The sequence below is a fragment of the Lytechinus variegatus genome, chromosome 5 (assembly GCF_018143015.1).
Source record: "Lytechinus variegatus isolate NC3 chromosome 5, Lvar_3.0, whole genome shotgun sequence".
NCBI lineage: Eukaryota > Metazoa > Echinodermata > Echinoidea > Temnopleuroida > Toxopneustidae > Lytechinus > Lytechinus variegatus.
The window spans coordinates 30,810,420-30,927,377 of record NC_054744.1 but is presented as its reverse complement, the minus strand read 5'-3'; the positions used below and the strand labels follow the sequence as shown (position 1 = coordinate 30,927,377).

General features: G+C 35.5%; 4 protein-coding genes across 6 annotated transcripts; 2 read left to right on the top strand and 2 right to left on the bottom strand.

Annotated features, from left to right (window-relative positions):
* Positions 1 to 2,739: 2,739 nt before the first annotated feature.
* On the bottom strand, positions 2,740 to 4,793 carry LOC121415917. Its single transcript, XM_041609311.1, has 2 exons — positions 4,194 to 4,793; positions 2,740 to 3,813 (listed from the first exon to the last, which is right to left on the bottom strand). The coding sequence occupies exons 1-2, from the start codon at positions 4,363 to 4,365 to the stop codon at positions 3,029 to 3,031; spliced, it is 957 nt and encodes a 318-aa protein (XP_041465245.1). The 5' UTR covers positions 4,366 to 4,793; the 3' UTR covers positions 2,740 to 3,028.
* Positions 4,794 to 22,512: 17,719 nt separating this feature from the next.
* LOC121415916 lies at positions 22,513 to 24,244 on the top strand. Its single transcript, XM_041609310.1, has 2 exons — positions 22,513 to 22,859; positions 23,156 to 24,244. The coding sequence occupies exons 1-2, from the start codon at positions 22,637 to 22,639 to the stop codon at positions 23,872 to 23,874; spliced, it is 942 nt and encodes a 313-aa protein (XP_041465244.1). The 5' UTR covers positions 22,513 to 22,636; the 3' UTR covers positions 23,875 to 24,244.
* Positions 24,245 to 37,529: 13,285 nt separating this feature from the next.
* On the bottom strand, positions 37,530 to 101,254 carry LOC121415915 (centlein-like). The gene is made up of 32 exons (XM_041609309.1): positions 101,124 to 101,254; positions 97,705 to 97,773; positions 97,346 to 97,410; positions 96,704 to 96,792; positions 96,173 to 96,257; positions 93,876 to 93,919; positions 92,592 to 92,679; positions 83,202 to 83,283; positions 82,657 to 82,760; positions 80,928 to 80,984; positions 76,092 to 76,189; positions 74,943 to 75,052; positions 74,102 to 74,154; positions 73,251 to 73,477; positions 71,943 to 72,006; positions 70,134 to 70,337; positions 69,675 to 69,793; positions 69,114 to 69,242; positions 68,043 to 68,143; positions 67,090 to 67,175; positions 64,888 to 64,976; positions 64,071 to 64,236; positions 63,524 to 63,630; positions 62,698 to 63,035; positions 61,585 to 61,692; positions 60,517 to 60,677; positions 58,859 to 58,990; positions 58,094 to 58,225; positions 57,025 to 57,122; positions 55,220 to 55,328; positions 45,299 to 45,327; positions 37,530 to 37,680 (listed from the first exon to the last, which is right to left on the bottom strand). Exons 2-32 carry the CDS (start codon positions 97,721 to 97,723, stop codon positions 37,605 to 37,607), a joined length of 3,369 nt encoding a protein of 1,122 aa, XP_041465243.1. The 5' UTR covers positions 97,724 to 97,773; positions 101,124 to 101,254; the 3' UTR covers positions 37,530 to 37,604.
* Positions 101,255 to 101,379: 125 nt separating this feature from the next.
* On the top strand, positions 101,380 to 116,422 carry LOC121415914. Of its 3 annotated transcripts, none has more exons than XM_041609305.1 (16): positions 101,380 to 101,743; positions 102,856 to 102,958; positions 103,761 to 103,789; positions 104,125 to 104,378; positions 105,345 to 105,489; positions 106,962 to 107,140; positions 107,931 to 108,030; positions 108,546 to 108,674; positions 108,999 to 109,294; positions 109,966 to 110,102; positions 110,368 to 110,470; positions 110,953 to 111,120; positions 111,564 to 111,734; positions 112,395 to 112,489; positions 113,661 to 113,720; positions 114,847 to 116,422. In XM_041609305.1, exons 1-16 carry the CDS (start codon positions 101,732 to 101,734, stop codon positions 115,182 to 115,184), a joined length of 2,319 nt encoding a protein of 772 aa, XP_041465239.1. In that variant the 5' UTR covers positions 101,380 to 101,731; the 3' UTR covers positions 115,185 to 116,422. The 3 variants fall into 3 exon arrangements, with proteins under 3 accessions (XP_041465239.1, XP_041465240.1, XP_041465241.1); XM_041609306.1 differs by having other exon boundaries at positions 101,672 to 101,754; XM_041609307.1 differs by lacking the exons at positions 101,380 to 101,743; positions 103,761 to 103,789.
* Positions 116,423 to 116,958: the final 536 nt, after the last annotated feature.

Genomic DNA, 116,958 nt, shown 5'->3' with positions numbered 1-116,958 from the left:
TTCCATTTGCAAAGATTGCCTTTACTTGGTAGTATTCTATGAATTGATTTAAAATTAAATTGTTTAATCCTTTTGTCGTTTATAAAATCATGTTGAAACTCTAATAATGATTTCCAATTAAATCAAAGAGGCAAACTATAGAAAGCGTTTCAAAAACCAATACAAGAGAGGTCTCTTTTCTCCTCTTCTATCATCAAATGCAAAGAAAAATATGAATTTTGAATTATGCTAATATTTTGACCATGCATCTTTGAAGAACTCGGTGAAAGAACTTCATATTCCCCTATCCCCATAACTTATACTTTACATGACCACTCTCTGTAGTCAATGAATCGAATATATCGAGCATAAAACTATTATTTACGATTGATATAATTTCGGTTATTAATGTTATACAGGGGCCGTGGAACGGTTTTCAAAGTGGCATGACCATGCTAAAAATCACAATCATATGGTCAATTTTACGTTTTTGTACACGGTTTTGGAAAAAAATGGGAGGGGGCTGAAGCCCCCCCCCCCCAGCCCCTGTTATATACTGTGTGTATGCATGCTTTTTTGCTCTCTCAATGATTTAAACCTTACTTTTCGCTTAAAAATGTAGTACGTTTTGTCAACAGTTCGTGTGTTTGAATTATCATTATTATAATTTTTTGAACTCTATTATTTCATATGACACTCAAAATAAGATTTGGTGATTCTGTATGCGATATGATTATCATTTTATATGAAAAAAGAAAATAACTCAAATTTTATGTTAATTAATCGGAGATGCCCCCATCCTTCCATAATACTAAACTTTAATGAGCAATTTGGAATTCTCCGTTAATAGAAATTAACAGAATATATAATTGCATTCGATTGAAACATCTTCTTAAACGGCCTTCCCATTGAAAGACTGTCTTTGAAAACATCAACCGAAAGCATTTGTTGTTTTTATATACTTTTATGGCTACTGAGGGCTATTTTGTTTTGAGACACGAACACGTTGATGAAAATTATGTAATCCAATTACAATTAAATCCATCCCGAACGCCATTATGTCTAGATTGATTCACCATAAAGTTAGTGATAAATATTGACATGTTTTTTTTTAATCTAAAAACATTTCTTTTCCGTCAACGCCCCTTGTCGGCATTAATCTCTATACAATTTTCATTCGGAATAACATTATATTTGTTTTGTTACATTGTAAGAACAAATTATATATTTGATACATTTTCCTTTCCTTTTTTTCTTGGTCGTGAATGTTTTTTTTTTTCGGGAAGGAAGGGGGGGGGTGGGGGCCAGAGCTCCCAAGCCCTAAGTTGCATGCCAGTGGACTGATATATTGTAATTTAAGTAAATCGCCTGTTCATCTGTTATATTATGTTTACAGCAAAGTAAAACAGAACCTTCTTTTATTCATATGCTTATCTTTTTTCTTGATGGTATGAAATCAACAGGGATACCAGGCAGAGACCAGAGACCCGTTGCATAAAACTTTTGCCATAAATTTGTAAAAAATGTAATTAGGCTATATACACTTTGAGGAAGAAAAGGAAGAGAACGAAGGGAAGGGGTAGTTGGAGAAGGGGTAGAGGACCCCCCCCCCCAACAAAAGAATGATAAATAGGAAGAAATTATTATCATGAAAGCAGGGGAAATATATCGATAACAAAGATTTGAAAGGGAGAATGAAAGAGAATTGGTTGGGAGAAAGAACGGAGAGAATACGAATGTTCAAGAAAATAACATAATATTTACGAAAACAGATAAAGCAAACGGATATTTGAGAGCAGAGGAAAGAAAGGGATAATCAGATTTTTAATTTCGAAAATTGAAAGTGCGAATATAGTAAGGAAGAAAGATAAATATTCGTTCAACAAAATAATTCAATCAAATATTTAGTTGGTAGAAAGAAAATTTAAAATCATTATTTTTCATTCTATTTAATTGGAATTTGGGAATTTTGTTTTAAAACGGGAAACACATTACAAGGTAGAAGGGAAAAAGGAAGATGGTATATAGAAAAAATGAAAGATAAAGAGAGAGAGAGTGTGTGTGTGTGGAGACGAGGGTTTTAGAAACAAGGGGGGTGGGGTTATAGGCACCTAAACAATTCAACGGTATATTCTCGTGATTATTCAAAGTACAGTAAAAAATACATGAACTTTGAATGACCACAATGATTGAAAATTCCCAAAACATCTCAAGCCACCACTCATCTTTGAAGGCAAGACTTTCATTAACTGAAATCATTCATCAGATCATACACCCAATAGAATTTCTCACAACTCCGACTTGATCAATACACCGATTTTAGAAAGATTTTTGAAAACACAACCATTCACCACTAAAGCACATGGTCAAATATAACCCACAACAGTGCAAACTCACTTTTACCCAAAGATCAAACTTCATGAACTTATCCAACTCAACTCCTCTTTGAAGAAACTCTGTTTACTATGAGAATCGCACAGTAGTTGTTTACAAAGTTTAAATAAGTGTTTAACATCTTAAACAACTATGCTTAAACTAACAATAATTAGATATTTGAATTTAAACTTTGCTGTTTAAGATTTTAATCACTTATTTAAAATTAATAATTTTAACAGTGCATAGTTCACAGACAGAAACTACATCAACATCATATACTCAACCCCTTGACTTGATAACTCTAAAAATATAAAAGTAACAAGATTTCACATTTTAGAACTATTTGTGACACACAAAAGATAATGGAAAAATCCACATAATTACAATACTTTTCAACCAACTTTATTTCATTTTATACTTAGGAAAATATTATTTACAAAATGGCATCATTAACATACACAACTAAATAGCACAAGCATAAGTACATGCATGTCACATAACCATGCGTCGAGAGTTCATTTCTGAAAATCATTTTCCATTATATTGTTCAGAAGACTTCTTGACAAACTTAGTATATTATTTCTAAGAACATTTAAAAAAGAGTCCATTATTCATATGAGGGTATATCCCATCGAAAGATACATGTAACAAGAAAATGTTCAATCTCAACAGTTCACTCTTCACAGCAGCGAATCTGTCCTGAAGCCACACACTTGAAGACAATCAGGTCGTCTCTGACAAAGTGACACCTCCGGGCAGTCTTGCCCAAGTCGACAAGGCACCGAAGACAAGGCATGTCCTCGCGCAGAAGGATCGCAGTAAACGACTCAACCATAGGCAAGAGTTCGTCATCGATGCACCTCATAGAGAAAGTAATGCTAGCATGCAACCGCTGGAGGGCAGTCATCGGCAGGTCCGACAGGTACACAAAACAGGCCTCGGTGCTTCTGACGGCGTCCTCAACGCTCTTGATGACAACCTCGATCCTTGACGTGACGTTATCAATCCTGTCATATGATGAGCACGTGTGGACATCGGGGGACGGTCTCGGGTTGGTCGGGTCGGTGTCTCTGGGACGCGATCCGATGCGATGGTCAATCAACCGCTGGGCGTGCCTCAAGATGGCCGCGTCTGATTCCTCGGGAGTCATGAAGGTGGGCATGGCCTCGAAATCGTCGTCGTCACTTAGGGATATGTCGCTGCCGTATGCGTCGGAATCAGCTTCGAGTTCAATCATCTCCACAGCGTCTGCGACGGAGTAGTTGGAGACAGGCGAGACCAGGTGAATAGCATCCCGCTCTAGAAATAGGACGTCATCGGCGTCGAGCAGTGATGGTGATGATGTTGATGACGGAGAGATCGCTGGAGCAGGAGAATCCAGAGAGGAGCCGGTAGAGGATGCAGGGGTGTGAGTCTCGACGGGAAGACCATGGTCGGCTGGCTCGGTAGAGGACACTTCTAAAAAAAAACAATGAAAAGGAAACAAAAAGATTAGAGACATCATCTAAATATTTCAATATCTTGCAGATTGACACTAATGAAATACAAGAATCAAACACAAAAAATAGAAACATCACCTTCCTAATCTTTTGAAATATTCTAAAAAATGAAATAATCTTATCACAGTGGATTGAATAGATGAAGTATATAGCAGATCCTATAGTATATCACCATCACATTATACTTAAAATAGAGTTTAATATTTTGAAAAGTTGTCAAAAGATATCAACTGGAGGTGATATGCATTATTATCAATAGGGAGCCTAAAATCTGACAAGATTTGACTCTTTTCCATTGCTTTTTCTTTAAATGTAATTTCATTTAGTGTTCGAACTCACCACCATTATCAATGATCTCTGCCTTGTAGTAGCTACGTTTGTAGCGAACTCGAACCTCTTCGCCCACACTGAGATGACCTCGTTGTCGAACTCGACTACGAGAGACCGTCTCTTCCATGCCGCGGTAGCGGGGTGGTTGAAGCCAGCGGACCGTAACAACAGCGGTAGGCATCTTATTTAGATTTCGACGAAATGAAGCGGGACAAATAACTTTGCGAAGAAGCGCGAATCAATCAGCAGTGATGTTAACTCGACCGAAACGGGGTGTGATAATGCGGAGCGGTCACTGCGAACGGTCAAAGCTGCTTGATGGGCAGCCTTAATTCTAATTGGCCGAGGGTTCGGATCTATTGAAAACTTTTGGACCAATCGCGGGCCATTTCAAGTGAACAATGAAGTAACACCATTATAGCAGCCATCCCATAATACGGCTTAACCACGTTTCCGCTCTCCAAGACAGGAAAGCCATCATGCACTTAAAATCTATACACCCTACCCTCTCAAGCTTTTTGTAAGAAGAGTAATTATGACACCCCACAGATGAATAAGAATGTAAATCCGATTTGTAATTTTATTTAATAACCTCATCACTCATATAGGCTACGAACATTTTGTTTAAAAATTCAACATGCCATCATTACAATATTCAATAATGGATAATACTGGAACCAAATGTTTGATTATTCATTCTTAGTATTATCACATTAATTATGAATAAAATAATCAAAACAACGATCTTTTGTATTTAACTGATATCGAGTTAAAATGGCTTGCAGAAGAGGGATTTATTATTTTCATAGTCACACGAATTATATTTCTATATTTGATTGAGAAAAGACTGCAGGTTCCCGATACTCAATGCACGCTTCGGAAATATATAGGCAACGTATAAAAAAATTCAGTTTTCACTGTACCATAAAAAACGTTTAGTATGAGTGCTTTGATATTGTTTATAAGTTTAGGGACAGGTATATAGCACAGATACTTTTATTAACACCTGTTTTGTTTGATTACTATTTAAAAATTCTATGTCAATACTGAAAAAAAGTGATTGCCGAAAACAACTTTTATCAGGGGCGATGTCGCGTTTATGATTTTTTTCATGTGTGATAAACATGATGAAAGAAAAAATTGAAAGAAAAAAGGGAGTGAAATTGAAGATTTTTTTTGAAAATGGAAATATAAAATATTGAACCTTTCAAAATATTCCGGTGCCGAACCCTTCGGGTAAACAGAGAAAGAAAGGGGGGGGTCGCCTATATTGAGTAAACAAACACATTCCTTTTTTTATTTCGATGATCGAGAGAAAATGCTTTTACATGGCTACATTGCAAATTTACTTTTCAGCATGTTAATAATTTTACATGTATATAGAGTCTCAAAATACAATAATAATAACAGAAATTAATTCTAATTTGACTCTGATAAGATTAAATTTTATTTCGCTATATACTGTATAACCTCAATGAATAACCATGAGATCAACGCCTAACGGGCCCGATTATAACTGTGTCCATAACTTCCAACTCGGAGCAGGAAGAAGTATTGATAACGGTGTCACAGCGCTCCGTCAAAGAACAATATAATTCAAGCTCTTTTCTATTCCGTTCCCTGGTATTTTACACAAGCATACACTAAAGCCGTCCCAATTATCCCAATCAAGCCAAAATGATTTCAACCTTGATAATGCAAACAAAAACTAACATTTAATTTTATCTAATGTTAACATGACAAGTCTATGAATTGCTTTATTATTTTATTTATATTGTTGACAAATTGGGAGTTTATAAAGCGTGAAATAACGATATTCCAACATTTCTTTATTGCCTCCGAATGTGTTTACCAAAAATTCCAGCAAGTTACACAAAATATATTTCAACTGTATCTCTAAAAGTGTTGCTGTTAAAGGATTTGTTTAACTTCATTCAGGTTCTAAACATATATTTTTCTTGCAGCTGAAGCTGTACCGTAATCATTATTGCAGATTTTTTTTAGGTCACACAGGAATCACCCGAGATCTTGAAACTAATCGATCGCTTGAATATCACGGCTACAATAACACTTTGACGCAGTGTTTACTAAGTTTATTTTCATAAATAAATGATCTCAATAAAGTCATTAACATTGGATTATCTTAATATAATAATGCATATAATTTCTGATAAATAAATGTCAAAGTAAAAACTTGTTGCATGGGCACTTTTCTTGTTGGGGGCTGTGACTTACTGAGATGGCTTCACTCTTTTTAATCTAGAGCAATCAATGAATTTATTTATAGAAATTTTTAAATATAGAAATTATGAAAAGTATCAACATGTACTAATACCATTATGCATATTTGTGTACAAACAGAATATCTTCCTACAGCGTGCGCCATAGTTACTTTGATTGACAACACTCCCTTCCATTCCTGCCTGATCAAGACCACGGCCCTTCCTATTACTGTTCACTATTGTTCACTTTCTTTGTTCGCTCGCCGGCGATTTCCATTGGCAGCGGCGAGTGCTTTAATCACCGTTTGACCAATCAGCACGAAGATAACGCTGCGGCAGAAGCTTTAATCATTGCCCAGCCAATCAGCACGAAGACATCTTCGCGGCACGAGCTTTAATCATCGACCAGCCAATCAGAACGAAGCCTGGAACCGACTGCGGCGATACGGCTTTAATCATCAGCCGGCCAATCAAGACGGGGCTTTTAAAATCTTTATCGCTTTCAATTTCAACGATTTCAATGTGCATTCAAAGTCTATTATAAAATTATATCCATGAGCTATCAAAACAAAAGAGTTTACGTCTAAAAAAAAGGTTGTTGTCAACATATAGTTTGATGAAAATGTAGAAAACAGTAATTATAATCCTATATTGTATTGGATGTTTACGGCGCTAAACAATTTCAACACAATGGCTCATATTCTGAAGTCAGGTTTAACTAGACCACGGTCTAACTCTGTGCTAAAATCATGGGGAGCCCCCCCCCTCTAAAAAAAAAATCTGTTTATATTGTATATTTCTTGTTTGCTATGTCATTTCATTTTGCTCTCATAATGAAGAAAGATATTTCAAAATACTTCAGTTATCATTCCGAGACAATAAGGTGTCATAATTATGAGTTAACATTATTGGATGTGAACTGTTAGGGATTTGCATGTGCCCCTATTGTCCCTCCATAGTTCAATCCAGGGTTTAAATTAAACCCGAGGTCAGAATATGGACCTGCGACTAAATAAGTGCATGATACTATGTTATTTATTATGCAAAGAGGAAATTATAAGTTATTTCTATTGGCAAAATTCATAACCCCAAGAAACGTTGCCATTGTCAATACTACATTATGAAGTGAATACAAGAGTGAGTAAATTCAAACTAAAATGCGAGTCGCGTGAAAATAAATCTCAATGTCACCAGACCCAATTATAATGGAAATCGAAATAAAAATTCGTAATCGTTAGAAAGAAAGGTCTCAAACACTCAAGGTTTCAAATTTTCGATCAAGCAATTCTCACTAGGACGCCCAATGTCGGATTTAGCAGATTTCGAGAAATATAAATGAGTACCAGTTGGAATTAATTATGCAGATATACATGTTTTTAAATAAAACCATTTAGAAAGGATATTTACATTGTTAATAATTTCAAAAGAATTTAAAATAAATATATACCTTGCATTTAAGCTTTAAGGTTATCTTAATCGATGGAGATACATCTAGCTTATTCGAATTGATTTTTTCTTGTTTTGTTCTAGTATTACAATAAAGCACTTTGTATCCTTATTTTTCATTTTATGAAAATACTGTTTATCGGTAAATCACGAAGAAAATTCACACAGATGTTTTAGAGCTTTGAAACTTAAAGGGAAAACCTACCAACAGAAAGAAGAAATCCAACAAGCTTAACGCCAAAATCTCCTATCAAATTGAAGACAGTTATGGAATTTTAGAATTTCACTTTATACATCCGATTTTGATGACATTTTCGGCGTTGGGCTTGTTCACCACCCCGCTTTTTTCATTCAAATGAAATTTGGTTGGGGTGGACTTCCCATTTAAAGACAAACAAACTTAACTAAAAAAAAGGGGGGGGTTGAACCCTTATTGATTTTCGTACTTGATGTTATCGTACTCGATAATGTTTTGGGTATAATGATAAATAAAAGGAGAAACAGTACTGTCGACAAATGTCACTTTTCATTAGATAGTCTGGCACGCTTTTCCGCTTTTATGAATAGCTATCGGATCCCTACACATAGCGCGCCTAACGGGACCGGTAGGAATGGATTACTGGTCCGTATTCTTATCAAACGGGGATATTGGGCTCTAATCACAGATCCATTGGGCGTTATATCTCATTCCACATTTCCGTTTTTAATTGCTAACGTTAAGATTGTAAATAAGACCTCCCGTTATAATATTCAAGCCGTGAATTCCTGAAATAAGAATATCTTTTGAAATTCAAAAGGCCCTAATATTACCAGTAGTATTACCTCTTTGTTCACATTTTTGCTCTTCCAACTTGTTGATTTTGTAATCAATAAAGGAAATGAATATTTGAAGAGAATTTTGCACATTATCGGTTATGAATTTTTCTTCCAGAAATTATATTCTGAACAGATAACGGCACGATATATTTGTTGTTCCTTTTATTCAGTTTATATCATTTCCATAATAAACACACTTTATTCTAAAGTCGGGTTTAATTTGAACTCTAGTTTAAATGGTTAAACTATTATGGATACAGCCAATAGTGGCATAAATCTCTACACACTTAAAATGTTGGGCAACATAGTCCTGTCCACTGTGTTGGGTAATGTATGTTGTTAAAAAAATAATATACATTCTGGGCATTTATTATCCAATTTAGCAAATTTATTACCCAATTATTATTTTGTTTTAATTGCCTACTTTGGGTAGATTTTAACCAATAGTTGTGTGGACGATATGTTGCCCAGGGTTAGTTAAAAGTTTGGCATATTTTTGCCCAAATGTTTTAAGTGTAACAATATAATTTCAAGGTATCCCCTCATTTCTCTCAATTCTCTCAATTCATTCTTAACTGTATCGGAAGGATGAATAAGATAGCTTTTATTTCTTCACCATTAACGACCAATAGGAAAATTTAAGAAACATCCAATGTCAGGAAAATTTTAACATTTTCGGCTGTCCATAACAATATTTAGCACATCGTTGGACCATGGACTAAGTTAAACCCGACTTCAGAATAAGGGCCTAACGACTATATTTTTTGTAAAGCAAATTTCTTTACAAGTTTTCTCATGCATTTTTCAAACTCACATTATATTTTCATAAAAGTCATTACATAATTTTATACCGCACCTGCACCGCACCATTTGATCAATGAAGAACTACATAATGTACCTTTTACGAGGCCTCCATCATCATCAAGCCTAATCGCTCAAGATGGCGGTCTCCTGTATTCCTTTAAATTATCTTGTTTTGAAAAATGTATTATACATCTTGTTGGTATTTATTTACAATAAATATACTATATGACACATTATTATTTTGTTATATTTATTACCTTAATTATTGTAAATATGTATTTTGTAATTCTGATACTGATGTGAAGGCAGAAATAAATAAAACAATACAAATTGTAAACAGATCATAAATGTACCATAAAGTTAATTTAATCATTTTATGATGCCACGAGGTGAAAAGGGAGAGGAGGACAGAGAAAGGGGGATACAGTAAATGGGATAAAGAAACGCAGGAAAAGGAAAATGTGGATTTAAAAGGGGAAAATTAATAATAATAAAAAAAAAATATATTTAATCGACCATCATTCTTGGTCGAATCGGGTCACCATGTTTCATTTTCATTCTGAAGTGTAGCTTGAATGGATAATGTATATTTGTTGGTATTATTGTGATTATTTGCCTTTATTATTGCAAAACAAAATAAAGGTGGGCTTCGTGTGCCGAATATTTTCTTAATATTTTTTTTAAAACCATCTTTGGCGGAAACGCACCCCTACCACAGTCAAAAGGCAAAGCCCTTCCTCCTTTAAACCCATTGTTCTCTTCCTTTGTTCCCTCGCCTATAGCAAGAATCTGAATGACCGCGGTATTTGCTTTAATCATTGTTTGGCCAATCAGAGCGAAAGAAACTATGCGGCAAGAGCTTTGATCATTTTCCAGCCACTCAGCGCGAAGGAAGCCTCGCGGTATAGCTTTAATCACTAGCCGTCCAATCAGCGAGAAGGGAATGTCGCGGCATAAGCTTTAATCATCAACTAGCCAATCAGAACGAAGGCTCGCAATAGGTTATCATTCAATAGGTTATTGTAAAAACTTTTTGTAATTCGGCTCTGTGCTGTGATGAAAGCTTTTTTTTTATCTAAATAAACCATTTTGAATTGATTTTTTTTAATTCAGGTTTTTATCACGATTTAACGCCAATTTTAATGACCAAAAAGCTTATCTTCTAATAATGAGTTTGTTAAGCAGCTATTTTCTGTATGTAAAAGTATAAATTTGTTATGAAAGAATTTTTAATATCCTTATATACGGTGCAGCGATGTTTAATACAAACTCATCATAAGCGTATAAAAGCAAATATAAAGCATCATAAAAGAAGAATCACAATTTCAATATTTTCAGGAAAACATAATTTATGAAAAATAATAATAATCATGCTGCAGATAAACACAGACTGGCCCCTATTTTGAGATCCCTTAGTCAGCGATTTGATAATGAATACCCAAAATAATGTGACAATAATCTTGAACTGTCTGTCGATTTTAAATGATTTAACTCACTTTGACATTTTGATTACAATGTAAACACGTTTACAATGGCAATACAGTTGTATTCACCGTTCACGAATTAGAATGACCAACGTAAAAGTAATATCGAAAAGCAATATACACTGTAGGTATACATAAAGTTGTGATATTTGGGCTTTTCATACACAGTAAAAAAAAATATACAACGCTGTTTACTATATGAACCTTACAGTAATTGTTAAAACAGATTAAAAACAAGTGTTTAAATCTTAAGCAACAAAGGTAATTTTCAATATCTAATTTTCAATAAATTAAACATGTTTAAACGATTAAACATATATCGAAGGGTTCATATAGTAAACAGCGTTGCATATAATCTTAAACAGCGTTTTCTGTGTAGGCCTACCCTTTTAACAAACTTGAAAATTGAACCAATGATAAGCAAAGCACGCACACAAGATTTAAAAGTGTAGAGCTTGCTGATATTCCCGTTTTAATTCCATTCAAATTTTTGTTGGGGTGCACTTTCCCTTTAAAGACGCAAATTAAAAAACAAAAATTATAGCTGACCCTTATTTCATTTCGTACTCGATAAATGTTAAGTGTACTGTGGAATAAAGAACGGCATTTTTGGACACATGTCACTTTTAATTTGATAGTCTGGCAGACTGGCACGCTTCTGGATTTATGAATAGCTATCGGATCCTTACACATCAGCGCGCCTAACGGGCCCGGTAGGAATAATGGATTACTGGTCCGTATTCTTTCCTATTCAAACGGAGACACTATTGGGGCTCCATGCGAATAATCGCAGTCCATTGGGTGTTATTTTTCTTCGATCTCATCCCTCGTTTCCGTTAGTTATCATTATCATTGTAAATTAAGATATACCGTTATATATTCAAGTCATTCATTACAAACATTTCTGAAATAAGATTTTCTTCCAAGATTCTAACGGTTCTTATATAATTTATGTAAACGGTATTGACGCTTTATTTTTATTCAATTTCTTCACATCTTGTTAACGAAATAGGGCTATCTACGAACTTGTTCATTTCATTACCAATTCACGAAATCAATGAATTGAAGGGAATTTGCACATTCTCGATTATGAAATATCTTTTCTTGACAGATCTTTCATGAAAACTGTACATAATTTCCATGTTTTTGCTTTTATTCAGTTTATATCATATTCTTTAATCAAACACGATTATTTTATATAACAATAATTATTGTAAGCAAAATCTATATTTTTTTTACAAATCGATCAAAAGAATTATAACTCATTTCAAACTATCAGACTCAGATGAACATCAAAATTATATTCATGTAAAATACATAATAAAAAAGTAAAACTTCATTATTTAACTAATTTTATTTTGATGCCAAGAGGTAAAAACGGAGAGGGAAAGAGAGATAAGTCAGAGTAATTAATATAATGTAAAGAAACAGTATGAAAAGACAAGATGGAGCTAATGCGAAGCGGGGGCGAGGGGATAAAAAAACTAAAACAAAATAAATTATACTTTATCGATCATCATTCTTGGTCAAATCGGGTCACCAAATAATTTTCATCCTGAAGTTTTATTTCATGTGATTGGTTAATGTATAACAGTTTGGTGCTATTATGAATAATTATGAATTTGCTTTTTAATTCATATTGTTTCAGTTTATTATATAAATTGAATGAAAACAATTTGACAGAAGGCGGTCTCCTGGCAAAGGTTTTCCTGTTTTTACCCAACTTTTGCGAAAACGCACCCTTCCCTAGGTCAAAAGACAACCTATTATTCTCTTTCTTTGTTCCCTCACCTATAGCAAGAACCTAAATGACCGCGGTATTTGCTTTAATCATTGTTCGGCCAATCAGAGCGAGAGAAACTCGGCGGCAAGAGCTTTAATCATTAACCGACCAATCAGCAAGAAGGTAACGTCGCGGCATAAGCTTTAATCATCGACTAGCCAATCAGAACAAAGGATCCAAAATCATTCAGATGTCTATTGCCATTCAACGCCAATTTTAATGACCAAAAAGCTTATCGTCTATTAATAAAGAGGATGTTAAGCAGCTATTTTCTGTATGTAAAGGTAAAAAATTGCTATGAAAGAATAATGATTATCCTTATACGATGCATCGATGCTTATATACAAAGTCATGATCATGATCATGTGCATGGCTGATCAATGTCAAATAAAAAAATGAAAAATAAAAACATAAAAGAATCACAAGTTCCGTATTTTCAGGAATACATATTCATAAATTTAATTTTGCTGCTGATGAAAACTAATTATGGTGACTGGCCCCTATATTTTGGGCTCATTTAACCTTAGTCAGCGGTTTGACTATGAATAAACCAAAATAATGTGACAACAATCTTTAACTGTATCATGTTAAATGATTTAACTCATTGGACATTCCGAATTACAATGTATACACACGTTAATAATTATAGTTGTATTCACCATTTAAGAATAAGAAAAAACCACCGTAAAAGTAATAAATAATAATATTGGGTATAAATAAAGTTGTGAGATTTGGGCTTCCCATAAACCTACCCTTTTAACAAACTTTAACATTGAACCAATAGTAAGCAAAGCACGCACACAATTAAAATTTAAAAGAATGTAGGTGAATAGACATAGAAAAAAACCAGAATAAATACTTTTTAAAGGGATGCTCAAGGCTGAAATCATTTATACCTCAATAAATAGAGTAAAATTAACTGAGCAAAATGCTTGAAATTTCATCAAAATCTGATTATAAATAGCGAAGTTATTGAATTTCAAAGTTTAGCAATATTGTATTGTGAAAATGGTTATATGAATATTCATTAGATGGACTGATGATGTCACATCCCCACTCTCCCATTTCTGATGTTATTTATTAAATGAAAATAGTTTCATTTTTCATACAATTTGCGACTGATATGTCTCCCTTGTAATGGAATAAGTTGTCGCAATGAATATCTAATGCACTTAATCAGTTATTCCAATAATCTTGGTTCTTTATGGAAAAAACAACCTAATTTCATATAATATAATATAGAAGAACAAGTGTGGATATGACATCATCAGTTTGCTCATTGAATATGCATGAAGACATGCCTAGAACTTCACCGGAACGGTGCAAGTATATAAAATTCAATAACTTTGCTATTCCTTATTCCATTTTGATGAAATTTTCAGCATTTTGCTTTGTAAATTTTACTGTATTTATTTCGATATAAATATCTCTAGACCGGAGTATCCCTTTAAGACAAGTGGTTCTTTTTCTTTTCCGATTTTGATGAAATTTGCCCTTTTCATTCCATTCAAATTTTTGTTGGGGTGGACTTTCCTATTAAAGACGCAAACTTAAAAACGAAATCATAACAGACCCTTATTGCATTTCGTACTCGATGAATGTTAAGTACACTGTGAAATGAAAGAAGAACGGCACTTTTTGACAAATGTCACTTTTAATTTGATAGTCTGGCAGACTGGCACGCTTCTAGATTTATGAATAGCTATCGGATCCTTACACATCAGAACGCCTAACGCGTCCGGTAGGAATGGATTACTGGTCCGTATTCTTTCCTTTTCAAACGGAGACAATATTGGGGCTCCATGCGTATATTGGGTGTTAGTTTTCTTCTATCCCATTCCACGTTTCCATTAGCTATCCTTAAAGACTGTAAGATCTACCGTTATGTATTCAAGTCTTTTATCATAAACTTTCGGAAATAAGTTTTTATTAAAAAATCCAAATGCAATTTAAAGTAAAGTGACACCAATCTTTCACAACATTGCAAACTTGATTGTAGTTTACCTTTTAGAGCTGCAATAGGAATTATCTCATCATGTTTCTCTTTTGCTAAATTTCTTACCATTTACTAACGAAGTATGTTTATACTAGCTTGTTTGATTTTGTTATCAATAAAAGAAATCAATGTTTATTTAAGAGAGTTTCGCAAATAATTTATTATGAAATTATTTTTTCTTAACTGTTTGGGTTTATTTTAATGATAATGACGATTTCTTCGTTTTTAGACAAAAATAAAGAATAGAACATAACATTTTAATAAACGGAAAATGTTTCGAGGTGTCGCACCTCATCCTCAGCCTGAAAATTATTAACAGAGTCATTGGTATTTATACAGTTGAGATGTCAAGTGAAAAAATTTTAAGAATGTCTTCGTTTTTACTTTTGTAAAATCATATTATTTGCTCTCACGAACATATTCAATTTTCATAAGAAAATATATCTTCTTTTCACATTACATTTTCAAACAAACTTCAACATTCGTCACTATTAGGGTTGAGACAAGGGCTATCGTTTACACTTTTCAGAGGAAAGTAAAATGCATGAAGATAAATGTCTGTGATGAAATCCACATCAAATATTAAAATTTTTGCAATGCAATAACAAATGACAGCGACCATTTACAATAAAATTTGAATAGAGTCGATTCATTAAATCATCTCCATAATTGAGAAGTTAATTTCATCTTTTTCCATAAATAAGGATTTTATATTAAATGCCTATGTAAATATGAGATATTGCATAACTGATTTTTTTTTGTGAATAATCGCGAAAGATAGCAAAAAGTCTATATAATCATGGACCATGATATAATATAGATGAAGACGTGTAATAATTGCTGATACATCTATAATTCCAACATTCTAGACAATTATTAGATACTGAATTGAATTATTTTTAAGACATATACATAATAAATATTATAAGACAATTACTAATAAAGGCTGATTTCTATTTTGGGCGTCTTCCTATATAACTTTGATTGACAGCCTCAACCCCCCCCCTCCTGTTGAGTAAAGAAAGATGCCTATTCTCCCTGAAAGTATTGTTCGCACGCTTGACCGCGGCAAAAACTTTCATCATTGTCCGGCCATTCAACGCCAAGACCTCCGGCGGCATTCACTTTAATCATTGGCCGTCCAATCAGCGTGAAGAACGAAACAATGCGGCAAGAGCTTTAATCATCACCCATCCAATCAGAGCAAAGAAACAGCGCGTCTTAAAAGTAGTTGTTACTCTATTCAACGTCTTGATACTAAAAGATTGAAGAAAGTAACTGAACTCTCAATAATGATTTGTCTTAAAGCCAACTTCATTATGCAAAATTAGAAATTTGGTAGTAAGATATGATCATCCATTATGAAAATGATGCATCTGTTTTCCAATATACTGGCTGAATAACATACTGACTGATCAATCATGTTTATATTGCATTATCATATCAACGAGTAATATAAAAAGGAACGGGTCATTAAAGGTCAAGTCCACCCCAGAAAATGTTGATTTGAATCAACAGAAAAAAATCAAACAGGCATAATGCTTAAAATTTCCTCGAAATCGGATGTAAAATAAGGAAGTTTTGCTTATTTTTCATAAAAATGTTATATGCACAACTCAGTGACATACCATTTATTTTGGTTCTTTTATTGTTTTAATTATACAATATTTCAATTTTTACCATTTTTATATTTAGGACAAGTAACTGACAAATAAGATGTTGTAACAATGGTAATGCCACATGTTCAGGAAGGAATAAAACTTTGTTTCACAAGACAATGAGGAGAAAATTAGAATATTTCATATAATAAACTACATAAGAAACAGTGAGTGATATCATCAGTTCCCTCATTTAAATACCGACCAGGATGTGCACATAACTGTTATGATAATAATGAAATCAAGCGAAAGTTAAAAGTGTCACAACTTTATTTTACATTCGATTTTGATGTAATTTTCAGTGATATGCTAGTAAGATTATTTTTAACCCTCTTATTCAAATCAAGTTTTTGTTGTGGTGGACTTGCCCTTTAAAGTTAAACTCACTCTATAGTGTTTTGAGATATCATCCAATAAGAGCGAAGGATCAGCGAGTCTTAAAAGTAATTGTTAATCCATTTAACATCTTGATCTTGAAAGTTTGAACAAAATAAATTAACTCTCATTAATGATTTTGTTTTAAAATAATTTTCATTACGCAAAAGTAGAAATTTGTTAGCAAGATGTTGATAATCCATTATAAATATTATGCATACATCATTGTTTTTCAATAAATTGGCTGAATAACAAACTGACTGATCAATCATATTATTTATATTGCATTATCATATTAACGAGTAATATGCAAATAAACGGATCATTAAAGTTAAACTCACTCGCAGTGTTTCGAGACATGATTTATAATTTTTTTTGGTATAATAGGTTCCATACTGACTACTATAATGAGCTAATGGTTATTACGCTAATGACATTAATTTTCGCAAAGGGTGACCTGACGAACTTGACCATGAACGATAATTCTACGATATATGATTTATAATATTTTAAAGTGGTGATGCTTGCAATTTTCTTTTCGGATTTCAAACGATAATAAAAAAAAATAAAAAAGGCGAATTGATGTTTTTCTTCATTTTCAATTAAAGGTCTTGTTTTTTATGTCTTTACAGTGTAAAAAAATGATAAAATTGACAGGGTAAAATAATCCCTCTATATTAGAAGTTGATGTAAAATATAAAGACATCCCGGAAAACGTATTCCAATAAATGGCTATTTTGACAAACAATTTTAGAATTTCTAATTATTCTTCAATCCATTTACCTCTTTAATCGAATTTTGAAAAAAAATAGCGTTTTAACTTACTATTTTTTAATGGGTCATCTTTCGCATACCAAATGAAATTCTATTCCACTATTATTTTCACATGCCAAAATATATTTCTTTTTTCTTCGACTGTAGATGGCCAAAAGGCAATGGAATATGTCCATGATTGAAATAATGATAATGAAAGTAAAAATATGCAACAAGATAATAGGCGAGGACCATCCACCATATTGAAATACAGCGTTAACATTTATTATGCTACAGGTTTTTTCCCTGACATTCAGATTTTTATGTCGAAATTTGATTTGATTTAATGTCAGGACAGCCCTATTGAAACATAATGGTAAGAGTTTGACCATCATTCTTTTTGACAAACGTCAACTTGGATTTGACAGCCTCTGCTGTCCCGAGTCAATGAATGACAAGCAAGTCCCCTCTAATCACCGCACCTATAACGGGACCCGTTGGAAAGGAATACACGTCCGCATTCTATTTTGCTCATAAGGGAATACAACGCGTCACGCGGGCCCGCGGATAATCTCTTTTTGGCCGCTTTTACCCCATAATAATGCATTCTCCACGACCACGTTTCCGTTTGCCACCATACGCTACCGTTATTTTTCAAAGTTTTCTATAAGTAACCATATTGACATTTTACATCGAAGGAGAGTATATAAACAAAATCAGGGGCCTGATGGGAGGGGGGGGGGTGACTAAGCAAGAAAATCACAACTATGGTAATTTTCAGTTTTTTGTACACGTCTTTTTTGGGGGTGGGAGGGGCTTAAGCCCTCCACATCTGATTCCATTTACCTATATGTAAATGATTGATATGCACAGGAATATACTTTGATGCGCATAAAACTAGAATCGTCTGAGAGTCCTTAAATTTTATTGATTGAAAGTTCAACTTATGAAATGTTCAGTAATTAAAAACTTGTCAATGATCCTCGAAATAAGAAAGGGCGATATATTCGTCACTAAACGGAATACCGAAGACCGATTGATATGCCGTTCAATTAACAATATTAAAAAAGGTTTAAAGATAAGTCTGTGACATACTTCACTTCAAAGTTTCAAATGATTTGAATGAAATAAATAATGACCTTTCACAATAAAACCCAATGCAGTTTATTTTTTTTTCGTGGAACTTAACCAAACAGCCCCCCCCCCGCAAAAACCCAACTCACAAGAAGAATGCAGGAAAGGAAATCGTTTTGGTATCACAATATTGTTCAGTGATAGAGATGTACTTTCTTATAATTTATTATGTTATGTGATCCCGTTAATATTTTTACTGGCATGTATATAGGCAAATAAAGTATGTCATTGAATTGATCTAAAACTGTTTTTAATGTTAAAATGAAAATCAAATATGGAATTTAATCTTTTTTAATACATCCATCACCATCACTCATTATAGGCTAATATCTTTATCAGATGTTACCTAACTTTGATTGACAGCACCCCTTCCCCCTCGATCCCCAATCTCTCTCCGTTTATAAGAGAACGCCTTTCTCTTCAACTTATTGTTCGCTTTCTTTGTTCGCTCACCTACAAGTGACTGCGGCAGTAGCTTTCATCGTTGTCTGGCCATTCAAAGCCAAGACCTCTCAGCGGCAATCGCTTTAATCATTGGCCGACCAATCAGGGTGAAGGAAAGAAGCGTCGCGGCAAACGCTTTAATCATAGTCCAGCCAATCAGCGTCAAGTACGTAACACAAGCTGCCATCGCGGCAATAAAAGCTTTAATCATCGGCTGACCAATCGGGACGAAGAATTCGTTTTAGTAATTGTTGAGACTCAAAGTCTTGAAAAAAAAGCCAAACTCCAAAACAAAGAGTTTGTTGTAAAGCTACTTCATGAAGGTAAAATATGAGGGATTAATATAATAATCCATATAACAATCAAGCATATTTTTTCATCTAAACTATAATAAAAAAATATAACCATCAAGTCCGGTTATTGCTCATAATTTCTGCCAATAAAAACTTAATAAAATTGTATCAATTAAGCATGTTAAGTAGAGACTAAAGTTATATAAAATATGATATACGAGCATTCATGTTAAGGTGTATTAATCAATGAAGTAAAATATACTTATAATTTCTTCAGGGTTCGAATGTGTTAAAAACAGTGTATGATCCATTTATAAAATAATGGCAAAGTATTTATGTACATGGCTGCTGTCTCTTTACAAACCATTATTTTGATCAACTTGGTCGATATGATAACCAATAGGCCTAAATACTGAAGCAGTTCACTGGTTTCTTGAAAACATTCCGTGTCATTATGTGCCCATATCAGTAGGATGAGAGAACAAGTTTTCGCATGCACACACCCCAAAAAGATATATAGAGTACGAAAAAATAAATTATTTTAGTGAGTAAACTATGAAAATATGTTGGCGTGTTGGCACAATGATTAGAAATTTACATTTCTATAAATGAGAAAGTATTGTTATGGATACGACTGTTAATCGAAATGAAATTCACAGTCTGTTTTGAATACATGACGAGTATTTCAAGACAGAATGATGGGGGGGGGGGGGTTGAAAGACTTGGTATCCCATTTGACCAAGGAGTATGTGCAGATAAACTTCGTTCGCCGAAACGCCTCTTTGATTATTGTCGATTCTACTTGCCCCCCCCCACCCTAAAATATTTTTTTTTCTATCTTTGGCAAACAGACAGGAATCATATTGCTCTTTAACATAATTTGACTTGATGTCTATCTCAAGACTGCGAATCGAATCGTGTTCACTGATTAAAAAAAAGAAGAATGGAATTAATGGAAGAATCCATGCATATGCAACAAGATAATTATTATAAACATGATAAAAGGCCATTCGAATATGCACTTGCATGAAGTTGTTTAGGTCGAAATTTTGAATTTCTTTAAACAAAGTTCAGTGCATTGCATTTGAATTGCATACAGGACAGACCTAATACCGACATTTGGCATAAAATAACCTAACTATTATGCATTCTGTGTGACAAATGTCACTTTTAATTTGATTTCTTATGCTGTCCCCAGACTATGAATGACAAGCCAGTCCCCTCGAATCACCGTGCCTAACGGGACCGGTAGGAAAGGATTACAATACAATGTCCGTATTCTCCACTGCTCAATAGCAGAATAAGAGATAATACAAGGCGCCACGCGGGCCCGCGCACAATCTCTTGGCCTCATATAATACCAATTCACTACGACCCATCTTCACGCTTCCGTTTGCCATCAGTAGGGTCGTACTATATACAAGTTCTACCGTTATATCTCTCGAATTAAGCTTCCTCATCCAGATTTTATGGAGTTGAAAGAGCTAACTGACTCAAAATAACGAATTATACAGGTCTTATCGCAAGGATTCTCCACATCGAGTGTATCCAATTACTACATTATTTACATATTAAAACTTTAAAAAATATTGCATAAATTTCAATTAACGTGTTAATCAGCTCAAATTAAACATCACAAATCAACAGTTCTCGAATCGGTAGGGGGTGCATAATTATAATGTATTTTCAAAGATACCAGAGCAAGCGAAGAAGAGTCAAAAGCGGAATTAAAACAAATCTCAAGTAGGCCTATGTACAGACCAACTGCAGGCTACTTTCAATCATCGAATCTTAAAAAAAATAATGCAAAGTTGCAAAATTCGTATGAAAATATAACATTAAATTGCTAGAAGATTATGAAACATATAGTAATCAGAGTATATAAACGAACGTTTTATTCTATTTAAATACCTAACCAAGTGTGGAGTATACTTAGAGGTCTTGTTCTCATGTTCGGAAAACTAGTCAATTGACTCGGACATAATGTCGACAATATTTTTTATTCTCTTTTTTTTAATTATGTTTTATTGTTTCAAATCAAATCAATAATTGACTTGGTTCTTGTCACTTTGTTCTTTTATTATCTAAATCTTCGCATCTTCTTCATGACAATGAAACAAAATAATGATTACAAACGAGATTTTATGACCGGTTCATATTAAGTGATTCTTATTTGAAGTATACATTCTGAATTTACTAATGAAAAACACGAGGACAAGAGTGACAAAATTTTGTGGTCATCATACTGAAAATATCGCAATTGTAAATCATCAATCACTGGCTAAAAGGGTAAAAAAAATAATTATAGCTAGGAGCCTTGCTAAAGATATCACAGCAAATTACAGAGTTCGCAGTTTGACTACTTCCAACTCAAAAATGCCTTGGCCCTCATACCAGAATATTAATTACAGTTTTCATAGTTCTGCAAAATACAAAACAGGGTAATCGTTTGTCTGATAAGTACCCACACATTACATCAAAAACAAATAACTCTTCAGTCACTCAAAAAAGAATCAATAAATTCTATGAACAGTTTCAGACCAAGTTTGAATACTGACAAGAGAGGGATTTTTATTTTCATTACAGGCAAAATGGATTTTGATGACAATCCGGAGTATTTTCAAAATTGTTATAGTGAGATAGAGAATGAATGTTCTGTATTAGGGAATGATTTAAACAATGTTGTATAGTGTTTTATGCAGAAGTTTCCTCTCATGGTAAATAAGGAATGGCTTTCCTATATTCGCTATATTCTACGTGATAGGATTTCTGATCGTTGATTATTTTCCCATAAACTCTCATGGTAAATAAGGAATGGCTTTCCTATTCGCTATATTCTACGTGATAGGATTTCTGATCGTTGATTATTTTCCCATAAACTCAATAGATATATCCATTGGATGATTCAGATCTTCCCAGGGACCCCCAAAGCCATCGTCGTATCCGGTCACCGAGTGGCTTTTTGACGGATGCTATTGTTCGAGGGGATTAACCGGGTAGGTGCTCCCTGATTGGACGGCGGTACTTGAGCTTTAATCATCGCACAGCCAATCAGGACAAAGCCTTTCATCTGACCGCGGGTGCGCTGGTGGGTGACCGAAGCCAATAAATGGGAGCGCTCAGCTGGTGGAAAATCATATCGATAATCAGCTGCTATTCATCTCGTTTACAATCCGCTTCGCTTGCTTCGTCGCTTCAACTTCGTCGGCTACTCAGCGCTTCCTGCTCATCTACAATAATCATCATGGCCCCGTCCGTCATCGCAGTCTCTGCCGTCAACACTGCCGCTACTCAGCCTCACTTCGTCTCCGTTCTGATGTGCTCCGGTCCACACTCGGGGAAGGTCTTCGCTGTCCTCGTTCAAGACCTCGTCCACCGTCGCAAGAAGCTGGACATCGGTACACACGTCCTCGTCAAGCGTCACGATGGCAGTAAGAGGGTCAAAGGCGTCGTAGTTCACATGAATCGTAAGTATAGAACCTTAGTTCAGTCTATACCACCTGGTTCATTACACAATTCCCCCAAAAGGTTAAGGATTCCATAACCTTCAATTACAATTTTCTGCAGTATAAATTCATTTTTCACCCCCCCCCCCCCATTATTCAAATATAATATTTCAGCAAAGATGTTATCCCCGCCCTTTCCCCTACTAAAAATGGATATATTATGTCAAAATCTATCTTATTTTGTTTGTATTGTATTTCTGTACTTATTGAACATGTTACTTATTATCCATTTCTCTGTTTTCTTTTTCTTTCTGCAGCATTCCTCAACGCTGGGTTACCTCCAGCTAAGGCCAAAGCAGTACCAGTTCCCAATCTGCCTCGACAGCAACCAGCCAAGCGACCATGTATGCCAGAGCAGCCAAGCCTAGCCGACGACGTAGCGGTCCGTGCAGCGAAGCGGTCAAAGCCTGGTCCTTCTCAACCGAACGGTGTCTCGGCCCTCCAACCAGCCTTGCTCCAGATGGGTCCACATGGCACGGTCTTCATTCGCTGCTTCAACCAAGAGCCTGAGCCTCCCTGTCGACGCATCTTCGGTCCTCAGTCTACCCGCTACCCAACCCGACACCGCGTCCGCCGAGAGCTGGTCTATGGCAAGACGTCGATGAAGCTCAAGGGGTCATCGCAGCCCGTCAGCGTTGAGGAGCTCGACGGCATCGTTCCTCTCGACTGCCTCGACGACATCGTCTCCGTCAACGAACTCTGTGAAGCATTGACTCAAGCCAGGGAGGAAGCAGTTTCGATCGTCGGTCCGCTCCACTCCACTCCGATCTCCGCGCCACCTCCTAGCCTATCCGACGCTCCGTCCATCACGCCGTACTTCAAGGGAGAGTTTCAACCGCTCCGACCAGCGCCCTACTCACGCAACCTCTTTGAAGCCGAGCCTCGGGTCGAACGCCACGCCGACCAGAGACTGAATGATGGACTGTACCCCGCCAGCTTTCTTGGTTCGCGGATGTCTTCCCCTCGTATGGCTTGAACTATTTTATTTTGGACACTTATCCCATTTGATGATTCATTGTGACAATTTTGGAAATCTCTTGAACTTTTACCTTATGTATTTATGTAACTTTAAGAAGGGAACCATCCACGTTTTACCTTTCAATTACTCTTGCCTTGACAGTGTTCAATAACAATTGGAACCAGTATTTTTCTACTCATAACTTTCCTTTGTGAAATGGAATTGCATTTTTTATTTGCATGATTTGTAACATCCAGTTGTAAATGATCAGATAGCATATGTGCTTTGTGTGCATACAAATTGTAAATATGCATGGACATATGGATGTATCAGTTTGTAAATATTCAATTGTTGCTATTGCACTGTGGTGCAAATTTGTAAATAATTTGTAAATAATTTGTAAATAAAGTACATAGATGCATATTGGTTTCTAAATTTTAAATTCATTAAGTTTCAGAACTGGAAGATTGATTGTGTTGTGAATGATTGCTTGATGCTGTCACTGTATTGTGGATGGTTGCTTGCTAGTGATCGTGTTATAAATGACTTCTTGTTGATGTTGCTTGATTGGGTTGGGAATGGTTGATTGTGTTGTGAATGATTGCTTGTTGATGTTGCTTGGGTTGGGAATGGTTGTTTGTTGATGTTGTGGAAGATTGCTTGTGTTGTGAATGGTTGCTTGATTAGGTTGGGAATGGTTGCTTGTTGATTGGATTGAGAATGGTTGCTTGATGTTGTGGAAGATTGCTTGTGCTGTGAATGGTTGCTTGATTGTGATGTGGGTTTTGTTTTTCAACATATTAACGTCACATTTGAAACCGAATTTGCCCCCAATATTTACTTTCTTACACTTTAAAATGAGTCTCTGACACTTTGGTGCGTGCTCACTCATCCATAAATAAACGAATCGATTTTATTTTCGCACAGAATTCTGCCCATGGGTTGATAAACATTACTGCCAAATGACATTGCTAAAGACAGCCTTGAAAAAAGTTCCACCTATTGAACAAGGAGTTAATTATTCTTCAACATAATTATGCACCCATATGTACACACGTCTATGACAGAGGAAGTCAAAATTTTAACAAATATGAAATGAGGGTTTGTTTCATGAACGGTTTTTGTTACTTCTGCCAACAGTTATTCCATGAAACTTCGCACACGGCTTCAGAGTAACACTATCCAAAAGGCGCGCACACCAATACGGCACAAAGTGGAGCCAATGCCTTAAACTTTCCTCTCATTTGCATTATTTTCGAATTTTGTGCGCTCACTGATGCATTAAACATCGGGATTTTCATAAAAATCATATCAAATGAACTTTGCAAGGTTTGTGACAGATATCCAGATACAAATTGCATTTTTTTCAATTCAAGCGTGAATGTTTATTTAAACGCATTATAATCATTGAAGCATGTTAATTGGTCATGAACATGACGAAAAAGTTGAGAAAAGATCCTTTTCAGTTACCAAAATGAAACAATACTTGCCTATGATATTTTAGAATCATATTTTTGTTTTCAATAGATGTTCATTGAACCGTGAAACGATGAATATTGTTGAAGAAACTAAAAAATAACTGTCATCATATTCTATCATTTTTATTGATAGAAATGTGTAAAAAAAATCAAATTATAGCAAATTTGGATTCGTGTTATTCATCCGTGAAATTTAGCCAAACAAGTTGTATCGTCTTTTATAAAATACATTTTACAAGCCTTCTCACTATTTTTTAGGATGAGAATGTGGAATTAGCTCCAATAAAATGGAATCATAGTCATGATATTTGGCTTGTGACTTTTGAAAAGTGACATTTTTGCCTTATGACGGTGCTCACTGTCATGACGTAAAATATGTCCATAACATTTACTCAGAGGGTAGCTTATAAAATTACCTACACGCTCATGTAAAAATATATTTTAAAAATATATTCGGAAATTATTGATGTTTGTTTAAGGGGTGACTTACTTTTTTTGTTGTGTATAATTTCCATACTGACAAGTACTAATGAGCTAATGGCTAATACGCTAATGACATTAATTTTCACAAAGGGTGACCTGACAAACTTGACCTTGAACGATAATTCTACAATATATAGGCTTGATAAGATTTTAAAGTGGTGATGCTTGCGATTTTTTGGACTTCAAACAATAATTAAAAAAAGGTAATTGATGTTTTTTTCTTCATTCTTTTTTCTTTACAATGTTAAAAAAGGCAAATTTTGAAAGGGTAAAATAATTCCTCTATATTAAAATATGGACATCCCGGAACTGGCTTTCTGTAAACAATTTAAGAATTTATAGTTATCAAATTTTAGATTTTGTAGTTATCAAATTTTAGATTTTGTAATACCGCATTTGTTTATCCAATAATATTATTGATTCTAATCAACTAAAGTAATTTTCTTGATCACAATTCAATCATAATATAGCTTAATTGACGTGTAATAAGAAAACAATGTTTGCCAAAAAAAATATTAAAACGAATTGCAAAGCACCCCTAGCTCTACAAAACAAGAAAGTAAATATTCATAGCATGGAAATTGAAATAAGAAATGGTAAAATTATACATGAAAGGCACCAGAAGAATACTTTGATAAGGGGGGGGGGGGGCGAATAAGACGATCCAAGGATGGCGTCAGGCCATGCATGCAGGCATCATTCATTATTTGGAGGTATTCGACCCAGATCCTAGATCTCCTTCTACTATAGTATTTCATTCTTCTCACTTTACTTGGAAACATCAAGTAGTTTTTGTCGTGTATAATAATTATATAAAGCAAGAAGAATTTATCCAATGAAGATAAAGAAGAAAACAAAAAGTTGGTTAGTTTTTTAAGTATCGTCATCCATTGGGTTAAAACTTCAACCGAATTTTCAAAAAAAAAAAAAAATTAAAGCGTTTTTCACCTAACTATTTAGAATGGCTCATCTTTCGCATACCAAATGAAATTATATGATAAAAAATGATGATAATGATAAATCCATAATTTATTGTTCGAAATAGACATGAAATGAAATACTCCGAAAATTTGCTTTGCCCAATTGATCATGGGCCCGGCGGCCACTGTGCAGCGCCAGATCGACGAGGCTCTATCCCTTTAATCGTTGAACTCCAAACAGGGTAGCAGCAACTCCCATCTTTTTACGTCTTTTGGTCTGACGCGGCCGGGGTTTGAACCCCCGACCTCCCGGTCGTGAGACGGACGCTCTACCAACTGAGCCAACACACCCGTAATATAAACCACTATTACTTTTACATGCAAAATATCTATTTTTTGGACTGTAGATGGTCAAAAGGCTGTGGAATATGTCCATTATTACAATGTTTATAATGAAAGCCAATATAATTATATTATGCAACAAGAAAATAGGTGAGAACTATCCACCATATTGAAATGCAACGTAGTGTTAACATTTATCATGCTGCAAGTTGTCCCTGCCATTCAGATTCGATTTGATTTAATGTCAGGACAGACCTATTGAAACCAAAACGGTTAGAGTTTGACCATCATACTTTTTGACAATTAAACGTCAACTTGCATTTGACAGCCTCTGCTGTCCCGAGTCAATGAATATGAATGACAAGCTAGTCCCCTCTAATCACCGCACTGAACGGCATGGGCGGAAATCCCAGGGGGGACAGGGGGACGTGTCCCCCCTACTCAAAATAGTAGGGGGGGGACACAATATCAAATGTCCCCCTACTATTTTTGGTCTTTTATGATGGTAAGAAATACATCATTCAAAATCGAAATAAAACATGCATGTATATTGGACGAGATGACCCTACTTTGGCGATGAAAACTTTTTTTTTTGCTTGTCAAATTTTCCCGCCCCTTGTACCCATAGGCAGATTCAGAGGGCCGAGAAGGAAGAGAAGGACGACAAGTGCATAAGATGAGGGGAAGACTTGGAAAAAAAAGAATCTTTCGTGCCACTATAAAAAAAAAATCGTTCGCGATTCGCGCTCGCATTGTCTGTTAGGTGATTTACATATCTTGTTCGATATGGAGTTCGAATATCAAGTTTGGAAGTCAATATACAAAACACATTTTACCTCGGAAATCGAACTTTCATTATTTTGTGTAATTTACAAATTGGTTTTTAAAAAGTGCTCTGTAAAAATGTCAGTTTTATGGTCTGAATCAGTGGCGTACCTAAAATTTTCCACAAGGTCTTCAAGCTCGTCGGGGGGGGGGGGGGCAGGGATACGTCCTTTGCATGGGTTGTGACTCGTCGGGGGGGGGGGGGGCAGACTACGCCCTTGCCCCCCGTAGGTACGCTAGTGGTCTGAATGTTAACATTTGCTGCTTGCGCTGCGCGCTCGCAAATTTTGATTTATCAGGTTCCTAATATTTTCGTGTATTTCATGCAGTTTTCAAAATATCCCTTTTCAGGTCTGATTGTCAAGACGTATCAGCTAGAGCGCCCTGCACGCTCGCATTTTGATTGGCGAGTTATATAAATGCTTCAATATTGATTAGACAACAAACTACTTATAATCCGCTTTTCATGACAGTTTATCAAAAACTTTAGCTCGCCATTTGCGCTCGCATTAATGGTTAAAACTATATTAACAAATGCATCCTATTCATAATCACATAAGTGAAATGTCCACTTGTTATGCCATGATATCATCAGATTTCGCGCCCTCATTAGGCATTAGTAAATATGATAAATCAAATTATCCATTTTGTTTCATCTCGCGCTTAGCAAGAGGAATGGGAAGATAGTCATCATTTTCATATGACATGTCCTAAGGATGTCCCAGTCCTACGTCAAAACTCAAATAATAATTTTTAAGTGCGATCCATATCCACCTTACATTTTTTCTACAAAGTGCTTTAATAATAATAATAATATAATATAGGATATTTATATTGCGCACATATCCACCTTGTTAGGTGCTCAAGGCGCTCCTATATTACCCGGCTAAGCTAGGCGTTCATAGCGCACACAGCTTTTAAAGGAGTTACTTCCTACCGGTACCCATTCACCTCACCTGGGTTGAGTGCAGCACACTGTGGATCAGTTTAAATATAAAGCTGAAATTGCCTTTTTTTAAAGATCGGAATATCAAAGTTTTATGATTTTCATGATTAAAGTTATATCTAAAATGCCCAGATTCTAGGTCTAAATATGAAACACACTCACGCATGTTTATTCAGATACTCAACTTATTCTCTAATTTAAATCATTATCCAGTTTCAGATCACAATATCAAAATTTTTCTGCTAACGCTTTGTGCTCGCATTATTAATGTAGGAAGACCCCATATTACTCATCCTTTTGATGATTTACAAAACATGAACAGAGTGGCCCATTTTTAGGTCTAAATCTCGAATTTTTTTCTACTTGCTCTCGCATCAATTGTTAAATTATATAGCTATCCTGTTCACGATTACAAAAACTGATAAAAATTTTCCATTCTTTCTTTAGAAAGTTCAAAATATTTTAGCTCGCGCTTCGCGCTCGCATTTTTTATTGTTGAAATATGTAACGCCTTCATGGCTAAATGCAAGCAGTTCTTAACAGGTACCAGTTCAAAACGTATATAAAAATTTTCTGCTCGCGCTTTGAGCTCGCATTATTACTCATCCTTTTCAATATTTACAAAACATGAATAGGGTGTCTCGTTCTGTAAATATTATAAGACTATATCTCGAAATTTTCCGCTCGCGCTCGCATTAATTGTTTACTTATATACCTATTCTGCTTGAGTCACAAAAAGTGCTTAGAATTTCAATTCTTTAGGTGAAAATATACCCAAAAAATTCAGCTCGCGCTTCGCGCCCGCATTATTTGTTTGTTAAATGCTACTTTAAGAGGTATCTTTTCCGTCAATTTATTTCTGCTCGCGCTGTGCGTTCGTGGTAATTATGAAGTTGGATACACATCTTTTTCAGGATAACAAACATTGCCCAGAATCAGTTCAAATTTTAGGGAAAAAAATACATAAAATTTCCCCCAAAATAGCTCGCGCTTCGCATCATATAAATAAGGATTATAATATTAAATATTAATTTATAAGAATAAAGGTAAGAAGTGACTAATGTTTGTTTGTTATTAGACTACCCCTTCAAAGAAGGAAACAAAAATCATCTTCGAGTTGCCGATCGGGGAAAATATGGCTGAAACAAATCCCCCCCCCCCCTATTGGCGAAGGCTGGATCCACCCCTGTGTCCCCCTTACCTTTTGGGAGAGATTTCCGCCCCTGTTGAACGGGACCCGTTGTAAAGGAATACACGTCCGCATTTTGCTCATGAGGGAATACAACGCGTCACGCGGATAATCTCTTTTGGCCGCTTTTACCCCATAATAATGCATTCTCCTCAACCCCATTCCACGTTTCCCATCATACGCTACCGTTATGTTTTTCAAAGTTTTCTATAAGTAACCATATTGACATTTTATATTGAAAGAGAGTAATAAAAAAAAATCATGGGCTTGATATGGGGGGGGGGGGGGTGACAGTGCAAGAAAATAACAATTAGATGGTAATTTTAAGTTTTTTGTACACATCTTTTTGGGGGGAGGGCTCCCCGGGAGGGGGCTTAAGCCATCCACCTCTGATTCCATTTAACTACGCAAATGATTATATGCACAGGAATATACTTTGATGCGCATAAAACTAGAATCGTCTACGAGTTCTTAATTTTTTTATTGATTGAAAGTTCAACTTAGGAAATATATGTTCAGTAATTCAAAACTGAACATATTAATGATTCAATAAGATAGGGCGATATATTCAACAAGTTATGTAGAGCCTACATCAAATACCTACAGAAGGAAAATACTAGAACAGAAAAAGAAGGGTCGAATTGGAATTATATCAGGTGGCTGTACAGACATGTTTTCTATCGTCACTAAACGGATTCTACCCAAGACCGATTGATATGCCGTTCAATTAAAAATATTTATAAAAAAAGTTTTAAGATAATTCTGTGACATACTTCACTTCGAAATTTCAAATGATTTGAATGAAATAAATGACCGTTCACAATAAAACTCAATGCAGTTTATTCTATTTTTTCGTGGAACTTAACCAAACAGCCCCCCCCCCCTCGCAAAAACCCAACTCACTAGAAGAATGCAGGAAAGGAGATCGTTTTGGTATCATAATATTGTTCAGCGATAGAGATGTGCTTTCTGATAATTTATTCTTATGTTATGTGATCCCGTTAACATATTTTTACTGACATGTATGTAGGCAAATAAAGTATGTCACTGAATTGATCTAAAACTGTTAATGTTAAAATAAAAATCAAATATGGAATTGAATCTGTTTTAATACATCCATCACCATCACTCATATAGGCTAATATCTTTATCAGATGTTACCTAACTTTGATTGACAGTACCCCCCCCCCCCTCGATCCCCGTTTATAATAGAACGCCTTTCTCTTCAACTTATTGTTCGCTTTCTTTGTTCGCTCACCTACACGTGACTGCGGCAGGAGCTTTCATCGTTGTCTGGCCATTCAAAGCCAAGACCTCTCAGCGGCAATCGCTTTAATCATCGGCCGACGAATCAGCGTGAAGGAAAGAAGCGTCGCGGCAATCGCTTTAATCATAGTCCAGCCAATCAGCGTCAACTACGGAACACAAGCTGCCATCGCGGCAATAAAAGCTTTAATCATCGACTGACCAATCGGGACAAAGAATTCGAATGGTAAGTAATTGTTGAGATTCAAAGTCTATACAACGTCCAATGATAATGAAAGATTGAAAAAAAGCCAAACTCCAAACCAAAGAGTTTGTTGTAAAGCTACTTCATGAAGGTAGAAAATGAGGGATTAATATAATAATCTATAACAATCAAGCATATTTTTCTCTAAACTACAATAAAAAGAAATAACTATCAAGTCCTGATATTGCTCGTAATTTCTGCAAATAACAACTTAAAAATTTGTATCAGTTTATCATTATGAGGTATATTAGGTATATTAATCAATGAAGTCAAATGTACTTATAATTTCTTCCGGTTTCGAATGTGTTAAAACAGTGCATGATCCATTTATGAAATAATGGAAATGTATTAATGTACAAGGTTGCTGTCTCTTTACAAACCATTCTATCGACTTAGTCGATATGGTAACCAATAAATACTGAAGCAGTTCACTGGTTTCTTAAAACATTCCGTGACATTATGTGCCTACAGCAGTAGGATGAGAGAACAAGTTTTCGCATGCACAAACCCCTACAAACATGACAAAGATATTAAGAGTACGAAAAATAAGTTATTTTATAAGTGAGTAAACTATGAAATGCGTGTTGGCACAATGATTAGAAATTTACATTTCTACACATGAGCAAGCATTGTTTTGGATCCGACTGTTAATCGAAATGAAATTCAGAGTCTGTTTTAAATGCATGACGAGTATTTCAATACAGAATGATAGTTATTTTTTTTTTTTTTGGGGGGGGGTTGAAAGACTTGGGATCCCATTTGACCAAGCAGTATGATATTCATAAGAAAAAAAGAGGAAACAGTAAAAACTTCGTTCGCTGAAACGCCTCTTTAATTGTCGATTCTACTTGCCCCTCCCCCCAAAAAAAAATCATAGTTAACTCCCAATAATGGTTTATCTTTGGCAAACACACAGGAATCATATTGCTCTTTAACATAATTCGGCTTGATGTCTATCTCAAAACTGCGAATCGTGTTCACTGATTAAACAAAAAAAGAAGAAAGAAGAATCCATTAATATGCAACAAGATAATAATTATAAAAAGGCCATTCGAATTTGCACTTGCATGAAGTTGTTTAGGTCGAAATTTTGAATTTCTTTAAACAAAGTTCAGTGCATTGCATTTGAATTGCATACAGGACAGACCTAATACCGACATTTGGCATAAAATAACCTGACTATTATGCATTCTTTGTGACAAATGTCACTTTTAATTTGATAGTTTCTGCTGTCCACAGATTATGAATGGCAAGCCAATCCCCTCGAATCCCGCGCCTTACGAGACCGGTAGGAAATGATTACAATGCCCGTATTCCCCGCTGCTCAATAGCAGAATATGAGATTATACAAAGCGCCACGCGGGCCCGCGCACAATATCTTTGCCTCCTATATACCAATTCACTTCGACCCCTCTAAACGTGTCCGTTTGCTATCAGTAGGTCGTATTATATACAAGTTCTACCGTTATATCTCTCGAATTAAGCTTCCTCATCCAGATTTAATGGAGTTGAAAGAGATAATTGACTCAATATAACGAATTGTACAGGTCTTATCGCAAGGATTCTCCACATCAAGTGTATCCAATTACTACATAATTTGCATATTAAAACTTAACAAGTGGAATGCCTCTGGCCGTCTCACCTGCATCACGCGGTTCACTATAGCAGCAGTGCTGACTTTGCATACTACTCTAACTCGCACAAGATGTTCAGTGATACATGGTTACTCTTATGTCCTCTTTTTATGAACTAGACCAATAAACTTACAGAGATATGATGGTTATTCAACAAAAAAACCCAACATGGCCAAAGTTCATTGACCTTACATGACCTTTGACCTTGATCATGTGACCTGAAACTGGAACAGGATGTCCAGTGATACTTGATTACTCTTATGTACAAGTTTCATGAATCAGATCCATAAACTTTCAAAGTTATGATGGTAATTCAACAGATACACCCAATTCGGCTAAAGTTCATTGACCTTTGACCTTGGACATGTGACCTGAAACATGCACAGGATGTTCAGTGATACTTAATTACTCTAATGTCCAAGTTTAATGAACTAGACCAATAAACTTTCAAAGTTATGATGGTAATTCAACAGATACCCCCGATTCGGCCAAAGTTCATTGACCCTAAATGACCTTTGACCTTAATCATGAGACCTGAAACTTGCACAAAATGTTCAGTGATGCTTGATTACTATTATGTCCAAGTTTCATGAATCAGATCCATAAACTTTCAAAGTTATGATGGGAATTCAACAGATATCCCCAATTCGGCCAAAGTTCATTGACCCTAAATGACCTTTGACCTTGATCATGTGACCTGAAACCTGCACAAAATGTTCAGTGATGCTTGATTACTATTATGTCCAAGTTTCATGAATCAGATCCATAAACTTTCAAAGTTATGATGGGAATTCAACAGATATCCCCAATTCGGCCAAAGTTCATTGACCCTAAATGACCTTTGACCTTGGTCATGTGACGTGAAACTCATGCAGGATGTTCAGTGATACTTGATTAACCTTATGTCCAAGTTTCATGAACTAGGTCCATATATTTTCTAAGTTATGATGACATTTCAAAAACTTAACCTCAGGTTAAGATTTCGATGTTGATTACTCCAACATGGTCTAAGTTCATTGACCCTAAATGACCTTTGACCTTGGTCATGTGACATGAAACTCTAATAGGATGTTCAGTAATACTTGATTTACCTTATGGCCAAGTTTTATTAACTAGGTCCATATACTTTCTAAGTTATGATGTCATTTCAAAAACTTAACCTCAGGTTAAGATTTGATGTTGACGCCGCCGCCGCCGCCGTCGCCGTCGCCGTCGGAAAAGCGGCGCCTATAGTCTCACTTTGCTTCGCAGGTGAGACAAAAACTACTGCACAAATTTCAATTAACGTGTTAATCAGCTCAAATCAACAGTTCTCGAATCGGTAGGGTGGTGTATAAATATGTATTTTTAAGGATACCAGTGCAAGAGAAGAAGAAGAGTCAAAGCGGAATTAAAACAAATCTCAAGTAGGCCTACTTACAGACCAACTGCGGTCTACATTATTACTTATTTTGTTTTAATTACTTAATACTTTCAATCATAGCTTCTTTAATAAAATAATGCAAAGTTGCAAATTTCGTATGAAAATATAACACTAAATTGATATAAGATTATGAAACATAATATAAACAGGTATATATAAAAGATCGTTTATTCTATTCAAATACTCAACCCTGTGTATACTTGGAGGTCTTGTTCTCATGTTCGGAAAATGAGACAATTGACTCGGATTTACTATATTAATGTCAACAATATTTTTCAATCTCTTTTCTTATTATATGTTTTATTATTGCAAATCAAATCAATAATTGACTTGGGTCTTGTCACTTTGTTCTTGTATTATCTAAATCTTCGCATCTTCTTCAGGACAATGAAACAAATGATTACAAACAAGATTTTATGACCGGTTCATATTAAGACAGTGATTCTAATTGAAAATACACTCTGAATTTACTAATGAAAAAAACGAGGACAAGAGTGACATAATTTTGTGGTCATCATATTGAAAATATAGCAATTGTAAATCATCAATCTAATATTTAGGAGCCTTGCGAAATATATCACAGCAAAGAGCTTGCAGTTTGGCTACTTTTAACTTTAAGGACAAGTCCATCCCAAGAAAAACTTGATTTGAATAAAAAGAGAAAAATTCAACAAGCATAACACTGAAAATTTCATCAAAATCGGATGTAAAATAAGAAAGTTATGACATTTTAAAGTTTCGCTTCATTTCACAAAACACTTATATGCACATCTCGGTCGGTATGCAAATGAGGGAACTAATGACATCACTAACTCACTATTTCTTTTGTATTTTATTATATGGAATATGAAATATTTTGATTTTCTCGTCATTGTCATGTGAAATGAAGTTTCATTCCTCCCTGAACATGTGGAATTCCATTATTTTAACATTTTGTGCTTCAGGCAAGGAGGTCCTAATCATCAAATTCGTAAAAATTGAAATATTGTATAATTCAAACAATAAAAAACAAAAGAAATAGTGAGTGAGTGACATCATCGACTCTCTCATTTAGATGTAACTGGCTCGTTCATATTTAACTATTTTGTTAAAAATAAACGAAACTTTGAAATGTCATAACTTTCTTTTGTATTTTATTATATGGAATATGAAATATTTTGATTTTCTCGTCATTGTCATGTGAACTGAAGTTTCATTCCTCCCTGAACATGTGGAATTCCATTATTTCAACATTTTGTGCTACAGGCATGGAGGTCCTTATCATCAAATTCGTAAAAATTGAAATATTGTATAATTCAAACAATAAAAACCCAAAGAAATGAGTGAGTGATATCATCGACTCTCTCATTTAGATGTAACTGGCTCCTTCATATTTAACTATTTTGTTAAAAATAAACGAAACTTTGAAATGTCATAACTTTCTTATTTTACATCCGATTTTGATGAAATTTTCAGCGTTGTGCTTGTCTGATTTTTCTCTATTGATTCAAATCAACATTTTTTCTGAGGTGGACTTGACCTTCAATAAGTTTTCATAGTTCTGCAAAATGTAAAACAGGGTAATCGTTGTCCCATAAGAAGTATCCACACATTACATCGAACATAAATAACTCTTCATAAACTTTAAAAAGAATCGAGAAATGCTATTTAGAGTTTCAGACCAAGTTTGAATACTGACAAGAGTGGGATTATTATTTTCATTACAGGCGACATGGATTTTGATGACAATCCGAAGTATTTTCAAAATTGTTATAGTGAGATTGAGAATGAATATTCTGTATTAAGGAATGATTTAAACAATGTTGTATAGTGTTTTATGCAGAAGTTTCCTCTCATGGTAAATAAGGAATGGCTTTCCTATTCGCTATATTCTACGTGATAGGATTTCTGATCATCAATTTTTTTCCCTAAACTCAATAGATAGATCAATTGGATGATTCAGATCTTCCCAGGGACCCCCCACCAGCCATCGTCGTATCCGGTCACCGAGTGGCTTTTTGACGGATGCTATTGTTCGAGGGGATTAACCGGGTAGGTGCTCCCTGATTGGACGGCGGTACTTGAGCTTTAATCATCGCACAGCCAATCAGGACAAAGCCTTTCATCTGACCGCGGGTGCGCTGGTGGGTGACCGAAGCCAATAAATGGGCGCGCTCAGCTGGTGGAAAATCATATCGATAATCAGCTGCTATTCATCTCGTTTACAATCCGCTTCGCTTGCTTCGTCGCTTCAACTTCGTCGGCTACTCAGCGCTTCCTGCTCATCTACAATCATCATCATGGCCCCGTCCGTCAACGCAGTCTCTGCCGCTACTCAGCCTCACTTCGTCTCCGTTCTGATGTGCTCCGGTCCACACTCGGGGAAGGTCTTCGCTGTACTCGTTCAAGACCTCGTCCACCGTCGCAAGAAGCTGGACATCGGTACACACGTCCTCGTCAAGCGTCACGATGGCAGTAAGAGGGTCAAAGGCGTCGTAGTACACATGAATCGTAAGTATAGAACCTAACTCAGTCTATGTCACCCGTTTCATTGTACAATTCCCCCAAAACATTAAGGATTCCATAACCTTCAATTACATTTCTGCTCTATGAAATCATTTTTGTTTGTTTATACAAATATTACAATTCAGCCAAGATAATGTTATCCCCGCCTCTCCCTACCTTTATTGATATATTGTTATATCTTATTTTGTATTTCTGTACTTATTGAACATGTTACTTATTATCCATTTCTCTTTTTTCCTTTCCTTTCTGCAGCATTCCTCAACGCAGCAGTACCAGCCGACGACGTAGCGGTCCGTGCAGCGAAGCGGTCAAAGCCTGGTCCTTCTCAGCCGAACGGTGTCCCGGCCCTCCATCCAGCCTTGCTCCAGAAAGGTCCACGTGGCGGGGTCTTCATCCGCTGCATCAACCAAGAGCCTGAGCCTCCACGTCGACGCATCTCCGGTCCTCAGTCTACCCGCTACCCAACCCGACACCGCGTCCGCCGAGAGCTGGTCTATGGCAAGACGTCGATGAAGCTCAAGGGGTCATCGCAGCCTGTCAGCGTTGAGGAGCTCGACGGCATCGTTCCTCTCGACTGCCTCGACGACATCGTCTCCGTCAACGAACTCTGTGAAGCCTTGACTCAAGCCGGGGAGGAAGCAGTATCGATCGTCGGTCCGCTCCACTCCACTCCGATCTCCGCGCCGCCTCCTAGCCTATCCGACGCTCCGTCCATCACGCCGTACTTCAAGGAAGAGTTTCAACCGCTCCGACCAGCGCCCTACTCACGCAACCTCTTTGCAGCCGAGCCTCGGGTCGAACGCCACGCCGACCACAGACTGGATGATGGACTGTACCCCGCCAGCTTTCTTGGTTCGCGGATGTCTTCCCCTCGTATGGCTTGAACTCTTTTATTTTGGACACTTTTGGACACAGTTGATGATTCATTGTGACCATTTTGGAAATCTCTTGAACTTTTACCTTATGTAAAGTCAGTTGAATTTGATAGTCAGTTGAATTTGAACTCTACAAAAAAGGGAGCCATCCACGTTTTTACCTTTCAATGCTTTGCTTAATCAACTTCAATTATCAAATCATATTTTGGCATTCAACAGCTATGCAATTATTCTTGCCTTGACAGTGTTCAATAACAATTGGAACCAGTATTTTTCTACTCAAAACTTTCCTTTGTGAAATGGAATTGCATTTTTTATTTGCATGATTTGTAACATCCAGTTGTAAATGATCAGATAGCATATGTGCTTTGTGTGCATACAAATTGTAAATATGCATGGACATATGGATGTATCAGTTTGTAAATATTCAATTGTTGCTATTGCACTGTGGTGCAAATTTGTAAATAATTTGTAAATAAAGTACATAGATGCATATTGGTTTCTAAATTTTAAATTCATTAAGTTTCAGAACTGGAAGATTGATTGTGTTGTGAATGATTGCTTGATGCTGTCACTGTATTGTGAATGGTTGCTTGCTAGTGATCGTGTTATAAATGACTTATTGTTGATGTTGCTTGATTGGGTTGGGAATGGTTGCTTGTTGATGTTGTGGAAGATTGCTTGTGCTGTGAATGGTTGCTTGATTGGGTTGGGAATGGTTGCTTGTTGATGTTGTGGAAGATTGCTTGTGCTGTGAATGGTTGCTTGATTGGATCGGGAATGGTTTAATAATTACCATACGATCATGATTTTTTTTTGCATGGTCAGCCCCCCCCCCCACTTTGAAAACCGTACCGCGGCCCCCTGTATCGTGACGTATCCTCTACAACTTGTTAGATCATGTTAAAAATTGAAAGCGTTGGCGGCTCCCCCGATTATAGGCCCCTCCCCCATATTAAAATTCTGGATCCACCACTGATTTGTCCATAAATTATACTGATCATGAGAAATTGATAGGAAAAAAACATTTATGCAGTATAAAAAGTATTCATTCCTAAGTTTTCGAATGTGCTCGCTCAAGCATGAAAATGTTTTAAAGGAGAATGAAACCATTGGAAAAAGATAGCTTGTGTGAAAACAGAAAAATCAAAGAAACAGATAAACGAAAGTTTGAGAAAAATCGGACAAATAATGAGAGAGTTATGAGTATTTGAATATTGTGATCACTAATGCTATGGAGATAGCAAATTGGTAATGCGACAAAGATGTGTGATGTCACTTGTGAACAACTCTCCCCATTACTTTAGTATATATTTCACTTGAATTGCCTCTTTTATCACATCTATCCATAAAATCATGTGTTCTTTCTACATGAGGGCATGTAATACATATTTTTTAAGAATACATCATGGATAAAGAGTTTGTATCATCATAATAGCAAAAAGAGACATTTTGAGGGTATTTTATAGTCCACCAAAGGGAAAGTTGTTCATCAGTGACATCACATGCACCAGAAAGTGACAGTGACATCACATGCACCAGACATCACATGCACCAGAAAGCGTGAACACATTACACCGATTCTTCGCTCTCTTCATTGGCTCTCCATCCCTCAACGCATCAAATTCAAGGTTTTACTCATCACTTACAAGGCTCTTCATGGACTCTCTCCAGCGTACATCAAAGCACTCATCTCACCTAAAACCCCTACTTCTATCCGACTTCGCTCATCCTCATCTATCCATCTTCAACTTTCTCATGGTCCTCGAACCCGCACCCGCTACGGTGATCGTGCCTTCGCCGTATGTGCTCCTAGGCTTTGGAATGCTCTCCCGGTCTACGTTCGTGACTCTCCAACAATTTCCACATTTAAGATTAGGTTGAAAACATACCTTTTTAATCAGTAATTTGTTTTGTTATTCCATGTATTTTTCATGCATTTTCCTTAATTTTTTGTAGTCTTTAAGTGTATATTATTCTGTATTCTGTTACTTGCAATTTTTGTCTATGTATCCAGCGCTTAGAAACAACGCGTATTAAGCGCTTTATAAATGTTGATTACTAGTATTATTATTATTATTATTATCACACATCCTTGTAGCATTGCCAATGTGAGGATCTCTATAGCATTAGTGATTGAAATATTCAAATGCTCATAACTTTCTCACTATTTGTCCGATTTTTCTCAAACTTTCTTTATTCTTATTCTTTGATTTTTCTGTTTCTACACAAGGCTTGTGTAGAAACAGAAGGCGCGCCTGACACAAGCCTATTTGTTCCAAACGTTTCATTCCCATTCAAGTTCGGAAAGTGTGTTGATAGAAATGATGGATGATAAAAAAAACAGCAATTAACGTCACATTTGAAACCGAATTTGCCCCCAATATTTACTTTCTTACCCTTTAAAATGAGTCTCTGACATTGAAAATACAAATTTTCCCACTTTGGTGCGTGCTCACTCATCCATAAATAAACGAATCGATTTTATTTTTGCACAGAATTCTGCCCATGGGTTGATAAACAGTACTGCCAAATGACATTGCTAAAGACAGCCTTGCTTTATGAAAAAAAGTTCCACCTATTGAATAAGGAGTTAATTATTCTTCAACATAATTATGCACCCATATGTACACAAGTCTATGAGAGAGGAAGTCAAAATTTTAACAAATATGAAATGAGGGTTTGTTTCATGAACGGTTTTTGTTACTTCTGCCAACGGTTATTTCATGAAACTTCGCACACGGCTTCAGAGTAACACTATCCAAAAGGCGCGCACACCAAAATAACCATTTGATACGGCACAAAGTGGAGCCAATGCCTTAAACTTTCCTCTCATTTGCAGAATTTTCGAATTTTGTGCGCTCACTGATGCATTAAACTTCGGGATTTTCATAAAAATCAAATCAAATGAACTTTGCAAGGAGGTTTGTGACAAATATCCATAGATACAAATTGCATTTTTTCAATAACGTAAAAAAGAGCTTATCACATTCCACATGTTCATTCAAGCGTGAATGTTTATTTAAACGCATTATAATCATTGAAGCATGTTAATTGGTCATGAACATAACGAAAAAGTTGAGAAAAGATCATTTTCAGTTACCAAAATGAAACAATACTTGCCTATGATATTTTAAAATCATATTTTTGTTTTCAATAGATGTTCATTGAACCGTGAAACGATGAATATTGTTGAAGAAACTCAAAAATAACTGTCATCATATTCTATCATTTTTATTGATAGAAATGTGTAAAAAAATCCAATTATAGCAAATTTGGATTCGTGTTATTCATCCGTGAAATTTAGCCAAACAAGTTGTATCGTCTTTTAGAAAGTACATTTTACAAGCCTTCTCACTATTTTTCAGGATGAGAATGTGGAATTAGCTCCAATAAAATGGAATCATAGTCATGATATTTGGCTTGTGACTTTTGAAAAGTGACATTTTTGCCTTATGACGGTGCTCACTGTCATGACGTAAAATATGTCCATAACATTTACTTAGCTTATAAAATTACCTACACGCTCATGTAGAAATATATTAAAAAAACTCGCATTGGTTCGGAAATTATTGATGTTTGTTTAAGGGGTGACTTACTTTTTTTGTTGTGTATAGTTTCCATACTGACAAGTACTAATGAGCTAATGGTTAATACGCTAATGACATTAATTTTCACAAAGGGTGACCTGACAAACTTGACCTTGAACGATAATTCTACAATATAATTTATAGGCTTGATAAGATTTTAAAGTGGTGATGCTTGCGATTTTTGGACTTCAAAAAATAATTTAAAAAGGGTAAATTGATGTTTTTTCTTCATTCTTTTTTCTTTACAATGTTAAAAAAGGAAAATTTTGAAAGGGTTAAAATAATTCCTCTACATTAAAATATGGACATCCCGGAACGCTATTCTAATGAATAAATATAAATGGCTATCTGTAAACAATTTTAGAATGTCTAATAATGCAATTTATGATTATAGTATTTTAGATTTTGTAATAACGCATTTGTTTATCCAATAATATTATTGATTCTAATCCACTAAAGTAATTTTCTTGATCACAATTCAATCATAATATAGCCTAATTGACGTGTAAAAAGAAAAACAATGTTTGCCAAAAAATATTAAAAACAATTGCAAAGCACCCCTAGCTCTATAAAATTACACATGAAAGGCGCCAGAAGAATACTTTGATAAGGGGGGGGGGGGGGACGGATAAGATGACCCAAGGATGGCGTCAGGCCATGCATGCAGGCATCATTAATTCTTTGGAGGTATTCGACCCAGATCCTAGATCTCCTACTATAGTATTTCATTCTTCTCACTTTACTTGGAAACATCAAGTAGTTTTTGTCGTGTATAATAATTATATAAAGCAAGAAGAATTTATCCAATGAAGATAAAGAAGAAAACAAAAATTGGTTAGTTTTTTAAGTATCGTCATCCATTGGGTTAAAACTTCAACCGAATTTTCAAAAAAAAAAAAAAAAAATTAAAGCGTTTTTAACCTATTTAGAATGGCTCATCTTTCGCATACCAAATGAAATTATATGAGTTAAAATTATGATAATGATAAATCCATAATTTATTGTTCGAAATAGACATGAAATGAAATACTCCGAAAATTTGCTTTGCCCAATTGATCATGGGCCCGGCGGCCACTGTGCAGCGCCAGATCGACGAGGCTCTATCCCTTTAATCGTTGAACGCCAAACAGGGTAGCAGCAACTCCCATCTTTTTACGTCTTTTGGTCTGACGCGGCCGGGGTTTGAACCCCCGACCTCCCGGTTGTGAGACGGACGCTCTACCAACTGAGCCAACACACCCGTAATATAAACCACTATTACTTTTACATGCAAAATATCTATTTTTTGGACTGTAGATGGTCAAAAGGCTGTGGAATATGTCCATTATTACAATGTTTATAATGAAAGCCAATATAATTATATTATGCAACAAGAAAATAGGTGAGAACTATCCACCATATTGAAATGCAACGTAGTGTTAACATTTATCATGCTGCAAGTTGTCCCTGCCATTCAGATTCGATTTAATTTAATGTCAGGACAGACCTATTGAAACCAAAACGGTTAGAGTTTGACCATCATACTTTTTGACAATTAAACGTCAACTTGCATTTGACAGCCTCTGCTTTCCCGAGTCAATGAATATGAATGACAAGCCAGTCCCCTCTAGTCACCGCACCTAACGGGACCCGTTGTAAAGGAATACACGTCCGCATTCTATTTTGCTCATGAGGGAATACAACGCGTCACGCGGATAATCTCTTTTGGCCGCTTTTACCCCATAATAATGCATTCTCCTCAACCCCATTCCACGTTTCCCATCATACGCTACCGTTATGTTTTTCAAAGTTTTCTATAAGTAACCATATTGACATTTTATATTGAAAGAGTAATAAAAAAATCATGGGCTTGATGGGGGGGGGGGATGACTGTGCAAGAAAATAACAATTAGATGGTAATTTTCAGTTTTTTGTACACATTTTTTGGGGGGAGGGCTCCCCGGGAGGCGTATTTTTTTTTACACCACTGCTCCGCCAAAATCCGCAGAAATACGAAAGAAACGACTCGCGGGCAAGTCTAATCTGTGCGCTCTTGAATTAAAGCAAAGCTCTCGGAATTCCCGCGTGAGATGTGCATGTATGAACCCGGTGTATTAAGTTGAATGACTATCCAAAACCACCTGAAATCATCCCGTTACCACATTATTTTCTTAAGGTTATTGTTGATATTATGGAAAAAGGTTCTAAAAACCATTTTAGTTTGTAACTGAGCTGATTTTGTAGTGACAATGAAGATGTAAAGGATATTGTCTATTCAAAGTCTTGTGGCGAATTGAATTTGCTGAAAGAAAGTGTGGTGAGGGCACTTTTAGTATTTTTCCTACAGTATATAGGCCTCACTAGCGTCCCTACGGGGGGGGCAGTCTGCCCCCCCCCTGACGAGTCACAAACCATGCAAGGGACGTATCCCTGCCCCCCCCCCTGACGAGCTTGAAGCCCCCTTTTTTTTCTGCTTGTCAATTTTTTTTCTGGTACGAAATCCTATATTTGTGGTTGAAGGCCTAGTTATTTTTTTTTTATTTTTGCTTGTCAAATTTTGGGGCGGACGAATTTGCCCCCCCTGTGAAAAATCCTAGGTACGCCACTGATATATGCCTTCTAGTATTGACTTAATTGTTCTGAGGTTTTCCCAACCTTAAATACTTTTCAGAATCACGTACAGAGTATACATTTGCAGCAATTTGTACGTAGTGCACCTGTTGGATAAAGTTCAGTAGTAGCTGTGAGCTGAGAAAGATGAAAAGAGCCCGAAAAGAGAAGAGAAGCTATAGGGGTGGGGAGTGCGAAGGAATAGAGATAAAGGGGGAGAGCTAGGAGATACAAGGAGATTGATTTGGAAAAAAAATGTATTGTGAAAAAAAAATGAAAAAGAAATGGACCTTAAGCCGCAAGAGGGGTGGGGGAACAAAACAAGAGTCTACCCGGGCCAAGCAGAAAAATCAGATGAACAAAACGAAAACGTTCATTGGACATCTAAATATTTATGAAATTTTAATCACATCAAAATATGGGGAAATCACATGACAAATTGCCGATTTCATGAAGTCATGGATGCACCACTAACCATTCATTTTGTTTACAAATGTATTTATACTGCAAATAATCATTATTTGACCCATCACATGATTTTTTTCAGAACTCGAATCAAGCCTTACATAAATTGTTATGTAGGCCTTCTTGAAATATAATGAACTCAAAATATTGAGCTTGACTATATTTTTACACCTTTAATCACTCAATTATTATAAATATTGAATCATAAATTCATATTTTCAAGGTTGCTAAATAGAACTATAAAGTCTAATAATGGAAACATGAAAAGCATATCTCATCTAGATATCCTGGAAAAAGTTTTGAGGAAATCAAAATTTCGAAAAAAAATATATTTTGTAGTAATGATTAATGAACTATGGTTAGTCGTGCACCTATGATGTCAGCAAGTTGGTAATCGCTTGGTGATATTCACTTCATTGAAAATTCATAACATTCTTATTAGTTGTCCGATTTCCCTCAAACTTTTTATGCCCTTTCTGTCAATCTGATATTTCTTGTCCCGTTGAAAAAGAAAGTTATTTTGGCGTAGACTTTCCTTTAAAAAACTGAGAAAGAAAGAATTAATAGAGAGGTAGAGAGAAGATCGTATCTGCCAAATAAAAATGATAATAATAATGATCAAAATATGACTAATATAAAATCATATTTCTAGAGCGCATATCACTGCAGAAGCAGTCCCTATGTGCTGTGTAATTAACTAGAGAAAAGCAAAGGTATCAAGGTGTACTTATCAATAAATACAGACCAAATTTATCGACAAAGTGATTGTGCCTAATTTAATGGGATTTAATGACAACAAAATAAAGTTTTTTTTGTATTGGGCAAAAAGCAAGAGGGTAATGCAGAGACCACTGTCGCCTCAATCAGAACGGAGAATGCTGGAGAGACTCAGAGAGAGAGGGTGAGTGCTGAAGATCAGAGAGGTGAAAATTCTAATCGACGAAGAAAAGAAATCTAGTCTATCTGCAGCTAAAACCCTCGCTAGTTCTTTGTTTCATGTATCTGAATGTCTGGAGGTGCCATAAGTGCGATTAGGTCCCTACAAACTAAACGCTTTTAAAAAGCTATAGGCCTATATCTATATTGAAATCATAAGGTTTGTTTTGTATGACCATATTGAACGAAATCAAGATGTGTACGACGAAACGTGTGTGGTCAACGTGTTAGACTCTAGCGCGAGCCGTTTCTGTGGGGTTTTTCAATATTTTGGCGGAGCAGTGGTGTAAAAAAAAAATACGCCCCCGGGAGGGGGCTTAAGCCCTCCGCCTCTGATTCCATTTAACTACGCCAATGATTGATATGCGCATAAAACTAGAATCGTCTACGAGTTCTTAAATTTTTTATTGATTGAAAGTTCAACTTAGGAAATATATGTTCAGTAATTCAAAACTGAACATATTAATGATTCAATAAGATAGGGCGATATATTCAACAAGTTATGTAGAGCCTACATCAAAAACCTACAGAAGGAAAATACTAGAACAGAACAACACTGTTAGAAAATTTATCCTTAAAATAAAAGAAGTTCCTGCAGCAGAGTCTCGAGATCATCTGTAATCTTATTGAATTGCGTAATCTTACAGGAATTTGGTATTTGGTGTATGGAATCTTACAAATTTCCTTGAATAAAACACCCTTTTCCCCTTTTTTTAACAGACCTGTTATGTTAAATTGCAGAAAAATTCCTGTTTTATGAATTTACAGAATGATTCTGTTATTGCTTTCAGCAAAATCTTCTGTTTATTTTCTGTAAAATCACGGGTTTTTTAACAGTAAAGAAGGGTCAAATTGGAATTATATCAGGTGGCTGTACAGACATGTTTTCTATCGTCACTAAACGGATTCTACCCAAGACCTATTGATATGCCGTTCAATTAAAAATATTTATAAAAAAAGTTTAAAGATAAGTCTGTGACATACTTCACTTCGAAGTTTCAAATGATTTGAATGAAATAAATAATGACCTTTCACAATAAAACCCAATGCAGTTTATTCTATTTTTTTCGTGGAACTTAACCAAACAGCCCCCCCCCTCGCAAAAACCCAACTCACTAGAAGAATGCAGGAAAGGAAATCGTTTTTGTATCACAATATTGTTCAGTGATAGAGATGTGCTTTCTGATAATTTATTCTTGTTATGTGATCCCGTTAACATTTTACTGACATGTATGTAGGCAAATAAAGTATGTCATTGAATCGATCTAAAACTGTTAATGTTAAAATAAAAATCAAATATGGAATTGAATCTGTTTTAATACATCCATCACCATCACTCATATAGGCTAATATCTTTATCAGATGTTACCTAACTTTGATTGACAGCACCACCCCCCCCCCCCCTCGATCCCCGTTTATAATAGAACGCCTTTCTCTTCAACTTATTGTTCGCTTTCTTTGTTCGCTCACCTACACGTGATTGCGGCAGGAGCTTTCATCGTTGTCTGGCCATTCAAAGCCAAGACCTCTCAGCGGCAATCGCTTTAATCATCCGCCGACCAATCAGCGTGAAGGGAAAAAGCGTCGCGGCAATCGCTTTAATCATAGTCCAACCAATCAGCGTCAAGTACGTAAAACAAGCTGCCATCGCGTCAATACAAGCTTTAATCATCGGTTGACCAATCGGGACGAAAATTCGTATTAGTAATTGTTGAGATTCAAAGTCTATTCAACGTCTAATGATAATGCAAGATTGGAAAAAAGCCACAAACTCCAAACAAAGAGTTTGTTGTAAAGCTACCTCATGAAGATAGAAAATGAGGGATTAATAATCCATAACAATCAAGCATATTTGTCTCTAAACTATAATAAAAGAAATATAACTATCAAGTCCTGATATTCTTCATAATTTCTGCAAAGAACAACTTAAAAATTTGTATCAGTTAAGTAGAGACTAAAGTTATATAAATCACTATGATATACGAGCATTTATGTTAAGGTATATTAATTAATCAATGAAGTACAATGTATATATAATTTCCTCAGGTTTCGAATGATGTGTTGAAAATAGTGTATGATCCATTTATAAAATAATGGCAATGTATTGATGTATAAGGTTGCTGTCTCTTTACAAACCATTCGATCGAATTAGTCGATATGGTAACCAATAAATACTGAAGCAGTTCACTGGTTTCTCAAAACCTTCCGTGTCACTATGTGCCTATATCAGTAGGATGAGAGAACAAATTTTCGCATGCACACACCCCTACAGAGATGTAGAGTACGAAAATATAGTGAGTAAACTATCAAATGCGTGTTGGCATCATGATTAGAAATTTACATTTCTATAGATGAGAAAGCATTGTTTTGGATCCGACTGTTCATTGAAACGAATTTCAGAGTCTGTTTTAGATACATGACGAGTATTTCAATACTGAATGATATAGTTATTATTATTATTTTTTTTGGGGGGGGGGGGGTTGAAAGACTTGGTATCCCATTTGACCAAGCAGTATGATATTCCTAAGAAATAAAGAGGAAACAGTAAAAACTTCGTTCGCCGAAACGCCTCTTTTATTAATTGTCGATTCTACTTGCCCCCCCCCCCAAAAAAAAAGTTAAGTCCCAATAATGGATTATCTTTGGCAAACAGACGGGAATCATAGATACATTTATATTGCTCTTTAACATAATTCGACTTGATGTATATCTCAAGACTGCAAATCGTGTTCACTGATTAAAAAAAACACGAGATGGAAGAATCCATGAATATGCAACAAGATAATGATTATAAAAAGGCCATTTGGATTTGCACTTGCATGAAGTTGTTTAGGTCGAAATTTTGATTTTTTTTTTTTTTACAAAGTCCAGTGCATTGCATTTGAAATGCATATACAGGACAGACCTAATACCGACATTTGGCATAAAATAACCTGACTATTTATGCATTCTTTGTGACAAATGTCACTTTCAATTTGATAGCTTCTGCTGTCCACAGATTATGAATGACAAGTCAGTCTCCTTGAATCACCGCGCCTAACGGGACCGGTAGGAAAGGATTACAATGTCTGTATTTTCCGCTGCTCAATAGCAGAATAGGAGATATACAACGCGCCACGCGGGCCCGCGCACAATCTCTCTGCCTCCTATACCAAGTCACTTCGACCCCTCTTCACGTTTCCGTTTGCCATCAGTAGGGTCGTATTATATACAAGTTATACCGTTATATCTCTCGAAGCTTCCTCATCCACACTGTAAAAACTGAAGTGCTAATTTAGCACTTACAATGCTTGTATAGTGACTGCACTACGAGTGCTGATTTTTAAGTTCAAATTTAAACTATAGACAATCAGCACTCGTAGTGCAGTCAATAAATAAGCACTGTCAGTGCTAATTTTATAGCACTTCATTTTCAACAGTGCAGATTTAATGGAGTTAAAAGAACTAATTGACTCAAAATAACGATTTGTACAGGTCTTGTCGTAACGATTCTCCACTTCAAGTGAATCCAATTACGACATTATTTGCATATTAAAACTTAGAATATATTGCATAAATTTCAATTAACGTGTTAATCAGCTCATTACATCACAAATTATCAGTTCTCCAATTGGTAGGGTGGTGTATAATTATAATGTATTTTTAAAGATACCAGAGCAAGCGAAGAAGAGTCAAATTCGAATTAAAACAAATCTCAAGTAGGCCTATGTACATACCAACTGCGGTCTACATTATTACTTGATACTTTCAATCGTCGATTCTTTAAAAAAATAATGCAAAGTTGCAAAATTCGTATAAAAATATAACATTAAATTGATAAGATAAAGAAACATATAGTAAACAGAGTATATAAACGATCGTTTTATTCTATAGTTAACCCTGAGTAGCAGAGGCGTCGATTATGGGGGGGCAGGGGGGGCGATCGCCCCACCAATGAAAATATTGGGGGGGCAAACATATCATTTTGCCCCCCCCAATAATTCTGCATGTGCTAAAAATAAAATAAGATTGTACTGTTACACAGAAATCAGCAAGCGAGATTGAGATACACAACTCGTTCTTCGTCTAAAATCGTGCTCAAAATGTCCACTTTTCAGATTGGAATATCAAAAAATTTCAGCTCGCGCTTCGCGCTCGCATGATTTTTGTAACAAAAACCCATACTTTCCATGATTAAATAGGTGAATATGGTCCCGTTTTCAGTTCTAAACCTCAAAAGAACTCCCACTTCGATTTGCAATAATCTTTTGTTGGAAATATATATCTTGTTCTTTATTAAAAACGTCCATTAAACTCATTTTTTTTCAGATCGAAATATCAAAATTTTCAGCTCACGCTTCGCGCTCGCATTAATCTGCTGGTGAGATATATATGTATATATATATGTCTGTGTGTATGTGTGCATGGTGTGTGTGTGTATATATATACATATATATATGTACACATATATATAGGCATATGTGTGTGGGTGTGATCGAGCGCCTTTGGAAAATTGATTCATGATTTTGCCCCCCCAATCTGAAAAATGGATCGACGCCCCTGCTGAGTAGAGTATCCTTGGAGGACTTGTTCTCATGTTCGGAAAATGAGTCAATATTATTGACTCGAAATTAATGCATTAATGTCAACAATATTTTTATTTTCTCTTTTTGTACTTTAATTATATATTTTTTTTGGTTTTATTATTTCAAATCAAATCATTAATTGATTTGGTTCTTGTCACTTTTTTTCTTTTATTATCTCAATCTTCGCATCTTCTTCAGGACAATGAAACAAATGATTACAAACGAGATTTTATGACAGGTTCATATTAAGAAAGTGATTCTAATTTGAAATACACTCTAAATTTACTAATGAAAAACACGAGTGACATAATTTCGCAGTCATCATACTGAAAATATCGTAATAGCAAATCATCAATCACTGGCTAAAAGGGTAAAAATAATAACTATATCTAGGAGCCTTGCGAAATATATCACAGCAAATTACAGAGTTCGCAGTTTTATTACTTTCAACTTAAAATTGCCTAGCACTTATACCAGAAAATTAATTACAGTTTTCATAGTTCTGCAAAATGTAAGACATGTAAAACCGTTTGTCCCATAAGAAGTATCCACACATTACATCAAACACAAATAACTCTTTATTCACTTAAAAAAAGAATCGAGTAATTCTATTAACAGTTTCAGACCAAGTTTGAATACTGACAAGAGTGGGATTTTTATTTTCATTACAGGCGAAATGGATTTTGATGACAATCTGAAGTATTTTCAAAATTGTTATATTGAGATTGAGAATGAATATTCTGTATTAGGGAATGATTTAAACAATGTTGTATAGTGTTTTATGCAGAAGTTTCCTCTCATGGTAAATAAGGAATGGCTTTCCTATTCGCTATATTCTACGTGATAGGATTTCTGATCGTTAATTATTTTCCCGTAAACTCAATAGATAGATCAATTCGATGATTCAGATCTTCCCAGGGACCCCAACAGCCATCGTCGTATCCGGTCACCGAGTGGCTTTCTGACGGACGCTATTGTTCGAGGGGATTAACCGGGTAGGCGCTCCCTGATTGGACGGCGGTACTTAAGCTTTAATCATCGCACAGCCAATCAGGACAAAGCCTTTCATCTGACCGCGGGTGCGCTGGTGGGTGACCGAAGCCAATAAATGGGCGCGCTCAGCTGGTGGTAAATCATATCGATAATCAGCTGCTATTCATCTCGTTTACAATCCGCTTCGCTTGCTTCGTCGCTTCAACTTCGTCGGCTACTCAACGCTTCCTGCTCATCTACAATCATCACCATGGCCCCGTCCGTCAACGCTGCCGCTACTCAGCCTCACTTCGTCTCCGTTCTGATGTGCTCCGGTCCAGACTCGGGGAAGGTCTTCGCTGTACTCGTTCAAGACCTCGTCCACCGTCGCAAGAAGCTGGACATCGGTACACACGTCCTCGTCAAGCGTCACGATGGCAGTAAGAGGGTCAAAGGCGTCGTAGTTCACATGAATCGTAAGTATAGAACCTTAGTTCAGTCTATACCATTCGGTTCATTACACAATTCCCCAAAACGTTAAGGATTCCATAACCTTCAATTACAGTTTTCTGCTATATGAAATCATTTTTCACCCCCCATTATTCAAACGTCATACTTCAGCCAAGATAATGTTATCCCCGCCCTTTCCCCTACTAAAATGGATATATTATGTCAAATTCTATCTTATTTTGTTTGTATTGTATTTCTGTACTTATTGAACATGTTACTTATTATCCATTTCTCTGTTTTCTTTTTCTTTCTGCAGCATTCCTCAACGCTGAGCTTCCTACTCCAGCTAAGGCCAAAGCAGTACCAGTTCCTAATCTGCCTCGACAGCAACCAGCCAAGAGACCATGTATGCCAGAGCAGCCAAGCCTAGCCGACGATGTAGCGGTCCGTGCAGTGAAGCGGTCGAAGCCTGGTCCTTCTCAACCGAACGGTGTCTCGGCCCTCCAACCAGCCTTACTCCAGAAAGGTCCACATGGCGGGGTCTTCATCCGCTGCTTCAACCAAGAGCCCGAGCCTCCCTGTCGACGCATCTTCGGTCCTCAGTCTACCCGCTACCCAACCCGACACCGCGTCCGCCGAGAGCTGGTCTATGGCAAGACGTCGATAAAGCTCAAGGGTTCATCGCAGCCCGTCAGCGTGGAGGAGCTCGACGGCATCGTTCCTCTCGACTGCCTCGACGACATCGTCTCTGTCAACGAACTCTGTGACGCATTGACTCAAGCCGGGGAGGAAGCAGTATCGGTCGTTGGTCCGTTCCACTCCACTCCGATCTCCGCGCCACCAAACCGATCCGACGCTCCGTCCATCACGCCGTACTTAAAGGGAGAGTTTCAACCACTCCGACCAGCACCCTACTCACGCAACCTCTTTGCCCCCGTCTTGAAGCTACACCTCGGGCCGACAACAGACTGGATGATGGACTGTACCCCGTCAGCTTTCTTGGTATGCTGATGTCTTCGCCTCGTATGGCTTGAACTCTTTTATTTTGGACACTTATCCCAGTTGATAGTTCAGTGTGGCAATTTTGGAAATCTCTTGAACTTTCACCTGATGTAATAATCATAGTCAGTTGAATTTGAACTCTACAAAAAAGGGAGCCATTCACGTTTTCACCTTTCAGTGCTTGGCTTAATCATGTTTCAATTATCAAATCAAATCATCAAATTTTGGCATTCAACAGCTATGCAATTATTCTTGCCTTGACAGTGTTGAATAACAATTGGAACCAGTATTTTTCTACTCAAAATTCTCTTTTGTGAAATGGAATTGCAATTTTTCATTTGCATGATTTGTAACATGATCTGATAGCAAATGTGCTTTTTGTGCATTCAAATTGTAAATATGCATTTGTAATTACAAGAGAGTAGCATTATGTAATGATGGACATATGGATGTATCAGTTTGTAAATATTCAATTGTTGCAATTGCACTGTGGTGCAAATTTGTAAATAAAGTACATTGGTATTATATATTGGTCTCTAAATTTTCTATTCATTAAGTTTCAGAACTGGACTGTGTTGTGAATGATTGCTTGTTGATTGTGTTGTGAATAATTGCTTGTTGATTGTGTTGTGAATAATTGCTTTTTGATGTTGATTGTGTTGTGAATAGTTGATTGTGTTGTGAATAGTTGCTTGTTGATGTTGAGTGTGTTGGGAATGGTTGCTTGTTAATTTTGGTTGATTGTGCTGTGAATGGTTGCTTGTTGATGTTGATAGTGTTGTGAATGGTTGATTGTTGTGAATGATTCCTTGTTAATGTGTTTTGAATAATTGATTGTTGATGTTGCTTGTGTTGTGAATGGCTTCTTGTTGATGTTGAATGATTGTGTTGGGAATGGGTGCTTATTAATGTTGCTTGTTGATGTTGCTTGATTGTGTTGAAAACAATGTTTCTTGTTGCTTGATTGTGAGTTGAAGTTTTTTTTTGGTTGAGTGTTGGTGTATATGCTGTTCCCTGGTGATGATGCACGAGTTTGGTGGTTGTTACTGGTTGTTGATGTTGCTTGACTGGGAGTGGTTGTACAATGTTCAGAAGTCCCAGATGTTTCCTCATTTCCTTTGTAAATTTCATACCCATGAACCCCCTCCCCCCTCCTCCAAATGACATCTTCATTATTCTTCTATTGTCCTATAAAACCAGTACACAGAGAGTAAATATCTGAAACCGTTCGTACAGAAGGAAGAGAAGTTGGCCATTCATATGTCAAAACAAGCACAAACAAAATGGACGGTCTGGTCACATTTCATCAGCCAACACAACACCACCAAAACTGCCATCATGACATAATTGGTACATACTATACAAATAATGAATGTCTATCATACGTGCAATGGGAGGAACATTTTCATGAGATGAAAGATGTAAAGTTCCATTTAACGAGGCATTGACCAAGTCGAATGGAACTTAAAATCTTTCCATTGCACAAATATTTACATTCATTATTTGTTTTATATAACTCATATAAGATACAAAGTTTTTAAAAATGTAAAAAAGGAATACAAAAGATAAAGATTAGGTTGGCCTATTTCCAACAACTCCTTTTCTCTGATAATTGCTAGTCGGTGGATTACACCATGTATCGACAGCTCATCACCCTTTGCTTCCATTGTTTTGTGACGCACACTGCTGCATGGATCTGAGTCGAGTGTTCACAGTCACTTTGATCTGCGCTAACTTCATGCACGCAAACACACACACATACACAAAAAGGTATTAGACATACACATGATTATACTGAGGGAGCGCTAAGGATGACTATCTTCGAAGACGGCTAAGAAATACTTAGAGAGTAAAATGCTATAAAATGGAACCTCTACTGATAAAGGGTTTGTGTCACAATTGGCTATCAATGGTTTAACAACAATTTTAGATTGGAGTTTAAATTGAACCCAACTTCTGGATACAGGCTAAGTCTCTAAATGCCATTTTCTTCCCATCATCACATATTAGTCATAGTCTCAAAACATGTCTCTTCCATTCATCATCACATATCAAATATTACATACTGTCTATAAAATATGATTTTCATCCATTATCACATATATACACAACTGTCTGTCAATATATTTTTCATCTGTCATCACATGTTAGACACTAAAATGTGAAGTTTCTAAATATGATTTTTATTCGTCATCACATACACAGCTATAATTTTAATACATTATCACATTTCATACATCATCGCAGTCTTAAAGTATTTTTCATCTATCATGCGAAAATGCTATAAAATGGAACCTCTACTGCTACATGGTTTGTGTCATTGGCTATCCATGGTTAAACAACAATTTTAGATTGGAAGTCACCCGAGTCTATATTGAACCTGATTTCGTTCTGAATACAGGCTATAGTCTCTTAATACCATTTTTTCCATCATCACATATTTCACATACAGTCTCAAAATATGTCTCTTCCATTCATCATCACATATCAAATATTACATTAAGTCACAAAAAAAACTGTCTCTCAATACATTTTTCCTCTGTCATCACATGTTCACTACTAAATATAAAGGTTCTACATATGATTTTTTATTCGACATCACATACACAGATCACATTTCATACATCATTGCAGTCTAAAAGTATTCATCCTCACATGACTTACCACCGTCTCTGCATGCATCTTGTCATTTGAGCTCACTGACCTCGCCCTTGCCCGGAGGTCATCTATAAGTGACCTCTTCTGGCTCAAATCACGGTCAAGATGTTGAATTCTGGACATAAAACGGATGAAATTATGCTTAGATAAAGAAAATATAAGACAGAATTGTAGGACTCATCCATTCATCCACAACCAGTGTGTGAAATACATGAGAGTGACAGGCCATTTCACTCTCCTGACGGCCAAAGTCGGCCCTAAAATTTGTAAATTGGAATGCTTTGGGGTAAACATCTTTTACAAGGTTGTCCCATGATCTACATCGGCCACAAATAATATTCAAGTACATTTAGAAAATCAACATATTACCCAAGGTGACATGACATTTGTTCATGCAACAATTGCCCTGGGCTTTATTTCATCAAGGATATAGGGTTAGGGTTGCAATAGGGTATTATACTATTATGTTAGGTTTAGGTTTATGATATTAAGAGATTATTATGCTAAATCCAGGGTTGAAGTTGGCTGGCCATTCCATTAGTGTGTAGAATTTATAGAGGAGCAATTGTTGCCAGAACAAATGTCACAGAACCATTACACAAAGCACAAAATCTGATATGCTTTTTACAGAAGAGATGGTTGTTCAGTAAAAAAACTAGTGCTTGAAATGAAAGAAATGGCCCCAAACCTTAGATATTGCCCCCAAAGTGGCAAAACAGCCACTTAACCCCAAAAAGACTGGGGGGGTTAATCGGCTCCCCTACATATTTCGCGATAAATCCGCTGCGAATTTTTTTTTTAATGCGTCGCTCCCTGCCTTTTTACTTTCAAGTCTCATGCAAATTTTGAGACCAAAATTGCGACCCCTGGGTACGCACTTCCAAAATTACACAATATTTTGTAAGTGCACGCAGACCCAAATTGCTCAAAAATATAAATTTGTGTACAAATCCAATGCAAATAGTGTTTTTAGCCAAAATTCATAGATGTATCATTATTTTCCTTTAACTGATTAAAATCAATTGATTTCATCTTGTTTATGGTCAAAATAAAGTCCCGACAATTTCCATAGAAAAAAAACGATGAAAAACAAAAAGTAAAAAACATAGAAATACATAAGAAATTTGGAAACAATAAAATACATACAAAAATAAAAGTGATGTTGAATTTTTAAAAATTACATTTGAATCAGATTCCTATAAATAGTCTGTGAACCCAAATTAGCATGTTATGGGCATTATTTAATGAATTAGAGCCAATCTTTTATTTTATGCATGAATTAGCATAATCAATGAGCAATTAGATTTCTCGCAGAACATAGTTTTGTAGATTATGCCATGTGTAAAGCGTGTGCCAATTTTCATCGCAACAGCGCGATCAACGGCCAAGATCATAAGGGGGACTGAATCAGCTCCCACCCCTCCTATCTTCTTAGGCATAGAAATAGCCCAATCTATTTAGGTTTAAACTGAATATTTTTCCGTCTTCATAACAAGTCTACCGTTTTATTCATTTGAAAACACATTCCAAAGAGTAACATAGGGCCCCTCTGGTCAGGCGTTGCACTGAGACATTCAAATATCAAGGCGGGGGTCAAGATGGCTCTAAAGGATATGAAATTTTATCTCAATTGAATAATAGTAGTAATATAGAATTACTTGATCAAGACATTATTTCTTCCCTTTTCTGCTTTACTTTTGTCTCTACTTCAAAAATCATAATGGGAGTGGTCGCCCCCTGCCCCTCTGCAGAGATTTCCCAGTCAAGGATTAAAACAAAATGTGAGCAGAGAGGATTATATAACAACTCACTTGCTTTCCAGAGTCTTAATGGTGTCATTGAGGGTGTCCTTCTCAGATTTCATAGCCTTGATTACACTGCCTTGCCTGACAATCTCACTGGCCTGAGACTGCAATCATAAGAATGGTGATGAGAACAATGTGAATGTTAGTCTATTCTCATCATAATCCCATTTACATTATAACATTCTCATTATTATTTTCTTCTACAGAAAAATATCCTCATCATACATCCTCCCCCTCCTCATCACCATGAACATATTATAACTATCAACATTACCATCGTTTTCATCTTTATCATCAACATTTCCATCATCATTCTCATTACTACCATTATCAACATAATCATCAGCATCACCATCATCATATCATCATCATCATTATCAACATCATCATCATCTGTGTTGTCAACACTATTATCATCATCATATCATCATTACCAATATTATTATCATCACCAGGCATCATCATCACAATCCTAATCATATTCATAACCACCTCCTTCCTCCATATCAGCTTCACCTTACTTATCATTATCCTCCTCCTGCTCCTTATTTTAATTATCATCATCATCATCTGCAACACCTCCTCCTTATTATCAAACCCATCATAATAATCACAATCATCATCTTATATAATTATAATTATCATTATATGATTATTATGATCATCAATGTGATTATCATAAATTCCCATCCTTGTCGTTATTTTTTCTCTCACTTATTTTGTAAATAATATCATTATGCAAAATAACAATAATAGGCATTTGTGTAGCATCATCTATCTATACTTTTTCTATACTAAGGGGCTCTATTTTCATCATCCTGGCTTTAGCTTGAACTGCCGTTTCCAGCGCTGTGAACTCAAGGAATTAATCCTGCTTGGTACCCTTTCACCTCTCCTGGGTTAAGTGCAGTAGTTGAGTAATAGTCAGAACCACTAGACCAAAACGACCCCATATCACCATAATTATCATCAATATAAATCAGCATCATCACTATTAGTGTTGTTGCTATTGCTATCAATAACGTTTCATAAAAAAGGACGCTGAATTATGGAAATAAAGCAATGTCTTTCTAACCTTGATACGAGCCTCACTGTTTTTCCATTCAGTTTCCGAATGTTTATCTGTCTTCTGCTTAGTTAGTTCCTGGTTTTCGGTTTGCAACAGGTCTTTCTCCTTCTTCAGTTCTTCCATATCATGTGTTAGCCTCTACAAATGAGAAAAAAACACAAATGTCTATGAAAGTCACTAAATTAAAATGGCAATATGGCCACTGTGGGCACAAGGTCTTTCTTAACAGGTTCTATAACATATCTTCTTCTTCCATACAATGTGTTAGCCTCTACAAAAAAAATTATTTTGCTCATGGAAATTACACCATGGCTGTGATTCAAACCAACTCTGTTTCAAAGTTCAGAGACTAATCCTCTGGGCCACAATGCCAATATAGCACTTTTCTTCTCATTAAACAACACATTTAATATTTTGGGCAGCTTTTTGCGACATAAATTGAAACAAAAAAAATTATTGGCGAATGAGTGGGCAACTGGCTGCCCATAAAATTGTGATATAAGTTTACTGAGGTTTCAATACCACCCAAAGATAATAGTGAGTTTTGCTCAGCGAAGTATGGGGCTTTTAATTATGTAGGTGTATTTATTCTTCTTTCTTGGAATAAAAAAATGAATACTTGTATCAGGAAGTACAATCCTCCATATTGGTGCAATTTCTTGATGTTGGGAGGAGGGAATAAGTACTAAAAAGGGTTTGCAATACACCCACATCACTGAAAGCCCCTTACGCTGCTGAGCAAAAACTCGCTGTAGACTGAGATGAACAAACCTGGATGGTGATTTTGGAATTCTGGTATCTGGCATTGGCAAGATTCAAGTCTGACTGCAGAGAATCGTTGGCTTCCTTGTATTCCACAGCAGCCTTCTGTAACATACGTCTCTGCTCCTGAAGGGAGGCAACCTAGAAGGAAGGTTGATAGGCCATCGGTAACGATCTTCAAGAACAGTCAACAGAAGATTACCAATTGTTTGACTTTTACACAGGTCTGATCTTAAGGGACATGCACAAGAAAATAGCTGAAATTGCTCCTTTACTTTTGTGATAATAAAAATAGGCATTCATATGGCACCATCTATCTAAAAATATTCTATTCCGAGGCACACAAGAAAAAGAAAGAATGAGAGAGTTTGGCCGAGTGTCAAAGTGCCAATAATACTGTTAGAAAAGATACATGTAAGACTTCAGTTTAGATTAGAATGTCTCCAGTGATGATGATGTGCTGACAAAGTGTACAAAAAGCTGAAAATAAGCTTTAAAAAATTGCTAAAATCAGCTGAAAAATTTGAACTCTCACACTCCTGTAGTAATAATAATAATCAATATAACGGTGAACATTTTCATCAAAATTGGATGCAAACTGAGAAATTTATGACATTTCAAAGTTTCCCTCAATATCACAAAAGTTACATGCACTCCTGGACAGTATGCAAATTACGTACTTTCATGTTCTCCTCCTTATGATGTGAAACATAGTTTGATCCTTCCCTGAACATGTGGAATCGCCACTGTTGTAATCTCTTGTGCTTTAATGAAGAGTCCCCATTGCCAATTCCACAAAAAATTAGTATTGTATAATTCATACGAAAAACTAGAAATGAAATAGTCATGTGTTGTCATCGGTTCCCTGACCAGAATGTGCATATATCTTTTTTTGTGAAATTAAGCAAAACTTTATGGATGCCAGATGTTCTTACTTTACATTTGATTTTGATATGACTTTGATCATTATGCTTATTCGATTTTCTATTTTCATTCAAATTGACCTTTCATCGAGGTGGCAACAGACCCTAATTGAAACCTTGATCAACAAGTGGGTCTTCACACAAGACTAGCACATCGATAGTACTCTGCGCATCCAGACCCCTTTAAAGGGGAAGTTCACCCTGAAGAAAAGTTTAATGTAAAAATAGCGGAAAAAATAATAAAAAAATATTGCTGAAGGTTTGAGGAAAATCCATTAAAGATTAAGAAAGTTATTAGAATTCAAAATTTTGGATTTGTGACGTCATAAACGAGCGGCTGCTGTTATGTAATATAAAATGCATGAATTTCAAGTTTTGTATGGTTCCTGATGACTTAATTTTGTTTTCTATTCATGATCGGGTGTGACATGATTTGTATATTGATATACAAAAGGTACAGTAAAAACCATTTTCAATTTTCTGAGAAAATGAGATTTCATTATTTTTTTGCCATTCGCTATGTAGGAATGCTGCTCGCATATGACGTCACAAATCAAATAATTGAAATTGTAATAACTTTTTAATTCTTTGATGAATTTTTCTCAAACCTTCGGCAATATTTTTATCATTTTTCTGCTATTTTAACAACAAACTTTTTGTCAGGGTGAACTTCCCCTTTAACTCGAGTGTTTGATGGGATTGCACAGCAGACTAGGGTAGACTTGCCCTTCAAAGAATTTGTACCTGTTGTTGTAATGCGCCAAGTCTTCTCTTCAAGACGTTGACCCCACCTGGTCCAGGACTGGAACCTCTAACCTTACTTGCTGATTTCTTGTTGTTCACCTTCTGATTGGAGAAGTTTAGGCTCTTGATGGGCGATGTGGCCGTGTCTCTCCTTGATGATACTATGAAAATAGCAAGAGATTATGCATGGTCAATAATAACTTATTAAAAAATTTTGCAAGAGATTATTATGATATGTGTAATAATAATAGGCCACATAATGATGATAATGATGATGATGATGGTGAAAATGATGATGATACATGTATAATCACTATTATGATAAGAAGAAGAAGAATAACAATGATAATAAAGATATTAAAAAATCAGTCTGATCTTTCACATAAAATTAATAATTAATTAATAATCATTTGTGAGTTGGTGGCCTACTATATACGGTGGTGCTAACAATATAGTGATCACCACCAGAAAATGAACATATTTCAAATGTTCAAGTTCTGCCATTTTTAGATATTTAATTGTGAAATCAGGTGATAAAAATATTACATTTAATAAAGTTTGTTTCTATGGGCTCACCGAACATTGTTGTGTTGTTGTCTCCATTCAACACTCAGCAAGAAGGAGTGCATTTTTTAGCACCACTTTACATGTAGCACTAGTTAAAAAAAAGAACTTGGCCCGTATTCTGAAGTCAGGTTTAACTTAGACCATGGTCTAACTCTGTGCTAAAATTATGGGAAGCCTAACGTGTCAAAATTTTTATTAAGTTGTACGTTTCTTATATTTACTGTGCTCTTTCCTGATTCTTCAATGGTAAAGACAATCATCTATTTATACTTCCTAGACAATTATGAATTATATGAGAGCCAAATGAGCTGAAATAAGATATCTCTGTTGTTAGTGATGTATGTAACAATTGGCTATCCATACTTAAACCACAACTTAAAACCTGAGTTTAAGTTTAACCCGACCTCAGAATACGGGCCCTTGTGTCCATGTAGACCTAAATTTAGTGCATTTGAAATAAAACAGTCAAAAGTAACCAGATAAGAGATGATTGTAACTTACTGGGTGAGATTGGTTGAATACCAGGAAATATAGCCCCCTCTGTTGACAGCATGGAGCCACTATCACTCTCATCTGTTTCTGTCATTATTCCACTCTCTGCAACCGCGACTGGGAATGTAAAAGAGAATGAATATAATTATTGCAGAACATAGCACAGAATAATTACAATTGAATAAATTAAATTATAAAGAATTATGAAATGTAAATACAATGAGGTTTTTCTCAGTATGCAATAAAATGGCTTGAAACTGAACAATTTTTATATTTTACAAGCATTTTTGTCACATTGGCCTGAATTCACAAAGGTGGTTTCAATTGTACCATGGTACAAAACCATGGACGAGCAGATTTTGTGTACAATATCACACTTATTTCATCATCTTAAGTAAGAATAGTCAAATTTTGTTTGCAGTTTTGGCAAAGGGCGTTAAATTCATGCTTGAATGAAGCGTGATAGATAATACAAGATATCTGCATAGTCCATGCATTTGTACCATGGTAAAAACTATGTTTGTGAATTTGGGCCAATAAGTTTCTTATAAAGAAGAGTATGAGAGTGACAAAAGCTATAAAAAATAAATAGCATTTGTCAACTGAGTTTGATCTGTGCCAGACTTCACAACTAATACACATGTATATAATTTAAAATACACAAGGATTCCATAATTTGTCTAGTCCCTTTTACTGAAATATACAATCATTGAAAACGATAAACGTTTAATTGCAAAACACATGATTATAATATAACTGACTTGCCATCATGACAGTTTGTCAGGAGATCAGGGAGCGTTTTACAAGGCAAATGGTGATTTTCACTGAAAAGTTTCCTCTCAGCCAATCAGATGCAAGGACTTGGCCATATAAATATGAAAAACCATTACCAATTTGTTCTAAGCCAATCAGATGCAAGGATTTCAGAAGCTTTTAACACTTGTCTTTGAAGGTCACTATTTGCATGATGAAATGGTCCCTAGGTTGGCAGAAAATGGGGTTCCATGACATCCTAAACCTAATATGGAACCATATTGCAACCCTAACCCTACATCTTCAAGGAAACAAAGCCCCAAGCAAATGTAGCCAGAACAGATGTATTGTCACCAGAAATGGACCTACCTCTCTCTGTCTGTGTAGCAACAGACATCAGCAGTGTCTGGAAGACCGGCGGGGTACCCTGGTAGGCTTGAGCCATCCGGTCCAGGTGGTGCAGGATCGCCAGGAGCTCCCTCCTGGATGGACTTATGCCACTGGCTCCTAGACTCCGGGACCTGCTCCAATGATGGGACCTCTGTGATCTGCTGGTCCTGGTCTGGTCTAGTCTGGAAGAGTGATGGGGACTGGTCCTGGAACCTGTTCCCGGTCTGGGAGGTGTCCTGAAGAGGTCCTTGGCAGGGGATAGGCTACGAGATCTTCGGGTGGGGGACTTGAGAGGTGTAGAGTGGTAGAAGTCACGACTGTTTGGAAAAAAAGAAGAGGGAAGATTACTTGATCAAACTTGGTCAATGATGTCTCCACAACCACTGCAATATGTATAATTGAATGATTCAATTCAACTAATCTAACACCAAATAACTATTTCACTTATTAATTCTTTACCAAGCTACTTTACCTAACTATTATTAACTGGTTAAATAGGTTAGTACATAAGTAAAAGCTGAAGTAAATACACAGAGATGGAAATAAAATCAATTCAAAGCAAACCAAGAAATCAAACCAACTAATTGATCAATTAATCACAACATCCATCCATCAATCAATCATCAATAATTCAATCATCTATTCAATTAATCAATCAACTAACAGATCAATCAATCAACCAACCAACCAACCAAATAGTGAATTAATCTTCTCTTTTGTTGGTACATGTAGGTGTAAAAAGAAAAAGAAAAAAAAAAGGGGAAATCAGATGTCATCCCAGTTTATGGAATACATTTGTTCTTACCCATCTCCATCAATATCTTCATCAGTCTGGCTGTCATCACTGCCCTCATCATCACTATCATCTTCCTTATGGACAATTACATGAACCCCAGGACCAGGGTCTTCATCCTACAAAAAATACAAACACAAAAAAAAATTCAGGACAACATTTTTCTTATGTTACCCTCATCCGACAAACCAGAAAATGCATAAAGAACAGGGTTGCTTTTTTCATTTAATTTTTTTTGGCAGACACAGAATATACAAATGCAGTGTTTTGTGAGACAATTCATTTAAAAAAGAGACTAATCCAATGCACAAGTGTCTTTGTGCAGAACAGCAGCAAATATATATTAGAAAAGAAAAATAATACTAACCGACTGACCCAATTTTCCAATTTGGGGCTTTTAAGGGTAATACACCATTTTTCAGGCCTTGTCTGCGTAAAGGTGAAATCATAATCCCCTTTTTCAAGTTTTCAAGAAAATTAATATTTTGTTACATATATAAATAAATCTTGTCAGATGAATGCAAACTCAAATGCTATGTTGGGCAAACACTATTCATACCCCTTCATGAGATGTCTTCTGTTCCCTCTCTGCTTCCCGTTTCATGGTCACAGCTAATTTCTTCATCTTCATCTTGAGTTTGGCGATTTCTTCTACTAAGGCTTGATATTCTACTTCCTTGTGGGTTGATGTGGTCTTGGCCTGTACCAGGTCTGCCCTCATCGATCTAAGATATCAATTAATGTTTGATTATTATAATAACAAGTTACGGCATCATGCAAATAACAAGATGACAATGAAAACTGAATTAAGCAGGATAACACATTAGAATCATTGGTAGCTAGGCAATCATATTCACAAAACTTGCAATTGCCAAAACATAATTAAGGCCTGGTCACACCGCCCGAGCGTTGTTGGAGCGGTCGTGGAGCGGTAGGGAGAGAGGGTCAAATTTCGCTCATGAAATTGGGGAAAAAAATCTACTAAAAAAAACAACAACAAAACAATCGAAATCGAAAATGGTGAACGGTAGCGAGCAGTGACGATTTTTTTCTCTCCGTTCCATGACCGCTCCAACAACGCTCAGGCAGTGTGACCAGGCCTTTAGCCCAAATGGGTTCAGCCTATACTGTATTAGATTATATGAAATCTAGACCAACTGCTTTTAGACCGAGTGAACAAACAAAACAAAATTTCCATTACAAGAAAAAATATACTAAACTATAAATAAATGCGTATTTGTATTTTTTTTTCTTTCCTAAAAAATGTAGAAGTTACACAAACATGTACATAATTAATATACATAAACATCTAAAATATTTTGTGAATGATGACAAAGTCAAAGAATATTTGTTGTAATTGAAGGCCTTCTCCTTACCTGAGCTGTCTTTCTAGTCTATCTCTCTCCTCAGCCCACTCATCCTGTTTAGACTGTAGAGCATGAAGGGATTTGTGTAGTCTCTTGTTCTGAATTCAATGTAATAAGATTGATTTATGTAAACATGCTATGATTGGTTTTTGATGATTTCTTGAAAAGAATGTAGGTAAACATAGGTCAACCTTCAATAAGTAAAATATTTGCCAAAGTCAAGGAAATATTTTAGAATTTAAAGGGATTTGTCTAGTGTGTAGACTCTTGCTCTGAATTCATAAAGAAATAAATGTGGTTTCTAAGGCACCATATCCATTTTAATCTAAATGCTCAAGGTGTACTGTTGAAAAGAGAGAAGCAAAACAACATCAAATTGTCATACGCAGAATTATACAAATTAGTATTCAGTTTTCCATATAATAAGATTAACATAAACACACTGGTATTGGACTTTCATGATTACACAAGCAGAATACAGGTAACCATAAGTCGACCTCCAATAAGTCAAATATTTGCCGAACTCAAGGCAATTTTTTTAAGGCAACAGTATATGCCACACAACCTTGCATGGACCACTTCTGACTTGAAAAGGAAAATGAGAAAAAAGGCCAGACTACTGAAGGAAACCTTTAGGAGCCACAGTATGGTAGTGTGACCTTAATTCACGCATTACCTAATTTTGTGCATGGTCCAATATCTTAATATCTAATCAATATCTTAAAAAACTGATATCACCAACAGAAAGAGTGAATTAAAATATCTCAGTATGGTAATTTTCTTGAAGAAAAGGTCTCTATTTGTGAAAATATTGGCAAAACATCAGCAAATTTGTTACATTTTGCGTCCGCTCCAAGAAAATCCGATCTTCTCGACAAGCATCAAGAAATCACCTGTTTCAAGCAGATGTCTCCAAATACATTAAGTAAAATGTGGTACCAACCAAATTTATACCATTTTACCCTCCATCTGCTATAATTATCTTACCTTTGTCTGCTTGATTTCGTTTCTAAATTCTTGCAATTGATCATGCGCAAATTAAGGTCACACTTTTTATGACACTTTTTCAGCCGAGCGTGCACTAGTCGATCGCCATGGAATTTTTGAAATCGCTATACCGGCGAAACCCTTGACCTACTTTATAATTCCGTCAAGCGAATTTGGACTTTGGGATCTTGCCTTCCGTTTGGTATTAATGATTTTGATTAATTTTGTGTGAGCTATGAGAAATTTTTTATTGAAAATCAACTTCATGATATTTTTTAAAATGTGCGCAAATTACGGTCACCCCATCATACATTGAGACCTACAGACAGCACTGGAACATGGTTGCTAGGCTGGTTAATCTAACACAGCACAATAAACAGCATAGAAGAAAATCCTAAAGACAACTTGGTCTTACGTTAATCGCTGCAGGTCTAAGATCATCAACATTCTATCTCTGAAATCTGACAGAGGTATCCATATGACTGGCAAAGACAAGCAGAGAGCGCCCCAATTATTACGTTCATTCTGTCATCATGAACAAACACTCTTGTCGGACACGTGTAGAAGGTTCTACATGTATGTACTATCCTGACATTAAAAATTTGCATATTCATCACACTAGTAAGGCCAAACAACCGTCAAGTCTCAACCCATCCAAAGCCAGAGGACTGGATGAAATTCCATCTAAGCTATGTAATCTTATAGAGCTCTGTAAAGATCTCACCAGCTCTTGGGTTCATGCTTCAACAGAGCTACAATGCAGGTAATGTTCCAACAGAATGGAGTCTGCCTTGGTGATCCCTACTCACAAGTCTGGTGATAGGTGTATAACCAAGGAAATTACATACCAATTTAATACCTAACTTGCATCTGCAGTAAGCTAATGGAACTCATAGTACTTAATTACATCTCAAAGTATGTAGCTGCCAACATCAATATGGGTTTAGGCAGATATTCTCCACCACAATCAATTGCAAATTTTAGACCCAAATTTACAAATGTAAGATCAATTTTAATTATTAGCAAATAAGTTGATGTAAGAAGCACACCATCAATCAATTACAAATTTGCAATAAAATGCATGAATTTCAATTGAATGTGTGTCCTATAATTGACTTGCGATCAATTACAAGTTTTTTGCAACAATCCATAAATTACAATGACAATAACTAACAATTATTCACGATGGTGGCTCACACACCATGCACATTCATTCCTAAATACCTTTTCAAACAGATCTTCAGCCCTTGCCTTTTCTCTTTCCTCTCTCTTGTTAGCAGCCTTGAGCCTCGCAAGCTGACTTTCCAAGCCTCAGATTAAAAAAAAGAGATAAAGATATAAATATATAACAGGCACTTGTCTACGTAATCATGTTACTCTCCGCCCAGGTGTAGATGGGTACCTGGGGAAAGGACTTGTTTGACGTTTTACCCGAGAAGTCCTGTTTTATATGACAGTTACAGTGAACTGTGCTCGGCCAATAAAAATCAAGGATATTCATCAGATTTGTCAGGTGAAAAATGTTGATGAAATGAAATCCTGTAACACAAACCATAATGATCAATCTGGGGCTGATTTATATGACTGATTACACACAATAATAAACACAATCAATTGAAGAAATAAGCTAATAAAATAATCTAATTTTCAATGAAGAAACATTGATTCAGACTTTGGTTACCTCCTGCAAAGTTGGTTTCTAAATCTAAAATATTAATAAACATATCTAATAAAAATGATAATAGTTATCATTATTATTATGATCATTATAATATTTATAAGGTGCTTAATGCAGATGTTTCTAAATGCTCAATTTTCTGACTCTTATTCAATTACCAGGATTGTAAAAACAAAGTGTAATCAATAAATCAATAAATGATAAATGAATATCTGTGAAAAACAAATGGCATACGCATGCCTTTCCTGCTTTATTCACACATAATGTCTCTTCATTTTGTCTTTATTTGTCATGTCTACTAGTGCAATTTTCTTTGATGTTTGATTTCATTCATTTTAATGATTATATGTATGTATTGTCATGTCAACATGTGTAATTTTATGTTAATTATTAATGTAAAAGTGAGTGGAGAAAATTGTTCTATGTATATCATAGACTAATAAATTGAAATTAACTGAATGGAATTGCATGGAATTAAAATGAAATTGAATTGAATTACCATTTTTCTCATCTTCAAGGCATCTAGTTAGGTCCTCTATAGTAGAGGCATCCACCGCAGACTGGACCCGAAGTCTATCAATATCTTCTTCGATGTTCATCCTAAAAAACGAGCAAATTCATTCATTTCTCAGAAGGGAAAGAAAATCAATTCATGAGGAATTCCGTTGCTTGAGACTGGTTGGAAGTAACTTTGAGATCTCAGTGCAGAATTATTCTTAGCATCCCAATTCCCCATGTTTCAAAAAGTCTGCTGATATTTGTTCCATTAAGACATAATTTCCAATTTCTAAGAAAATTGTATTTTATGGAATAAACATCTCATGGCCACTATTGTGGGAGCTCATCAAAAGTGACGTCACAAAATTAAAACTTCAACAATCCACAACTGTTAATCTTTTATGGGTTTTCACCAAATTTTCTTTAACATCTATCTTTTGTTTTCCTGCTTTCATTAAATCCAACTTCATGCACGGGAACAATATCCATTTCGTTCATATTGAATTCAATCTATTGATAATTCATCTTCTATCAAATCAATTAATTAGCAAGTAACAGGTATCATGATCATGGGAAATAAAAAATTTTGTAATTGCTGAGAAAGTAGCAAAACAAGCATGATATTCAGGCATGATGTTGAGTCATTTCCTAAGCAATCATAAAACACTGCCCACATGTGCCTGTATGTGTTGGTGAACTTCAGTGTGATTGTTGTTCAGCTAGGATTTCATGATTTCACAAAGTTCAGTTAATGTGACTGTACCAGATCTAAATCTATAATGATATAGTGACAACTAAACCTTAGATTTATATAGTCTTTCTCATGAAATCAGTGTTTACTGAAACTCCTTTCATTTATCTTTAAAAAAGAAGCACATTAACAATCTGTTGGAAAAATGATACAGAATACGAATTTCATTACATATTGTTTGGCAATGCCTGAATCTGATGCCCCACTAGCAATCCACAATCCCCCCAAAATTTGCAATATCTATTGGGGGGAAAAAATCAAATATGATAATCAGATATGAGCCCTTACAACAGTGGGCTATAAACTGCCTAGAGAACTTACTTTTCTTGCATAAGGATTGTTGTCTGCTGTTTGTAGTAAGCTAGTTCATTCCAAACACCATCAGAATCCTCTCGTCTGAGCTCCTTGCTCTCAGATCGAGGTAGCTTTTTCTTTTTCTTCTCTTTACCACTGGATAACATAAATTTACAAATGTGGTGGAATTTCCTTTAATCATAATAACAATAGGGTCATTTATAAAATCCAGTTACTATGTGCAATATACTCTACTGCACCTAATACTTGGTATCATATTATTACATTGGTTGTACTTAAGCTGCCATATGTGTGCTAAAGCATTCAAGGAATAAATCCAAGCAGGTACCCATCAACCCCACCTGGGTAGAGTGCAGCCAATGTGGATAAATTTCTTGCTACAGGAGATGAGAATAATCAGAGCTTGAGTATTCAGGACAAGGCATCTGTGTAGGCATCATATAAATTTGATTCAATGGGCACCTGGTGCCATCTGAAGCACGTACATCTATTCAACGCCCTCTTGACTTGTTTCATTTAACAAATGAGGTCAATACAGCAAAGATTACTTCATTACATCTTTCTTACCTCTCGTGTTGCTCATACGTTTTTATCTGTTCCTTGACAACATCATAAGCAGATTGCAGAGTCCGGAGCCGCTCCAAACGTCGACCATGGGCTTTCCGCAATTCTTCAACCTCTTGATTCTATAAAAAAAGACAGTATTAGACTTATGATATGGCATTTTTCCAGCTGATAGAATTTATATTTAAATATAGCCCCCTTTCTGAGACATTTTAAATTTACTTAAACTTTAAATATTTCAAGCAATTACATATTAAAAAGCTACAGACAAAGATTATATCTTGAAATTTTTAGACCATTCCATTGAGGCGTTTTATTCAATAAAAAAGGTAAAAAGGCATTCAATGACTACTTTATTTATGTGATATTGTAATGTTTGATGATACTCCAGTATAATTCGAATGACCCATCCTTTACCAATGCGTTAGACATGCTTTATTCTAATTTAGTATTGAACCATACCTTAAGCCTCAAGAGCTTCCTTAGATCCTCTTTCTTCCGAGCCTCCCTTCCTCTCCCTCTCTCCTTCTCCGCATCATCCAGGAAATCTGATATTCTCCCATGGCTCCAGGCTCCAGCCTGCTCCTGGTTGGAGAAGCGGTGGCTCCCTGATGGAGATAGAGACCTGGCTCGACGAGCCGAATGCTTGGTTGGGGTTGATGTAGCCTATTAAAATCGTAATAACAATAATCATGATACAATATGAGCATGTATGCATTACTGATTATTTAGTAGCATATTCAACGATACACTATACCAGGGGTTCTCAAACTACGGCCGGATCCAGCCCATGGAGCTTCGACCTATCTGGCTGTGAGACTGCTGTTTTTTTAATCACTTTTAAGTCACAATATGAAACATAGCTCAATATGATCACATTGTGCAGTTATGTATCCATGAAACCGTTATAAAAGTAATGGCAATCAAATTAATTTGACTTTTAACAAAGTTTAGTTTATGGAGTCTTTTCTATAGTTTCACGTCAAATGTTGATAACATGTTGCATTTGAAAACATGTGCGCACACATTCCAACACGCAATCAATTTAGTTGAAACGTAAGCTTATTTGCCGTTTCAGTTCTGCGGGTTTTCTCGGGGCACATAAAATTCTGCAATGAAAAGAAAGGTGGATGCTGAAATTCGTGTTTTCCATGAAGAATGGACAGGACAGACTAGCATGCATTCATTTTGCCGCATCGAGCACAAGGCCAATGTGTCTACGCGCTTCGTGCACATTTTTTTTCTAAGTATCCTTATCACCCTGGCCCTTTCAGGTTTATTTCGAGTCTCATCTGGCCCTTCAAAGAATAAGTTTGAGAACCCCTGCACTATACAGAGTATATCACAAACAGAGATTATAGCAGAATAAAGTGAATATATAACCAAATTCAAATTAACTTAAATTTCATTCCTCAAATTGAAAAACAATTTTTTTCAATTAATTGCTACTGTTTCATTTTAAAGTTTATGTATTGTGCAGACAAATAAATATAGATTGGTATGTACATGTACAACTTGTACGTTTCTGCTCACAAAGAAGGTATCTTAGGTTATTTAATGTCAATATGCTGGCACTGAACCAATAAAGTATATTTGCTTGAAAAAAACTAGCGGTGATGAAATATAAAGCTTGTATATACTTTTTTTTCTTAACCCATTTTTTCATGGATTTTGTATTCTATTTTTTTTTTCAGGGGGGGGGGCTCTGTTATCAAGTTACATGTATGCCATAATATGTGGTCATTTTTTTCCAAATAGGTTAAAGGGGAAGTTTATCCTGGCAATATGCAAAAATATCAGAAAGATGATCAAAATATTGGTGGAGGTTTGAGGAAAATCTATCAAAGATTAAAAAGTTATTGGATTTTTTTTTTATTTGTGAAGTCACATGCAAGCAGCTTCCCCATATATCATGGAGTAAAAAATCAATTTCAGTGTAAATGACAATTTCCCCCCAAATTGAAAATGGTTTTCATTTTACCACCAGTATATCGACAGACAAATTATTTCACACCTGCTCCTGAAAAAAAAACCTTTTGAGTCACATATTTTTTCTTGGAAACATCTAAAAAGAATTATTTATTACACAACATATGGGGCAGCCGCTCACATATGACCTCACAAACCAAGAACTTGAAGTTCTAATAACTTTTTTAATCTTTGACAGATTTTCATTATACCTTCACTAATATTTCTTCTTGTATTTCTACAATTTTTTTCTTCAGGGTAAACATCCCTTTTAAGGATAGTTATACATGTAGCTGGTCTCACCCTATCGGTGACTGCTTGATGATCGGAGCTGGGTGCATGGTCAAATGGTCCCCTCTGTGGAACTCTAAATCCAATAAGAATTTTTTTTTTTAATTACCACCATATAAATATCAAGTTACATAAAAAAGAGGCCCTGTTGTACATAAATATTGAAATTCAAAAACATGGGGTAATTTCAATCATCAATCATTTAAAAAACTTGCTCCTTCATTCTTCCATCGATCAATCCATTTTTTCTTCCAACCATTCATCCAAATCACTCATTCATTTATCCATTCTTTCCTTCCTTCACCCATCCATTAATCCTACAATCCTTCATTCATTCAATCATACCTCTATGCATCCATCCATCAATTCATTCATTAATTCAAACATTCATTCGTTAATTCCTTCCTTTCTTCATCCATCCAGTCATCCTACAATCCTTTAATTCATTCATTTCTCAATTCATTTATTCATTCATTTATCCATCCATCCATCCAACCATCAATTAATTCAATCATTTATATATTTATTCCTTCCTGCCTTCATAGTTCCTTTTAATTGTTCATTCATTTTGATTAAATTTTGGATCATGCATTCATTTATTCATTCATTCATTCATCTATCCATCCATCCATTCATCCAACCATCAATTCATTTATCAATTAATTCAATCATTTATATATTTATTCATTCCTTCCTTCATTGTTCCTTTTAATCATCCATTCATTTTGATTAAATTTTGGTTCATTTATTCATTCATTCCTCCATCCATTCATTTTGTTTAATTTTTGGTTCACTTAATCAATCAATCAATCAATCCAGCAATCATTCATTTATTCAACCAGTCATTCATTCAATCAGTGAGTAATTCAGTCAGTCATTCAACATGCAGATTGCTTCTACATGTATATTAATTATCTTGTTCCTTTAAAATCAATTCACTTATTTTCAAAATGCCACACTACTAAATAAAACAGATTGTATTGCAACACAACTTCAAACTTCCAAAAGTCATGAAAAATGTAGAGAGGTATTAGTTATTCCTGAATGGATAAACGGGCTTGTGGAATAAAGAAATTAAATCAAACATCATCTATCTTATGGATAAATTAGTGAAAGCTTATATTTATAAACATAAAACAATTATTAATTTTTATTAATAAACAGTAATATTCAGAACCCATTAATATTCGTGAAAAAGCCAAATCAATATTCATAAATTCTACATCAATAAATAGCCATTGATATTCATGCATAGTCGTAAATGTTCATGAATAACTTTTAATAATCATGAAAGGTAAATTCCTTAATCAGATTTCTCACCCTGCTATTGTTGTCCATTCTTCTCTCTGTTCCATTCTCAAGACTTCTTGTGACCTTGATCTTGACCTTGTCCTCTGACTCGAACTATCTTTCAGATTGACCTGCAGAGAGACACTTCTCATTGGTCGCTTGGTGGTCATCTGAGCCTCTGTCTCGGCCAATCGTTGACGCAGTTCCTTTTCAGATTGGACAAGCTTCTCAAATTTTATTCTCAGCTCATGATACATCTGTACCAGAGAACAAAATTAAGAATTTAAAGAATCATCTAACCTTAAAAGAATGATCATAATAAAAATAAAGCAACATTTACATGAATGCTTGATACAAATGTATCAAAGCACTGGTGATATCATTACACCAGCTTTATAATGGTTAGCATAATTTGGTTCTTGGGCATTAACATACCCTTTTTCCTACCAGATATGCCTGTACTCATTTACTTCACCTGGGTACAGAGAGGCAATGTAGATAAACAGCTTTCTAAAAGATGCTTGTGCAAGCATTAATGTTAGATCATGAGGCACATGTTAATATTAATGCTTTTAAAGGCAAATTTGATTTATATGACAAATATGAAATAAAAATGTGAACAGAAAAAAAAGTAAAGAAATAAAACAAGTGTAAACATACAGTATATGTAATATTAGCACAGCAATATTGTCAAAAAGAATAATGATAAGAGTAGTGCGTAGTAGTAGAGTGAAACAGGGATATTAATCACTATTGTTTTCTTTAAATGGAGGAAATGAATGGAAATGGTGCATATATCTTCACATTTCCCAGATCTCCCTATGAATAAGGAAATCTGTTACATAATGATTATATTCAAGCATATAATTCTGATAATTTACCTTCTGGAAATTTGTTGAATCCAGTGTATGAGCACTCTCCTGATTCTTTAAAACTGAAAGTAAAAAAAGGATTACAATGATGAAAAAATTTGATGTAATAATAATAATGATGATGACGATAATAACAATAATAATAATAGTAATACCAATGATGATGATGATAATATGCACCATTTATTTTCTTTAAATGTTGCTAAATGATGTTACCTTGGCATTAGCACAGCTACCCTGATAAGGTTCGAGCTATCAAGGAATTCCTTCCTACCGGGTACCAATTTTCTACACCTGAGTGGAGAGTGGTATATGTAAATGAGTAGAGTGGTGGATTTTACCCCCTACCATGTGGTCCAAAGTCCAGTGACATATCAAGTGAGCCACATCACCTTTATAGTTTATACATGTATTTTCAAAGAAATTATTTTGCTTGCTGTAGTGCAGGAGGATAATTTGATTTTGTGTGTGAAAATATAAATCCTTCAGTATAATTTTTGAAGAATACAATGTAAATTGCAATCATAACCACAGTGACTGCTTTGGGAGTGGAAAACAACTTTCCAGCTTGTCATCAACAGTTATGTACAATTTTACAATTAGGTGGAAAACTACATTTTCCTGGAAACATGATGTATTTTCAAAGAAGAACCATTGGACGTAATTAGCTTGCATGAAAGTAGAAAAATCAAAGAATAAAATCAGTGAAAGTCAGAATACAATTTATTGGACAACCGATTAGAAAATTATGAGCATCTGAATGTCAAGAACAGAAATCCTAAGGAGATCCTCCTACTGGCAATGGAAATTAGAATAAATAATGTTGCTAATGATGAACCAAACTATGAACCTTTGTGTGTATCTGCCTGTAGATCTTGTAGCTGTTGAATGAGCTGTGCTTGCTGTGCAGCCTGGTGTATGGCCTGGTCATGTTGGGCTTTCAGATCCTCATACTCTAATCTGAAACACAGAAATGAAGATACAGGATATTCACTTAATAATGAATAAGAAACAATCGAGGAAATGATTTTTACAACCTTTATGTTGTCAGTGGACTGCTAAAACCTTGCATTTCATATATTCTTCTTCTTAATTATTTATTCATTTATTCATTCATTCATTTACTTACTCATTTATCTATTCATTTATTCATTATTATGTTTTTTTGTGGAGGGGGGGTTGAGCAGCTCAAGACAAAAAGCTCTTTTTCAGAACTTTAAGACCAGTATTCAACAATCCTTTTTTGCCTCTAGAGAGAGTGAGTTCTCTAAAGGAATGACCAAACTGTTTTCAGGACAATATCATGTTGTCACTATTAGCATAATTCTGAAATACAGCTGTTCCTGAACTTTCCTACGAAGTTCTTAAATTTTGAGATACAAGGAATTAACATCCCACCGACACTATAAAATTAACACTCAAATGAAATATTCTTCAGATGGAATTTATTGCCAAATTGCGAAATAGTTTTGATGTCCTCATTGAATAGATAGAAATGATTTCTATAAATTCTTAACATCACAAACTATTCAGTGTCACTTGAAAAAGCTGGGAATAGCATTCCAGATTGGCAGATTTTAATACAGGTTAATACTAATCCCTTCCAAAACTACTGACTTTATACCTTTAATTTACTATGTAGTATTCTCTTTCTTCCCAGTGTACATGACATATTTTCTCCCAACGAATTAGCAGCAAATAAATGATTGTTGGTGGGTGCTCATATAGCTGTTCGTAAGTTAAGAATGACTGATGATCCTTTCTTGTGGTAAATGGTATACATGTATAGATTTGGCGATGGTTTAGCGCGTAAGAAGGGTTCACCTGTCGTTCTTAAAGTTGTTCTTTACTTACGAAAAGCTTTAGAGAACGTCCCCCAGGTATATTAATTGATAATTATCATTATCATCAGAAATGATAGAATGAGGACAGATAATAGAGAAAAATTGAATTTTGAAAAGAATAGAAATATTTTTAGAGTAATCAAAATGGTACTGACCTTGTCCGATGAAGATCTTGACCACTGTTCTTCAACTCAATGGTCAACTCGTGTAGTCTTGCCTTGGCTCTCTGCAGACCTTCATTTTTGCTGTCAAGCTGGAAAATAACAAAATTTATATTGATTCTATTGAAAATTAGGCCCTTAAGATTCATTTTTGGATACATACATATTTATGATTGAATTATTCTGTGAATTGGATACAGACGAAACAAGTATATTTTAATGGGCAAATGCCTTTAGCTCCGACACAGTATATTCAATTAAATAAACTTTGTTGTAGCTAAATGCATTACCTCATCAAGATATACTTTTTTATTTACACAATATTTTTTTTTTTTTCAACTCGAAGATGCTGATTCAGAATTCGAATGATGTCACTCGCATGACCTTGAGAATTTTCCACAAACTGGCATAAAAAATTTGCCAAACAGTAAACAAAATTGAAATCTTAAAAATAATTGCATAACAAAATCAAAAGCTTATTTCTTACTGATTAAACTCTATCAAACAGACACTCGATATCTGCCAAAGATTTCCATAAAATGTGTCCGTTATTGGGTTACACAAAACACTATCCATAACCCAGCCCCAGAGGTGAAACAGGCAAGAACGTTGGTTTAATCTGTATCATTAATTTCAAAATAAATGAAATTAATGATAATAATAATATAGAGTATTTCTAAAGCGCCAAATCCACATTTAGTCAGGTCCAGATTTTAAAAAATGTACTCACAGAAAGTGCTTTAGGCATTTTGTGTTAATGCTGATTTATCAATTGTTTTAAGGTAATTCAGGGGTGCTGAACCCAAAAATGCTGTTTGCCAAACTTGATTCCGACGTTTTCATCCTCAAATCGGCAAAAAACAAAATGGCGACATTTTTAATGCAGTTTCCCATATTAAACGATTTTTATGGGTGAATTATGTTTCAAAAAATGGGATCTATGCGTTATTTTTTATACCAAGGGTTGCAAACATAATGTGTCCGATTGATTCGTCAGCCATCATTAATTCCAAGATGGCTGCCATGATTCACAGCTGCTGATTTGATAAATAATATGGCAAAATGTTTGATAATTTGGGGGCGATGCTGGCATATTCACATTGGATATCTTTAACGTGTCCGCCATTTTTTCCTCGCCTGCATAGCAGAAGCAAGACACGGACGTCGCTTTTCCGACGGCGGCGGCGAAGTCAACATCAAATCTTAACCGAGGTTAAGTTTTTGAAATTTCATAGCTTTTAGGGTTTAGATGTCTATTTCATGAAACTGAGGCATGTTAGGATTAAACAAAGTCTATTGACACAGGTTATAGTTACAAAACGTTGTCAAGGTTACCTGGAAATCCAACATAGCGTCCACAACGGCAGTCGTTGTTTCATCAACTCCAAAAATAAAGTAAATCCTCAAAATCAAAATCATCAAAAAGCTTTCAAGGCAAATAATGAATCAGGACATGGTTACAAGATAGTCAGTGAGTGTGTCGGAGAATTCAAGATTACCTTCCAAAATGGCGTCTATAATGGACGTTGTAACTTTGAAATGGTCCAAATTCATATAATATCCACCTGGTAGAAATAACTTTGGGGTCTACCGAGAATAAAATAAAACATTAAAAAATATCATGATTCCAAAGTGGAAATTACATTGGAAAATTTGTAAGGTTTATCAGTGGTGCAGCTTTGCCCCCCCCCCCCCGAAAAAAAAAATAATAATGATGGCTTAGAAAATACTTGCTTTTTCTTATAAATCTAAACATTTCATATACTATCTACCTACAATGTAAGAACATTTTTGTGCCTTTCTCATGATCTCAAGGGTCATATGATATAGGTGAAGACAGATTACAGGGAACCACTGTTGTCCATTTTGTCAAAAATTGAAGAACGCTCCAAAAATTACATTCAAATTGGCCACCATGTTACAAAAATGACAATCCTTCATATCCCATCTAGTGCCTATTTTGGTATCTCTGTTTCTAAGACTCATGAAAATATGTTTACAAGAATTAGTGACATAATTAGGTGGTGGTGCAACAATAAGTAAACATCCAAAAACAAACTTTAAAAAATAAGGTACACTTTCACCTAAGAATTTACATAATTCACTGATAAGTATTTCAAGACACGTCATTTTCGTTTTTTATGATTAGGGGACAGCAGTCATTTCCAGGCAATTTTAGAAGTCGCTTTGGACTTTTTACGACGAAAAGGAAACTGACCATCTTTTTTAGTCTTTATCTTTATCGTTTTTTTTTTTGTAATTCAAGTTTTATTGATCCTTTTCATCAAAATATACATAACAAAACATTCATGGTATAATGGATCACATATTAAAGTTCAGATGACGTTGGCATATAAAATAACATGTCTAACATACAAAATAGTATAAAATAAGAAAAAATATGTTTGTTTACAACAATAACAACAACAACAAAAAAATTCAGGCACTTGGCCTATAAAAAAAATAAACATAACAAAATAGCCTTCTGCTTTATCGCCTCTTTAAAGTATTCAGAATGATAGCCCACTTGCCATCATGTTTTTCTAATTTGCATTTCCTTTGTGCAATGGTATGTTCAACAGTTTCAAATGATAAAAGAAAGTTACAAAAATGGGAGAGAGTAGGTTTTGTTTCGTCACATCGGCATCTAAAAATATATTGTTTACCTGACAGGAGCAGAAAGTTCAATATAAATATATTTCTGGGAATTTGGGGCTTACAGATACCAAAAAGAACATAACTTTCTAAGAGGAAATCAGGAAGATCTAGTGAAGCAAAGAGTGTACCAACATTATTCCAAAATTGGTTAACAACATGGCAAGAATATTTGTTCCGATTTATTATTTCAGCCTTCAAACCGCAATACATGTAGTGTAGATTTTGTTCACCTAATTATGACTATGTTTAGCTGATGGAAGTGTTTTAAGACTCACTTTGAAAGCCAACTTTAAATAATAGGCAAAATGGACCGCTTCATACCATTGTAACTAATCCAAAAGTATTATTTAACCCTTGAAACCATAGTGTAGACACCAACATCATACTTCCCAAATGGATTTTACATAGATTATGTCACATTTTTAGTATCAGCAACCATTTTAGACTCCTTAATTGGAAGCCATCTTGGATTTCTAGACGAATAGGACCATTTATTGCCCTTGTAACTTATCCTAATGTATTACTTGACCATTTAAACCAAGGGTTAGACAACATAATCATATACCCCATGCGGATATTAAACAAACTATGACAGTTTTTAGGTAACAATAGCCATTTTAGACTCCAATTTTGGACGCCTTTTTGGATTCTTGGACATGCTGGACCTCTGACTGTCCTTGTAACCTGTCCTTATTTATTACTTGACCATTTAAACCATGGGTTAAACACCAAAATCATATACCCCGGGCTGATACTAAACAAACTATGTCAGTTTTTCGGTGAGAACGGCCTATATAGACTCCATTTTTGGAAGCCATTATGGATTTTTGGACATAATGGAACCACTAACTGTCCTTGCAACTTGTCCCAATCTAATACTTGAACCTTTAAACCATGCGTTATACTAAAAAAATCATATTCTCCAGGCGGTTATTAAACAAACTGTGTCGGTTTGTAATTAACGACAGACATTTTATACTCCATTTTTGCAAACCATCCTTGATTTTTGGACATGGAGGACCATAGACTGTCTTTTTTACTTGTCCCAACGTATTTCTTTACCTATTAAACCATGGGTTAGACACCAACATCCTATGCCCAAGGCAGGTATTATTTAAACAAACTATGTCGGGTTTGGGGGTTTTAGATAACAACAGCTATTTAAGACTCCAATTTTGAGAGCAATCTTGGATTTTTGGACATAGTGGACTGTTGACTTTCCTTGTAACTTGTCCCGGTTTACTTCTTGACCCTTAAAATCACCAATGAATACAACCCAAACAAAAGACACTAAAATATGTAAAAGATGAATTATGAATTTTTAGGCCATGGCAGCCATTTTTACGCAATCTTGGATTTTCAGGTACCCTAGAGTGCTTATGTTCACTCTTTCCTTTTTCGCCCTCCACCATTGAATACATGTATGCACCGAAAAAGGTGTCTAGGTTAGATAAAGTGCCGGTTATTTTTATTTTCAGTTAATATGGCGGCCATCTTAGACGCCATCTTGAGAATAACCACTTTCCTGGATACGGATTTTGGTGGATTTTTAGTATGTTATTTTTGAGATCAAATAGTACCAAAAACCGTTGACAAACGTTTTTGTTACAAGTTTTGGGGGTCAGAATAGAGTAAAAATGGGTGTAGAATGGCGGCCATTTTGTTTTTGCCAATTTGAGGATTTTAACCTCAAAATCAAGGTTGGCAAACAGCAAATTTGGACTCAGCGCCCTCAAATTATGTCAAAGCACTTCTCAATTCAGCATTAACACGATTTGCCTAAGGCAGTCTACTTTTCTCAAATCTGGACCTGACTAATTGATTATGTGCTCAAGGCGCTTAAATATACTTGGTATATTATTATTACCCCGGCTGTAGCTGAGCGGCCATATAGGCGCTAAAGCATCCAAGGAATAAATCCTACCGGGTACCCTTTCACCTCACCTGGGTCGAGTGCAGCACAATGTGGATAAATTTCTTGCCGAAGGAAATGGCTGGGATTCGAACCCACGACCCTCTGTTTCAAAGTCCGAAGACTAATCCACTGGGCCACAATGCTCCACATAGATAGACTTAACTAGTTTTCATTTCATTGATTTTATAATATGGTCAGTGAATCTAATCTTCTGTCCAGTGTTATAAAAAATAAACACATTTATATCAATAACTCACCTCACTGGACGCCAGCCTTGCCTTCTTCACTACATCCTCCAGACCAAGTTGCAATTCCTAAAATTTCAGGAAAATGAAGAATTATGTATAAAGGAGAGAGTGAACTGACCTTCAATATATGTTTTTTTGTTGACTGTGTGTTATAAATAGCTAGTTTTAAAGGGATGGTCCGGGCTGAAATATTTATATCTTAATACAGAGTAGAATTCACTAAGCAAAATGCTGAAAATTTCATCAAAATCAGATAACAAATAATAAAGTTATTGAATTTTAAAGTTTCGCAATATTTTGTGAAAACAGTCGTCATGAATATTCATTAGGTGGGCTGATGATGTCACATCCCCACTTTCCGTTTTCTTATGTCAGTACACAAAATCATAATTTTGTCATTATTTCATACTTATGTGAATAATATGTATCCCTTATAATGAAATAAGTTGCAGCAGTAAATATCTAATGCACTAAATCAGTTGACAATCAAATTTTTCTAGTTCTTGGAGGAAAAAATTTAAATAAACCTAATTTCATATAATAAAATACAAAAAAAAACAAGTGGAGATGTGACATCATTAGCCCACCTAATGAATATTCATGACGACTGTTTAAAAAAAATATTGCTAAACTTTAAATTTCTATAACTTTGTTATTTGTTATCAGATTTTGATGAAATTTTCAGCATTTTGCTCAGTGAATTCTACTCTATTTATTAAGCTTTAAATATTTTCAGCCTGGACCATCCCTTTAAAATGCCTTTTGAAATACCTGCATGTATACACAATACCTGAAATAAATTAGCCTCTGATTTAATTTGTATAGGGAAATTATAATGCTTTAAGAGGGGAAATAACTCTCATCCATGTCCCTCCCCTCCTCACTCTAGGCATACATGAATGATAAAAAAATGTATTCTTTATAACATAGTTATTATAGTTTTAAAATATGCCTTTTGAAATATCTATACACAATACATGAAATAAATTAGCCTCTGATTTAAATTTGTATAGGGAAACTATAATGCTTTATTAAAGAGGGGAAATAAACTCTCACCCATATCCCTCCCCTCCTCACTCTAGGCATACACGTAGGATACAAAAATGGATTCTTTATTGTTCAATATTAAATGGCAAGTCCACCTCAACAAAAATTTGATCTGAATGAAAAGACGAAATCCTGGATGTGAATGAAGACATTTCAAAGTTATGCTCAGTTAAAACTAATGTACATCATGGTCAAAATGCGAGTCAGGGAACTAATGAAAAAACCCACTAATTATTTCCTTTGTATTTCATAATGCAAAATATGAAACATCTTATTTTTTTTCCTCCCTATAATGTGAGACAAAGTAGATTCCTCCCCGAATATGTTGGATTGCCATTGCTACAACCTATCATGACTAAATTAACATAGAACCATTATCAAATCTATGAAATTAAAATACTCTGTATGATATATATACCGATAATAAAATATACAAAGATAAGTGGGTAAGTGCCAAAATAAAGAATCTATCATTTGCATATCACTGTGATGAGCATATGACTATTGTGTGAAAATAAGAGAAATCTTAAAATGTCACAACTTTCTTATTTAACATCCAATTGTAATATAAGTTTTCAGAGCTATCTTGGTTGATTTCTCTCCTTTATTCAAATAAACATATTGTTAAGGTGGACTTGTCCTTGAAGGGATTGCTTCTCACACAAACATATCATTTTTTTCCCCCTCTCACCTTAACCTTGGCTTCATACTGTCCATTCAGTTCCTGCATGGTGGCCAGTGCTGCCTGCGATTCCTCTACTGTTGACTCCAGTTTGGCTACCTGTTTCTTCAGTTCTAACCAATGGATACAAAACATGCTAATATCTCAAAAACCATTCCTGACAGAGGGTATATTTCGTAACCCTAAAATCATACAAAGTACAAGAGCAAAAAAGAGGGGAAAACCCTTCTACATTGTATCTTTCATTTGATACTTACATATCTTTTTAATAAAAAGAAATCACTAAAAATCTTCAAATAGGCAATGTATCATGACTCATTACTGAAAAAGACTCCACTCCAGAGCCATAAAATTATAACAAGTAGGGCTACATGGGAATGATATAAAGAAATTAATTCCCCATATAAAATGTAAATTGTGGTTTTATCAGTATCTTTTATTTGATGGCAATACATAATACAAGAACAGTAAACTATCTGTAATGGTTTTTTTCACCTTTTGTTAGAATGTGTATGCCTTTTTATTTCCCATTCTTTTCTTTATACTTTTCTTACCTTCTTTCTCCGCATTCAGCTCAGCCATTGCTTTATCTTTATCATCTAATATTGCTTGCATTCTATCATTCTGCTCCTTCTCCTACACACAAAAGCAAAGAAATTATATTTCAGTGATGGGTCATACCTGTATACTTTTGCATATATTATATACGACAAAGAGATCATATTTCAGTGATAGGTAACACATACAGTATGTACTTTATGCAAAGACATCACATTTTAGTGATGGGTCACAACCACGTGCAGTCCTAAGATAAACTAGATTTTAATTCGTCATGAGGACGAATTAGGTGGTCTGTCATGAATTTTCATTCAGTGTCGGCTAATGTTGTATGAAATGAATTACTTAGATATGATTGATAATCTTGATCATACACATCATAGGACTAAATTTAGACTATTCCTATATGTGATTATTAATGTGGGGATGACAATCGTGATGAGTATAATGATGGTGGTGATAATACAATACGGTAAATATGAAATGAAGTTTGGAGCACGTAAAACGCCTTAAAAACTCCTCAAAAATTTCAGACGATTTTTACCAAAATTGACATTCTAAAATTGTGCAACGAAAGGCGCCTTAATCTTAATTTCCACAGCAGCTAATTTTTAATCAACAGTTTTATGTTTTTTTGTGCAAAATCTTTTTAAAAACCCTTTGTACTGTTAGCACTTTTTTTCAAGATTTCAAGCAAGAATTTTTACAATTTTAGTGGGTATAAATTTCACAGAATACATGAAAATTCATAGGTGATACTTTTTTAAAACTAAAATATGTTTAAAACTTTTGTTCAAAATTTCTTCTAAATTTCTATCATTTTAATTAGAAATTTCTGAATCACAATGCTTCAGTTTCCCAGCATTCACTTAAAAACTGATCAGCGATGTTTTCTATGAAAGAATGACGTAGAATTTTGTTGTAAAAGTTTGCACAATTCTGAAAATTTCTGAAAAATTTCACATTTTTACCATCAAGAATTTTCAATATCCATTGATTAATTGAGTATGACTGAAATTTACTTGAAAATTCTTTCGTGATGATTTTTAGTGAAAAAAGGTAAGGTAAAAGATTAAAATACAAGCAATTTTCCCGTAAAATTAACGAATTTGCACAATTTTTTTTAAAATTTCATATAAGGTACCTGCAAATTTGTTATACATTATATTCAATAGAAATGACCACAACAAAAAAATCTGGGAATTTCCACAAAATGTCTGGAATGAAATTTTTCCACCAAATAGCGTTTCAATATTGTAGCGTTTACTCAGAAAATACATAAATGATGTTTTACAATGTTAAAATTACCTCTTAAAGAGTTCCGGAAAAAATACGAAAAATGTCGTACATGAAAAAGCGCAAAACCAGTGGGCTTGAAACTTACAGGAAGACCGTAAAATTGATTGATAAAACATTTTGTCTAAAAAATTCTCAAAAATTAGGCCCAGAAAAATTTTGCAAAAACTTAAACAGGTCACAAAACATTGATGCTGCGGTCAAAAGTGAAAATTATTCACACGTTATTTGTAGAGAATTGTTTTGACTACATCATATCAAAATTTGAGAGAAAACTGACCACTAATAAAAAAGATACGGTCAAATATGCATAAATATGTTGACGTTTATTGCAAAAATGTTTAATTTTTATTTCTAACATAATTTTGTGGTATTTATACAATCTCCAAATAAGATATTTACTCTATTCAAGAGTGAGGAAAAATTGGGGGTCAACGGACTCCTTGAAGAGCTACAGTGAATTTTATATAGGCATATTTTTGCCCACTTTTGACTTATTTTGCGAGTTTGCACGCGCATGTAAAGCACATTTGAATTGACGCGCATTTGCGTATTATTGGTCGTAAGAGGCTGAATGAGGTATCAAATTAATCAGAAAATAATGGACAGTGGACAGACATAAAATAAATGACGACTCGAAGAGGCATAGCGATGGTAGGAGCAAGAACGCGCACGCATACCTGTGCGCGCGCAAATTCGTGACATGCTCAAAATGGCCTGAAACGTACCCAAACTTGACCACGGTTGATTTGGAAAATTTAAAAATTTTGACGCGCGCGTACGTGCGCGTCGTGACCTTTGCATGACCTCTGTTGACATGTCCTGATGACCTGTCATCTGAACTTGATATGATGCAAATATGAATGATTTATGATGATTAGTTGCGATGATATGATCAATAATTTAATTTTACAAAATGGCGCCTAGATGACGTCATCACGATTTGATGACCTTGAAAAGTTTCGTTTCGCGATTCCACAATAATATCCATACATGACATGAAAATCAAGAAATTTGACAGGCCCGATTTTGAGATAACCTGGCGACAAAATTTGGCAATAAAAATAAAGTAAAATCTGACGAATATAATAGGTGATCTGTCATATTCATGACAGACCACCTAATAATAAAGAAAAAAAAAAAAAAAAAAAAAGAGAGTCAAGCGAGGTTTGAACCACCGACCCTAGCGTTACCAGGCAGGTGCGTTATCCAGTCGACCACGATCTTCCGGACAGACAGGGAGCGCAAAACAGGACACATATTGTCAATGTAAATTGTTGCAAGTAGAAAAATGTCATGATGACAAACCTAGTACAAATTCCAGTTTTGAGAATAGTACAACCTTTAAAATGAAACAATGGACATATTGTCTAAAGGGTACATTCTAAGGTAAAACATATTGAAAATTTGGAGAGAAAAGACCAATATTTACGTAATTAGAATCAATTCACATTAGTGTTGTGACATCATGAAACAGAAAACACTAATTTTTAGTTCCGACGCCATGTTGATGACGTCACGATGTTTTTAAGGGTCAAATGTGGCATAAAATCATATCTCCAATTAATACTCTATTCGAATAGGAAAAAAAATTGGGGGTCAACGGACTCCTTGAAGAGCTACAGTGAATTTTATATAGGCATATTTTTGCCCACTTTTGACTTATTTTGCGAGTTTGCACGCGCATGTAAAGCACATTTGAATTGACGCGCATTTGCGTATTATTGGTCGTAAGAGGCTGAATGAGGTATCAAATTAATCAGAAAATAATGGACAGTGAACAGACATAAAATAAATGACGACTCGAAGAGGCATAGCGATGGTAGGAGCAAGAACGCGCACGCATACCTGTGCGCGCGCAAATTCGTGACATGCTCAAAATGGCCTGAAACGTACCCAAACTTGACCACGGTTGATTTGGAAAATTTAAAAATTTTGACGCGCGCGTACGTGCGCGTCGTGACCTTTGCATGACCTCTGTTGACATGTCCTGATGACCTGTCATCTGAACTTGATATGATGCAAATATGAATGATTTATGATGATTAGTTGCGATGATATGATCAATAATTTAATTTTACAAAATGGCGCCTAGATGACGTCATCACGATTTGATGACCTTGAAAAGTTTCGTTTCGCGATTCCACAATAATATCCATACATGACATGAAAATCAAGAAATTTGACAGGCCCGATTTTGAGATAACCTGGCGACAAAATTTGGCAATAAAAATAAAGTAAAATCTGACGAATATAATAGGTGATCTGTCATATTCATGACAGACCACCTAATAATAAAGAAAAAAAAAAAAAAAAAAAAAGAGAGTCAAGCGAGGTTTGAACCACCGACCCTAGCGTTACCAGGCAGGTGCGTTATCCAGTCGACCACGATCTTCCGGACAGACAGGGAGCGCAAAACAGGACACATATTGTCAATGTAAATTGTTGCAAGTAGAAAAATGTCATGATGACAAACCTAGTACAAATTCCAGTTTTGAGAATAGTACAACCTTTAAAATGAAACAATGGACATATTGTCTAAAGGGTACATTCTAAGGTAAAACATATTGAAAATTTGGAGAGAAAAGACCAATATTTACGTAATTAGAATCAATTCACATTAGTGTTGTGACATCATGAAACAGAAAACACTAATTTTTAGTTCCGACGCCATGTTGATGACGTCACGATGTTTTTAAGGGTCAAATGTGGCATAAAATCATATCTCCAATTAATACTCTATTCGAATAGGAAAAAAAAATTGGGGGTCAACGGACTCCTTGAAGAGCTACAGTGAATTTTATATAGGCATATTTTTGCCCACTTTTGACTTATTTTGCGAGTTTGCACGCGCATGTAAAGCACATTTGAATTGACGCGCATTTGCGTATTATTGGTCGTAAGAGGCTGAATGAGGTATCAAATTAATCAGAAAATAATGGACAGTGAACAGACATAAAATAAATGACGACTCGAAGAGGCATAGCGATGGTAGGAGCAAGAACGCGCACGCATACCTGTGCGCGCGCAAATTCGTGACATGCTCAAAATGGCCTGAAACGTACCCAAACTTGACCACGGTTGATTTGGAAAATTTAAAAATTTTGACGCGCGCGTACGTGCGCGTCGTGACCTTTGCATGACCTCTGTTGACATGTCCTGATGACCTGTCATCTGAACTTGATATGATGCAAATATGAATGATTTATGATGATTAGTTGCGATGATATGATCAATAATTTAATTTTACAAAATGGCGCCTAGATGACGTCATCACGATTTGATGACCTTGAAAAGTTTCGTTTCGCGATTCCACAATAATATCCATACATGACATGAAAATCAAGAAATTTGACAGGCCCGATTTTGAGATAACCTGGCGACAAAATTTGGCAATAAAAATAAAGTAAAATCTGACGAATATAATAGGTGATCTGTCATATTCATGACAGACCACCTAATAATAAAGAAAAAAAAAAAAAAAAAAAAAGAGAGTCAAGCGAGGTTTGAACCACCGACCCTAGCGTTACCAGGCAGGTGCGTTATCCAGTCGACCACGATCTTCCGGACAGACAGGGAGCGCAAAACAGGACACATATTGTCAATGTAAATTGTTGCAAGTAGAAAAATGTCATGATGACAAACCTAGTACAAATTCCAGTTTTGAGAATAGTACAACCTTTAAAATGAAACAATGGACATATTGTCTAAAGGGTACATTCTAAGGTAAAACATATTGAAAATTTGGAGAGAAAAGACCAATATTTACGTAATTAGAATCAATTCACATTAGTGTTGTGACATCATGAAACAGAAAACACTAATTTTTAGTTCCGACGCCATGTTGATGACGTCACGATGTTTTTAAGGGTCAAATGTGGCATAAAATCATATCTCCAATTAATACTCTATTCGAATAGGAAAAAAAAATTGGGGGTCAACGGACTCCTTGAAGAGCTACAGTGAATTTTATATAGGCATATTTTTGCCCACTTTTGACTTATTTTGCGAGTTTGCACGCGCATGTAAAGCACATTTGAATTGACGCGCATTTGCGTATTATTGGTCGTAAGAGGCTGAATGAGGTATCAAATTAATCAGAAAATAATGGACAGTGAACAGACATAAAATAAATGACGACTCGAAGAGGCATAGCGATGGTAGGAGCAAGAACGCGCACGCATACCTGTGCGCGCGCAAATTCGTGACATGCTCAAAATGGCCTGAAACGTACCCAAACTTGACCACGGTTGATTTGGAAAATTTAAAAATTTTGACGCGCGCGTACGTGCGCGTCGTGACCTTTGCATGACCTCTGTTGACATGTCCTGATGACCTGTCATCTGAACTTGATATGATGCAAATATGAATGATTTATGATGATTAGTTGCGATGATATGATCAATAATTTAATTTTACAAAATGGCGCCTAGATGACGTCATCACGATTTGATGACCTTGAAAAGTTTCGTTTCGCGATTCCACAATAATATCCATACATGACATGAAAATCAAGAAATTTGACAGGCCCGATTTTGAGATAACCTGGCGACAAAATTTGGCAATAAAAATAAAGTAAAATCTGACGAATATAATAGGTGATCTGTCATATTCATGACAGACCACCTAATAATAAAGAAAAAAAAAAAAAAAAAAAAAGAGAGTCAAGCGAGGTTTGAACCACCGACCCTAGCGTTACCAGGCAGGTGCGTTATCCAGTCGACCACGATCTTCCGGACAGACAGGGAGCGCAAAACAGGACACATATTGTCAATGTAAATTGTTGCAAGTAGAAAAATGTCATGATGACAAACCTAGTACAAATTCCAGTTTTGAGAATAGTACAACCTTTAAAATGAAACAATGGACATATTGTCTAAAGGGTACATTCTAAGGTAAAACATATTGAAAATTTGGAGAGAAAAGACCAATATTTACGTAATTAGAATCAATTCACATTAGTGTTGTGACATCATGAAACAGAAAACACTAATTTTTAGTTCCGACGCCATGTTGATGACGTCACGATGTTTTTAAGGGTCAAATGTGGCATAAAATCATATCTCCAATTAATACTCTATTCGAATAGGAAAAAAAAATTGGGGGTCAACGGACTCCTTGAAGAGCTACAGTGAATTTTATATAGGCATATTTTTGCCCACTTTTGACTTATTTTGCGAGTTTGCACGCGCATGTAAAGCACATTTGAATTGACGCGCATTTGCGTATTATTGGTCGTAAGAGGCTGAATGAGGTATCAAATTAATCAGAAAATAATGGACAGTGAACAGACATAAAATAAATGACGACTCGAAGAGGCATAGCGATGGTAGGAGCAAGAACGCGCACGCATACCTGTGCGCGCGCAAATTCGTGACATGCTCAAAATGGCCTGAAACGTACCCAAACTTGACCACGGTTGATTTGGAAAATTTAAAAATTTTGACGCGCGCGTACGTGCGCGTCGTGACCTTTGCATGACCTCTGTTGACATGTCCTGATGACCTGTCATCTGAACTTGATATGATGCAAATATGAATGATTTATGATGATTAGTTGCGATGATATGATCAATAATTTAATTTTACAAAATGGCGCCTAGATGACGTCATCACGATTTGATGACCTTGAAAAGTTTCGTTTCGCGATTCCACAATAATATCCATACATGACATGAAAATCAAGAAATTTGACAGGCCCGATTTTGAGATAACCTGGCGACAAAATTTGGCAATAAAAATAAAGTAAAATCTGACGAATATAATAGGTGATCTGTCATATTCATGACAGACCACCTAATAAAATAAAACAATATACTATTAATAGAAGCAAGTAACAGCTGGTACAAAGTTGGGGTTATTATTTTTTATCACTGACATATTATTGTACCAAAATTCACTTTTGGGGACTTCTGATATTAAAAGCAAGTGTTAGTAAAAGAATAAACAAGGATATTTATCATTATACTTGTTTGTAATCCAGGGTTATGATACAACTGAATGTCACAATAATGATAGGAAAAATCTTTTTCCATTTTTCTCCATAACTTAATCAGGGATGTGAGAGTTAATGTATAACTGATACAATTACATTTTAATATCTTAGTTCATTGAAGTTTATAAATTGGTATACAGTATATATTTCTTAAATGCAAAGTTATGTCATGATTTCCCACGTCATATGGAATTAAAACACTGGATTAACCTGGATTGGATATGGGTTAGGAATGCCTGTGGGCTACATTTGTTTAGTTAATTTTGTCAGATTCCTGGTGGGTGTTTCATAAAGCTGTTCGTAAAGTTACGAAAGACTTTACGCACGACTGGAACATGATCTTGGGTCGTAACTCAATTACATAGGGATATCACATAGCACAAGAAAGGATCCCCAGTTGTTCGTAAAGTCATTTGTATCTTACGAACAGCTTTATGAAACACCCCCCAGGTAGCTAAGCCAGGTGCATCCTGTGTCTAAATATTTTTGTATTACTGCAATTCTTATTTCATCTCCGTATTAAGGAATTCTTTTAATTGATTTGATTTTATACTGTATGTTTTCCGCTGGATCAAATGAAGATAATAATAAAAAGAAAAGGGGGTTCACAAGTCACACCCAAGAGTTGTGAATTATTTTCTCAGACATTCATTAGCTTTATTTTCATTTGTATCTTGTATGTATGTATTGTATGCATTTTTATTTGAAGAGATACATTGATATTTCAAATCCTATATGATACTCAAAATAATAGTCAATTTTCTTTTCAGCTCTCCCGGTAAGGTCAGTCTGAATAGGCCTGTTTTAAATCCACTTTGATTGAATTTTTAAGATGTTCTCTCTCTGGAACATAGCAACAAGGTATTTCTTGAAATTATCAAATGGCTTCATGAAATTGTTGATGGATTTGGGACATTGAAAAAAAATAAAACAAGTGGAGTGCCTCTGGTAGTCTCACCTACATCACATGATTCAATATAGCAGCAGTGCTGACTTTGAAAACTACTATAAAATATTAATTCACAAAAACACCATTCACATAATGATACAATATTACGTTTATTGACAATAAATGACATTTGACCTTGATCATGCGACCTAAGACTTGTCAGTGATACTTGACTACCCCTATATCGACATTTTATAAACTATATCTATAAACTTTGAAAGTTATGACAGCAATCTAAAAATTACCTCCAAAATGACCAAAATTCAATGACCTTTGACTTTGATCATGTGACCTGAAACTCACATGAGTTATTCAGTGATACTTGATTACTCTTATGTCCCAGTTATGAACTAGATCCCTACACATTCAGAGTTATGATGGTCATTCAACAAATACCCCCAACATGGCCAAAATCCATTGACCTTTGACCTTGGTCATGTGACCTGAAACTCGCACAAGATGTTCAGTGATAGTTGATTACTCTTATGTCCAAGTTTCATGAACTAGACCAATAAACTATGTTTATGATGGTAATTCAACGAATACCCCCAACTTGGCCAAAGTTCATTGGCCTTAAATGACCTTTGACCTTGATCATTTGACCTAAAACTTGCACAGGAGGTTCAGTGATACTTGATTACTCTTATGACCAAGTTTCATGAATCAGATCCATAAACATTCAAAGTTATGATGGTAATTCAAAAACTTGACCTTTGGTTAAGATTTGGTGTTGACGCCGGCAACGCTGTCGGCAAAGCGGCACCTATAGTCTCACTCAGCTTCGCAGGCGAGACAAAATGAAAAGGGTGTTCACAAGTCACACCCAAGAGTTGTAAATTATTTTCTCACACATTCATTAACTTTATTTTTATTTGTATCTTGTATGTATGTATGGTATGAATTTTTATTTGAAGAGATGCATTGATATTTCAAATCCTATATGATACTCAAAATAATAGTCGATTTTCTTTTCGGCTCTCCCGATAGGGTCAGTCTCAATCGTCATTGATTGAATTTTTAAGATATTCTTTCTTTGGAACACAGCAACAAGGTAATTCTTGAAATTATCAAATGGGCTTAATGAAACTGTTGATGGAAAGGGACATTGAAAAAAAATAATAAAAAAGCAAAAGAAAATGTGTATTACCTTTTGCTTTACATCCTTTATTTGTTGTTCATGTTGCACGAGCACTTCTGCAAATTCCTCTCTTCTGGTAAATGATGCATCACCAACTCTATAAATATAACATTATTTATAGGATATAAAATACAATTTAGCTTCTTGAGGAGAGTTATCAATCAAATGACATATAGGCCTCTTAATTATCCAAATAAAATTGAATTTAAACCCTTTGGCCTGTATTCTGAATTCAGGTTTAACTTAGACTGTGTTCCAACTCTGTGCTAAAACTATGTCTTTATGGGAAGCCAAACATGACAAAATTTGTTTGCATAGTGTGTTCCTTATGTTTACTGTGCTCTTTCCTAATTCTATAATGGTGAAGACAATTATCATATTTGTCCATCCCAGAAAATTAAGAATGATTTGAGAGTCAAATGAGCTAATACTATGAACCTTTACTGTTAGAGATTTATGTCACCATTTGCCATCCATAGTTAAGCCACAACTTTAGACCAGAGTCTAAATCAAACCCAACTTCAGAATAGAATATTTATGCTAAAATTTGCAGATACCTGTTTAAAAAAAAATTAATAATAAGTTCCAATATCAGAATTAGAAAAGGAACCACATACAAACAATTTGGGATTAAAAAAAGTAAAGTGACACACAAGTTAAATATTATTTATGGACTGTCAATACTCACACTCTCAACTGATCAAGATCAAGTTTATTTCATTAATGAACAATTAGGGTTTCTATTTCACAAATGATGTGCATACTGCCATCTCCTAATTCATTTTTAATGGCTGAATAACAAACCAATCAAGTGCTTTACACATATTTCTTAAATACATTAATATATTTTATAGATATTTTAGCTATCTTGAGAAGATGTGAACACCCTTTACAAATTGTGTAAAGCTTCATTTAAAATATTGAGCACCAAAGCACAGCAATATTTTCATAGCCCCCTTTTCTGAAGTTGGGTTTAACAATTATGGGAAGCAAAAAATACCAAAATTTTGTTTTGTTTTTTGCGACAACCTCTCAATGTCTGCAAATAGTCTCCTAATATTTAAGGCAAAGATAAATATTTTAGGCAGAGGAATGTTTCCACTTATAACTCTAAAATATATTTTCTAGGGCAAGGCTTTTTCTGTTGGGTACACTTTTAAATTACATAACAGAGAAAAAGAAAAAAAAGGAGTACAAAATATCTCTAAGGAGATAGACATTGAGGCCGATCAGTAGGGCATTCAAGGTGATGGCCATCCATTAAGTTATAATAGGCATTATCATATTTCATACCTTTCAGCTACTTCTGCAAGTCTCTTTTCTTGCTCAGATACAAGCTACATAGAGAAGCAAACGTAATCAGATAAAAAAACTCAATCAAACACTGTTTGACAAATAAGCATCATAGGAGGTCCATTCTACAAACATCATAGACATGTATGTCAATAAATTTAAATAAGGGATATGTCCTAAATATGTTCATTACAATGTATGGTTGTAATTATCTTGATTTATTTGTATTTTATATTGAATGATTGTTTTTATATTCTTAATAAATACTTAATCATTAAAAAATGGCATATGTATACACAAATTCAGATTCTCTGACTTTCCATGACTTTGCCTTTCAAGAAAACAAACAAATATATATTTATGTATATATATGGTCATGCGTCATGAGGTAGCCCCCTTTTGCGTTACATGGTGATTTTTGCTTTCGCGACGCACTTTCAACTTTAAAAACATTTATCTGACAAAGTATACACCCTATGATAGCAAAAGTATACATTTTCTGAAAGGAAATTGCACAAGGAATCCAAATCTGTACTCAAAAATAGCATTAGGTGTAAGGCAACAGTTTTACATGGACTTGAATAAGGAAATTCTGATATTTTTTTAATCTCATGGTTTTTGTCATAAAATTTTGTGTAGTACCCCTATGACAAAAATAATGCTATATTATGACAGAACACATTCAGACCTTTCTAACAATATATAATTGTGTAGGGTTCATGTTCAATTAATGATCTGAAAATTGACCCCGACTTTAGCCAAAAAAAATCATGCGTTTCAGGAATCATATACTATATATCAGGTGTTATAATGCTTGCAATACCAACATTTGTTGGGTTTTCTTTGACTTGTACATCAGAATTTATAAGTTATTAACATTTTAAAATGAATTGAAGGTACATGTAGGTACATAAACAATTCAAAGGAAAAGTAACAATTGAAATGTAAGTTACACAATTTGCTTAATACCGAGGCTCTTATTACAATGATCTGCCAAGTGATGATGACATGCAAGAGACAATGTCTATAGGTTCAGGAGTAAAGACTGAAACAAGTTTGCAGATGCTGTATGTACAAACATACATAAATTTATATGACTACTGCAGCTTCATGAAAGAAGTTTCTAAAGTGCAATTGCACGCATTATATCCACTATCCACTATTGTTTAATGTCAGTGTGTGTATTTAGTGAAATATGTATACATGAATGTGTAATAAGACATCAGTGAAGATGTACAAACTTGGTGCTTTTAAGAAAATAATGCTAAACTTTCTAAAATTCATAACACATTTTCTGGATGTTTGAAGGTCATTGACCTTTGTCAGTTAATAATTTGGATGATTTGCCTTAATACTGAGCAGTATTTTCATCCCCTCAGAATTGTAGGAAGTGTTTTTTTTTGTAATTGATGCAAGTTTAGTGCTAACAATAACTGTCATTCAAATATGTGTCAATCTGGAAAAAATGTCAAAATTAAGACATTGCAAATTTATCAGATTTTTATGCTTCAACCTAATCACACAGGTCTATGACATGGAAAAACATACTTTTCAATCATTAGACAGTAGAGTATGTTAGCTTCAATTTGATACCAAGTTTGTAGGTTTAGGCCAAGTTTTGACAAAAATATTGATGCTTTCCCAAAAATTGCACCAAAAATTGCGTTTTCCCATTGACTTTGTACAGGCGGCGCCGCTTCCGGCACCACCCCTCATCACCTCTGGTGTCCTGACTTTTGAGAGCTATAACTCAAGTTCTATAAAGTCTACAGCAATGAAACTTTCCAGGCTATTGCATTATTAATTCAGCTTTAAAATGATACTAAATTTGTTGGAATAGCCTCTAGTAGATCATATCAATCAGGGCCAGGGGTTATATACTTTAACGTCATTCAAAACAAATTTTGAAATCAAATGAATGGTTCTCCAAGATTTCTTGAGGAATTTGATAACCCTCCTCTCTTTGATATTTGTTTCTATGTAAGAACATATCGAATTCCAAGAGATTCTAGGAATATCATGACCAGTATGGGGCATGTCCTATCATCGTCATCCTCCTCATCATTATCATCATCACCATCATCATCATTGATTACCATCATCATCATCATCACCACCACCACCATCACAAATCTACTCTATGACTAAAAGTGTTTCTCCTTAGATGGTAGTGGACCATTCCTTGAGCAGTTTTAGGTGGTGTCCACAAGTTGCGTTAAGAACAGCAGGGATGAGATGTACACTGGGGTCAGTATTGCTCAGTCCATTCTAAATCTGTCATCAAATCAACTACTTACCTGTTCAAGTTCAGCTATCCTGTCGTCTTTAGAATGGAGAATCTCAAGAACTTTACGATCTTTTATTTCTGCTTTCTCCTTCTCCCTGAAAAATAAATAAAAGAGTAATAACCCAATATCATGAGTAAGTTGTCTCAATAGAGAATTTCAGTTAGGAAACCTGGTCCAATGTTTGAGTTTAGAAGACTTTTTTGCAATACTATAGTATTTTTATTTCTTTCAGATAACAATTATAAACTGCTACAGGAGCTACATGAACATATTTTTTTTATTATTGTTTTATAACTTGAAAAAATGAATCTCAATTGCATTATTTCTAAATTAATATCTTTACCATGATGAGTTCCAGAATGTTCATGAGTGATGAGTCTAAATTTTATTAGATTCATGGAGTGTTCAGAAATTTTAAATACGTGCGTACATACTTGATGGAAAAAGCAAGAATATAATGTCATTGGCCGACTAGTTTGATGAATAATCTTTGGTGAAGTGTACTAGTATTTTGATTTTGAGTAATTGAAATACAAGTACCTTTGAACTACCATACTGATCGCCTGTGATATATCAGGATTTGCCACTTGAAGACGTTTCCATAGCGACCACACAAACTCTTTATCAGCCTGTAAAAATATATAAAGATTACTAGTAGTACAAATGAAAAAAAAAGAAAATAAACAATATTCATTATTAGTAATATCACAACATAAAAAGAATTTGAAGTTTACAAATGGAAGTATTAAGCAGCGTGGTACGAAGACCTCATAAGTGGCATGATATTCAGCAAGTTGATTGTGGTCACCCAACAGGAAGAAAACTAAATCTCTTAGGCACTTCCATTCAACTAATACACATTGGGTAAATGATGCCATCCATTGAAATTTTACAACTATTATTTTGTGCGCTGATGTTGCAATCTTGCACATTCATAAAATTAAATTAAAGTCAACAACCTAATAATCAGTTTTCTCCTCTACCTTCAAATTAGATAAGCTAATGAAAGGCAATAGGTCTTGGACAACACCTATATAACAATAATAATAAGGATCAATGGTGCAATATGGAAATCTTGAATTACAGAAAATAACATGGAAACAATTGTCATTATTATCCCCCAAAATTAATTCAGTGTGCAAAGAGTTAATATCGTTTTGATATGATTTGAACTGAACTTACTTGGCATTGTGCTAATTCCTCAGAAAGAGCTTGGTTTTGAGCTGCTAGCCTTTGTACTTCAGAATCTGATTTAAGTAAAGAGGGACAAAAAAAAATGCCAACCTAAAAATAAAGTAATGATTACAGATTCACAGGATACCTTAATAGTCTATATCTGGAAATGGATTGAGAATATGAACTTTTAAAGGACTAAATGACAAAATAATCTCCAAAAATTGAAATATATTGGATGACTTTTCTAGTATAAGATATATTTAGAAGAAAAAAACAAATTAAAAAAATTGTCAAATATTTCCATGTATCCCTCTCAATTCCAAAACATTGCCTAATTAATGAACTGTTTCAAAACATTTTCATACCTGAATAAGCAGTTGCCATCTTCAGACATCTGTTCAATATTTGTTGATGTTCAGGTCCTTGCCTCTTGTCTATATATACGTACAGAAGTGAGAAAAGGAGAGCTGGAGGGAAATAGGGAGAGAGAAAAAAAGAGAAGGGAATTGAAATATTCTGAAAATATTCTCATCTTTTATCACTAATTTGCGATTCATAATACACAACATAATATTACCAGCAGATGTTTTCAAAACCAAGAGTGTTTGGAAAGCAGAAGTCAATCAATCTCCAAGGTGTATTTAAAAATTAAAGGGAAAGTCAACTTAAATAAAAGAGGAAAATAACACAAGCATAAATTTAATCAAAATCAGATGTTATCAGAAAAAGTTATGACATTTCACAATTTCTCTTATTTTTTCACAAAACAGATAACATGCACAACTGTTATGCAAATGAGAAAAGTGATGTCATACAATTTCCTATGTTTTAATACAATATTTCAATTTTTGTGGAATTGAAAATAAGCCGAGTCAAGACCTCTTCTCGCATCCCGCTATGTTAGCGAGAAGCACTGATACCGGAAGGGGTATTTTAATGATTATGAGCCGATAGTTCGACTACCGGTAGTCTAGACTCACAGACCCTTTACTGACTAAATAAACCGATGTCTATGGACAATTACAAGCACTAGATCCTGCTCGAAATTTGACGGAATAAAGCCATATTTTGGTATGTATTTCCACTCACTCCCCAATCATATTACGGCTAGATATATTATTCTGAACCTTGGCTTGGGCCATGCATGTTTTTATTTTCAATTTTAGTGGGGGGGTGCATATGGAGCTCTTGCCAATGCTTTTTGGTAGAAATGCTGTTTCATTTTTTTCATTGTCCTACCTATTTTTATAATAATAACATGGCAAGAGTAGACAAGTTGTTATTTTTCAATCTATTTTAATTAAGAAAAAATAATTTAAAGAATCAAATTTACTAAAGACAAGAGCCAAGTTATGATGAATAGCTATAATGAAAACTGACAGTGTCAAAAAAATCAAGCATTTGTCCCAAAGAAAGAGAGATAAACAAAATATTGCCAACCTTATTTCACCACACAGGGAGTAAACAGTATACAAATAATGCACCTAAGTGCGTGCATGCAGGGCCAAATAATGAATGATGTGTGAGAGCCAATGGATATACCACACTGAGGTCCGCAGGACCGAGTGCGGTATATCCATTTGGCGAGTCGAGCAACCCCCATGTTACTAAATTGCCCCAAATGCTATATTTTATCTAAATTCTAGATAATTCTAGATAATTCCAGACCTTGCACTATCCTACACTCTGACGTCAGAGTGCAGTATAGTACTTTTGGTATGACCTCAGAGTGCAGGATAGTGCGTTTTGGATGCAATAGTGCGATTCGCTGAATATCATGTGATCCAATTTGGACCAATCAGATTACAGAACATTCTTGGGAGCTGTAAAATATACAAATAATGCATGCAGCCGAGTGCGTTAGTGGAAATGCAGAGCACGCAATGTTTCTGTAGATAGATGCCGCACTGTGCACGAGCCGCTTGAGGCAAATGCCCAGTGTGCATCATCTGAAGAAACCAAGTTTTCTCTGCATTTACTTTTACGCACGACAGAACAAGTGCAATATTTGTTTTATAACATAGCAACACAGAAACAAATTTTTAGAAAGTTACAGTACAGATTTGTTGGACTTCAGTTCTACGGCATGACTGGTTTGCTCGAGCGTGCAATATCAATTTTTATTGCGCACCATTTGCACTGCCATGCATAGACCAAAAGCTTTGGTCTCCGTTATGTTGGTTGTTCAGCTGAACTCCGTTGGCTTCACTCACCAAATACAGAGACCGAAGTTCTCGCGCGATCTGTACAGGGGACTCAATCAATGGCCATATGTTTATGTACTTAAGATCGGATAAAACGGGGAAGTGAATTTGCGCTACAGCCGAGGTAAGTCACTGTTTTTGTTCCTTTTAACAGTAGAGGCGCACGGCCAATATGGGAGACTCTCTCCAATAAGGGAGACAATCTCCCATATTGGAGACTTGTTTTGCAAAAGGACAAAATAAACAACACAAACAAAAGCATGATTTTTTCCAACCAAAATTTTGTCTCACTGAGGTCAGAAGCCCATTTGTTTTGTGTGTGATCAACAACAAAAATCCTTATCAAAACAAAAGTAGATGGTGAATTTTTAAAGTAGAAGGTGAAAAGGGGTTATTTTTCATGAGGAATCTGCTAATCACATTTTTATTTGCCGCCAAGCTAATCCTTTTGCAGCAATGTAAACACAGGAAATTGGTCTCCAAAATTGGAGACCGTCTCTGAAAATGGATACCCAAATTCTTTACAAAAGTCTCCAATATTGGCCGTGGGCCTCTTCTGTTTAACTTGATTTTTCTCAATTTGCATTTTGCATTTGCATATTAATTTGCATTTTGGTCACGTTAATTTTCAAAATTTTTATTCATTAAAGACAAAAATTGAAGAGCCCCAACGGGGGATTTTGCGTTGCAAGTCCCCCTTATGGTGGCTGCACAATAGCGAGCCGTCTGTGTACGAGGAGAAATTTAAAAAAAAATCAAAAACTCCTCGAAACAGCTGTCTATGCCGTGCAGTGCACCAAAAAAGTTGGATATCATGTAATGCGTATTGGCCAATTGCGATGCTTGAAATAATACACCCATTTTATAAAGAACAATTGGGTTATCAATTAGTTTTACTCGGTTTTTTAATAAACCAAAGGTATGGAGTACAGCACTTATAAATGCTTTCGAAAGACACATTATAACCAATAAACTAACAGTAACACCCACATTCATAAAAAGAAAATACAAGCACGAGTACCGTACTTACTGTTAAATCTAACAAACGATGTTTAAACAAAATAGAGGTCTACTCATAAGATTTGAATATTACACAACGCCTTTCCTCGGTGATCGTGAATCTATATCTCACACACAGTGCAATTAATAGCAAAATCGAATGTCGAGAGCTGTAGTAGGCCTACAGCCTACAGTGGCAACACTACAGGGCCAGGGGAGGGTGGAATCCCTCTCGTTTAGCCTGGGCCAGGCTAAACGAGAGGGATTCCACCCTCCCCTGCCCCTGGCCTCCTCCCCAGGCCCTGGCGGAAATCATCGGATATCAATGGATAGCGCCACCTCCACACTAAACTCAACCAACCAACAACAATCTACAAGTTCTTACCGGTATTTGTATCTTAGAATCTCCAAAACAGTGGAGGGATCACCTAAGAGAGAGACGTAGGTACATGGTTTTATATTAGTGGGACTATAATAAGCAAACAATCACAAAAAAGTCCAACGGCAACACTTTGAAATAGGGCCTAGATTTTTACGATTTCTGCCATATGTTTTACAGGAGAAAATAAAAGAAACGATACCTTTGCATGTGAATATTGTACTTCTTACAAGATTTATAAAAAAAGCACCACAAAATTCGTTGCAGCCGTTGATTAGCAGGAGTTCTTTTGACGAACGTTTGCCGTTGTTTGACCCTATTTGAATACCCCGCGCTCACGGCTAGCTGCAAAGCGCACATAGTACATCGGCGCCGGCGCGCCCGCCGCGGCCGGGCCGCACACGCACCGGCGCGGCACCTGATCGGCCGGCCCTCTGCTGCTATTTATGCTGCGCTTTCGCGACGCGGGAAATTCATGCAGAACAGCTGAACCTGAGATTTTTCTGCAACTCAACTTCAAGTATAAGTAATAATAATTATCAAACGTTACACTTGCCGTTACTGAGATAAAGTGGACCTAATTTTTGACAGACGGGAATTGTTTGTTTTCTTTTCTTCGAAATGAATAACGTTTGTTAAAAATATCGTATTTTAACTTTCGTAATCCAGCCGCAGCCAGCTCCAGCTCTGGCTCTAATCTACCACCAACGGCCAACCAACTCAGCTCAGCCGGTGCGGCCCCGGGTTCAGCCAAGGCATAAGCCCACAGACCAGGCAGTGGAAGAGCAAAAAGTGAATGGAAACTGAAAAATGAGTGGTGTTGTAAGTTTAAGGTCAATTCTACCCCAGAAAATGTTGATTTGAATTGAAAGAGAAAAATCAAACAAGCATGACAAGCAATGAAGCATTTAAAGGAGACTGAAGTTTAGAATTCTCTCAAGATCACACATTGACATTGTTCGTGAAAACAGAAAAATCAAGACAAAGAAATGGATCAACGAAAGTTTGAGAAAAATCGGGCAAATAATGAGAAGGTTATGAGAATTTGAATATTGCGATCACCAATGCTATAGCATGGAGATCCTCACATAGGCAATGCTACAAATATGTGTGATGTCATTTGTGTCTTGTGAACAGCTCCCCCATTTAGTATATTTTTTAATTGCATCTATATTACATCTATCAGTAGATCATGTGATCTTTCTATAGGAGGGCATGTAATACAGATTATTAAAGAATACATCGATCATGGATAAAGAGTTTGTATCACCATAAGATAAAGCAAAAAGAGACATTTTGGGGGTATTTTACAGTCCATCAAAGGGAAAGTTGTTCACATAAAAATGTGTCATGCATCCTTGTCACATTGCCAATGCCATGGGAGGATCTCCATAGCCTTAGTGATAGCAATATTCAAAGCGGATAGAATCTTATAACTGAACTCTTAACGTTAGAGTCTAGTCTCTAACTAGTTTAGGCCTCAACGTTTATGTTACTTAGGCCTAACGTTAGACTAGTCTAGATGTCTAATGTTAGATTCTAAATGTGTTAGACTAGATCTCTAACGTTAGATCTGACTAGGGGAGCGTTTCATGAAAGGACTTGTCAGACGTTTTATCTGACAAGCCCCATTTTTCCGACAGTTACCATAGGAACAGTGCTTCTCGGCCAATCAAAATCAAGAAAAGATGTCAGATCTGACAACTTGTCGGACAAAAGTGTTGGTGAAACACTCCCAGATTAACATGATCAATTGATGTATAAAGTTTCCTAAATTGCAACAGAAATTTTTCAAAGATCAAAAATATTTTCTTTCAACATTCTCACCCCTTAAAAAAGCCCAACTTGACATGACATTTGATATTTTCATTTCTGTTTTTACTAGGTCTACATGAGGATTTTTTGATAATTTGTTTGTTTTTGTTTGATTTCAGATGTATCGATGTACTCTCCCAGAATGTGATTGTGAGGAGTTCACACCAGGCAAAACACAACTAAAGACTTGTGATCGATGCAAACATGGATGGGTTGCCCATGGTAAGAAATAGTTAAAGTAATGTGGAGTAGCCAGGAGTTTTTTTGTTTGTTTAATTTTTTTTTTGGGGGGGGGTGAAGTAAAGGCTTGTGACCCGTATGGGTGACGTACTGTATCCACAATCTCAGAGACTTTTGGAAAGAATTTTTTTTGGTGTCCATTTTCAAAGACAGTTTGGGATACCTTTTTTCTTTTGTAACATTTGATGAAATGTCAATCATAAGTCTGAGGATTTTCCATAGGGGGCAAAACCGTCCGCCCCAAAAATTCGACAAGCAAAAAAAAAGTTTTCAATCAGAAAAAAAATGACAAGCAAAAAAAAAAAGATCTTCATGCTCATCAGGGGGGGGGGGGCAATAGAAGTTTTCAAGCTCGTCAGGGGGGCAAAAAGGTCTTTCAAGCTCGTCAGGGGGGATACGTCCTTTGCATGGGTCGTGGCTCGTCATGGGGGGCAGACTGCCCCCCCCCCTTAGGTACGCTAGTGTTTTAATGCAATTGTGCAATTTATTTTTGGACTGAAATGAATGAAACTGGGTGTGGATTGATTTTTGATTTCCTAAAACAGACAACATGTAGTTTGTAATTAGATCCCTGCATATTTTGTTCTTCAGGAGCAAGACTATTTTATTTTCTTGGTTTTCATATTTCCATTTCCTCACACAACAATGAGTTGTTTTTTTGATTTGTTTTTGGCAAAGTATTAATCTGTGAAAAATGGGACAGACATTTTGCCTTCTAACATAACAGGTGAAATTTTGCACAAAGTTTGAGATTTAAAAATATGTATGATTTTTCCTTTTGCAGACTTGATTACAGAGGCCCAAGCTAAAAAAGTAAGTATAGGATAAAAAACAACAAACCAATATCAACCAATTTTTTTTAGCATTATATGGTTTGAGCCAAATGAGTCCCCTGCAGTTTGATAATGTTTGAGGTCAAACTCGAGGACAACTATGTACAGCTGTTCGAAACATATTATGTGCTCCTGCTATGTCAATGTTGCATATAATCAAATATGGAGGAATGGGTGGAAAAGAGAAAAGGAAGTAGGGAGGAAAAAGGGAAGATGGTGAGGAGTTGGCATAAATGAACAGAAAGATTAGAAAAGAGAAAACTTTGAAGATTTTCAAAGGCATTTATGATGAATGTTATAAATCTTTTGACAAAGATCCGGAAGAGGGGAACCAAAGATGGCACCCCTTGCCAGAACGGAATCTGCGCCTGTGGCAACTACCAACGGCCTCCCGGTGTCTCTAAAACTTCCTGGTTGGCCGTCTGCGATAACTGCAAGCATACAGAGACGGAGCATCGCTATCCCACCAAACTGGACAAGAAGAAGAAGCATAACCTTGAAAAGGCTGCAGACTCTGCCTGTGTTGGCTGCAAAATGCAGTGCCCTGGTTTCCAGCAGTACCATGACAGGTATGAGATACTTGGGAGGCATTATAAGAAATTTGAGGACAATTGCAGGTCAAAGGCAGGTCCAGGGGTGTGAGAGTTCAGATTTTTTTTTTGGATTTTCAGCTGAATTTCAGCTTATATTTGGCTTTCCTCTGTTCAAAAATTATGGGAGCTCCTTCTATTTCACACTTTTTCAATACTCTTCAGCTTTTTTCAGATCTTTTTATTTGTGACCACTCACACCCATGTATGAAGTACTGAGTAGGCATTATAAGAAATTTGAGGTCAATTGCAGGTCAAAGTTGGGTCCCAAATCAATCATAATTTTGTAGTTCATTGCAAATTTATAATAAATTGCAGATCTGCTTTTTTCTATAGAATTACATGTATGAACTAATTTCTTATGATCTATCACATACAAATTTGTTATTAGAATTTGTAATTGATTACATATGTTTCATCGACTTGGAAAGTGGATATGGTAATGTAATGTGATGACGCAAAGCAGGGCTGTCACCAGCTGCTTTTTAATGATGGAAATTTTGTCACCTGACATCTTGCGACTGGGAATGAAGTCGGTATTCCTAGGAAACATTTGAACTATAATTTTCTTTGTCAGTAGGGAAATTAATGCTTGTCGGGCAGGTGTGATACACAGCTTTGTTATTAAAAAGCTACGAGTGCAAGTTGAAATTTAAAGTGTATCTGACTGGCACCAACTTCCATAGTGACAAGACTTGTACCAATTATGAGTGATATCTCTCTTTTATTGTTTGAAAGTCAAACAAGAAGTGCAGTATCTGTTATCATGTGAGTGGAATTTAAATTGTATCTGACCGGCTTGTCGGGCAGGTGTGATACACAGCTTTGTCATTAAAAAGCTACGAGTGCAAGTTGGAATTTAAAGTGTATCTGACCGGCACCAACTTCCATAGTGACAAGACTTGTACCAATTATGAGTGATATCTCTCTTTTATTGTTTGACAGTCAAACAAACAAGAAGTGCAGTATCTGTAATCATGTGATTGATACTCACCGGCCAGCGGATCCCTTGGATACCTTCATATCGGAAACGCTTGATGCATCTAGTAATCTCAGATGTCACTCATCAGTACCTCCACCAAATAAACCGGTAATTCAATATCAAATATTTGAGTGAGTAGATTCACCTTCAGATGTTTTCATATCTGAGATTAGGGTAGGGAATAATTTTCATTTCTTAGGGGCTGCCTTTTTTTTCCATTGCGGAAATTTTGGGGCTATTTCTTTCATTTTAAAGCTATTTCTTCCATTTTAAAGGCTACTCTTTAGGGGCAACAAGTAATTATGCAGTAAAAGCAAATAAAAATCTGCCGTAGTTCTGTCATTGATTGTATGAATAATCTTGAATATTGTTTGTGACAGATCTTGGATCGACTCTAGAAAGGATTGTCATCTCAAAGCATGCATTTTAAGGGAATTTGGGAGGTGATTTGGGCTGTCATGAGGGTGAAATCACCTGTCATCCTCGTGTAGTTCCCAAGCTTTCAGAGATGCGTGATGCATCTGGTAATTTTCATTGTCTTTCATTTTTGTCTCCACCAAATAAATTAGAAATGATCATTGTTTTAACCCTATCAAGGCCGGGGTATTTTGGGAGTTCATATGGGGGGGGCCTTCTTGGCCCCCCTTGAGATCTCGGCCGTAGACCGCGCGATCGCGCCGAAAATTGCCACATGGGTTGCCTGGGACACAATCTACAAAATTTTATAGTAATTTATTTCCTGCGAATCGCTATTAAGTGATTATGCTAATTTATGCGTAATTAGTATGCGAAATCATACTTTTTCCTCTAACTCCCTAAATAAGGCTCCAAATGTCCTAATTTTTGGTATAGAAACTCTTTGAGGCGTTCTTAGCAAGTGTACATGAAAAAAATTGCGATATCAAATCATTTTCTTATGTATTATATTGTTTTTTGCAATTTCTTATGTATTTCCTTGTTTTTTGACCTTTTGTTTTTCATTGTTTTTTCAATGAAATTTGTTTGGGACTCTTCTGAGATCTAAAAAGCATAAAATAAATACATTTAGATCAGCAAAACTAAAAATAATCATACATTTATGAATTTTGGTTGAAAACACAATTTGCATTGACTTTGTACACAAAACCACGTTTATGAGCAATTTTTGGTCTGACATGCACTTACATAATGTTGCGTAATTTTGGAACCACATACCCGGGTGACGCAAAATTGGTCTCAAAAGTTGCGCAAGACTTGAAAGTAAAAAGTCAGCGAGCGGCGCGGTCAAAACATTTCGCGCGGTGAAAATATCGCACAATTTGTTGAGGGGGGGCCTCCGAGGCCCCCCGCCTAGATAGGGTTAAGGCTGTAATGTTTTTATAATTAACTGAGTATTACTTCTAGTTTTACTTCATGACTGAATATCAGAGTTTCGTATAATAAAGCTTAGCAGTTGATTGTGGGGCTGCTTTCTATATTACTGATTGCATTGATTATTGTGTATGATTAATCATAACAATCGACCTCTTGATCAATTGCAAAGCTTTATGTTACGGGGTCCTGTTCACCATCACAACCATCTCAAACTTATTTAACCTCAGGTGAGCTCTGTTGGACGGGAAAGCAACGTTGATGATGATACCTTTCTCAATGCTTGGTTGGAGCCCACCAACATCGACCATGATGAGGATGTTCCGTTTTTAGAGCCCAATGTCTGCCTATGCAAAGGGTTCTGCTTTGATGACATGGCCAGAATCTGCAACCAATATTTTGGATTCACGTGAGTAATCTACAAATCAATCTGTACTCAGAATTAATTCACAAACACCATAAGCATTTGCCCAAGACTTTGTTTTTGGATTGTCTGCCTGTCCTTTTTCTAATTTTTTTTTCTCACAATAGCTAACCTAAAGTAAAGAACAATTTGATGGATCCATTTTAAATTTGGTCCTGGTATGCGCATAGGTGTGATAATGACCTGGAGCCCGTTGCAGAAAGAGTTGCAATCAAACGCATCTTTAAAAATCATGCGCAACTCCATTTTCAACCAGTCAACAGTGCGCATTTTGGACTTGCGATGGATTTTTTGACTTGCGTTTAAACGCAACTCTTTCTGCAACGGGCCCCTGATCAGTTTGGGGGTATCTAGGTCAATGGCCACAGATGTCATTCTTGAAGTAATTAAATAACTGTTCAAGGGTCTGGTTGCAAATTTGACTCATGTCACATTTTGACTATGATCTGGGCTCAGTAACACAAAGGTTTGCAATGAATTGCAAATATGAAAGAAGCTAAATGATTGGTCCATGGTCAGTATTTTAAACCTAATGCGCGTGTAACTTTGATCTTGATTGGTCAGTTCATTTAGCGATTGATCGGTAATCTTTGTGTTACGGAGCCTTGATTAGATTTTGGGGTGATTAGGTCAAAGGTCACTCAGCTGTTACATTGAAATACCTTGTTTTCGTGATAACTTAGAACCCCCCCAAAAAAAAAATAATAATAGAATTGTACTTTAGATGCAACAACTCGCCCTTTTGATGAATTGTTTACTCTTACAACTTCTATAGGGAAGCAGTAGTGGCTCCTCACATTCCAAACTTAGCCTGTCAAAGTTGCTCCCATGCTCTCAAATATCACCGCCATCACACTGATAAGGAACAAGAACAGGTAACTATATTCATACATTTTCTTATCTGTTCCTTATTTGCTTTATTGTTCCATAGATATTTTCAGGTGCTATCTCTTTCCTTTTGCAACAAATTTTACTCAAATGAACAAAAAGTTCTGCAGATCTTGTGGAAAATGCATTTTTTTTCTTCATTCATTGAGTTTGCAAGAGTCAGTAACCCGAGGGATATTTTATTGATGTTATCTGTAGGCCTATAGACAGGCGGCTGCCATGGACAGTTTGTATGTAAACCCAATGGATTTGGTGTTGGCATGTGGCTGCATGATATAGCAACCAACTGTGGTACAGAGAGGCCAAGCAAGATTTTGTGGTTAATATTTTGTACCATTTTCCTCAAATTGGTGTACTACATATGCCTTTTCTAGGAAATGTATTATATGCCATTTACCACCACAAATAATGCATAAGTTAGCCTATCAGCTTTGAAACATATACCAAGGAATTTGTTATTCATTTGGTTGTGTAGTCTTAAGAGTGTGTCTTTTTCTTGCAGCTGGATTCTCGAAAAGTAAGCAACTTGACAATGGTGGGTGTGGTCAATGTCATGGCAACCAGCATCCCAGGTTACCATAGAAACATTGGAATCAGTCTTCAGAATGGTGGTACCAAGAATAGTTGTAAGGTAAATATAGAAAACTATGTGTCACAAATACGAAGTACTAAAGATTCAATTCTAATGCATTTTATGCTTTTGTTGTTGTAATTTTCAACTTTCCAAAGCAGGATTGAAATAATCTGTACTTTGTAAAGTGCACCATCTTTGATATATTGCAATTTGTTGGTTGTTTTCCAATACCAGTTAATACCTGCATCTACAAGAACTTTCATTGTAAAAGAACCTCCACAAGAACACTGTTATAATACCTTTGCAATGATACCATAGATATCAGAGGCTCAATCATTAATATGATGGAATGTGTCGGTTGTTTTCTTCCCCTCACCTAAGCTGATGCTTGCGACAACAAGACTTTGCGATACGAATGATCCCCATAAGAACACCATAAACATAAGCAGTTCAACCTTTGCAATCCACGGTCATCACCATCATTATCATGGGCATGTAGGATCCGTGTCCAGTGTTGGGGATATTGATGATAGCGATGAGGAGAAGGAGAACGAGTCTCATCAGGCCACGACGGGAGGGAAGAAACGCGGGAGGAAGATGTCGCGGTTGGTAGGCGACGTTAAAAAGAAGATAAAGAGGAGAAGGCTAGGAAGCAAAAGTTCCCATGTTTCAGAAAGGTGAAATATTAAAATTCAAAATATTTTTTAAAAATTTATAAAAAAATCTTGGCTTTGATTCCATGTTACTTTACTAGGGTTTAAAAGTTTAGATAAAAGTGATTATATTTGCAGCTTATTGTTGGAGCTAATAGGTTATCTTTCTTTCTCTTCTTTCTTATTGTGATTCTGATGGTTTAGAAGATGGGGATCCTAGTCCTGCTGTCCTGGTAAATTATAAGGTTGTAATATATTTCACCCAGTGACATAATGAGTTTTGGAAGGGGAAGGGGAAATTTTAAACAATTTGGAGTGAACAAGATATCTGACTTTAATATGAAAATATCACTTTGTTACGCATTTCAACATGAACTCCAGATAATTATTTCATATTGTGCCATATTTCCTTTTTAAAATTTCTTTCTCTTTCTTTCCTCTCTCTCTCTCTCTCTTGGTTTAGGAACGGGGGGGGGTGCAACAGCCCCCAAGTACCCCCTTACCATTGGTTAGTCAACCTATACTCAGAGCTAATAGATCACTGTTCTTTCTCTTATTTCTAGCAGTGATGTGAATAACATTGATCATATAAAGATCCCATTACAGTGCGATGTCACATTTTCTTGGTGGACAAGTTAGTGATGTCATGGCAACTCATCCCAAGAGACAAATCACTTTTATTTCTCTTGTAACAGTGATGCTGATGGTTTAGATGATGAGGATCCTAGCGGAAGGATGTCCCGCTCTCTTGGTAGACTAGGTAGCGATGTCATTGCCACCTTTCCACAGGGTTCACAGGTTACTGCGCTTTCTTGGTCACATCAAGCAAATGGTAAGATACTGAAGGAGGTCTACTGAAAATACATGTAATTCATTGCAACAACATAGAAAACATGCAAAACTGGGAATGGGTTTGAATAATTATCAGGGAATTTTTAAACTTCATGAGGGAAAAATCAGGGGATTTTGTTTTCTTGAAACCCTTGGGAACCCTGCAGTTTGGTTTGCAATTATCATGTTTTTTATGCAATGATGCGCAGTTTTGAATTCTTGGTACATCGTAGCTCCTTTTTGTCCTCCTTTTTCTTCCTTGTTAGAACCGACACTTGCTATCTGTACAGACGACAGGACCTTGAAAATCCAAAGCCCAGACGAATCAGTGGAAGTGAAGTTCCCAGAGAATACAGGTCTTTGCAAATGGTAATATATCAGTATAGTTTTCTACAATCAGGCAATGCATTAAAGGGGAAGTCAATCCTGGACTCAAGGCAGGAAAATAACAAATGTATTAATAACAAAAACCTATAAAAAAATAAAGATGACTATGAATTTCTAAAATTTTTATTTTGTGGTATCATATGTGAGCAGCTGCCTCATGCATCATGTATGAGTTCCAAAATTTTACCTTTTTTATAGGCACGTGATAAATAAAATTACTTTTCTTCCAGAACCATGTGTGAAATAATGAAAATGGTGCGTTTTTTTTCTTCTAATTTTTCTGTTTTTATTAACATAACTTTGTTACATTTGTAGATATTTTCATGCAGTATTACTAACCCTCTGTCCCTCTGCATTTTGAGAAGACTGCATATGGATATTCAAATATTTTGTTGCCTCTCAGTATTATTTTCCTCTTTCTATTTTCCTAGTTTATTTTCCTTTTTTTAAATTTTCCTTTGCAGCATATCATGGTTCCATTCAGGAAAATCTCTCATCACAGGACATGTATGTGGTCTGTCCCTCATGTGGAAACTGTCACATTCCCCCAGATCAGGATTGGAGTGTTCTGTCATTACACAGAATGGATCCAGGTCTAGGGTCACTTCCATTTGTATATCAGGGGACGACAGGTAATTTTGGAGGATTGGCTGCATTATTGTTGGACTGGAAGGCAATTTTATTTGCATTCTTGCATCACTTATTCTCACTGCAAAATGTTATTACCCATAAAAGATATGTTTAATTTTGATACAAGTTAGAATTCCTATTTCTTATCTCAAATCCAAAAAAATATAACTAAATTTCTAATAACTAAATTTTTTTGTGTGGATTATCCTTAAACCTTCACTAATATGACTGATTAACCTAGACATAAAAATGTTTCCTAGGTAATTGGTTATATACCAGCTTGGCGTTTACCAGCAAAACGCTGTCCTGCTGAATTCCTTCGGGAGTTACCAGAAACAGAAATATTTTTATTATTTTTCTGCTTGTTGACAATTAAATTTTTGTCAAGGTGAATTTCCCCTTTAATTACAGTAAGCCTTGTAATCTCTATCTTCTCTTCCTCTAGGTACATAGCGTTGGGTCACCAGAACAGTGAAGTGCTTATATTTGACACCAAGAAGGGTCTTGAAAGCTCTTCCAATGACCGTGGATCCTCCCCTCCGAACCCTCGGCTCTTATCCACATGTTCTATCCTGTATGGTGCTGTTCTATGTATGGCTTGGCATCCCTCCAAATTGTGAGTGTTTCACGAATGGATGAATGGTGATTGCAGACATGGTGTTTTTTTTTTCTTGAAACAAAGTGATGATGAGTTGGAAAGAAGTTGAAAAGATTGCGTAAAAATATTTTTCAAAGAAGAAAAGGATGTAGATACATGTAGATGGCAATTTGAATTGTGCTTTAGTTACAATTTATGAAAGTTTTGTTGTTTGAAAGGGATGTAAGAAGAAGACTTGATGATGCTTTTTTCAAATCTTATTGATATTGTTTTCAGGAAGAATAATTTGTGAGGTCGGACTGTACAAATAAAATAAAAGATTATGGTTGAAATGTGTATGGTGATTGATTGGAAATTTGAATAAGCATGGTGTGCCAGCCTGGTGTTGGGTCTTTCACCAAGGAATAGTAATACACAATATTACACATAATTATCTGTGTTGGGGATCTTCAGTGTACAATTTACAGCTTAGACTTCATGATTTCAAAAAGTTATGTCTAAGTTATGTCTACCAGATCTAGATCTCAAATGACAATGACTTTAAATGTTTTGTCATAAAATTAATGTTCCCTGCACCTACATTCCTCTACCTTGAAAGTCATAATAAAGATCACAAAATAAATACCTACTACCCCAAAACTTCCTTTCTAATCCTAGTTCCATTGTTGTCTTTGTCAGAATACTAGTAGCAGGTGGTGAAGATGACCTTGTCACCGTCTTTCACATGAAGAAACCAGCTTCACAGACTTCAAGGGGAACTCTCAAATACTTCTGTAAGTCAAGCTTTTAATCGGCTAATGGAGTGTTGCAAGAAAATCGCAAGCGATTGCAAGTCACTTTTAGGTCTCCAAATCAATCATAATTTTTGTCTTGCAAATAATGGCAAATTTGCAACTGTTTGCTGGTCTGCTTCATGTATCAGCAAGTATAGATAGATTTTCTTTTAATAGTTAAAGCTGATCTATCTTTTGTAAATTTGCAACTGTTTGCAAATATTTTCTTGCAACGCCCCTAAGTTGATGACAAGTCATGGAAGATTTTAATCTTACTACTTAACACTAATATAAATCGTGGAAACATGTTTATTTCCCAATATAATATGGGTTGTTTCTATTGTGAATATATTTATTGTATAAGTTAGATATTCTCCCTGGTAGTTATAACCTTCCCAATTCATTGATATAAATCGCTTCATCTCGTCATGTAATATTTACTCATTTGAGATGGAAATAACTTTGAATTTTCTAAGCATTCCCTGATGAGCAGTATAAAGTCACTTTAATCTTATTTCTTTTCTTTTTTTTCTATATTTCATCAATCATGGTATTTATTAGCATCAAAGCTTTTTATCCTCCTCATATCTTTATTGTGATGAATAAAAGTTTCGTTAATGAAGAGCATGGTTTGAAATTTTAAGTAAATGCAAGACTTGATATCATAGCAAAGTTCCAAATCAGCTTTAAATTGTTGCTGACGGTACAATGTGATATCACTTTCATACCCAATCTAGGAGGGTTCAGTGAATTTAATCAGGAATATGACATTCTGAACAGAATGACAGTTGTGACTTTTATTTCTATTTTTTTTCTTGAATAATATTGTATTTTCTGTCATTAGTGTATATTATATTAAAAAGAATGACAGTTGTGACTTTTATTTTTATTTTTCTCTCGAGTAATTTTGTATTTTTCTGTCATTGGTGTATATAATTATATTAACTGCCTAAATAACATTGGAATTGCAAGTTGAATATAATGCTTACATTACCAGTGATATAATTTTATGTATTTTTAGTATATGATAGGGAAGTCAACGTGATTGTATACATTTAAGATCATTACCTCTTTATGAGTGAATGTGTATTATCAGTTGAAAATCCAGAACTCGATTGAAAAATGATCTTATGATCTGTCTGAAGTCTTCTATCTTCTTTCAAATTTTCAGTCACCAGATCACCTAGAAGGCCTACAAAGAAAGGATTTCATCAATGTGCTGTTCTTAAAGGTAACCATATGTATGTCCAGGGGCGCGTAACACAAAGCTTACCTATGATCGTTCAACATTTTTCTACCAATACCATGGATTCCATTGACTGCAATGTACAATTAATCGTAGAAATCTAGCATACGATTAATCGCTAACCTTTGTGTTATGGGACCCAGAGTATCATAATTTCTTATTATTTATTCTTTCTAGTATTCCTTAAATTAAGTTCAGGTTACTTTCCAGTAGTCTATTATTTTTGGAACACAGAAATCTGTTCGACTTTAGAAGATGTATATAATTATTATTTTTCTTATTATTATCTTTATTATTATTGTTGTTGTTATTTATTTTACATAATCAAACATATAAAGAACATATATATGAAATAGAATAATGAGAGTCACATTGACATATGCATTATCTGGAATTCAAAAAAGTTGCTTCCACTTAGACAAATATTCAGCTTATTCAAGGTTATCTGACCCCCATATATGCAGGACCTTTTTTTTAATGATTTATCTCTGCTTTGTGCTTCATGTGAAAAGGTGTAATGCTCTCAACTGATCATGGCTTGTATAGTTCATGGAGGGAAGAATGAATGGAGGAAAATTAGGGTTGAATGTACAAGAAAGTGGATGATCTTATGGAATTGCCCCCTTGTGACTTTCTGAGATCCAACTCCCAACTCTAAAATTCTCTTTTCTGCAGAGATCTTAGGTCATGCTTTGGATTTTTTTCTCTTCTTTTTGCAAACTCTGCTTTCCTTAATAATAATGCAGGATTGATTGTCATTTTGTCACATTAGTTTAGGACTTGTGCAAAAAAACTGAATCAGAAACTTATTTATTATGATTACTTGATATTATTATACTAATGTGACCAGAAGTGACCAGAGATAGTGATTGATTATTGTACTAAATTCTAAGGATATCTATACATGTTTTTGTTCAGGTTTTGTTTTGCTCTTTTATTGTTTATTGATTGTTTTCTGATTTAATTATAACAATTTCTGTTATTACTTTTCCTGTTTTTGGACTGTTGGTGTTTTCTTATTTTTTGCTTTCTGATTTATATTGCAATAAATATATTGCAATTATATCTCAATTCTGATTTATATTGAAATTAAATCTCTTACCCAATGCAGGGCACAAGTCCTTTGTGGGAGCCATTGCATTCTCTCATTCTGGCGCTTACTTAGTCTCGGCTGGGTGGGACGGACAGCTCCTCATCTGGAATGTCTCCGACATCGACGATGCCATCGAGAGCGAGGACATCAACATTGAGATCGTCTGCTCTTCTGGTTTTGTGATGGGGAGGTCATCCAGGAGTCAGAGTTTGAACTTAGTGTCACGACCGTTTGTGCCGGAGGATATTGTGGTGTTTGCCTCCAAAGCTGTGGTGCTGTACAGGACCAGTGTGAATAGGGTCAGCCTTGCGATGTACGAAATACCAAAGAAGTATTCAGAAATAGCTCCCACATGATTGAACTGCACAATGGCCATATAAATGTCAAGTTTAGAAGAGAGATCATAGGAAAAATCTCAAGGTAAATTGGTGTTATTTCCTTTTTCATTTTTCATGATTTGGGGCAATCTATTACACAAGGCCATTTTTCACTTGTTTTCGCAATATGTAAAATGAGAGTCTTCAGGGGAGAGGAGACTGTAGTTTCACTGGTATGTGAAGGAAAGTTAGAGTAAAACCTGTATGGAGGGACCCCATTTACAGTGTCCCCATTATATCTTACAATAAGACTTACATTATTGATAATACTATCAATACTGTAAAAGGAGAAAGTGAACAAAAACAAAAATGTCAACCTGGCTATTCCTATTAAAGTCAAATTAGTTGTAAAATTTTACAAAGAGTGTTTAATTCATGGTTGAATGAATTGTGATAATATCAGAAATCGACATAATCCATGATTATGTTCCATGGTGCAACTGATACCTCTTTTGGGAATATGGGTCTGTATGTTAACACTTTATATTCAGAGTATCATTGTACTACATTAGTACATTATTTTTTTATTAAAAAATAGTCTGATTGATTTTAGGCCTGTATGTTTACACTTTATAATCAGAGTATCATGTTTTACAAACAGAATAAAGAGATTTTTTTTTTTTTGGGGGGGGGGCTAGTTCCATGATAAAATAATCCTGTATACTTTTTAAAGGAAAGTCCAATGTTAGACTTGGAATGCTGTCAGTTCTGGGGGTTGATTTCTGACATTTTTCCACAATTCCCATTATATAGAGTTAAGTGCATCCAGCATATTTGGTGGAATAACCAACAGTAATGAGATTTGAAACTTGGTTTACTCTTGTGGTTATTGTTGAAATGTAATATGTGCATCTTGCTTCAGTGGAATTACGAATGAGTTTATGTATCTGATTTTTGAAATGTCGTGAGTAAACGTCAAACTAGTATCCATGTTTGGAGGTAGAATATTTGCTTTAGATTATTTGTTTCATGTGAAGAATGCAGACATGCCAAGCGTGAGACTTCCGGATTAGGAGCTCTTGCTCATCCCTCAAATCTCTTTCTCAAGCATGTATTACAGCCTATCCCCATATATATTTTACATAATACCTTTGATCTTACACTGAATCACAAAAAATCTTTCCCGTATTAGGGTCCCGTAACTCAAAGGTTAGCGATTGATCGCACACTTGATTTTCACGATTGATTGTACATCGTAGTCAATGGAATCAATCGTAGACAAATGTTCTACGACTATTGCTAAGTTTTTTGTTGCGGGCCCCATGGTCTTTGAATTTGGCATCTCTGAGAATATTCAAGATAAGTGCAATATGCTGGATGCTTCAAAATAAGAGAAACAAAAAACACATTTTCAAATGATAAAATACACTCAGCAAAAAAAGTTCTTGGACACTTAAAAAAGTTTAAATATTCCATATAGATATGTGATTAAAGGCAAATTATTGTATGTCAACATAACCAGACAATATTCCTCTTCCAGTATGACATGACATTTTCATGTGAACAGTCATGCATGAGTGGTTAAATGCTTTAAACAATAGCAATGTCAGTAAAAGAAAATTGCAGAAATGGACCATTAAAATGCTAATGATCATGGCCATCCTGTAGGCATACATTCAGCAATTTCAACATGCGTTTATCATTTGCATTGAATGCTATAGGGATGCATCACGAGATGCATAATGAGATGGATCATTTGGACACTCACTTTCAAGTTGAAGATTTCCAACCAAGAGCATGCAAGAGCAATAGG

What these genes read in the sequence shown, in the direction of transcription:
- LOC121415914 (XM_041609305.1), top strand. An exon ending in CAGAGGCCCAAGCTAAAAAA is followed by an intron (nt 103,790 to 104,124) that starts GTAAGTATAGGA and finishes CTTTTGACAAAG; the next exon opens with ATCCGGAAGAGGGGAACCAA. An exon ending in TTGGTCACATCAAGCAAATG is followed by an intron (nt 110,103 to 110,367) that starts GTAAGATACTGA and finishes CTTCCTTGTTAG; the next exon opens with AACCGACACTTGCTATCTGT.
- LOC121415917 (XM_041609311.1), bottom strand. Translation starts at nt 4,365, where the DNA reads ATGCCTACCGCTGTTGTTACGGTCCGCTGGCTTCAACCACCCCGCTAC. An exon ending in AGAGATCATTGATAATGGTG is followed by an intron (nt 3,814 to 4,193) that starts GTGAGTTCGAAC and finishes GTTTTTTTTTAG; the next exon opens with AAGTGTCCTCTACCGAGCCA.
- LOC121415916 (XM_041609310.1), top strand. Translation starts at nt 22,637, where the DNA reads ATGGCCCCGTCCGTCATCGCAGTCTCTGCCGTCAACACTGCCGCTACT. An exon ending in CGTCGTAGTTCACATGAATC is followed by an intron (nt 22,860 to 23,155) that starts GTAAGTATAGAA and finishes TTCTTTCTGCAG; the next exon opens with CATTCCTCAACGCTGGGTTA.
- LOC121415915 (XM_041609309.1), bottom strand. An exon ending in ACAGTGAGGCTCGTATCAAG is followed by an intron (nt 57,123 to 58,093) that starts GTTAGAAAGACA and finishes TTATGATTGCAG; the next exon opens with TCTCAGGCCAGTGAGATTGT. An exon ending in ATTAAGACTCTGGAAAGCAA is followed by an intron (nt 55,329 to 57,024) that starts GTGAGTTGTTAT and finishes TTTTATGTCCAG; the next exon opens with AATTCAACATCTTGACCGTG.